The 144,179-nt window shown below is 42.7% G+C and overlaps 2 protein-coding genes across 6 annotated transcripts in view; one reads left to right on the top strand and one right to left on the bottom strand.

Annotated features, from left to right (window-relative positions):
* Positions 1-11,498: 11,498 nt before the first annotated feature.
* elavl2 (ELAV like neuron-specific RNA binding protein 2) lies at positions 11,499-63,453 on the top strand. 4 transcript variants are annotated; one of them, XM_042298482.1, is made up of 8 exons: positions 11,499-11,941; positions 29,859-29,949; positions 41,329-41,572; positions 47,854-47,957; positions 52,483-52,636; positions 53,607-53,832; positions 55,355-55,393; positions 60,776-63,453. In XM_042298482.1, the coding sequence occupies exons 2-8, from the start codon at positions 29,878-29,880 to the stop codon at positions 61,104-61,106; spliced, it is 1,170 nt and encodes a 389-aa protein (XP_042154416.1). In that variant the 5' UTR covers positions 11,499-11,941; positions 29,859-29,877; the 3' UTR covers positions 61,107-63,453. The 4 variants fall into 4 exon arrangements, with proteins under 4 accessions (XP_042154416.1, XP_024229666.2, XP_042154417.1 ...); XM_024373898.2 differs by lacking the exon at positions 11,499-11,941 and adding an exon at positions 13,709-13,877; XM_042298483.1 differs by lacking the exon at positions 11,499-11,941 and adding an exon at positions 13,709-13,877 and having other exon boundaries at positions 53,607-53,793.
* Positions 63,454-117,365: 53,912 nt separating this feature from the next.
* The window catches only part of LOC112214854 (glucosidase 2 subunit beta), a 278,290-nt gene continuing 251,476 nt past the window's right edge, over positions 117,366-144,179 (bottom strand). For both annotated transcript variants that reach the window (XM_042298486.1, XM_042298485.1), the window contains 2 exons: positions 124,569-124,668; positions 117,366-118,015 (listed from right to left, as the gene is read on the bottom strand). In XM_042298486.1, the coding sequence (XP_042154420.1) occupies positions 117,878-118,015; positions 124,569-124,668 (238 nt within the window). In that variant the 3' untranslated portion in view covers positions 117,366-117,877. The remainder of the gene's footprint in view (positions 118,016-124,568; positions 124,669-144,179) is intronic.

The raw sequence follows: 144,179 nt of genomic DNA on the forward strand, positions 1-144,179 counted from the left end.
CCATTCGAAGCTTTAAATAACTCCTACCTTTTGCAGGCTTGCAGCTCATCTTGTAGGTCAATATTTACTGTACGATATTTACTGACAGTGAGCTGTGGAAGTATAACCCTGTGCAGACATGCGTGCAACAGTCTGCATACAGTGGAATTCACTATCTGATGCAAGACTGATACCCTCTATAAGAAATGTGCCTAAGGCAATCTTTTATAGTGTAAATGTTATTTTAATGGTAAAATTATTGAATGGGAAATTCTCTTAACATTTAATTAATAACATGAAATAAATAACTTTAAATATACATTAACTCCTCTTCAATAAAAATAACAATATCATCTATAGAACGATATAACAAACAAAATAATAAAATCAGCAGCAGATTTTTTTTGAACTAAGTATACATACCAATGAGACAATAATCAGCTGTAAAAGCGGAAATGAAGAGGCCTGATGGTGGCGCTAGAGGAAAGGTCAAGAGGTCACCAAATCAACAGGTTTCTTCCACTTGGGGGTCTTGATTGTGCACAACAAATTTTTATGGCAATCCAACCATTATCTTGTTCTCAGTCTTGTTCTCAGCCTGTGGGCATTATGTGTGTAGTGATCCAATATCCATAGCCATGCCATTAAACAGTTATCACTGGCCCTCGCTCAGCCTTACTCACCAAGAGCCCAGCGCCGAGCCTTCTTACTAGCAAAGTCACTGATCAAGTCTTTGAAGTCCAGCTTTCTAGCTAACTGACTTTCAATGGACAGCATGACAAGACTGCAAAGCCTGTCCAGGGACATAGTGGACCTCAAATAGTTGTTTATCAGTTTTATCTTACTGAAAGCTCCCTCGCCACAAGCAACAGTCACGGGCAGTGTGCAAAATATCCGTAAAGCAATGCACACTTCTCCCAAAATGCTTTGCAGCTGCATCTTACAAATTTCATTCAGGAGACCAAGAGGGGACAAGTTAGGAGGGGAAAGTGTCAGCATATACAGTGTCCAGGTGTCTTACTTCCTTTTGAAACCACAGGTGTAAGATCTCTGGAATACTTCATGATCAGTGGTTGGCACACAGAAGGGACTTTATCCTCACTAATCTGCCCAACTTTCGGAACGGCAGGAAATTATTCTACAATTTTATTTTTTTGCAGTGGTGTGGAACCTACCTCAAGTCAGTTATGATGTTGTCCATAGCAGTAAAGAACACTGTGTTCCAAAACACCATTGCTGCACTGTCCTGAGCCGTCTCCTCTTGAGAGGTCTCATCATGGAATCTCTTCCCTTTCCTCTGGCGACTGTGTTCCTTGATAAATTGAGGTGCAACATCCATTTGCGTGGCAATCAGTGTTGCCTCAGACAGGAGAGACTCTCATCCATCTCTAAGAGCCTGCATCTCTTTTCCTTTTAAGGCTCCGATATTGGCTGCCTCTGTGTCAAGTGAGATTTTTTCTGACTGGAGAATCACATTCTTGTCCTCAATGCATTGCAGTACCTGCAATTATGCCAACTGAGGTGTCATTCAACACAATGCTGCTCAGCTCCTTCTTCCATTGGGAGTAGGGCTGGGTCAGGGGGATGGGGAGACAGGGCTGGTTCAGGGGGATGGGGAGACAGGGCTGGTTCAAGGGTATGGGGATGGGGAGACGGGGCTGGTTCATGGGGATGGGGAGACAGGGCTGGTTCAAGGGTATGGGGATGGGGAGACAGGGCTGGTTCAAGGGTATGGGGATGGGGAGACAGGGCTGGTTCAAGGGGATGGGGAGACAGGGCTGGTTCAAGGGTATGGGGATGGGGAGACAGGGCTGGTTCAAGGGTATGGGGATGGGGAGACAGGGCTGGTTCAAGGGGATGGGGAGACAGGGCTGGTTCAAGGGGATGGGGAGACAGGGCTGGTTCAAGGGTATGGGGATGGGGAGACAGGGCTGGTTCAAGGGTATGGGGATGGGGAGACAGGGCTGGTTCAAGGGTATGGGGATGGGGAGACAGGGCTGGTTCAAGGGTATGGGGATGGGGAGACAGGGCTGGTTCAGGGGATGGGGAAGGGGGTTCAGACAGGGCTGGTTCATGGGGATGGGGAGACAAGGCTGCTGAGCCTGAAGCTGTATCTGTTGGGCCTGGCACCAGGCAGGGACAGGGAGAACTGATTTATTATGAATAGCTTGCTAAAAGTTTTCCTGCATTTTCTTAAATGTCGACTAAAATAGGAGCGAAATGTAAACACTCAGAATTTTTTGTGAAGATATTAAGTAACTGAATGTCAGGGGAGCAAAAGTAGCCTATTTCACTACGGACTAAGCTATCAGGTTAATATCCACCACTCACGGACCTTCCTTTGTGAAACATTGGGTTTCCTTTCTCTCTCCTGTCTTTTGTTTTTGGAAGCCAGATTCTTCTTTAGGAAGCTGAGACATGATGACCCACCGGCACTCCTCACTTGCAATTCACTGCTAGCGAGTACCGCTCGCGTCTGGTTTGGGGGGCAGGACCAAACCTTTTCATGTAAATAGAGGGGAGTTGGGCAATGCAAAGACTCTCTGGATGTTAACTGTTTTGCCAAAAACAAGAACATAAAAAAGAAACCGTTAGTTTTATTAGGCACCCCTAACCCCCCCATTAGGTACAAAAAAATGTACCTAATGTTGTAATCATTTGATAGGGTTATCGCCTTTAGGACGATTCTAAGGTTATAGCCCCCCCCCCCCAAATGACTATTGTCATTTGATTTTGATTTACTGTTCATTAAGTTAATGAAATATTCTCAGAGGTCACCCATCAAAATCTATTACAGTGGGAAACCTTCTCACAGCTTACCTTTCAAATCTCAATTTGACAGAAATGTATGATATCTCATTTCAATTTCCCTCTGGTCTGTCTCTCCCTGTGTATAACACCCATCGTGATCATTGCCTATAAGGTAGCCAAGTAACAGGCTCTTTTTAAAAGCAGTCTTTAACAATAATTATGCTCATTATCTCCTTCAGCCTTCTCAGGGAAGGACACAGTGACATATTTCACTCTGGTCCCAGTGGGGTACATTGTAATCACCTGAATGCAACACGGGAGCCATTGGCACTGAAGGGTCTCGAATACAGAGCATGCTAATGTCTCAAAAGAACCGCTATTGATATTGTACCTCCTCTGCGAGAATCTATTGGAGACGGGGGGAACGGAAAGGATGCATGAAGGATGAAAATGCTAATATAGGTACCATTGACTTGCATTGGATTTGTGACACATGCTGAAAGGTTAGCATTTGAAACAGTGTACTGGTAAACAAAACCAAAGCATGGGTTGTTTTCATACTTGGTTCATAAACGGCTTACAGGGTAAGAAAACCAATATGTCATTTTATTTGGGTTAACTGTCCCTTTAAATCAAATCAAATGTATTTATATAGCCCTTCTTACATCAGCTGATATCTCAAAGTGCCGTATAGAAACCCAGCATAAACCCCAAACAGCAAGCAATGCAGGTGTAGAAGCACGGTGGCTAGGAAAAACTCCCTAGAAAGGCCTAAACCTAGGAAGAAACCTAGAGAGGAACCAGGCTATGAGGGGTGGCCGGTCCTCTTCTGGCTGTGCCGGGTGGAGATTATAACAGAACACGGCCAAGATGTTCAAATGTTCATAAATTACCAGCATGGTCAAATAATAATAATGACAGTAGTTGTCGAGGGTGCAGCAAGTCAGCACCTCAGGAGTAAATGTCAGTTGTCTTTTCATGGCCAATCATTTAAGAGTATCTCTACTGCTCCTGCTGTCTCTAGAGAGTTTAAAACAGCAGGTCTGGGAGAGGTAGCACGTCCGGTGAACATAGCCGCAGGCAGAACAGTTGAAACTGGAGCAGCAGCACGGCCAGGTGGACTGGGGACAGCAAGGAGTCATCATGCCAGGTAGTCCTGAGGCATGGTCCCATTTAACAATGGGGGTTGGGGGGGATTCTTTAAAAAACAACACCTAATAGCAGGAACAGCACCATCTAGTGGTCAGAACCTAGTAATATCAGAACGTAGGATGTGACATAAACACTGTGTTACCGAAACACTGTTGTTGCACTGTCCTGAACCGTCTCCTCTTGAGAGGTCGCATCATGGAATCTCTTCCTTTTCCTCTGGCGGCTGGCTAAACCCAAAAAGCTAAATTACGAATTTCTCTGAATAGGGGGGGAAAAAGCATCACCGAATACATAACATAGGATGAAGAAACAATACTCTAAGCCGCAGCTCCATACTACTTGTAAAACATAGAGAACTGATACTGTATACTCGTTGTTGAGGTGGGATTAGAGTGGAGTGTGGGGGGTGCGTGGATGGCTTTTGACTACTTATTTGTATTCCTCATGTCTTACCCATTGTTCGAAAAATGTTTGGTCCAAATCGAATGTTAGGTACTAAAATGATTGAATATTATATGAATCCTATAACTGAAAATGGCCAATTTGGGTGTAATCAATTAGCTTAATTTCTCAGATCTTGTTATTTTTCAACAAAGAATGTTTCCGAAATGCTCATTTTGATTCCAACAACAGAAACGATTTCAGAACAATCTGAGGTGGTGGATGTGGAAATCCTCTTTATTCTGCTTTTTGAGGTGGAACGACCCACCATTTAATGGCACAAAGTGCGCAAGTACGAACTTCGGGAGAAGGGCATAGAATCAGGATGGAGCCAATGACTTGTGGTGAGAGGACTGGATATGTCCATTTAACTCTTTGTTTGTTTTTGTTTTTTCCCCCCTTTTTTAACAGTGGTGTTAAAAATACTGAGATCAGAAACCTTTTGATATCTCATATTGTAGACTTCGATGAACGAGGTCTGAGCATATCGCTAGCAATCCATGCGACATAGACCTTTCCTGCAGTCAATGACCAAAAAAATCCTCTTTTGCCTCATGGGTGGAATGTTATTCATATTTTTTCACAATTTCACAATTAATAATGTTTTTTTTTTAAATAACACATAAATAACACAACAGTTTCGTTATATTTCAGTCTTCTATAAAGTGTAAAATTGGGATGCAAATTGAATACATTTCAACTCTATATATGACACGGTACAGGTGTCTTCTTTTTTTAAGTCCATAACCATGCGTGTGAGGTGTATATACTTTTTGTTTCAAAGTAAATTTGCTTAAGACTACCCAGAAACACTCTGTGTGACCCTGATTTAGCCCCGCAGCAGTTTAATCCAATTTTTAGATGCTAACACCTCCCCCCCCCGAATAAAAATCTAACAGACTCCATGTTGTGTTTTCGCTTTGCATTTCACACAAGCATTTCGCTACACCCACTAAATATGTGTACAGTATGTGACCAATAAAAGTTCATTTTGACCTATTTGTCCGAGCTAATCAGCCTCACAGTATGGGCGCCATGCTGACAGAGACAGGATGTATAACGGAGCATGTAACTGATCTGAAGAGGGGGTGTAGCATCCAATTGGGGAACTGCTCTGTGATGTAAGGGTTGCCAATTTAATAATAACCGTCTACAGTCTATGGATATCTTCCCACGTGGGACACTTGCTGCTTAACAGGTACAGTTAACTCAAACACTACTCCAATGTTATTAAGAGGGAATGTTAGTTATCATAACTGTACCTACTTAGTGCATTCAGAAAGTATTCAGACCTCTTTTTCACATTTTGTTAAATTACAGCCTTATTATAAATGGATTAAAATGTTTTTTTCCCCCCTCATCAATCTACACACAATACCCCATAATGACATCACAATACCCCATAATGACATCACAATACCCCATAATGACATCACAATACCCCATAATGACACAGCAGAAACCAGGTTTTTAGACATTTTTGCAAATAAAATGGACTATTGCATTTACATAAGTATTCAGACCCTTTACTCAGTACTTTTGTTGAAGCACCTTAGGCAGCGATTACAACCTTAAGTCTTGGATATGACGCTACAAACTTGGCACACCTGTATTTGGGGAGAGTCTCCCATTCATATCTGCAAATCCTCAAGCTCTGTCAGGTGTTTTTTATACATTTAAAAATATATATATATTTCACCTTTATTTAACCAGGTAGGACAGTTGACAACAAGTTCTCGTTTACAACTGCGACCTGGCCAAGATTTTTTATTTATTTTACCTTTTATTTATAAAGCAAAGCAGTGCGACAAAAACAACAACACAGAGTTACACATGGGATAAACCAAACGTACAGTCAAATACACAATAGAAAAATCTATGTATAGTGTCAGGTTGGATGGGGAGCGTGGCTGCACAGCTATTTTCAGGTCTCTCAAGAGATGTCAGATTGGGTTCAAGTCCGGGCACTGGCTGGGCCACTCAAGGACATTCAGAGACTTGTCCCGAAGCAACTTCTGCGTTTTCTTGGCTGTGCGCTTAGGGTGGTTGTCCTGTTGTAAGCTGAACCTTCCGCCCTGTCTGAGGTGCTGAGCACTCTGGAGCAGGTTTTCTTCAAGGATCTCTCTGTACTTTGCTCTGTTCCTCGATCTTGAGTAGTCTCCCAGACGTGACACTTGGCATTCAGGCCATAGAGTTCAAACTTGGTTTCATCAGACCAGGGAATCTTGTGGTGGCTTCTGTCTGGCCACTTTACTATAAAGGTCTGATTGGTGGAGTGCTGCAGAGATGGTTGTCATTCTTGAAGATTCTCCCATCTCCACAGAGGAACTCTGTCAGAGTGACCATCAGGTTCTTGGTTATCTCCCTGACCAAGGCCCTTCTCCCCCGATGGCTCAGTTTGGCCGGGCAGCCAGCTCTAGGAAGATTCTTGGTGGTTCCAAACGTCTTCCACTTAAGAATGATGGAGGCCACTGAGTTCTTGGGGACATTTTTTTGGTACCCTTCCCCAGATCTGTGCCTCGACACAATCCTGTCTCAGAGCTCTACGGACAGTTCCTTTTACCTCGTGGCTTGGTTTTTGCTGTGACATGCACTGTCAACTGTGGGACCTTTTATATAGACAGGTATGTGCCTTTCCAAATCATGTTCAATCAATTGAATTTAACACAGGTGGACTCCAAGTTGTAGAAACATCTCAAAGATGATCAATGGAAACAGGATGAACATGAACTAATTTTCGAGTCTCATTTCAAAGTGTCTGAATACTTATGTAAATAAGGTATTGCTATTTATTTATTTTTTAATACATTTGCAAACATTTCTAAACCTGTTTTTCGCTTTGTTTTAATGGGGTATTGTGTGTAGATTGATGAGGATTTTTTTATTTGATTTTTTATCCATTTTAGAATAAGACTAAGGCAACAAAATGTGGAAAAAGTCCAGGGGTCTGAATACTTTCCGAATACACTGCACATTTGAGTCATTTAGCAGACGCTCTTATCCAGCGCGACTTAAAGGAGCTATTAAAGGGTGAAGTGCCTTGCTCAAGGACACATCGACATGTTTTTTTTCTTCTTCACCAAGTCGGCTTGGGGATTCGAACCAGTGACCAATGCTCTTAAATGCTAGGCTACCTAACATCCATATTTATATACTTGTGGGGTTAACCTTTTTGAGTGTAATCAGAGAGGATCATGGGTGAAAACAGTTGGGTGGATACCTTGATTTGACTCCTCCAATGATGAGCAGTTGGGTGGATACCTTGATTTTGACTCCTCCAATGATGAGCAGTTGGGTGGATACCTTGATTTTGACTCCTCCAATGATGAGCAGTTGGGTGGATACCTTGATTTTTGACTCCTCCAATGATGAGCAGTTGGGTGGATACCTTGATTTTTGACTCCTCCAATGATGAGCAGTTGGGTGGATACCTTGATTTTTGACTCCTCCAATGATGAGCAGTTGGGTGGATACCTTGATTTTTGACTCCTCCAATGATGAGCAGTTGGGTGGATACCTTGATTTTTGACTCCTCCAATGATGAGCAGTTGGGTGGATACCTTGATTTTTGACTCCTCCAATGATGAGCAGTTGGGTGGATACCTTGATTTTTGACTCCTCCAATGATGAGCAGTTGGGTGGATACCTTGATTTTGACTCCTCCAATGATGAGCAGTTGGGTGGATACCTTGATTTTTGACTCCTCCAATGATGAGCAGTTGGGTGGATACCTTGATTTTGACTCCTCCAATGATGAGCAGTTGGGTGGATACCTTGATTTTGACTCCTCCAATGATGAGCAGTTGGGTGGATACCTTGATTTTGACTCCTCCAATGATGAGCAGTTGGGTGGATACCTTGATTTTGACTCCTCCAATGATGAGCAGTTGGGTGGATACCTTGATTTTGACTCCTCCAATGATGAGCAGTTGGGTGGATACCTTGATTTTTGACTCCTCCAATGATGAGCAGTTGGGTGGATACCTTGATTTTTGACTCCTCCAATGATGAGCAGTTGGGTGGATACCTTGATTTGACTCCTCCAATGATGAGCAGTTGGGTGGATACCTTGATTTTTGACTCCTCCAATGATGAGCAGTTGGGTGGATACCTTGATTTTTGACTCCTCAATGATGAGCAGTTGGGTGGATACCTTGATTTTTGACTCCTCCAATGATGAGCAGTTGGGTGGATACCTTGATTTTTGACTCCTCCAATGATGAGCAGTTGGGTGGATACCTTGATTTTGACTCCTCCAATGATGAGCAGTTGGGTGGATACCTTGATTTTGACTCCTCCAATGATGAGCAGTTGGGTGGATACCTTGATTTTTGACTCCTCCAATGATGAGCAGTTGATGAGCAGGTGGATACCTTGATTTTGACTCCTCCAATGATGAGCAGTTGGGTGGATACCTTGATTTTTGACTCCTCCAATGATGAGCAGTTGGGTGGATACCTTGATTTTGACTCCTCCAATGATGAGCAGTTGGGTGGATACCTTGATTTTGACTCCTCCAATGATGAGCAGTTGGGTGGATAGCTTGATTTTTGACTCCTCCAATGATGAGCAGTTGGGTGGATAGCTTGATTTGATAGGTTACCACTATCACTTTCTGAAATATAACTAACTTGTGATTATTTCAAGGAAGGAGGGAAGCATTTTGAAAAACAATTGTTTTCATATGATCAGATTTTCTTTCATCTTCCTATCAGCACTTTTTTTTAATGTCCTTTTAAACTACTTGAGAATATAGTCCAATTTCAATACTTTACAAGGGTTTCCCAACCCTAGTCCTCCAGTACCCCCAACAGTACAAATGATAGATGTAGCCCTGGACACAAGGGCTTGATGATTAGTTGACAAGATGAATCGTGTGTGTGTGTGTGTGTGTGTGTGTGTGCTTGTCCAGGGTTCAAATAAAAATATATGTACTGTTTGGGGTGCTGGAGGACCAGGGTTGGGGAAACACTGCTTTAAAACACTATTTTCTCCCTTCCATGAACTAATCCCAAATTGAGCACAAATTGATAGGTGTAAACACAACCAATCCAGTCATGTCACATCAAGAATTTCTTTAAGGAAAGCAGAAAGGAGAAATGTATTCTTAAAGTATTCGAACGAGGCCATTGTGTAACATAATTTACTGTTATGGCTGTGCCAGTGGAACTTTTGATGCAATTTGAAATTGTCATTCAGTACAACAAAGCAACGTGCAGCACTTTGACGAATTACCATCAGGTTGCATTACCTAAATAAAACACTGAGTGCTCAAATTAATTCTGATGTAAATGCAGACGAGGCTTATATTATGTAGGCCTGCTTGACGACCATCTTGAGAACATGAAAAATGCACAGGGTGATGCTGATACTCAGATTTATCACTTTAAAATGTGTCAATTGTGCTGTCGGTGCCATCATTCTGTTACCAAACTTTGCATCTGCACTGTTCTTCAAGTAAATGTGTTTCTGTCAAATGTTCTGGGGAAATTGTTAAAGGTTCAATGCAGCCATTTTTATCTCAATATCAAATCTTTTCTGGGTAACATTTAAGTACCTTACTGTGATTTTGTTTATTTTTGACCATTTTAATTTAAAACAAATAGCTTCTTAGCAAAGATCAATTTCTCAAGCAAGAATTTTGCTAGGACTGTCTGGGAGTGGTCTGAGTGGGGAGGGGAGCACTGAAAACTAGCTGTTATTGGCAGACAGGTTTGGAACTCTCGTTCTTATTGGACTACTAACTAATTTACAGACAGGTGATGTCACCAGGCAGGCCAAAACTCAAACCTTCCAACAGACTTAAAAATTCCAGATGGTCTTTTCAAGCAGCTCTTACACTAAAGGGGCATTATCATAATTTCCACCGTATTATTTCAACCTCATAGTGTGGAAATGTGTATATATAACACAGGTAAATCATGTTTTGGACTGCACTGGGCCTTTACAAGTCGTCTGTGTGGATAAAGTTGTGTGGTATGTTTAACTTTGCAATCACTGGTTTTTGATTGACATACATTTTAAAGTGAAAAATCAGTCATTATCATTCTGTGTTGGAATTGCCCATCATTAAAAGACTTAGTAGTCCCATATATTCGGCCTTTCATAGCTGATCTAGGATCATGTTTCACACCCTTAGCCCTGCCTTTAACCATTGCACAGATATACAACAAAACAGGTCTTGGACCTGTTGTTTGGGGGCAATAACCTATTATAGGTTATGTAGGTTTCCACACACAGTTTAGTTATCCATACCATTTTTGATGATGCACAATGTAGGTCTATCCACTATTCAACATGTAGATATTTTGAAAACGTGACTTCTACTTGTACTGGGGTAATGCTTACGCTTACGTACACCTTGTTATGAATAACATAGCTAAAACGCTGTGGGGAAAGCAGTAGGCGAAATGTCTACACCCGCTAAGGAAGTACAAAGCGCATAGGAAAACCTCGTGTTCTCTGTCAGAACTCTGGTTCGCTGTCCTTGGTGCTGAAAGCTGTGGGGCTGAATGCCGATTTCAGGATTTCTTCGTGCGGTGTGCATGGAAATACGACAGCAATGCCTCTTATTCCACACACTATTTTGCGTTGGTGCAACATATTGGCTTTTATAATGTGCAGTAAAGATCTGTAGGATATAGCATTTTAATATCGTAGACCTATGGCACACGGAGTAGACTAGGCTATATTGACTTTACTTCACAGCTTTTCAAATTGGCAGTTTAGATGCCTCAACGAATAACGAAAAGTTGAGAGGGGCTTTAGATTATAGCCTACTTCATTCAATTGAAAATACGTTCCCACGTGTTGGAAATGTGTCCTTGCATGATCGACTCTTTCAATAGGTAAAGGATCTTACTGTAACCTATAAAACGGCAAGATTCTAAAGCGTATTTTTCTGTTCAATCCACGACAAATTAATTATCAAGCAAGACATTTTGTCATTCCTGCGTGCCAGATATTATGTGGCAAGTCAGTATTGTTAGACATCAAATTCCATATTAAGGAAAAAAAAATTGATCTTTTTGAATGGCATCAAATAGAACCAATGAGAAGCCCGACGAGGACGCGTTATAGCCAATTACATACAGGCACCTCGATGTATCACGGTGGACGGAGCTACTCCGGGTATACTTCCGCGTGCATGCGTGCTCGTGTGTGTAGGTTGAATGGATGAAACAACGAGAGCGGAGAGGTATAGCGTTGCTGTGATACGGCCCTATATATTTGCTGACAGGACTATCTTCCTTTTAAAGACAACCTCCTCCTTACATTGGTTTTCACTTAGTGATGTCGCGTATTTGTGTGGTGAACCTGTAAAGAGCAAGACAGGCAGAAGCCAGCTTTTTTAATTATTTGATTCATTTTATTTCTTCAGTTATTTTGATTTTATTTAATCCATTGGCTGAAAGGGACTCATTTCTGTATTTTGGTTAAATAAATATTTAATTTAATCATTTTATCTTGTTTATGTGTTGATTTCTGTTTCCAAGTTTGAACTAAGAGAAAGGCCGAATTCATCTTTTTATAGCCTATTTGCAAGTGTCTTCTTCATTCTCTATTTTTAAAGAGATTGTTTGGCTAAGGACGTCCGTAACTTTCATTTGTAGAAACGGTAAGACATTTATTCATTATTAGCCTATGTGAAATCGATATTTTGTGACTTCCAAGTTTTATAACAATATGATTGTAGGCTATTGTTTGATATCGTAGACTGCACTCTCATCGCATGAGAACCATAGCCAAATGTTCCAGTTACATTTTTGTTGTGGTCTATTTTTTTTTCAGAGATGAATTGTGTAGAATTGCGATGCATAAATATGAATATCTCGATTAGATCAATCCATCTGCGCCTAGATTATTTGCTACCCATGTCAAGCTACATTATGTGTGTCAGGTGAACGCGAATCTTTGGGTTTCGCACGTCTTATTGGTAACCAAGCCACGAGTGTGAATACTACAATATGCATTTGATAGGCTATAGGCAGCGCGTTGTCTTCAATAGTATTGGTTAAACTGGTTATATATTCTGTAGTCTTCTTTTCTATACAATGGGAGTGACACATTTACTGATAAGTAAGCCGGTCTCTGCACATGGATGGCTATTTATCTTATTACCAGTTTACATGATTAGGGTCGCAATCCCAGACCCTATCCTACGTAACTAGGATAGGTTATGGTCTAAACTGCACGACAAAAAAGTGCCATAGTTTTTTTTTTTTGGGTCAACTATGGATTGGTGGTAGCCTTGCCTGCTTCATCGATTTAAAACTTGGTGCATTAATCTCTAAATACACTAATTGATAAATACAACTAAACACATGTAATTTATGCACTCACTCGTTTGACAATACGATTTGAATTGGCTATTTTAAACAGGCCCTGGAATTAATTGAAGAATCGATGATGTAGGTCTAAGGTGTGAAACATTTTGCTTGCGAATTCACGTGCGATTTGCATTTAAACCCAGACTACCTGAGACTAGCCTATGCACCACGAAGACTCACATTCAGGTGGATGTCTACCAAAGGAGGCTGCTGAGGGGAGGTTCACTCATAATGGTTGGTTACAGAGAGAATGGAATGGCATCAAACACATGGAACCCATGTGTTTTGATGTATTTCAAATCATTCTACTCCAGCCATTACAACGAAGCGGTCCTCCACAATTAAGGTGCCACCATCTTCCTGTGATGTCTTCAAAAAAAGGCTGTAAATCAGAGATGCAGTGGTGGGACTTTTCAAGGGCTCTATCCATTTTAAAAGCATAATTAAAAGTACCCCAATCCTTTCACCTGCACCCTGCTTTAAATGGGCAATCTGAGATTGATACATCAATTTTAACTTTTAAATTAATTATATAGCCATAGATGATTTAATATTGATACATTCCCCTTAGATCAACTGTGGTACCCCATCAGAACCCATAATACATTTGTTTACTATTGTTTGTAAACAAACACTATAACCTCAACATGGTTTAAACTATAATTTGAATTTCATGGAGGGTCAGTGTTTTTATCCATTGAGTCTGTCTAAGAATTCCTCAGCTGTTAACCAAAACAGTGGCGGGAATGGGCTTTGTTGTTTGCTATTGCAGATTGGCCCTTCAATTAGTCAAACAGAAGGAACTTCAAATTGTAAAAAAAAAAAAACACACACAAAAAACATGAGGGCAAAAAATAAACAATGCATTGCACTAGGCTCCAGGGTCTTCATTTTGATTCATGAATATAAAAAAACAAACATGTTTTTCTTTTACTGTCTGGAACCTTGACCTGGATGACCCATGGTCTATGCACCTGATGCAAATTAAAATGTGCCTCCCTTCTATTTGGGCTGATTGACAAGTGGAATATTCCAAATCCTACAAATCCAAGTAAGATAACTCTGCTATTGGCTGCCTATCTTGTCGCTTTATTTAGGATGGTTACGTTCCCGCCACTGTCCAACCATTCTCGACCTTGCAAACTTTGGAGAAGGACCGGTCATTAGTTGCATGGACTTTCGTCAAGTATACAAATTGTTGTAAAACTGTGTTTATTACCCAAGGTAAGAACTGTAAATAATATTTTACTGTATCCAACGAAGAAGCCAATCCGTAAAAACTACTAAAGAAAACTGCATGCTCTTTCAAATGCTAAAGCTTGCTAGCTAGTTTGGTTTGGTAGTCGTGAGCCAACCTTTTGCAGGGACATCTTAGCGTGGCTATCCACAGTCTGTATTGGTTCACTTTCTAACGTCAGCCGGCTACAATTTGCACATGCATGATGTTTTTGCCCTTTTTTGTTGTTGTTAAGTCAATGTTTTGTACTGGTCCAGGTAGCTAGTCCATTGTAGCCGACTAACATTTAGAAAGTGAACCAATGTATGCCAGCTAACTAAATAGGTCACGTTAGCTGCCGTAGACTATATTAACGACGTGGCTACACTAGTTAACTAGTTAACCTGCTTACTGTTAGTCTAGTTAAACAAATTTCAGTCACGGGTTTAGTTACCTGGTTAATTTATTTGATAGGCAACGCAGTGCTATAATGTATGTTAGTGACCGGTCGGCTTAGGGACCTGGGTTGAAATGGTTGACTGTCTACTGCTTCGTTGAAGGCCATTTGAAACAGGCAGCGTGTTTTTAATTAGCCACGGGTCAATTGCTGGCTATGCAGTAACGTTATACCGGCATGCAGATTGTCATGCGGTTCATGTCAAGATGTGTACCCACGAGTTGGCTTGTCACACAGTCAATACATTTAATATTAGTACTTGTATCTAGTTTATATGCACAGACTCGCGATAACAAATCACGGGTGCATATATTCACCCATAGCACACGATGTAGGAGACGATTGATTGGTAATGCAGCGCGAGGTCAGCACATTTGTAACTCGAGCAATTAACGCAGGTGGCAAAGATGAACTAATTGTAATGGCAGCTCTCGTCTCCCTGCATGCAGTGTGGCATTCATCTCCGTGAAGCGCACACCTATTGAGGTATATTTCAGCTATTGAGGTAAATGCTGGTTCTGATTGGTTCGAACTTCCAATATTTTATAGCTAGCTATGGTATTAAAATATAACATTATGCATCCCACCCTCATGTTATTGTAAGGCCTGTGTTCCAGGTTGACGCCTCACATGGATGCTTTAATACAACGAAAAGGCACGAGGGTGTGTGGTATATGGCTAATATACCATGACGCAACGCCTTACCGTTATTATAAACTGGTTACCAATGTAATTTTGAGCGTTACAAATACATTATTTGTCATACCCGTGGTATACGGTTTTGTTATACCACGGCTGTCAGCCAATCAGCATTCAGGGCTTGAACCACCTAGTTTATAATTAATCTTAAACGGCCTCCAATCAGAATATGCTTGAATAGAAATAGCACATGAAAATAACTGGGTTCAATGTCTAAACTTCTTAAAATCTAAGACGCGTTATTACTGTATTTATACATTAGTTCACTCTTGTTATACCATTTGTCCACACCTCTCATGAAAGTGGTGTACGGACACATGGGGAAACAACTTTTCATCTAGTGGTTTATAATTTTCTGTTAGATTCTGTTACTTATTGGTCTTCTTATAGTTCGACCAGTGAAATACTCAGTTGGCATCCCTAGTGCTCACGGTTGTTATCTGCCTTGGGTACTGAACAAGCAGTGTCTGTCGATGCTTCAGCATTGTCTCAGGCGTTTGTTTTCCAGTGAGTAGGCAGTCTGCAGTGAGTAATCAGTCAGAAGGTCATGAATAGATTACGAATCATCAAGGCAGCAACTGGAAACGTGGCCAGTGAATATTTACTAGGAGGCTGCTGACTCATGTGTCCTCTCTGGTCTTGTAGGGAGGGGTGGTGGGAGGGCGTGAGGGTGTGGTTCAGTGCTTCCCTCTTGTAGCTAGCTCAAGTCTCATCTCTTCTCCCTGAACAATATTGTCACACTAAGCCAGGGATTCCCAAACTCGGTCCTCAGACTCCAAGGGTTGCACTTTTTTTGTGTTTTTTTGTTTGTTTTTTTGTCCTAGCACTACACAGCTGATTCCTGTAATCAACTATTCAAGCTTTAATTTAAATCAGCTGTGTAGTTTTAGGGCAAAATACAAAATGTGCACCCCCTTGGGGTCCTGAAGACTGAGTTTGTGGAAATAGTGGCTTAGGACAAAGTAGAAAAAAAATAAAACTAGGTTTAAAATAATTCATTGGCAAGGTGGTAGTTGGTAAATAGAAACTAGAATTTGCTTGCTCTTTTTAAGTTGATGTTCGGGGAACATAAATTGAGCTAGTTTCTTTTTGAATCTTTCCTGCAAGTCTCTAAAAGTTTCTAAGAATTGCTATTGTTATTCATCAGCCTAAGATGCTGTTTGGGCAATTCCCTTCCTCATATATCTCATGTTCCTTACATGATTTCAACAGATGCTGTGAGGGACATAAGAGGGGATTACGAGTGGTTGTCTTGCTTTTTTTTTTTTTTGAGCCCAGACATTTTAGCCTTTTCTAAATAAAAGACTGCTGACAGAACGCTTAAAGCGCATGAGAGTGAGTGAACTTCCAAAGGCCATGTCAGTGTGCAGCCCTGTCAAGAGAAATGGGTTAGTTTACAGTGGTTGGTTCCAGCTGAATGTTTCTCCTGAAAATTCAAAACGAGTTCCTGTTCAAAAATTGCCCATTTTTATGTGAACAATTTCAAAATGTGTGTTTTTTTTTTTAAAGGACGTGTGTTACAATCGCCACTGGTCAAAACAAGAAAAGGTGCAAAAAATAAATAAAGGTCCCAGCTCTATCAAATCAAATCAAATTTATTTATATAGCCCTTCGTACATCAGCTGATATCTCAAAGTGCTGTACAGAAACCCAGCCTAAAACCCCAAACAGCAAGCAATGCAGGTGTAGAAGCACTATCTCCTTCTTTCTCTCTGCAGTGAAGGTTGAGTCCTGTGGTGTAGATGGTATGTGGGGCTCATGCCCTCGTGCTATATGTTGGCCACAAGGTGTCCCTCCCCACAGTGGGTGCAGGTCATTTACCCAAGGCCAGCAGCCGCAGTGTCCTTGGACCTGTATCTGCGTCATGGTAGACCTCCCTCAACTCATGGCATGTGGTTGCCCCCCCCCAAAATGAAGCAGATGCTGTTTAGCCATGAGTAAACTTCTCTGCCTTCTAATGCAGTGGTCAAAGCAGGTAGCAATAGCTTTATTTTTTTCCCATCAATGTTTACATCACACACCCAAGTAGAACTCCTAGGGCTTACTTAAAAAAAAATATATAGAATGTTTTACTTGCTTGTAAAATTATTTAGCTTATTAAGTAGAAGTTCTGCCCCCCCTCCCCAAGTCTGATTCTCTACTTGAATGTAATTGTAAAGGACCTACACCTTCCAGACCCAGCCCTGCCTCTAACCCACAATGCAATTGAATTATCCTAGAAATGTTTTAACTCTCCATTTATCAACGTCAAGTTGTTCTCTTGGCAAATATGAGTTTTATGTTAGGAAAGATGAAAATAAATATATATATATACAGATTGGCCTGCACATAAGTGAGGTTTTCCATTTTTTTGGGCTCCTATATTTGTTTTGACAGCATTGGTATGACTTGAATGGCATCTGGGAAGGTCTTATGAAGCTTAGTGCAATATGCTCTAACAACCAATCATGCTCCAGACTGCTGGCCATTTCATAGCTATTTTCCCTGTACAGTCGGTGCCACTTCAGAAAACATTAATTTTAAAGGAAATATTTTCTACGGGTAAAGTAGGTGTCTTTTTCTATCATACTAAACTAAAATATAAATGCAATTTTCTTTTATTTTTATACTGAGGTGAAGTTTATTATGAAATCGGTCAATTGAAGTAAATTCATTAGGCCCTAATCTACGCATTTCACATGAATGAGCAGGGGTGCAGCCCAGGCCCACTCACTGGGGAGCCAGGCCCAGCTAGTCAGAATGAGTATTTCCCCACAAAAGGGCTTTATTACAGACTGATATACTCAGTTTCATAAGCTGTCCGTGTGGGCCCCTCCCCCCGCCCCCGTAGGTGAAGCCAGATTTGGATGTCCTCTGCTGGCGTGGTTATACTTGGTCTAACGTTGTGAGGCCGTTTGGACATACTGCCAAATTCTCTAAAACATTGGTCGCGGCTTATGGTAGAGAAATTAACATTCTAAACTCTGGCAACAGCTCTGGTGTATGCTCCCTCAACTTAAGACATCTGTGGCGTTGTGACAACTGCACATTTTATTGGCCTTTTATTGTCCCCAACACAAGGTGCACCTGTTTAATCAGCTTCTTGATATGCCAAACCTGTCAGGTGGATGGATTATCTTGGCAAAGGAGAAATGCTCTTGAACAGGGATGGAAACCCATTTGAGCATTTTGAGAGAAATATGCTTTTTTTTTTTGTTCGTATCTAGCATATCTAGAATTTTATTTCAGCTCATGAAACATGGGACCAACACTTTACGTGTGTGTGTCGTATTTTCTTAGTCCTGTCTCTCAAAAGGTGCCATTTCTGTAACTATTGCAGTGCTGTAATAGCAAGAGTCGTGTGTGTGGCTTGGTTGTCTTAGCCAATTTGTGGTGGTAGAGTAGCTACTCCTGTGACGTGAACAAAAGAAATGTCAGGGCTCATTGTAAGTGATGAAGTGCTATGCATTAATGTTCAAGGACACACACACACACACACACACACACACACACACTGAAAAGGGCCCTTTGGAACACCCTGACCTTATCAACACAAAACTATGATTCTCCCGTAGTCTAGTACGGCCTGTGCATCTGCATGCTCCTTCCATGAAGTGCTAACTGCAGTCCTAAGAGATCAATATTGTCATTTTAGCTGAGAAACACTGAGGGGCTGGTTTTGCCGTCACTTTGAGGTGGGTGGCTGACTATCTAGTTAGCAGATGTTTGTTTCGCATCAGCATTGATTCAGAAACCTTCTTTCAGAAATATTGTATACTTAGAACATGGAACGCTGTTGAACTTGCTTAGTCCAGGCAAATTAAGCCCTTTAATCTACTTCCCCCAGAGTCTGATCTCGTGCATAACGGTTTTGTGTCTGCGTCCAGTATGAAGGACATTAGGAGGTGGTTTCGCTAGTTAGCAATTGCGCTAACGCTAGTTAGCAGCTTCCTTCAAACTGCACACAGACAAATGAAAAAAATGTTACCCATGAGTTCATCTGACTGAAGAAGTAAATAAAAGGTCTCGCTGCCAAAATCCTGAACTATCCCTTTAACTCACATACCCAAGTAGACTTACGTTATCAGTGTACACTAATAGTGCAAAACCTACTGCTAATATCTGCAACTCTGTACAATGCATTTGTACACTAACTAGATGCACTCACTGATGTCAGTCAGTGGTCATTGCAAAGCACTCACCAGAGATGTGATTAGGCTACTCTGTTTTTCACAATCTGAAAAACAGAAAATATTAAATCCATTAAAGTTTTTTTTTTTCTGTTCACAGAAAATTGCCTTAATCTGCATTTGCTGTACCTGCTCATATTTCTTTTAAAAAATCTAAAAAATCCTTGATTTGATGTGGCTTGTGTGGAAGGTGAGGTTCCTTTTTCCCACAGCATGCTCCGCTCTTTACTCTGAACTGCCTCGTGTAGTGGAATTATCTGGCTCATACGCTACCAGGTTTTTCTAAGAGAACATTTAAACCTGTCTTCTTGATTTTCCTATTTACAGTTTTTACTGCAAGATATGAATTGTCACTGTTCATGTTATCTATTAAAACCTCTCTGAACCACCCATCCCGGATCCGGGAAAATTGTCATCAGCAACGCTGAATAGCATAGCGCCACAGTCAAATAATATTGCTAGAAAATATTCATAAAATAATTATATCCATAATGTCCACAGAAACATGTCAAGCGTTTTTTATAATCAATCCTCAGGGTGTTTTTCAAATATGTATTCGATAATATATCAACCAGGACAGTTGGCTTTTCACTAGGACCGGGAGTAACAATGGCCGCCTCTCTCTTTTGCGCACAACTCACTCTGAGAGCCCCCACCTATCCACTTACGCAATGTGGTCGTTCACGCTCATTCTTCAAAATAAAAGCCTGAAACTATGTCTAAAGGCTGACACCTTAGGGAAGCCATAGAAAAAGGCATTTGGTTGATATCCCTTTAAATGGGCAATAGGGATGCATAAGAACAGAGGTGTTTCAAAAACAGGGGCACTTCCTGATTGGATTTTCCTCAGGTTTTTAGCCTGCAATATCAGTTCTGTTTAACTCACAGACAAATTTTGACACTTTTGGAAACTTTAGAGTTTTCTATCCTAATCTGTCAATTATATGCATATTCGAGCATCTGGTCCTGAGAAATAGGCCGTTTCACTTTGGGAACGTTATTTTTCCAAACACAAAAATAGTGCCCCCTAGCTTCAAGAGGTTTTAAAACAACAAATTGCGTAAATGGCCCGCCTTTATCTTGAAAAATTAAATTAATGTTTAAATTGAAAGGGTTTTCAGTCTTAAGCAGTGGTCTAAAGTGCCACAAATTTGGTCGCATATGCAACTAGATATTTTGCTTTGTGACCAGGAGTTTTTTTATTTTGGGCTGTGCGAAAGAGTCTCCCAGATGATGATTGTTGTAATGTGGATTCGCTGTAGTGTTGAGTGCCCTAGAGACGAGTCGTTAGCGTCTTGGTCGCTCCATTACTATAGTGAAGATGGTTTCCTTCTAGTTCAACCAGGTCAAAAGGTCTGACCTGTATTACAGAGCGCAACATTTTTTTTTTTTAAACTTCCTATAGCGGCTCACTGGGACTGCTTTTTTACATAGTGGGCTGTTCTAAAACTACTCATGCGTCGATGTCGTTCACCATTTGTTTCCTCTTTGTTCAGTCGTGTTATCTCGTTGGCTAACTAGCTAAACCTGGTAACCTTAACAGTATATCCATACATTTGGGGGCACAGCGAGAACTTGATGTTCTTAAAGAGACAGTGTACAATTTTCTATGTAATGGCATCTCAACAGGAAATGGTGCTTTTACACAATTTAGCAACCTAATAGTCCACAAATGACTTGGTAATCTCGATGACATTTTATATTTTTATAATAAATACATGTATTTACAGGGTTACACATTAGTTTCTAGCCCACCACGTGCTTCAAAAGTATCCTTTATTGGGCCTATATGAATTGTAGTTATCTCAATCAATAAAAATAAATCTTACTTTGGTGTTCCTTACTTTGTTGGGAGTATCAGTGCCACGTTTTTATTTATTTAGAGCCCTGGTCTTATTATATATTTATGGTGTTATGTAGCCTACATTTAATAAATTCATTCGGTACGGCTCTATAAAATCAGTTTTTGCACGATTCTATCTTGGGCTTTTCCCAAATATATAAATATTTTTTTTGTCCACAATGTTCAAACCAGGAGACCATGTTGAAGGTCTGGGGATAAATATGATGAATGTAGATTTATGGGTGTAGTTAACATTCATAATTCACATTTAGCGAGAGGCAGTTGTTGTTGTATAGCGATGTGTTTTGTAGCGCACATTTAATGGTCGAGTTTACAAAGCAAGTACCCACTAGATTGATTTTAAAATAATCATCGTCATTCTGGCAGGTAAGCGTAGGCTACTTTGTCGTTAACATTTTGAGAAGGTTAGCCTGTTTTCACTAGCGTCATCGCTAACGGCTACACAGAGGGAGACGAGAGCGTCGTAGACGGCGACGTTTCTCATTGCCTCTTGAGAAAGTTGCAGGAAGTATGAATCATGGATGCATTCTGTTAATGTTTTATGATACACTTGGGCAAATTTAGTTAATTTTCAGTCCATTTAGTTGGTTCCCTACTAAGAGAAAAACTTTTGAATCCTGTTTCAATGCCTTGATTCCGTGAGGGCCGTAATGGTCATATTTGGAATGAGGCTCTCCACTACCTATTGTTCCTGCAGTGATGATTTGCGATCTTCAAATGTTTTCATATTGTTTTTTTAGCAGGTAATCGCCAACAAGTCTAGGCCTACCAGTAGCATATGCAAATTTAAGGAGCTTAAGACTGTCAGCCAATCAACATTTGAGGCTCGAACCACCCAGTTTATAATATTATATATCCATCCACATTGCAGGATTTTAATGGAAAAAGGGGCGTAGGAGAGAGACTATCCAATCGGACACCTTTTTAAAAAATGAGTCAACACTTGTTGTTCACTTGTCAATCAAAGCTCAGGACAAAAATAGACTGCGCCACAACTCTGTGGCTGTATGCCACGTGCAAAATAAAACGTGTCAACAATTTGGGCTAAGTGGGTTTAGATTCATCGGTACCACTTGCATTACATGGGATGTGCAAATTCACTAGCGTCATGCTTTCCCCCCCTCCTCCGTGTAAAGAAATTGTACTGCAACTGCAACCAACCACAACACCCACAAATTGTCCCGGGAGGCAGGACAGACTGCGTTTCCCTGTCATTGCTTGCTTCGACAGGCTCCTATCCTATCAACAGATCGCGAGAAGATGCATATCGCTCATTCTAGCTTGAGAGCGTTCGACGGACAATCCTAATTTTAAACTTTTTAAATGAAAAGTAGCTAAGTTAATATGAAGTCGGGGAATATAGTCTGACCACATAAAGGCTGGCTCTAATGGAAAACACTGGGTTGCAGCTCTAGTTAAAGTTTTATTAATGAACTTTAACCTGTAAGTATTTGTTGGCACTAATGTTATTTCTGTAAATGCTTTTATTTCATTGAATCACAGGCTGTAATAAATCTTGCCACCTTTACATTTTTTTTTTGATTCTCATGTTAGTAGCAGTTCTTTGTAGTTGGTAATTCTGCAGTGGTAGAATTCTTTGTCATAAAAAAAAAAGCATCACGTGCACAATGAGCCTATTCTTAGGGGGAAATTAAAGCTGCATATCTGTTATTAGTCACCACCTACACGTGTGTGTGTGTGTACTAGACAAAAATATAAGCTCGACATCCCAAGTTTCATGAGCTGAAATTTTCCATACGCACAATTTATAATTTCTCTCAAATGTTGTGCATATTCCTGTTAGTGAGCATTTTTCTCCTTTGCCAAGATAATGCATCCACCTGACAGGTGTGGCATATCAAGAAGCTGATTTTAAACAGTCATTGCATAAGTGCACCTTGGGCTGGGGACAAAAGGCCACTCTCTAAAATGTGCAGTTTTGTCACACAACACAATGCCACAGATGTCATGTTTTGAGGGAGCGTACAAGTGGCATGTTGACTGCAGGAACGTTTCCAGAGAATTGAAGAGACATTTATCTAAAATAAGCCGCCTCCAACATTGTTTTAGAGAATTTTGGCAGACCACTTGAATGGTGTCGTGTGGGAGAGCGGTTTGCTGATGTAAATGTTGTGAATAGATTGCCCAATGCTGGGGTAATGGTACACATTTGCATTTTATCAATGGCAATTTGAATGTACAGAGACCCTGACCATATCCTGAGGCCCATTGTCGTGCCATTCAGCCACCGCCATCACCTCATGTTTCAGCATGATAATGCTCGGCCCCATGTCGCAAGAATCTGCACACAATTCCTGGAAGCTGAAAATGTCCCAGTTCTTCTGTGCCCTGCAGATTCACAGAATATGTCACCCATTTGAGCATGTTTGGGATGCTCCGGATCAATGTGTTCCAATATCATCAACTTGGCGTTGAAGAGGAGTGAGACGACATTCCACAATCAACTGCCTGATCAACTCTATGCGAAGGAGATGTGTTGCGCTGCATGAGGCAAATGGTCACATGAGATACTGACTGGTTTTCTGATCAACACCCCTACTTAATTTTTTAAATAAAAAATAAATAAATAAGGCATCTGTGACCCAACGGATGCATATCTGTGTTAGCCATGTCACATCCATAGAGATTAAGGAATTTATTTAAATTGACTGATTTCCTTCTATGTACTGTAACTCAGTGAAGTCTTTTGAAATGGTCATATTTTCACTAGTTTTATAGTGCATTTTAATAAGGGGTAGAAAAATAAGTTTTTTTTACTGTAATGCTGTTGTGAAAGCAATCCGTTTGGAGCTAATCGAGAGTTCAGAGGGATTGCAGCATCCACAGGACGCCATTGTCCCACTGTCTCCTATTGATTAACTGGCATGATTCATTCAGTAGACTGTCTTTCCCTCTTACAAACACCCCAGCAAAGTGTCTTCTGAACCCTATTAATTAGCCTGGACACTAATCAATGAGACAACCTGCACCCCCCCCCCCTTAAGTAGAGGTAGGTAATCCGACTAACTGAAACGACATTTCAGATTCCAGATTTCAGTAGTGCAACACTAACTTTGTATGAAAATATGACCGAGCCAGTATGTTTAGGTTCTAAAGGCAGCTGGTCATGAAATATTGACTAGTAAGAGTGACAGAGGTAGACATCTTTTCACCTTATTTAAATGGACACATTTACTCCTTTTTAAATTAAGCTTTCTCTACAGTCTTTGCCAGGTGTTGCTTTTCATGATGTGCTTAGTCCCCCCCCCCCCTGTGTGAAAAGGGTTGTGGGATTCAAGAGAACCAGTAACTAAGCATGCTGCATTTTAATGAGTCTTTTATAGGGAGTCTGCTCACTGAGGTAAAATTGAGGTGGATGGGTTTAGCCTAGCACACTGGTTTAAAAAAACTGCTTTTTATTTTTTAAAGAACTGCTCAGCAAGGCCTCCAGGGGGACAAGATGCACCATGCTCAAATGCCAGGATGAGGCTGCTGGTTGGCTGCACATGCACAAAGCCTGTACTGGGACAGATTTTGAGGCAGAGCCTTGCCAAGTTCCATTTTCTAAGTGTTTATCTAAATGAAATATTCGTGCCTTGTAGCATTGTCTCCAGTGGGACAATGGCCAATGTTTATACTTTGTACTTCTAATTAAAGGTGACGCTAAGAATGGGAGGTGACAAAGCAAGTCTTCCCTCAACATTTGGGTGTTTGGTGGCACTGTTGTCTGTTTTGGCCCAATTTGGAGAGACTAGGCTTTGTTTGTTGTTGTTGGATTTGTTGGGAAGTAATGTTAACATTCTATTAGGGGAGAGCGAGTTGATATGTTAATGGACTTCATTCCCTTGTTCTCATCTGCCCTGACCTGTAAAAGGTTGACCGGTATGAAAGCATTATGGGTTTTCACCTTTCACCTGTTACATTATTTTACACATCAGGGCCCTGTATTCAGTGTTTCACAGAAGTGCTGAACTAGGATCAGGTTCTTATGATCTGAAAGGCTAATCTGATCCTAGACTGCTGTGAATACGGTGCGTGTTAAGATGTTGAGGACCGGGGGGGGGGTAGCGGCGCCTAACTTTACAACCTGATTTTCTTGGTATTCTCAGCTTAATATATTTTTTAAATTTATTGATGGGATTTATTTCTTAACAAATCAGCCAGGTTTCAGTGGTGGCTGCTGAGAGGAGGATGGCTCATAATAATGGAATGGTATCAAACACATGGAAACTGTGGTGGATGCATTTGATTCCGCTCCAGCCATTACATTGGGGAGGGAGGGGGAGGTTCTCTTCTGCATTGTTCAACCAATCCAGTAAATGTGGAGGAGGAGTTTGCTGTTGGACTCTGCAGAGGCTACAGCAAGAGTGAAGGCAGTTTTCTGTCAACCTAGGAGATGAGATGGAGCTCTTGTGAAGTTTCAAATGAATGGATTTGGCTATTTCAGCCACAACCGTTGGTGACGGGTGTATAAAATCAAGCACACAGCCATGCCCTCCGAAGAGAAACATTGGCAGTAGAATGGCCTTAGTGAAGAGCTCAGACTTTTTTCAATGTGGCACCGTCATAGGATGCCACCTTTACAACAAGGCAGTTTGCCAAATGCCCCCCCCCCTATGCTAGAGCGTCCTTGGTCGACCATAAGTGCTGTTATTGTGAAGTAGAAATGTGTAGGAGCAACAACGGCTCAGCCGCAAAGTGGTAGGCCACACAAGCTCACGGAATGGGACCGCTGAAGTGTTTGGCGCGTAAAAATTCTGTCCTCGGTTGGAACACTCACTACCCGAGTTCCAAACTGCGTCTGGACACAACGTCAGCACAATAAATGTTTGTTGGGAGCTTCATGCATTGGGTTTCCATGGCTGAGCATGGAAGACTAAGCACAAGACTAAGATCACCATGCACAATGCAAAGCGTCGACTGGAGTGGTGTGACGCTCGCTGCCATTCGACTTTGGGACAGTGGAATCTGGGTTTGGTTGATGCAAGAAGAACACTACCTGCCCCAATGCATCGTGGCAACTGTAAAGTTTGGTGGCAGATGAATAATGGTTTGAGCTGAGCCCATAAGTTCCAGTGACTGGGAAACCTTAACGCAACAGCATGCATACAATGACATTATAGACGATTCTGTGCTTCCAACTTTGTGGCAACAGTTTTTGGTAAGTCCCTTTCCTGTTTCAGCATGACATTGCCCCCCGTGCGCAAAGTGTGGTCCGTACAGAAATGGTTTGTCGATTTGGTGTGGAAGAATTTGACTGGCCTGCACAGAGCCCTGACCGAAACTTCAACGAACACCTTTGGGAAGAATTGGACCGCCGACCTCAGGCTAGGCCTAATCGCCCAACATCAGTGTCCGACCTCGTGAATGGACGCAAGTCCCTGCAGCAATGTTCCAGAATCTAGTGCAAAGCCTTCTCCACTCTTCAGGGGATGTTATAGCAGCAAAGGGGGGACCATCTCCATATTTATACCCGTGATTTTGTAATGAGCCGTTCGATGGGATGTTCCACATACACACACACTACATGGCCAAAGGTGTTTTCAGTAAACCAGCCAGTTCTGACAGTCAACTTTTTAATTTTTATAAATTCTAACGACTCAATGTATTATTAACCTTGAGGTGAAGTGTAGGCCCTACATTGATATTTGGTCTGGAGATGAAAAATGAAATGAATCCATTGTTTTGATCATCTGAAGGGCTGTCATTTAATGATAAAAGCCACACCAGTCAGATGAAGGGCTGTTCAAGCATGACTAAGAGCAGAAAAGCCAGAGTACACACCATGTTGGAAATAATTCTAGTCCCGCCATGTTCAACTTAACTGATCTCATTATGGTGTCCTTGTGACTGCCACTCCTGTTGTAAAGAGCTGTGTAATTCTGTGCGGTCAGCTGTAGAGCCCTAGTTTAGTTACAGCATTGACCTTGGTAGAGGGGACATTACTACCTAAAAGCCTGTTGATGTTGCCTCACTGTAGAGGTTTGGCATACTCTGTTGCTTTTAGGTTGACTGTCCTGGTTGCTGGCTTTGGCTTTTTTTTGACTGCCTGAAACATAAATCTAGGGGAAACATGCATTGTGATAATACTCTAAATATTCATTAGAAATGCTGCCGTCTAACAACTTAACCTTTTAACCTGTTGTTCAACTATAGTTATCTAACAAGAGAGCACGCTAGCTTGGTTTTGTCTCATCAAAATTCAATAATTTGTCATCTTCCTCGAACACTTGTAGCCAATGGGTAAATACAGAAAGGTTTGTTTCAATTGAGATGTGTTAAGGTACATCATGTGGGTTATGATGTACGGCGCTAAGAGTCATGGGTAAAACTGAAGGTGTTTTACTCTTTTCAGCTTTGTCTGGCTAAGTAAACATAAGTGACTATTGGAATTCATGGGGAGACGATAAACCATTTGATTTAAAGTGTATTTGTTTCAAAACAAGTTGTCTTTTCATAGTACAAAGTCGGTCTGTTGCCAGTGGCAACATTGCTTCTGGATTGCACTTTTGTGCATGTATTTGAGTGGGCTGCAGATTCTCTTGTCTATTAAACTACCCTGAGTATCGAACCATTTTGCAGTTGTGACATCAAGAGCTCAAACAGTCCTGTTCCTACCAATAAAATATTGATTTTAAAATGCAACACAGGGGCTTAGTCTTGTGTTCATATTTGCAGAAATGCATACATTAATTGACTTGTCATTATCTCAAACATCATATTGACATGTAATTGTAAATTAGAACGTGCTGGTCATCAGGGCTCAGACATAACTGTAACATATTAGGATTTTGACGGTGTTTCTGCATTGGTTTTATTAGTCACAAAGGTAGTGACTTCACGATAAGAGCCCATGTGTGCTGATTGCATGTTTGCACTAAACTGAGTAGCACTTGATACATGTACATTGAGCAAAAATATAAACGCAACATGTAATGGGTTTGGTTTCATGAGCTGAAATAAAAGATCCCAGAAATGTTCCAGACAAACGAGAAGCTTATTTCTCCCCTAAAAATGTGACATTAGTTTATCGCTGCCAAGATAATTCATCCACCTGACAGCTGTGGCATATCAAGAATCTGCTTAAACGGCATCATCAATACACAGGGGGTGGACCTTGTCCTCGGGACAATAAAAGGGCACTAAAATGTGCAGTTTTTGTTACAATGCAATGCCACAGATGTCTCAAGTTTTGCGGGCGCGTGCAATTGGCATGCTGACTACAAGAATGTCCACCGTTGAATGTTCATTTCTCTACCAATGTCGTTTTAGAGAATTTGTCAGTACCTTCAACCGGCCTCACAATCGCATACCACGTGTATGGCATCGTGTGGGCGAGCAGTTTGCTGATGTCGACATTGTGGAAGAAAATGCCCCATGGTGGGTTTATGGTATGGGGCATGCATAAGCTAGACAATGAACTCTATTGCATTTTATCGATGGCAATTTGAATGCACAAAGATCCCTTGACGTCCTGAATCTGCCACCATCACCTCATGTTTCAGCATGGTGAACCACGGGCCAAGGTCGCACTCTGTACAACATTCCGGGAAGCTGAAAATGTCAGTTCTTCCATGGCTTGCATACTCATACACCCATTGAGCATGTTTTGGATGTTCTGGATCATCGCCCACGACGGCGTTTCTCCAGTTACCTCCAATATCCAGCAAAATTCGCACCGCCATTGAGGAGGGGGACAACATTCCACAAGACACAAACAGCCTGATCAACTCTATGCGACGGAAGTGTGACGCTGCATGAGATATGGTCACACTAGATACTGTTTTCTGATCCAGCTGACCCCTATCTTTTTTAAGGTATCTGACCAACCGATACATATCTGTATTCCCAGTCATGTGACATCCCATAGATTGGGACCTAATTAATACATTTTAATTGACCAATTAAAATGTGTTTTTTTCATTCTATGAACTGTAACAGCCTTTGAAATGGTTGCCTCTTATTTATTTTTTTTGGGGGGGTGGTGTCAGTGATTTAACACTTCCACTGCTTTGAGAGGTTTCTTTTTCCCAAGTCATGCTTAGCTTTGTTTTCTGGTTACATTTATGGCAGTTAAAGATTCGGTTTATTTTCTCTTTTTTTCAACTAGGTGATTGATTACAACTTCCGTTTGATTACAGCTTTTTAAAAAAAATATATATATATATATATTTTTAATACCATCGTCTCCAGAGGGAGATCTGTCATGCTTTGTTGTGGGTGAACTGGACCTTCCTCAGACTTAGACTGTGACGAAACGTATCCACTTTGATTATTAGTGATTTTGATGTAGCAAGGCTTAGATTTACCTGACTTGTTGTGGTTATAACCTGGCTTAGGGTTATAAAGACCTGACTGTAGCCCAATGTGTCTCATGTGATCAAGCAAAATGTAATTTTGAATGACATCAGATTGGGGGGGAGGTGCTTTTAAGTGCTTTGTGAGCTACTTGATCATTGGTTAGTGAATGTCAGCATAATAAAAAGCAGTGGCTCTATATCGGGCGAGCTTCAGATGTAAGCTGTACTGTGCAACTCTATGGGTTTTTACTCTGACGCATCCCATCCATTCAACTAATTATCATTACTCATGCTTGTTGTTCCTGTTTTGCGTGGCCTGATTTCTTCTTTTCTTTCTTGATTCTGACTCCCTACAGATATTTCCTCCCGTTTCATTTCTGCTCCTTCCTAAAGATGACTTACTTATTATGACCTCCCCTCTCCCAACAATGAAGTGATTCCCCCCCCCCTTTGTTCCGTTGAATCTAACATGCAGTGCTTCTTGTGTCCCATATTTGCAGACGGCAACTCCAAACTAACATGGCAGTCAGACTGTGCGACGTGGCTTCTCTGCTTAGAAGTGGTTCGTGGGCGACAGAGCCTTGGACTGGGGTTGGTTGCACTTCATCTTCAATTCATTTGGGCCAATTTTTTTAATATATATTTTTTTAAATGCTCATCGTGTCAGGCCATACCAAGGACTGACTAGCTCTCACCAATTTTGCCAGAAATGTCTTTTGTGTTCAATATTAGGCTAATTTACGGTTGCTTTTCCACTTTGGTTACGAGAAACTTGTGGTAGTCTGTCCATTTGGTATGGTCTAAAACGGTCACTTTGATAATGACTGTGAATGTATAGCATTTGAAATACTTGTAGGGAGATGTAGTTTTTTTTTGTAGAAGTATGACATCCTATCCCCTTGCACTTTTTTGTTTTTGTAGTCCCAGTATTTTCACAGTTGTAGTCTAGCAACTGTATTTGTATTCACAACACTGACTTGAATGATGGAGATGACCTACTGATTTTCACGGTCCGTTAGGGCTGGGAATTGCCAGGGACGCCACGATACTTAGGTGGCGATGGGATATATTTTGCGATTTTCTTTATGTATTGTGATTTGATGTTCCAAACATATCGCTCACTAGGTCTGCTGCAGACACATGTGATTTTGATCAGTCATGGAAATAAATGCTGAGAAAATGATAGCTCACTATTTACAAAGATGGAGAACAAGCTACAGGATGGAAAAAATACCTGAGTTTTGGCGAAGTTACTGCCAACTAGCGCTGGCTAACGCAACCTAGCAAAAAATAAATCAATCCTTTGAGTCAAAGTAGCGATATTTCGGCCAAAATAATATTGTGGTATGCCCCCCCTTTAAAATTATAATTACACCCCCCCAATCATTACTATATATACGGTCGTGGCCAAAAATATTTACACCCTTGCAATTTTGTCAAATAGTGCCCCATTTCTATCAGAAAACAGAAGTTCACATACAATTTAGGTTGGAGTCATTAAAAATGTGTTTTTCAACCACTCCACAAATTTCTGGTTAACAAACTATAGTTTTGGCAAGTTGGTTAGGACATTTTCCCAACAATTGTTTACAGACCGATTTTTAAATTCACAATTCCAGTGGGTCAGAAGTTTACATACATTATGTTGACTGTGCCTTTTTTAAACAGCTTAGAAAATTCCAGAAAATGTCATGGCTTCTGATAGGCTAATTGACATAATTTGAGTCAATTGAAGGTGTACCTGTGGATGTATTTCAAGGCCTACATCTTCACACGGTCCTTGGCTGTTATTCTGGGATTGATTCGCACCTTACGCACCAGGGTGTGTTCATCTCTAGGAGACAGAACGCGTCTCCTTCCTGAGCGGTATGACGGCTGCGTGGTCCCATGGTGTTTATACTTGCATACTATTGTTTGTACAGATGAACGTGGTTCCTTCAGGCGTTTGGAAATTGCTCCCAAGAATGAACCAGCCTTGTGGATGTCTACAATTATTTTTCTGAGGTCTTGACTGATTTAAAAAAAAATCTTTCCCATGATGTCAAGCAAAGAGGCACTGCGTTTAAAGGTAGGTCTTGAAATACATCCAGGTACACCTCCAATTGACTCAAATGATGTCAATTAGCCTATCAGAAGCTTCTAAAGCCATGACATAATTGTCTGGAATTTTCCCAAGCTGTTTAAAAGGCACAGTCAACTTAATGTATGTAAACTTCTGACCCACTGGAATTGTGATACAGTGAAATAATCTGTGTTAACATTTTCTGGGAAAAATTATGTCATGCTCAAAGTAATGTCCTAACCAACTTGCCGAAACGTATAGTTTGTTAACCAGAAATTTGTGGAGTGGTTGAAACACGTTAACTCGTTTATGTAAACCTCCGACTTCAACTGTATGTATACACACAGTGCGTTCTTACGTTACAACCTTAATCTAAAGTGGATGAAATATTTTTTCCCCCTTCAATCCACACACTAACCCATAATGACAAAGCGATAACAGGTTTTTAAAGTTTTATTTTATGAAAAATAAACACCTTTTTATTTACATAAGTATTAAGACCCTTTGCTATGAGACTTGAAATTGACCTCTGATGCATCCTGTTTTCATTGATCAACCTTGATGTTTCTACAACTTTGAGTCCACCTGTGGTAAATTCAATTGTTTTGGACATGATTTGGAAGGTCCCACAGTTGACAGTGCATGTCAGCGCAAAAAACCAAGCCATGAGGTAAAAGGAATTGTCCGTAGAGCTCAGTCAGGATTGTGTCGCAGTACAGATCTGGGGAAGGGTACCAAAAAATGTCTGCAGCATTTGAAGGTTCCCGAGAACACAGTGGCCTCAATTCTTAAATGGAATTTTGGAACCACCGAGACTCTTCCTAGAGCTGGCCGGCCAAACTGCGCAATCGGGGAAGTAGGGCCTTGGTCAGGGAATTGACCAAAAAACTATAGTCTCTCTGACAGTTCTTCTGTGGAGATGGGAGAACCTTCCAGAAGGAAAACCATCTCTGTAACTCTCTCCTAATCAGGCCTTTATGGTAGTGACCAAATGGAAGCCACTCCTCAGTAAACAGCACATGACAGCCCGCTTGAAGTTTGCCAAAAGGCACCTTAAATAAAACACTTTAATATATATATATATACTGGGCAAGTCAGTTAAGAACAAATTCTTATTTACAATGACGGCCTCATCCTGCCTAACCTGCCTCTCTTGTGCGCCACCCTATGGGACTCCCAATCACGGCCGGTTGTGGTACCCTATTTAAAATCCAGGCTGTCTATAGTGATGCCTCTAGCCCTGAGATGCAGTGCCTTAGACCGCTGCGCCACTCGGGAGCCCTAAAGGACTGTCGGACCATGAGAAACAAGATTCTCTGGTCTGATGAAACCAAGTTGGAACTAATTGGCCTGAATGCCAAGTGTCACATCTGGAAGAAACCAGGCACCGCACATCACCTGGCCAAAACCATCCGTACCGTGAAGCGTGGTGGCAGCATCATGCTGTGGGGATGGTTTTCAGCTGCAGGGACTGGGAGACTTGTCAGGATTGAGGGAAAGATGAACGGCGCAAAGTACAGAGTTCTTTTAAAACCTGCTCCAGGGTGCTCTGGACCACCGACGGGGCGAAGGTTCACAACGACCCTAAGCACTCGGCCAAGACAACACGGGAGTGGGTAGTCTCTGAATGTCCCTGAGTGGCCCAGCCAGAGGCCGGATTTGAACCCAACCAAATGTCTCTTGAGAAAAATAGCTGTGCAGCGACGCTCCTCATACAACCTGGCAGAGTTTGAGAGAATCTGCAGAGAAGAATGGGAGAAACTCCCCAAATACAGGTATACCAAGTTTGTAGCGTCATACCTGGTAAGACTCAAGGCTGCAAAAGGTGCTTCAACAAAGTACTGAGTTGTTTTTTTAAAAAAATGTATAGAAATTTGCAAAAAATTCTTAGCCTGTGTTTGGTGTCATTGTTTGTGTAGATTGAGGGGAAAACTAATCTGTTTTTAAAATAAGGCTGTAACCTAACGATGTTGAAAAAGTCAAGGTCTGAATACTTTCCGTATGCAGTGTTTGTATGCATACATACTGAACAAAAAATATAAATGCAACAATTTCAAGTTATAGTTCATATACATAAATTCGTCAATTTTAAATTTCATTAAGCCCTAATCTATGGATTTCACAACTGTGCATGGGTGCAGCCACTGGGACACCAGGCCCAGCCAATCAGACGATCCCACAGGTGTAGCCAGAAACCTGGGCTGGCTTGGTTAAACGTGGTTGTGCGTTTTTAGTTGTACGTACTGCCAAATCCTCAAAAAACAACAACATTGGAGGCAGCTTATGGTTGAGACATGAACATGAAATGATCATCCAACAGCTCTGGGGGCCATTCCTGCAGTCCGCATGCCAATTGTACCAATTGCTCTCAACTTGAGACATCTGTGAAATTGTGTTGTGAGACCACTGCACATTTTAGTGACCTTTTGTCTCCAGCACAGGGTGCACCAGTGCAATGATCATGCTGTTTAATCAGCTTCTTGATAGGTGTGGCATATCAGGTGGATGGTTTATCTTGGCAATAGAGAAATGCTCACTAACAAGGATGCAAACACACATTTATGCACAAAATTTGAGAAATAATATTTTTGTGTGTATGGAACATTTTTATAGTATCTTTCAGCTAATAAAACATAGGACCAACACTTTACATGTTGCTTTTATTCTTGGTGTGCGTGTATCTATATCCATCTCTACATGACCAAAAGTATGTGGACACCTGCTCGTTGAACATCTCATTCCAAAATCATGAGCATTAATATGGAGTTAGTCCCCCCACGTTGCTGCTGTAACAGCCTCCACTCTTCTGAGTAGGCTTTCCACTAGATGTTGGAATACTGCTGCGGGGACTTGCTTCCATTTACCCACAAGAATTAGTGAGGTCGGGCACTGATGTTGGGAGTTTAGGTATGGCTCGCAGTCTGCTTTCCAATTCATCCCTGTGGTGTTCCATGGGGTTGAGGTCAGGGCTCTGCAGGCCAGTCAAGTTCTTCCACACCGATCTCGACAAACCATCTAGTATGTCACTTTTGGGGTGGCAAGTAGCGTAGTGGTTAGTGTTGGGCCAGTAAATGAATCCCCGAGCTGACAAGATTAAAATCTGTCGTTCTGCTCCTAAACAAGGCAGTTAACCCACTGTTCCCCGGTAGGCCGTCATTGTAGATAAGAATTTGTTCTTTTAACTGACTTGCCTAGTTAAAGGTAAAATGATTTTAGTTAATTAAAATTTCTGTATGGACCTGGTTTTGTCATGCTGAAACAGGAAAAGGCCTTCCCTAACTGTTACCACAAAGTTCGAAGCACAGAATCATCTAACATGTCTTTATGCTGTCGTTAGGATTTCCCTTCACAGGAACTAAGGGGCGTAGCCCGAACCATGGAAAAACAAGCCCAGACCATTATTCCTCCTCCACCAAACTTTACATTTGGCACTATGTATTGGGGCAGGTAGAGTTCTTCTGGCATCCGCCAAACCCAGATTTGTCTGTCAGTGTCGGATGGTACAGCGTGATTCATCACTCCGGAGAACGCATTTCCACTGCTCCAGAGTTAAATGGCGGCAAGCTTTACACCATTCCAGCCAATGCTTAGCATGGTGATCTTAGGCTTGTGTGCAGCTGCTTGGCCATGGAAACCCATTTCATTAAGCTCCCGACGAACAGTCCTTGTGCTAATGTTGCTTCCAGAGGAAGTTTGGGACTTCGGTAGTGGGTGTTGCAACCAAGGACAGACTGTTTTTACATGCTTCAGCACTTTGCGGTCCCACTCTGAGAACTTGCGTGGCTTACCACTTCCCGGCCAAACCGTTTTTGCTCCTAGATCAGGGCTCCCCAACCACCTTCCTGGAGATCTACTGTCCTGTGGGTTTTCAGTCCAACCCTAATTTAACACACCTTGATTCTACTAATTTAGCTGCTCAACAAGACCTTAACTAGCCGAATCAGATATGCTAAATTATGGTTGACTGAAAACCCTCAGGACTGTAGATCTCCAGGAAGAGGGTTGGGCAGCCCTGTCCTAGACGTTTCTACTTCACAATAACAACACTTACGGTAGACCGTGGCAGCTCTAGCAGGGCAGAAACCTGACACTGACTTGTTGGGATGGTGGAATCCTATGACTGTGCGACATTAAGTCACTGAGCTCTTCAGTAAGGCCATTCTACTGCCAATGTAGAAATGCAGCCCATCGGCACCTCTCTGATTCAGAGGTTGGGCAAAATGTGGACGACAAATTTCAGTTGAAGTCATTCAGTTGTACAATTGACTAGGTATCCCCCTTTCCCTGTCACTCAATCAGGCAGGCACAGGTGCCAGTTCTCCGGCAGATTACTGTTAGTTTCCAAATTGCTATCTGCAAAATGCTAGTTAGTCTTAGCAAGCTACACACACGCAATTCTGGTTAGGAAACTTTAGCTCTAATACAGTGGTGGTATACCTAGATCTGCATATTTGTGCTACCACATGTTCTGAATCAGACAGGAATGGGAAGAGAATTTCACTAGGGTCACTAGGGTCCCCTGGTAAACACTATTCCAATCATATACTTGTTTCATTGCTATGATTCTAACAGTTCACCCAAGTTTGTTTTGGAAGTCTCAATAGCGATATTTGGTCAACATTTAGTTGCAAACAACCTATTGTGCAAACCTACCACAGTGCAGAATCTCACTTTAGTTGATCAGTGTTTTCTGCCAGCTTGATATCCGCTTGACATTACAAATGAAGAGTTTCTCATATTGGCCTCTAAGAGGAATGGACCGCAGCCTGCAGTAACCATTTTGGTTTCCTTTAACATTAACAACTTTACACTTATTCAAAGGCAGTCGATGCGCCTCTGTCTCATATTTGAGATACCATTTGAAGGATGGGTTAGTTAAAATTTGAAGGATTTATTTATTTCTGACAAGTCTTGACCAGGGCCAACGTAACTGTAATTATGGAACCAGGAAGTTGATAACTTGATTACAGTAACACATTGCACTTTTCATGGTCCTTTAAGGTCCCATCCCTGTTACACGAAGGGAAATTACACATTGCTGCAGCATCCTGACAGTTTATTTAACCTCTGCTATGGTCTTAGAAGTTAAATTTATATAGGCCCTAGGCAGAGGGCACAAATAGTTTTTGCCCTTCTGGAAACTTACTTCTCAGAACTAAGGATCCAAATCACCTTTTGCGTGTGTTATTTTACACATTCAAGTTTTTCACTATGCTTTGTTCTCGCCCTCCTTCTGAACCCTCAACCCATTTGATCGACATGATGTACCCTAAGCCTACCTCAGCTTTCTGAAAAGCTGAAAAACCTGGTGGTGATTTGAATGAACAATCATATACGTACACTGCTCAAAAAAATAAAGAACACTAAAATAACACATCCTAGATCTGAATGAAATATTCTTATTAAATACTTTTTTCTTTACATAGTTGAATGTGCTGACAACAAAATCACACAAATTATCAATGGAAATCAAATTTATCAACCCATGGAGGTCTGGATTTGGAGTCACACAAAATTAAAGTGGAAAACCACACTATAGGCTGATCCAACTTTGACGTAATGTCCTTAAAACAAGTCAAAATGAGGCTCAGTAGTGTGTGTGGCCTCCACGTGCCTGTATAACCTCCCTACAACGCCTGGGCATGCTCCTGATGAGGTGGCGGATGGTCTCCTGAGGGATCTCCTCCCAGACCTGGACTAAAGCCTACGCCAACTCCTGGACAGTCTGTGGTGCAACGTGGCGTTGATGGATGGAGCGAGACATGATGTGCTCAATTGGATTCAGGTCTGGGGAACGGGCGGGCCAGTCCATAGCATCAATGCCTTCCTCTTGCAGGAACTGATGACACACTCCAGCCACATGAGGTCTAGCATTCTTGCATTAGGAGGAACCCAGGGCCAACCGCACCATCATATGGTCTCACAAGGGGTCTGAGGATCTCACCTCTGTACATAATGTCAGACAGTCTACCTCTGGCGAGCACATGGAGGGCTGTGCGGCCCCCCAAAGAAATGCCACCCCACACCATGACTGACCCACTGCCAAACCGGTCATGCTGGAGGATGTTGCAGGCAGCAGAATGTTCTCCACAGCGTCTCCAGACTCTGTGGCAGACTCTCACAGATGAACCTGCTTTCATCTGTGAAGAGCACAGGGCGCCAGTGGCGAATTTGCCATTCTTGGTGGTCTCTGGCAAATGCCAAACATCCTGCACGGTGTTGGGCTGTAAGCACAACCCCCCACCTGTGGACGTCGGGCACTCATACCACCCTCATGGAGTCTGTTTCTGACCGTTTTGAGCAGACACATGCTGGAGGTCATTTTGCAGGGCTCTGGCAGTGCTCCTTCTACTCCTCTTTGCACAAATGCGGAGGTAGCGGTCCTGCTGCTGGGTTGTTGCCCTCCTACGGCCTCCTCCACGTCTCCTGATGTACTGGCCTGTCTCCTGGTAGTGCCTCCATGCTCTGGACACTACGCTGACAGACACAGCAAACCTTCAATGCGAGCTGTGGCAAGATGTGCCATCCTGGATGAGCTGCTCTACCTGAGCCACTTGTGTAGGTTGTAGACTCCGTCTCATGCTACCACTAGAGTGAAAGCACCGCCAGCATTTAAGTGACAAACATCAGCCAGGAAGCATAGGAACTGAGAAGTGGTCTGTGGTCCCCAGAACCACTCCTTTATTGGTGGTGTCTTGCTAATTGCCTATAATTTCCAACTGTTGTCTATTCCATTTGCACAACAGCATGTGAAATGTATTGTCAATCAGTGTTGCTTCCTAAGTGGACAGTTTGATTTCACAGAAGTGTGATTGACTTGGAGTTACATTGTTGTTTAAGTGTTCCCTTTTATTTTTTGAGGAGTGTATATGATTGTTCATTCAAATCACCACCATTTTTTAAAAAGCTGTTCAGAAATAAATACAAAAAATAACTACCGTTCAAAAGTGTGTTACTTAGCAATGTCCTCGTTTTTGGAAGAAACTAGAGATCTCGTACAACGCTGTGTACTACTCCCTCCACAGAACAGCGCAAATTGGCTCTAACCTGAGTAGAAAGAGGAGTGGGAGGCCCCGGTGCACAACTGAGGCCAGCATCGCGGAGCTGCCTCTTCACTGTTGACATTGAGACTGATGTTTTGCGGGTACTATTTAATGAAGCTGCCAGTTGAGGACTTGTGAGGCGTCTGTCTCAAACTAGACACTCGAATGCACTTGTCCTCTTGCTCAGTTGTGCATCGGGTCCTCCCACTCTCTCAGGTTAGAGCCAGTTTGCACTATTTTGTGAAGGGAGTAGTACACAGCGTTTGTATGAGATCTTTAGTTTCTTGGCAATTTCGCACATGGAATAGCTTTCATTTCTCAGAACAAGAATAGACTGATGCGTTTCAGAAGAAAGTTCTTTGTTTCTGGCCATTTTGAGCCTGCAATTGAACCCACAAATGCTGACGCTCCAGATACTCAACTAGTCTGAAGAAGGCCAGTGTTATTGCTTCTTTAATTAGCACAACAGTTTTCAGCTGTGCTAGCATAATTGCAAAAGGGTTTTCTAATTCTCAATTAGCCTTTTTGAAATGATAAACTTGGATTAGCTAACAACATGCAATTGGAACACAGGAGTGATGGTTGCTGATAATGGGCCTCTGTGCACCTATGTAGATATTCCATTTAAAAATCCAGTTTCCAGCTACAATAATCATTTACAACATGAACAACGTCTACACTGTATTTTTGATGTTATTTTAATGGACCATAAGTGCTTTTCTTTGAGAAACGAGGACATTTCTAAGTGACGCCAAACTTTTGTGTGTAATGAGAACAAATATAAATGCAACATGTAAAGTGTTGGTTTCATGAGCAGAAATAAGAGCCCAGAAATTTTCCAGATGCACAAAACTTATTTCTCTCAAATGTTTTGCGCAAAAAGGTACCGTGACGAGATCTTGAGGCCCATCGTCATGACCTTCATCTGCCACCATCACCTCATGTTTCAGCATGATGATGCACGGCCCCCCATGTCGCAAGGATCTGTACACACTTCCTGGAAGCTGACAATGTCCCAGTTCTTCAGTGAGCTAAATGTAACCCATTGAGCATGTTTGGGATGCTCTGGATCGACGTGTACGACAGCGTGTTCCAGTTTCCGCCGATATCCAGCAACTTCACACAGCCATTGAAGAGTTGGACAGCATTCCACAGGCCATGATCAATAGCCATATCAGCTCTGTGAAAATGTGTTGCAAATGGTGATCAAATTTCTGATCCACTCCCCTATTTTTATTTTTTTTTGTATATCCTGCACAGAGATCTTTCTTTAGTTCCAAATACTCTGGAACCGCAGCCACCGAATGATATAATGGGGATACAATAGCCTATGCCTGTAACACACGGATCTGGGATGGATGTGTTTTCAGGTTTTAAGTTATTTAGGCCTAATAGTAATAACCTTGTACTCTGTGATAACTATCATAGTGTTCAATAGCCTTTTTATAAATGGGTGTTTATGTAATTGTATTCTGATTTTTACAGTTCAGGTCCAACTTTACTCTTCCCAAAAGTGAGGCTATAAGAGTGATATGGCTTCAGTTTGAATGCAATCCTCCATGTGAAGAGCATCCTTTAACTATCCAATTTGTCAGCTTGCTGTTGGATTTATTAACATTAGCTGGCTTCAAATACATGTGTATTTGAGTATCTGGTATTTAATATACCTTTTTTTATTTTATTTCTCTGCGCATTTAAATATACAAGTGTTTTTATTTGAGTATTTTAAGGGTTATTTTTGAAAGTTTACCAAAATTGTATTTTACAGTTTTCAAATACTGGGGTTAACCTCTAGGGTATGTGGGACGCTAGCGTCCCATCTGGCCAATATCCACTGAGGTTGCAGAAAATTGCCAAATTCAATTACAGAAATGCTCATTTATAAAAATTCAGAAAACAAAACATATTTTACATAGGTTTAAAGATTAACTTCTTGTTCAACCAACCAGTGTCATATTTATAAAATGCTTTTCGGCAAAAGCAGAACATAGCCCAGGTTGACAAATTATTACAAACAGTAACTAGCCAAGCAGAAGGGTTACAAAACTCAGAAATAGAGAAAATTAATCCCTTGCCTTTGATCTTCATATGGTGTTAATCAGAAGATATTCATTTATTCAATCTTCCTTTTGTTCGATGAAGTCTCTATATATATATATATATATATATATATATATAATATAACCTCAGTTTTTGTTAGCGTGTTTTCTTCAGTAATCCACAGGCTCGAACGCAGGCAAAAACTCCAAATTGTGAAGTTCATAGAAACATGTCAAACGATGTTTATTCAATCCTCAGGTTGTTTTTTTTTTGCCTAAATGATCTATAATATTTCAACCGGACAATAACGTCGTCAATATAAAAGGTAAACAAGAAATGCACATGCGCCTGAGAACTCTGGTCCACTCGTTCAGACTGGTCTTACTCCCTCATTTATAAGAAGTGGTCTAGTGGAAGGCATAGGAACTGCAAATTGAGTCCTATGTCAATGGATACTGTAATGGCATTGAATAGAAAACTACAAAAACAAACTTCCTGAATGGATTTTTCTCAGGTTTTCGCCTGCTAAATCAGTTATGTTATACTCACAGACACTATTATAACAGTTTTGGAAACTTTAGTGTTTTCTATCCAAATCTACCAGTTATATGCATATCATATCTTCTGGGCCCGAGTAGCAGGCTGTTTAATTTGGGCATGCTTTTCATCCAAAATTCTGAATGCTGCCCCCTACCCTAGAGGTAAATGCATTTTAGAATTTAAAATGCTTTCCAAGTTTTATTTACAAATTCATTAATATCAAAAAAGTGTATGTAGAAGTAATTAATGTTTTTGAAGTAGTTTGTATTTTTCTGTCTCTTTTAGCAGGTAATTGCAGCCATGGAAACACAGCTGTCCAATGGGCCCACTTGCAACAACACGAGCAACGGTCCCTCAACAATCTCAAACAACTGCTCATCTCCGGTAGAGTCGGGGAGCATGGAGGACAGTAAAACTAACTTGATAGTAAACTACCTGCCTCAGAACATGACCCAAGAAGAGCTCAAGAGTTTGTTTGGGAGCATCGGGGAAATTGAGTCCTGTAAATTAGTTCGAGACAAAATAACAGGTAAGGTATGCAGATGCCATTGGATTGTTAACAGGTGCTCAATTGTTTTCTTTTAAAGTTGTAAATGTTAATTTTTTTTTTTTTTTTTTGGGGGGGTATATCAGTTGAGACAACAGCCATGTGGTGGTTTATGGGTGGATGATGTCATGGGCATTTGTCTCTCTTGCATACACCCCCCCCCCCTCGCTAACGTGATGCCATTTTATTCTCCAGTGTCGTGAATTATGGAGCGTTGTGCTTTTTATCCCCAATTAAAGCATGGATCTTGCTTTTTAAAGATTATATTTAGTGAGGCGATAAGTCTCTGAGCAAAATGTTATAATTAGATGGCATCTCTAAGTGAAAGCCATTATGAAACTTACCCAGCAGCAAACCTGAGATTGACTTACTCGAGAAAGGACTGATTTAAAAAAAAAAAAAAATTGTTAAATATCACTGGTTTAACTTGTTCTTTTAAGATGGCTTGCTCCTGTCATCCATTATGCCAAAGGGGGGGCACCCCTTTGGGTATCTGGACATGAAACATTAGTTTTCCTTTTTAATGGAAAACGACTACTTCCTAGGCTTAACATTACACAGGATTTTTGTCCAGAAATTTTTACCTGAGGTGACATTTTTCACTACACCTGTATTTGTTTGAATGTCTTATCTAGGTGGAAATCTAAAATATCACAATTTTTAGAGCCGTGGCTGTGTGAAGGAAGGGGAAACGCTGCGGAGCTCAAGCGAAAGGCATAACCACACATTGACATGACGTCTCGGACATGACTAGATCACGTGTCAAACTCATTCCACTGAGGGAAGAGTGTCTGCCTGTTTTTGATCCTCCCTTGTACTTGATTGAATTAAGGTCAATGATTAGTTAGGAACTCCCCTCACCTGGGTGACTAGGTCTTAATTGAAGGTAAAAAAAAAACAGCGAGACACTAGACCTTCCATGGAAAGAGTTTGAGACCCCAGATGAGGCTGACGTTGCTGGACCGTGACTGCTCAGTGTATTAAGGTTACCTAGACATCTCTGCTGGTTATAATTCTCACACAGGGACTTGGTAGTGAGTCTGTAGCTATAGTGAGAATTGTATCTGTTTTCATTTGCGTTTGAACCTGAAACATTTACTGTGCCTCAGTGTAGTGCGTTGCCTTATACCGTTGGTAGACTCTGAAGATCATAAGACCCCCTGCATATACTGTAGCCACGTGTGCACATTTTTTTGTTCATATTCTGTGCTAGTTAGTGAGTTATTTCCCCAGTTATAGATATTTTATAGTCAGCAATTGGGCTTCCTACAAGAGCACAAAATGTGTGCATTTCTATACGTATTTGAAAAGCAAGCTTTTTGTTTCTTTGTCTTAAAGGGGTGTTGTAGTTTAATGGGCTTGAATTAGCCAATAGGAAGAGGGTAGTATAATTCGTCTTCTGTAATAATATTATGGGAATTATGATTCTTTATTTGTTAAAGTCGTTTCTTGCATCAAACATTCAGTCACACGCCTCCCAGGTGTCGCGGTGGTCTAGGGCACTGCATCGCAGCACTAGCTGTGCCACCAGAGACTCTGGGTTCGAGCCCAAGCTCTGTCGCAGCCGGCCGCGACCGGGAGGTCCGTGGGGCGACGCACAATTGGCCTAGCGTCGTCCGGGTTGGGGAGGGTTTGGCCGGTAGGGATATCCTTGTCCCATCGCGCACCAGCGACTCCTGTGGCGGGCCAGGTGCAGTGCACGCTAACCAAGGTTGCCAGGTGCACGGTGTTTCCTCCGACACATTGGTGCGGCTGGCTTCCGGGTTGGATGCGGGCTGTGTTAAGAAGCAGTGCGGCTTGGTTGGGTTGTGTTTCGGAGGACGCATGACTTTCAACCTTCGTCTCTCCCAAGCCCGTATGGGAGTTGTAGCGATGAGACAAGATAGTAATTACTAACAATTGGATACCATGAAATTCAGGAGGAAAAAAGGGTAAAATTTACATTAAAAAAATATATATATATTTCACTGTGTATAAAGGACAAGTGGATAAACAGGTGCATGTTTTTTTCCAAAAGTCTCATGGAATGTACATAGCCAATGTGGTGTTCAATATATTAGCCAATAGTCTGTATGCTGACTGACAGAACAGCTGGTAAAATGTAATGGCATGCTTTCCCCCATTTTGTTTTTGATGGTAGGCCTACATTATTAATATAGCCGTAGTTTTAACAGTGGCCAAACAGGCTCCTAACATAACTGGTACAGCCTCCGTGTTCACAGTAAATGAGCACTGGAAGTTGCAGAGTTTTTTTTTTACAATATTCAAGTTCTCGCTCAGCACAACAAATTTTCTGCGTGCAACATATATTTGAGCAAACATTCATACGTTTGTAAATTTTTGTCCCGTGTGTGTACCTGCCTTGTCGGTTATTTTTTTAATATGGCGGGCGAGTGGTTTTATTTATTTATTTTGGTAAACTCCAAGGTCCTCTGATTTAATACTAGCCCTGTGCAACAGGCCTGTGTTTTACCAGACGTTCCTTTGACCGATGCTGTTGCTGTTTGAGCAAGAAAACAACTGATTTTGATAAAGTGCTGTGCATATAGTTCATATGAATTACCTACATTATTTTATCAAGTTTCACAGCGAGTTTTATGCCAATGAACAGAAAGTAAACATCTCCAAATCCATCAGTTTTAATTAAATGGCAATAAAAATCCCAGTTTTCCCCACTGAGGTAAACTTTTTGGAAATGGCAAGTTCACTTCCTAATAACGCATCTCAAGCTGTTCAGCACCTCACGGGGGGGCGGGGGGGTCTACTGTGGCTCACTAAAGTAATGATCACACTGCCTCAAAATATTATGGGGACACCTATACATTTGGAAGCGCAGCACGAGTTACTACTGTAGCCTTATATTGTCTAGACAGGTTGTTGACGATATTCATACCCTAGAATAAAGTCTCCAGCTCATGAATCAATTGAATGAGAGAAGTAAAAAAATAAAAAATTATATATTGTTTTTTACATGGAGTGGTTTGGAAAACACAACCAACATCTCTAGTAATACTAGTCACATTGAAATAGAGCTGTAGGTGATTGTCAATGACGTTGATCTATTCCCGGTGTAGCCCGTCTTCATTAAATAGGCCTTACCTGTACACGAACAACCCTCTCCCTTCTAAAATATGAATGGTGCTGAATATTTTACCATGCTTCCATATAGCTGAGAAGCTTTCAAAAGAAAGACGGTCTCCTGGTTAGGCTCCTGTGCTTCTCCATAACTCCACCTCATAATGGTGTGTTCCAAGTCTAAAAATATAATGCTCTGTGTTTTTGAGCTAAATGCATCCATGTCCCTGCATGCCCGGTACTACACTGTGCTCTGTCTCTAATGAGGGATACCCATTTCTCTCTGGGGGGGAAAAAAAAGCCACTCTCCATAATTATACACAATACGCAGCGAGGCTAACAACCTGTGAAATTACTGTGCTTCGTGTCATTCTGCTTGTTCCATTTTGAAAAGGTGATGCATTTGCATGTAAACTGGCTATACTATTTAGACTGTCACGCGGGATGATGTCTGGATTAGGCCTTTTCTCCCAATGAGAGATGCGTATGGAAACCGTATGAATGCATAATGGATAGGGGGGTCGGGACGATACTAGCGACGCAATACTCATTCTTGTTGTGGCAAGGGGGGAAAAAAACACTGGTTTTAACTTCTTTCGGAAATCGGCCTTAATGTTGGAAACATTGTCATCCAAGCTATAATCACACTATTTATACATACAGCAGCATTTTTTATTTTTTTTTGCCATGAAACAAATTGCAATACTGGCAATGTCCCGGCTCTAATAATAGAATAGGATTCAATCTTAAGTTACGATATTTACATTGAAGCCTTTTTCTTTTATTCTCTTGGTAGTCTTCTAAACAAACGGATCAATCTTGAGTGGTGTGTTACTTTTGACAGACAAGATCATTAGTGGAACATGTCTGGAATACGTCTGAATTGTTAATCTGACAACTGTCTTTAAACAATGTAACTATGAGGTGGCTAAGGACTGTTATGATGGTTTGGACTAGGTGTGATTGCCTGCGTTGGTAAGCTTTTAGCTGTTGGGTATGGATTTTTTTTTTTTTTTTAAATCTTCAGACGAGTGTGAACAACAGGAAGTGTCTCGTGCTAGCTACCTCAGATGTTGAGTAATCACCAGACATCCTGAGAGATTAACCTGTATGTCCTCTAGTGCAATCTCCCTGTTTTGACTGGATTGCCTGCAATGTCTGGGGAACCAATTAGAGTATGGGCTCCTCAAACATCTGCCTAATCAGAACAAAGGGACTATCCATAAGAAGCTCTGTAGTTTTCTCAACATAGCAGAATCCAGTCAGGATTTGTTTGCCCTCCAGGCTCAAATGGAAGTGTCATCTCACCAGCTCATTTCAAAGGCTCACTGTGTTTCTCCTGGCTATAGCGTTCCCCGATTTTATGCAAGGTGAATTTGAGTTTATCAACTGTTCTTTATAGCAGTTGAGGAACCCGTGCAAGCACTGACTCACGGTGATGGTCCACATTGAGCCAGAATGGGAGTGAATCTATAAAAAAAAATGGTTTTATAGCATGTAGAATGACAGACTGAAGAGAGGCCTGTAGAAAGCCACCCTTTTTGTTGAATCTGCACCCCACATTGAAGCATTACATGTGTACGTTTTGTGCATTTAGTTTAAAGGGTCATTTTTGGGTGCTACCATGGGATTATGAAATTCCCCCCCCAATATTTCAATCTAATCTCATATTAGGTTTCCATATCTTAATTTATTTATCTATATTTATTCATATATTTTGAAGTTGCTTGTGAACTTGACCACTGGTGGAATTGCAGACTAAATGGAGTGGGTGGAGGAAATTGAATTGACAGTGTGCCCATAAGGAGTGGGTGTCAAATCTATTGTAGATTTTGGAAATATATGATAGAGGGGAACACGTTGAACCTCGGCGCTCGTCTGTGTCAGATGACTCACTTCGAAGCAGAGGAATCTTCCGGCAATTGGTGACTTCACGACCTTTTGTCAAGATGGGCCAAGATTCTGAGCCTAGCCCTTAATAGCTGTTTCAAATGTTGCCAGTTGGCATGTGGATTGATTTTATTTTTATTTTTTTAGAATATCCTGTGGTTGAATCCATTGTTATTGAAAGACATGGGATGTCCTCTATTGTAGATATCCAGGGTACAGGGCTGTAAGCTAGAAGGGGGCGGGACGTACAGGGCTGTAAGCTAGAAGGGGGCGGGACGTACAGGGCTGTAAGCTAGAAGGGGGGGACGGGGCTGTAAGTTAGAAGGGGGGAGGGACAGGGCTGTAAGCTAGAAGGGGGCGGGACGTACAGGGCTGTAAGCTAGAAGGGGGAGGGACGTACAGGGCTGTAAGTTAGAAGGGGGAGGGACGTACAGGGCTGGGCTGTAAGCTAGAAGGGGGAGGGACTGTAAGCAGGGGGGAGGGACTGTAAGGGCTAGAAGGGGAGGGACTGTACAGGGCTGGGCTGTAAGGAAGGGGGAGGGACGTACAGGGCTGTAAGCTAGAAGGGGGAGGGACGTACAGGACTGTAAGCTAGAAGGGGGAGGGACGCTGGGCTGTAAGCTAGAAGGGGGAGGGACGTACAGGGCTGTAAGCTAGAAGGGGGAGGGACGTCTCGTGATTTACCCAGCATCTGAGGTAGCTAGCACGAGCAGCATACGGCTTAAGCTAAATACACTGGGCCATGGGAGACTCTAAATCACCAGCCAGTTCAAACAGAACATGAAGAGAAATGAGGCCAAAGATGTGCATTATGTAAAGTCAAGTTATGAGAATGGGAGGCCTCCAGGACTTGTTTTCCTCTGTGTTCAACAGACTCGGTGACATTTTCCACTTCCAAACACCTTCTAAATCTGTGGTATTCAAAGTCGGGAATCTGGAGGTTTTTTTTGTGTGACTTTAAGCTCAGAACCATTTTGAGACTTCAAGTTCATCATAGGCTCTTTTAAAGTAGATAGATGTACAACAGTTCCAGTCTTAATGCATTGTTGTGTGTGGGTGGGGTGGCAGGTAGCCTTGTGGTTAGAGCGTTGGCACAGTAACCGAAAGGTTGCTGGATCTAATCCCCTAGCTGACAAGGTAAAAATCTGTCATTCTGAACAAGGCAGTTACCCACTTTTCCCCGGTAGGCCGTCATGTAAATAACAATTTTGTGACTTGCCTAGTTAAATAAAAGACAGACCTGATCTGCCCACAGTTTAACTTTAGTAATTCTAATTGGTTTTGTTTTCTGATTGCAGGGCAGAGCCTAGGTTATGGATTTGTGAATTACGTGGACCCGAAAGATGCAGAGAAAGCCATTAACACATTAAATGGCCTGAGACTACAGACCAAAACCATTAAGGTAAGCAAACACCCACCGATCCCTCAAGTATCGCATGGGATTCTTCATCCAATTGTCCACTATGATGGAATTTTAACCTGGTAACTTTATTCTTATTGTTCTATTCTGTTATCCTAATGTTCTATTATGTTACTTTAGAATAGAACTATGTTCTATTATGTTATTAACTCTTGGAAGTGCTTGCACAAAGGATAGTAACATCTCATCCTGTGTTCTTGGAATCTCTGTTATATTCTAATGTTCTATTCTGTTATTCTAAGCCATTTCCATACGCTTAGTATCCAGTTGCAAAAAAAGGACCATTGCACGGTAATTGTGTGCTGTCCAAATGTTCTAACTTCCTGTTTGGTATTAAGTAGAGTCATTGTGAACCAAGGAGAGGGAGCCTGTAATATGTAGAGCAGAGCTGTTTCTATGGTTGCATGTGCTGCTGTAGTGTGCCCGAGCGCCTGTGTATGATGCCGGTACAGGGAGGTGGCTCTCTTATTGGTATTCGTGTGGCAGAGCCGGTATTGATGTGCTGGAGAAACTCATTTGCTTCATGCAGTGCGTCAGGACCTGTGAACACTGGGGCTGATTTTTATTGGATGTGATTTTCCACGGTACATACACTGATCCAAGACAGGGAGAAAATGGCTGCTTGTGAAAACGTGTTCTGCGTCTCTAAACCCCCCCCCCCAAACCTCTTAAATAGGAATGGGCACATTTATTCAAATCTACATAGGGATGTTAAGTAAATAGCCTTTATTTAACTAGGCAAGTCCTTTAACAATTTCTTATTTTCAATGACAGCCCTCTGAACAACAGATTTTTTTTTTTACCTTGTCGGCTCGGGGATTCGATCTTGCAACCTTCCGGTTACTCGTCCAACGCTCTAACCACTAGGCTAGTTGCGCGCGTTAGTCAGAGGTTCCATTGTAACTTGATGCTAACTCGATATCCATATTTTTATTGTTTGAATGGTGAAATTATTTTGAATACTTGTCCCTACTCTGAAATTAGCACACTGGCATTAATATGGAGTTGCCCCCCTTTGCTGCAATAACAGCCTCTACTCTGCTGGGAAGGCTTTCCAATAGATGTTGGGATCATTTGCTGCGGGGACTTGCTTCTATTCAGCAACGAGCATTAGTGAGGTTGGGCACTGATGTTGGTGGTGATTAGTCCTGGCTCGCAGTCGGCGTTCCAATTCATCCCAAAGGTGTTTGATGGGGTTGAGGTCAGGGCTCTCTGCAGGCCAGTCAAGTTCTTCCACACCGATCTTGACAAACCATTTCTGTATGGACTTCCTCTTTATGCACTGGGGCATTGTCATGCTGAAACAGGAAAGGGCCTTCCCCAAACTGTTGCCACAAAGCACAGAATTGTCTAGAATGTCATTGTATGCTGTAGCGTTAAGATTTCCCTTCACTGTAAATAAGAGGCCCGAACCATGAAAACAGCCCCAGACCATTATTCCTCCTCCACCTAACTTTACAGTTGGTACTATGCATTGGGGCAGCTAGCGTTCTCCTGGCCTCTGCCAAACCCAGATTCGTCTGTCGGACTGCCAGATGTTGAGGCGTGATTATCATTCCAGAGAATGTGTTTCCACTGATCCAGAGTTCAATGGCGGCGAGTTTGTGGTGATCTTAGGCTTGTGTGCTGCTGCTCGGACATGGAAACCTATTTCATGAAGAAAGAGCTCTGGGCCAGTAACCCAAAGGTTTCACCTGTCCTTCTGCCCCTGAACAAGGCAGTTAACTCACTGTTCCTGGGCCGTCATTGTAATAATAAAAAATAATTTATTCTTAACCGACTCTTTTAAAATTAAAAAAAAAAAAAGTAAAATGAAGCTCCCGACGAACAGTTCTTGTGCTGATGTTGCTTCCAGAGGCAGTTTTTAACTTCACAATCACACCACTTACAGTTTACCGGGGCAGCTCCAGCAGGGCAGAAATTTGACGAACTGACATGTTGGAAAGGTGGCATCCTAATGACGGTGCCATATTGAAAGTCACTGAGCTCTTCAGTAAGGCCCATTCTACTGCCAGTGTTTGTCTATGGAGATTGCGTGGCTGTGCTCGATTCTATACATCGGTCAGTAACGGGGTGTGGCTGAAAACAGCAGAATACACTATTTGGAAGGGTTGTCCACATACACCGAAAGTGAGAGAGAGAGATATAGAGATGTATCACACACAATTCTCCAGCTGCTCTTTCAGAAGTGCAAAAAAGCATAAAACATGAGCCAGTAGAAGGTACTTTGTATTGGCATCAAATGCAGTGTGAAGGGGGGATTTGTAATTGGAGTGAGTGACTTTTATTGATCAAATCCATTGGGCCAGATTGCAAAGCTGGTTTTGGCAGAGGACCGTTTAGCAGGTTTGACACCTAATGAAATAGGGCCGTGGTAAACTGTCCAGATCACACAGACCTGCGGGCAGCCACGAGGCAGCAACCCACACTGCTCAACACTGTCCCCACGCTTAAACTCTCACTCTGTGTGTATGTGCCCTGCGTAGAAGGGGATTGGTATCCTCAGATGATGTGACTTGAGGTGTGTTTTCTATTGATCTTCATGTCTAGTGGACTATCTGGTATCCTTGTGGTTTCTATTGATCTTCATGTCTAGTGGACCATCTGGTATCCTTGTGTTTTCTATTGATCTTCATGTCTAGTGGACCATCTGGTATCCTTGTGTTTTCTATTGATCTTCATGTCTAGTGGACCATCTGGTATCCTTGTGTTTTCTATTGATCTTCATGTCTAGTGGACTATCTGGTATCCTTGTTTCTATTACATGGATGTGTTTTTCAAAAACACAATCTAACACAGACACACTCTTCTGGCTAACCTGGAGCAGTTAGTTTTGGTCCCAGTGTTCAGGCGAAACACACCTACAGGTTGTGTACAGAAGAACTTGGATGGATGAGTGTGAGCCTATAATTGCTATTTTGAAGTTAGTGCATCGCTGCCCCCCACCCCCTGATGGTCAACTTGTTTTTATTAAAGTAAGCATGTCATAGTACAGGTAACCGCCATAAATAAGGAAACCCCCAACATGTTTTTTTAAATTTAAATTGGGCGTTTGGGCCACCAGAACAGCCGCAATGCAAGTTGACATATATTCTACAACTGTCTGGAACTCTATTCTTCAGGCACCCCTTCAGATTCTCCCTGCCCCCTCGGTCCTACGCTCCTTCAGATTCTCCCTGCCCCCCTCGGTCCTACGCCCCTTCAGATTCTCCCTGCCCCCCCCTTAGGTTCTACGCCCCTTCAGATTCTCCCTGCCCCCCTCGGTCCTACGCCCCTTCAGATTCTCCCTGCCCCCCTAGGTCCTACGCCCCTTCAGATTCTCCCTGCCCCCCTAGGTCCTACGCCCCTTCAGATTCTCCCTGCCCCCCTTCCTCCCCCTTCAGATTCTCCCCCCCTAGGTCCTACGCCCCTTCAGATTCTCCCTGCCCCCCTAGGTCCTACGCCCCTTCAGATTCTCCCCCCCCCTAGGTCCTACGCCCCTTCAGATTCTGGACCAGAGGGTCCCTATGTGAGGCTTCACCCCTAACATACACAACCAAGTTGGAAAACGCTGTCTCAGGCGTCGCTCCAGAAACTCCCATACATGTTCAATTGGTTTGAGATCTGGTGACTGAGATGGTCATGTGGTTTACATGGTGTTCATGCTCATGGAAACCATTCAGAGACCACTCGTGCCCTGTGGATGGTGGCTTTGTCATCCTATGGGGGCATACCCATGGTAGTCAAAATAATGGCCCACAGAGCATTTGAATAAGTGACTCTAAGCATTATGGGATGTTAATTGCTTAATCAACTCGGGAACCACCTGCTTTCAATACACTATATTGTGGTGTAATATGTGTGTGACAGACGATGTCACAAGGATAATACAATTTTAATAATTTGTTTTTTTTGTTATATGGGTCTAACAAATAAACTCAATCAAGTAATCAAATACTAACATCCCTTTTGGATATTTGAATAATCCTGCCCATCCCTAATACAACCTCACGCAAAAGCCCACTTAATATTATCCTACAATACTTCTATCAAACAAGCCTACTGTTTACAAAAAGGCCTGGAACCAGACTAAGCCTGGAACCTGAAATTGTTCATCAGTGCAGAAAACACTTGATGTCTCCCACCCTGGTTCTGTTCCCTTGGGTTTGGAACATTCCAGAAACCGTCATGGAGATTGAGACTCGTGAATATGAATTTCCCCATAATTGTGTCAGATGTGATTTATTTTTATTTTTTTCAAATAAAGAACAATTTATTCAGAGCACTGAATGTTTATCATTGAATTCAATGCTTTTGATTGGCCCTGCACTCGTTAGACATAAACACGGGGGGTGTTTCTCCACTTCTGGTAGTGTCTCAAGGCTGTCGTCACTGTTTTCTGTAAGGGCACTAGTGGTATTCTTCACTGTGAAATGTCATTGGTTAGTGTCCTCTTCAATACACCAGTCTGTGGTTGGTGTATTGAAGAGGACACTTAGCCAGTCTCTTGTAATTGCTCCCACTCTAGGTGTCCTACGCTCGTCCAAGCTCGGCCTCCATTAGAGATGCAAATTTGTACGTCAGTGGCTTACCAAAAACCATGACTCAGAAAGAACTAGAGCAGCTCTTCTCTCAGTACGGACGAATCATTACCTCACGCATTCTGGTGGACCAAGTGACTGGTGAGTAGGAAGCCCCCACTCGCTCTGTTTTTTTTGTCCCAGTACCCCCCCTCCCTCCCAGCCAGGCCTCAGGAATGAATCTGAGGAACCGCTGGGTCCTAATATTCCATGGTACTGCTGCAGCCTTTCATAAATGTACATAGCTGGATAAAATACGAAATTGATTGTAGAGTAGAGAGATTGAAGTGTAGTAATTTAATAGTATGTACGTCTTCCCTCTAACTCTACAACTTCCTTCTGCCCTCGCTCTCTGCCCTCGCTCTCTGCCCTCGCTCCGTATTGCCCCTGAAGGTGTAGCTGTAATGCCCGTTTCATGGCTTGAAATCATATAAATGTTATCGACTCCGTTTCCAAACTGCCATGTGGAAATGGAATCTGTACTCTCCTTATGAAATACTAATAAACAGAACCTCTCTGCTGTAGAAATGTATAATATTCAGTCAAGGGTTAGGGACAAGGCTTCCAAATGTAATTTTGTTACCAATACAATTATAATTTTTGGTTTTTGTAAGGATGTGTGCCAACAGTGGGTTTTGGAGAAGGAATCTTATTCATGCTTCGTCTGCGGATGGGTTCAATCAGTTAGCTTATTGACTAAATGATATCGTTGCCTTATGGGATTTGTTGTGCTGATTTTTGAAAAATAACTACATTTTTTAATAGCAGTTGTAGGCTTGATGTTTTGATGACCCAGGTCGACCACAAATGTCTGTTATACAGCTTTTAAAAAAAACATTTTCCCAAGTATATTGACATTGTCTTGCAATAAACTAGCAGTGTTTCTTATTCACGGTCCTGGCAACTAGCGTCTTCACTCGTGTCCTGTCCAGGTGGTGTACTTGTACGTCAAGTTGTCTCTTTTTCCACAGTTCTGGCTCAGACAAGGCTTACTAATATGACGTGTAGCTAACCAAGTAAGAGAGCGCCACAATATTGCCACCTGTCTAAACATGATGTTTGTGTTTCCCAGGTGTCTCCAGAGGGGTGGGTTTTATCCGGTTTGACCGGCGAATCGAAGCAGAAGAAGCCATCAAGGGCCTGAATGGCCAGAAGCCACCGGGCGCCACAGAGCCCATCACCGTGAAGTTCGCCAACAACCCCAGCCAGAAGACGAGCCAGGCTCTGCTCTCCCAGCTGTACCAGTCGCCCAATCGAAGGTACCCCGGACCCCTCGCACAGCAGGCACAGCGCTTCAGGTAAAAGGGGTATACCAAAAACAGACCCACCTACCACCGCAGGCACAGCGCGTCAGGTAAAGGGGTATACCAAAAACAGACCCACCTACCACCGCAGGCACAGCGCGTCAGGTAAAGGGGTATACCAAAAACAGACCCACCTACCACCGCAGGCACAGCGCGTCAGGTAAAGGGGTATACCAAAAACAGACCCAACTACCATAGCAGGCACAGCACTTCAGGTAAAGGGGTATACCAAAAACAAACCCTCCTACTGCGTTTATGATTAGAGCCAAGTAATAGCCTACCTACAATGACATGAAATCCATTTATTCCTCAGGGGGAAAACATTTTAAAAACCTCATTTGAATTGTCTCATTTTACATTGAAATACTCTAGACTGCATGGCGCTATAACATTCTGTTTTACTTACTATCAAAACATCCCAGAGTTATTCAAAAATAATTACGCTATTCACATTTTTACTTTGTACTCCTCCTGTTGCAAATATCTAATCTTGTTGAATGTGGGTCTGAGGGATTTTAGTATTCTGGTCATTAAAACACTTAACTATTTGAACCCCCCCACACCTCAAGGAAAAGAGGCAACAAAAAAAACTAATTAGCTTATGTTTTGTATTGCCACCCTTCCTATTGCTGCTGAATGACTTCTTATTGAGCTGTCCAAATGCACATTTTTGTCAGTCTTGGTATAAGAAATGTGTATTCTAACTATCATGAAAGCTGAATATTTATTTTAAGGGACAATGCAGCCTTATCAAACCACTTCTGGGGAATTATTTAAGTACCTTACTGTAATTTTTGTTTTCAATTAAAGTGATATAAAATAAATAATTTAAAAAGCCTTTTAGCTAGGACTGAGTGGGGATGACAAAAAAGAACATTTGTTGTTATTGGTTGAGGTTTGGAACTCTCTTATTGGTCATTTAGCTCATTTACTGCATGGTGATTGGTCACTATGCAAAGCCAAAACTCCATCCCACCAAAACGGGCAGAGAATCCAGGTGGTCTTTTCAAACACAAAAATGGCATTATGATGATTTCCACATTATTATTCTGTCCTTCATAGTGTGAAATTGTGTATATAAAACACAGGAAAATCACATTTGACTGCACTGGGACTTTTAACAATACTTATCTTCCCTAGTGACAATTTTTTTTTAAATGGCCCTTTTTAAATTATATTTTTTTATATTTCATGTGTTGCACTTTTGTAGTGCAATGGTTTTGTATTTCTTTTCATTATTCTTGTTAAACCATATAATGGCATGCGCTTGTCCTTTTTTACATCAACATTAGTACATCTATACCACACAATGTAAACAAAGCCATTTGGATGTAATTTCCCTGGGGGTTCCCAGAGCGTTAAATTGCTTAGCTCGTGTTAGCCAGTCAATTATGAGAGACGATCTCTGAAAACAACACATGCTCATTGGGTATCTCTTTTATGAATGTGGTGATCTTCATCAATGTTCTGCAGACTGTGTAGTATTTGCTACAACTGAACTCCACTTTCATTTCAGGTTGGACAATCTGCTAAACATGGCATATGGAGTCAAGAGGTAATTAATCTATTACTACAGTTGCAGTTTTGCATTAGGAAATTCTTTGGGACACATTGGGTGTTTTCCATCCAAGGTGAGGCCTAGATCATTTTCCATGACCTTTTTTCAGCTGTTCCCTGAACCCCATACTGACTAGAATTTTGAGGTTGTCGGTCAAATATTCTGGCATTTTGTGTAAACCCAGTGTGAGGGCTTTGGGGGGGGTTTGTGTGTGTTAGTGGAGTGTGGGTCAGCTGTTTGTTCCTCAACCACCCGACTGGATGTGACAATCCGAGGGCTGTACCCGACCCCTAACCCTCTAATATAGAACATGTTCTGTAGGCTACAGTCGGATGGCGGGATGATTTTGACAGGGGGATGCAGGATTTTGTTGGCCTGATTTTTAGATATATTTCTGCGTATAACTTCCAGTATTTTTTTGGAAAGCTATTTAGTCAACTTGACTTTAATTTAGATATACATGCAGCTTCTCTTTTGTCATTATGTTGCCCTGCAAGACTAAATAAACCCTTGCTCACCAGAATGATAGAATGAATGCTTCAATCTAGTTCACATCTGTAAAGTTCTGTGATCTCTGCTTCTTTCGCGGAACAAAGACGTTTAGGGCCCGGGGAGAAAATGCACAAAAACCCACCAAAATAATGTTGGTGCAAAATGTCCAAAATGGCATCAGTTTGACTGGTTGTAAGGTCATAGAAAGCTTTTGAAAATGACCCAACATGTTTCTGATAAGATTTCAGTTTGGCTTGGATTTATATTTTATGTGTTTTAGTATTTTTCAATCAGCTTTTATGATGCCGATAAAGGTTGCACGTCAACACAGATGTTTATGAACTAAACATTCAAAATGTTGAATGAAGTAAACCTTTGTCTCCCACTCCTGTTCCAGAGTCAACATTTGGTGTAAAATGTTAAATTCTGCAGGAGTTAATATTAAGGCTGTGAGAGTTTATAGACCTACAGTCAGTGTCCAGATATCAGTTTCCATTTTAACCCATCTGAACAGTAGGCTACAGTTCCCTTAAGGTGCCGTAGGCCTATTTGAAGTCCCCCATCTTGATTGTTAAATTCGTATAGCGCCTCACAATCATCACACATAAAAATAGGCACCGCCATCATCCTCTTTTACCCCTTAAAATCTTTCCCCAAACATTACTGTTCTGAGCCTCCCTCCTTTTCAACTCTCCATTCCACAGGCTTTCTCTTATTGAAATAAACGTTGATGTTGTCCTTTTTTTTTACCTCTGTGGATGGACATGAACCTTTTTCTTCCTCGTTCCCAAAAGTATTTGGTGTGTAGGTTACTGGGCCCCATGTACAGTTATTCTCTAAAGCTCAGACTCACTCACTAATACCAGATAGACTTCACTAATGAAAACAAAAACTTTAATGTAGCCTATAGATAGAAATTGCACAAGAACGTGATGTTTTTCAAAGTTATTTTTTTTTCGGGATTCGACTCGCCCCACGGATATCACCGTGGGAACTGCGGGTCAACCCGCCGGTCAGGGGCGAACACGCTGCTGGGTTCAGAGGGCGATTCATGCTGGCAGGAGAGATGCCAGTGAAGGGGTCACATGTCAGACAGTGAGTGCCTACCTGATCCTATAATGCCGGGCACTCTTTCTGCCTCTCTCACTCCTCCTTTCTCTCTCGCTCTCACTCCGCCTTTCTCTCTTGCGCGCGCTCTACCTCTCGCGCTCTTACCTTGATCCATTATTGACAATCGTGTCCCGTTTTTAAACAACCGAGACGGCAGTGTCAGCCGCCTCTCAGGAACTTGACTCCAATCTGGCATTTTGTTTCCGCTTCATTTCACCCCCCCCCTTTCTTCCAGAAGTCTGATTGAAGTTCAAGCCTTCTGAAGGCTCTCCTTTTCCTTCACTGGTAGACTTGTGATTTCTTACTGCTCGTGGGCTGGTGTCTTGGTTCCGTGATGCTCTGAGCACACCTGTCATGATGCATGTTCCCAGAGAGGACAACTGAAGCAGCTCATCTCATCTGACAACTGCGGAAATAATTCATGCTCTCCTGTGCACTTTGCTTTTTTTTTCTCTCTCTCTCTCTCTCTCAAACTGCAAAACCACGATTACCTATGAGCTGAGATTTCAGGAGACTTCATTATTGTCTTTGTAACCTGAAATCTAATTTCTTATGGTGGGATTTCCTTCCTGGTTTTGTGCTATTTAGGAAGTATCCCATTTTTTTTTCTTCTCCCCCTTAAGGTGGTCAAGTGGCAATGAGAAAGTAGGGTTATGGTGGTTTAATCGGTTTGTCACCGAAAATACATTTTGCTTTTGGGTTAATATGCATAATTTAGTGAAGTTAAATTGATGTGTGTATTTTTGCTAATCGTCATGCATTTTTATCTATCACGCGCACAGCATACAGAGCCTAATTTGAGAGGATTATTTTACCTGTCAGACCGTGTACAGAGCCTAGTTATAAACTCAGCAAAAAAATAAATATCCTCTCACTGTCAACTGTGTTTATTTTCAGCAAACTTAACGTAAATATTTGTATGAACATAAGATTCAACAACTGAGAGAAACTCAAAAGTTCCACAGACATGTGAGTAACAGAAATGGAATAATGTGTCCCTGAACAAAGTGGGGGTCAAAATCAAAAGTAACAGTCAGTATCTGGTGTGGCCACCAGCTGCATTAAGTACTGCTGTGCATCTCCTCATGAACTGCACCAGATTTGCCAGTTCTTGCTGTGAGATGTTACCCCACTCTTCTACCAAGGCACCTGCAAGTTCGCTGATATTTCTGGGGGGAATGGCCCTAGCCCTCACCCTCCGATCCAACACGTCCCAGACGTGCTCAATGGGATTGAGATCTGGGCTCTTCGCTGGCCACGGCAGAACACTGACATTCCTGTCTTGCAGGAAATCACACACAGAACAAGCAGTATGGCTGGTGATATTGTCATGCTGGTGGGTCATGTCAGGATGAGCCTGCAGGAAGGGTACCACATGAGGGAGGAGGATGTCTTCCCTGTAACGCACAGAGTTGAGATTGCCTGCAATGACAACAAGCTCAGTCCGATGATGCTGTGACACACCATGACGGACCCTCCACCTCCAAATCGATCCTGCTTCAGAGTACCAGGTGTAACGCTCATTCCTTCAACGATGAACGCAAATCTGACCATCACCCCTGGTGAGACAAAACCACGACTCGTCAGAGAAGAGCACCCTTTGCCAATCCTGTCTGGTCCAGCTACGGTGGTTTTGTGCCCATAGACGACGTTGCCGGTGAAGTCTGGTGAGGACCTGCATTACAACAGGCCTATAAGCCCTCAGTCCAGCCTCTCTCAGCCTATTGCGGACAGGCTGAGCACTGATGGAGGGATTGTGTGTTCCTGGTGTAACTTGGACAGTTGTTGCCATCCTGTATCTGTCCCGCAGGTGTGAAGTTCGGATGTACCGATCCTGTGCAGGTATTGTTACACGTGGCCTGCCACTGCGAGGACGATCAGCTGTCTATCTCCCTGTAGTGCTATCTTGGGTGTTTCACAGTACGGACATGGCAATTTATTGCCTTGGCCACATCTGCAGTCCTCATGCCTCCCTGCAGCATGCCTAAGGCATGTTCACGCAGATGAGCAGGGAATTGTTCTGGTTGGTGTTTTTCAGAGTCAGTAGGAAGGCCTCTAGTGTCCTAAGTGTTCATAACTGTGAGCTTAATTGCCTACCCTCTGTAAACTGTTAGTGTCTTAACGACCGTTCCACAGGTGCATGTTCATTAATTGTTTATGGTTAATTGAACAAGCAGGGAAACAGTGTTTTAACTTCACAAATCTTCATTGTAAAGTGTTATTTGAATTTTTACAAATTATCTTTGAAAGACAGGGTCCTGAAAAAGGGAAGTTTCTTTTCTTTGAGTTTAGGAGAGGAATAATCTACCACCTGTCAGACAGCACCAGAGTAGATCTTCAAAAGGTCTGTAGGCTACTTTAGTATGCCCAGTCATTGGTCAGCCCAGTCATTGGTCAGCCCAGTCATTGGTCAGCCCAGTCATTGGTCAGCCCAGTCATTGGTCAGCCCAGTCATTGGTCAGCCCAGTCATTGGTCAGCCCAGTCATTGGTCAGCCCAGTCATTGGTCAGCCCAGTCATTGGTCAGCCCAGTCATTGGTCAGCCCAGTCATTGGTCAGCCCAGTCATTGGTCAGCCCAGTCATTGGTCAGCCCAGTCATTGGTCAGCCCAGTCATTGCACAACAAATAACCATTTCTAGATGCAATCGAGTGTTAACTTTGATGGCCATGATTTTTAAAAAATATATATTTTTAAAGGAGCTATTTATTATTTTTCAGTCTCAACTTGTAATTAAACCACGCCTCCCATTCGACTGAATAGGGTTGCAACCATAGCCTGCCTACCGTTGACTCTCAGCGCATCACCCACTGCTTGACCGCTTTGCACTGGGAGCTTGAGAGGCAGTGTAATTGTTTTGGAACCTCAATGTTTTAATTTAAATAAGTAGCCTAGTGAAAGTCCATCCCCAGAAATGTGGAGGCTGTTATTGTTTTATTATGCCATTTAACATCTCTCTCTCTTCGTTGATCTGAAAACCAATAGTTCTTTCAATTGTCCAGAAGCCAGAGGCACAATCCTGGTCATATTAGCAACCCATCGTAGTTGTTGGTATTAGATTCCTCTAATATTTCTTAACTGGGATTTTCATGTCACGTGGAATTACTCGTGTTGTGTTTGTTTTTTAGAATGTGGTCTTCCTCTACTTTGCGTTTTGACATGCTTAATACTAGGCTATATAGCCTTTTAACTAAGACCGATGGGCTTGCTATTGTTGCTGGTTTCTATTAAGCTGTTTGTGGGAAAAAATGTCCAGTCCATGTGTACACGCATCGTATCAGAGAGGGCGAAGCGAGAGGTTTCATGCTCACCAAAATCTGTCCTGAAATAAGCTCATTTGCGTTTCTATAGGCTTATTTTGGGGCCTAAGCTTGTCACCTACCTTCCTCCTTGGGTCGGGAAACATTAAGCATTGTGTCATTTATATACAGGTCTCTGATTTAGTATTTTTCTGTTGGTCACTTCATTTTTACTGTTGATTGGTTTAATGAGGGTCAGTATTGTCGGCAGCAAAATTGACAAATGGTCATCCCTAAATGAGGTATGTTTTGGCTCAACCTTAAATGTGGTCATAACATGCAGTTGCAAGTGATGGTGTCAAGTGAACATTTAATTTTTGTGCAGTTATATAAACCTAAAAGCTCTTTAATGAGTTCAATGAAAAGTCACTGAAATGCAGTACTGTATTTCATGACAAATAATACTGTCACCACCTTCAATGATGCTTGTCTGCTGTCTGGGTTTTGTACTGACCCGTGCTTGTCTTTGTTTTTTTACAGCCGGTTCTCCCCCATGGCCATCGATGGGGTAACCAGCCTGGCTGGCATCAACATCCCAGGGCACGCGGGCACCGGCTGGTGCATCTTCGTCTATAACCTGGCTCCGGATGCAGACGAAAGCATTCTGTGGCAGATGTTTGGGCCGTTTGGCGCCGTCACAAACGTCAAGGTCATCCGGGACTTCAACACAAACAAGTGCAAAGGGTTCGGATTTGTCACCATGACTAACTACGACGAGGCAGCCATGGCCATAGCCAGCTTGAACGGATACCGTCTCGGGGACAGAGTTCTGCAAGTCTCTTTCAAAACCAACAAAACGCACAAAGCCTAATCTCCATCTCGGATTGTTTATAGAAAACTCTACAGAAAATGGAAAAACCTAAAATGGAAACCTACTGACCGTAAAACTTTCTACATTAGTAAAAACATCTTTGTAAATCAGTGTTACGAAGGGAAACTATACTTAGCGTCCAAGAGTGTTTCTCTTTCTTTTCCTTCATTGCTAGGCTTTGAAACTTCTTAAAATACTTTGCGGTAAAAACCAGAAAAAAAATACTGCAGGTTTTCACGCCTGTCTTTAAAGCTGGACCTTTTAAAATGTTACTAAAGGGTTTTTTTGTTTTTTGTTTTTGTTTTGTTGCACATCTGCTGTAAAAAAACAGGAAGTTTTGTAAGGCTTTGTGTAGTGATATTTTTCTTTTTGTATTTTTTGTCTTGATTTGCCTTGGTGCTTTTTGCGTCTTAAGTGGTTAATTAACGAAGTATTTATTTTATTATTCCGTTAAAAAAAAAAAAATGTTAGTATTATGTTTATTGTAATATGAGTTAGTTAGTTATTGGTTGGCTGCATAATATTGCTTATTGTAAAGTTTAATGGAGAAAAACACACAAATATCTTAAAGCAGTACCTTGCCAAAGAGCTAAGAACCTCTTTGATGTGGGTTTAAAAAGCATCTATTTTTATAAAAAGACAAATTTGGAGAAACTTTTTACTGGACCTGGAAAAAATATTTTGACTTGGGATACTTTGAGAAATATCTTCATATGACACCTTACCAGGAAGTTTGCAGTGGTTGACATTTCTGGAGAGATTTCTGATGTAAAAAGATACCTTTTTGAGATCTTTATATTATCTTTCGATTCTAGAATCAATGGCAGTGATGGTTTCATTTGTATAATCGTCTGTGGGTTGTCCTATCATCCTGGCTATTATGACTAGCAACTCCCATTCACTTATGATTTTGGAAATTTAGACAGAAAAAAATACGAAGGTTTATTTGCAAAAGTGCATGCAAAATTATACTGGAAATATCTTCAAGGTAAAGGGTTGGGGGATTAAAAAAAATCAGTTCTTCCTAAAGAATTCCCTTCAGACAGAGCTCATGGTGGTTTGTGGTGTACTTACTATATAATTTACTCCATTTTGTCTTTATATTAAACAAAGGTTTTACCTACTTTGTATGAAAGGAGGGAGAGGACAAGCTGACGAAGGCAGCTGATTTAAGTAAACTAGTTTGAATGAACGATGGAAGATTACTCCTGGACTTTAGCGCAATGTAAATAAGTCCTTTTTTATGTTGACTATTTAGCTAGCATATTTGTTCTTTTTTGGGGGGGGGACTTTATGGCAAAGTGCTTTTTTTATTTGATTAACTAAAGTGTGATTTATTGATTTTTCAGGGGAGATATTGCCTTACTTTGATTTCAGTTCGACTTTGAAAGTTCTCATTCAGTTAAATTACTTGATTTGTTGTCCTATGGACTAGCATTACAGTGTCAGATTTGTTGGTGATTTGGTCTTTAGATTGTCTTGCTTCTGCTATTAAGAAAACTATAGACATTTAAGTTGGTTTGTTTTATATATATATATATATATATATATATATAAACATTATAGATATATATTTATGTGGTAAAGAATGGATATAAACCCGTTTTTTAGCTTTCTGATTTACTTTCTTTCATTCATATATACGTAATGCATAATAACCTGTCTTTAAAAATCGTAAAAGGTGTGTGTATATATTGCTCTATTCACTTGAAGCGGTTCCGTGACCATATCAGAAAGGGTTGCAACAGATTGCCGAACAACATCTTGCTTCTCTCGAAACAGAGTCTGATCAAGCCCTTAGATGCACTGAGTACTGCACCTGCATCCTGCTTTGTCTTGAGCTCATTACTAGTCATGTCTCCTTATCGAGCAGTGTGCTGTGCATTATTTATATATATATATATATATATACATTTATATATTTACCAACTGCTTTTCTTAGACTTTTATTTGGTTCTTTTTTTTTTTTTTTTTGGTTACTTGTACAAGTTCAATTTTGATTATAGATTAGCTGTGACATTGCTGCTGTGGGGGAGGGGGGCCCCGCCCATTTTGTTCATGCCCGGCCTCTCACGGGTCTTGATTGAGGATAACGGACCCGAGGGGCTGTCTGACGATCTAGGCATGGCAAAATGAGCCCCCCCCACTTTATTTAAATTCTAAATGTGAGAATTACTATTTATTTGAAGTTGTACAGTATTACTTGGTTCCACAGCGTTTTTTTGGGGGGGATAGAATATATCTTGAGTATTTAAGAGGATGTAAATGTTATTTTCCTTGTTTGGAATACTTTGTAATTTTTTTTTTCATGTTCAGTACATCAATAAATACGTTGAAGGGAAATGCAGCCCTGTGGATGGACCCTGTGTGTTCAGCACAACCCCCCCCCCACGTCTCATATTACACTACACGACCAACAGTATGTTGACACCTGCTCGTCCAAAAAAATCTCATTCCAAAACCACGGGCATTAATATGGCGTTGGTCCCTCCCCTTGGCAGCTATAACATCCTCCACTCCTCTGGGAAGGTTTTCCACTAGGTGCTGGAACATTGCTGTTGTGGACAGCAGCAAGGGCGTTAGTGACGTCAGGGATTGATGTTGGGGCGATTTACGACTGGCTCAAAATCAGCATTCCAATTCATCCACAAAGGTGTTCGAAGGGGGTTGAAGTCAGGGCTCTGTGCACGCCAGTCAAGTTATTCCACACCGATCTCGACAAACCATTTCTGTCACTTCGTCATGCTGAAACAGGCTTAGGGCCTTCCCCAACTGTTGCCACAAAGTTGGAAGCACAGAATCATCTAGAATGTCATAGTATGCTGTAGTGTTAAGATTTCCCTTCACATGAGCTAAGGGGTGTAGCCTCTACCAAACTCTACAGTTGGCACTTTTGCAATGTGGCAGGTAGTGTCTCCTAACATCTGCCGAACTCTGATGCATCCGTCAGACTGCCAGATGGTGAAGTGTGATTCATCGCTCCAGAGAAAAGGTGTTTTCACTGCTCCCGAGTCCCAATGGCGGCGAGCTTTGCACCACTCCAGCCGACGCTTGACATTGAGCACGGGGTGGATCTTAGGCTTGTGTACGTGCGGCTGCTTGGCTACGGAAACCCATTTCATTGAAGCTCCCGACAAACTGTTCTGGTTTCGGGTTGTTGCTTCAAGGCAGTTCGGAACTCCTATAGTGAGTTAGACAAAACAAACAATATACACGCTTCAGCACTTCGGGTTGTCCACGTTCTGTGAGCTCGTGTGGCCTAATTCTTCGCGGATGAGCCGTTGCGCCGATGTTGCCAATTTTTCGCAATAACAGTACTTAACTGTTGACCAGGGCAGGAATTTAACAAACGGACTTGTTGGAAAGACGGCGTTCCTGTGACGTTGCCACGTTGGAATGTCACTGAGCTCTTCCGTAAGGCCGTTCTACTACCAATGTTTCCTATGGAGATTGCATGGTTGTGTGCTCAATTTTGTGCCCCTATCAGTAGCAGGTGTAGCTGAAATGGCCGACTACTAATTCTGAAGGGGTGTCCACATACTTTTGTGTGTATTGTGGAAAATACCATCTAGACGCAATGCGTTGCAAAGCATGTCCATGTGGATTTGACTTTATTGTTGGTTGTGATTGATCTCCATCCCTTCATTATTCTGTTTTATAATGCTTTTTACCCCTTAGGGAAAGGCTGGTGCCTGGCCACCAGACAGTAGACACGGCAGAGCAGGTAGGAAGACCACCCTGGTAGATACAAATCAAATCAAATTTATTTATATAGCCCTTCGTACATCAGCTGATATCTCAAAGTGCTGTACAGAAACCCAGCCTAAAACCCCAAACAGCAAGCAATGCAGGTGTAGAAGCACGGTGGCTAGGAAAAACTCCCTAGAAAGGCCAAAACCTCTACGTAGATAGTTTGACTCAATGATCCCTGGCCACAGCAAAATGCACTCAACCTTGTTGGAGGTCATTAGTTTGAGGTATTTTTTTGTTGTTGCTAATAATATAGATGTTTCACTTTTTTTTTTTGTTGGTAGGTACAGTTCTAAAGATGACTGTCTTAGTGTCCTTCCTACTACTTAGTGTCCCTGGTCCTGAGGGTGTGGCCCATATCACAAGGTTGCATGCGTCAGACCACAACCCATATTGAAGTGTGTGTTCAGGCAACCTGAGAAATGACCAGGTTACTGTAGCCCCCTGTATCAGGTTACTGTAGCCCCCTGTATCAGGTTACTGTAGCCCCCCTGTATCAGGTTACTCTAGCCCCCCTGTATCAGGTTACTGTAGCCCCCCTGTATCAGCAGGTTACTGTAGCCCCCCTGTATCAGCAGGTTACTGTAGCCCCCTGTATCAGCAGGTTACTGTAGAGCCCCCTGTATCAGCAGGTTACTGTAGCCCCCCCCGTATCAGCAGGTTACTGTAGCCCCCTGTATCAGCAGGTTACTGTAGCCCCCCGTATCAGCAGGTTACTGTATCCCCCCCCGTATCAGCAGGTTACTGTAGGTCCCCCCCCTGTATCAGCAGGTTACTGTAGCCCCCCTGTATCAGCAGGTTACTGTAGGTCCCCCCCCTGTATCAGCAGGTTACTGTAGCCCCCCTGTATCAGCAGGTTACTGTGGCCCCCCTGTATCAGCAGGTTACTGTGGCCCCCCAGCAGGTTACTGTATCAGCAGGTTACTGTGGCCCCCCTGTATCAGCAGGTTACTGTAGCCCCCCTGTATCAGCAGGTTACTGTGGCCCCCCTGTATCAGCAGGTTACTGTGGGCCCCCCCCCGTATCAGCAGGTTACTGTAGCCCCCCTGTATCAGCAGGTTACTGTATCCCCCCCCCCCGTATCAGCAGGTTACTGTATCCCCCCCGTATCAGCAGGTTACTGTGGCCCCCCCCGTATCAGCAGGTTACTGTAGCCCCCCCCCCGTATCAGCAGGTTACTGTAGCCCCCCTTACTGTATCAGCAGGTTACTGTAGGCCCCCGTATCCGTATCAGCAGGTTACTGTAGCCCCCCGTATCAGCAGGTTACTGTAGTTCCCCCCCAGGTTACTGTAGGTCGTATCAGCAGGTTACTGTAGGTCCCCCCCACGTATCAGCAGGTTACTGTAGGTCCCCCCCCGTATCAGCAGGTTACTGTAGCCCCCCGTATCAGCAGGTTACTGTAGCCCCCCCCGTATCAGCAGGTTACTGTAGCCCCCCCCGTATCAGCAGGTTACTGTAGCCCCCCCGTATCAGCAGGTTACTGTAGGTCCCCCACGTATCAGCAGGTTACTGTAGGTCCCCCCCCCGTATCAGCAGGTTACTGTAGGTCCCCCCCCCGTATCAGCAGGTTACTGTAGGTCCCCCCCCCCGTATCAGCAGGTTACTGTAGGTCCCCCCCCTGTATCAGCAGGTTACTGTAGCCCCCCCCCCTGTATCAGCAGGTTACTGTAGGTCCCCCCCCCTGTATCAGCAGGTTACTGTAGCCCCCCCTGTATCAGCAGGTTACTGTAGGTCCCGCCCCCCCTGTATCAGCAGGTTACTGTAGAGCCCCCTCCCCTGTATCAGCAGGTTACTGTAGAGCCCCCTCCCCTGTATCAGCAGGTTACTGTAGAGCCCCCAGCTGGTCCCCTGTATCAGCAGGTTACTGTAGAGCCCCCCCCTGTATCAGCAGGTTACTGTAGAGCCCCCCCCCCCTCCCCCTGTATCAGCAGGTTACTGTAGAGCCCCCTCCCCTGTATCAGCAGGTTACCCCCCCCCCCCTGTATCAGCAGGTTACTGTAGAGCCCCCCCTGTATCAGCAGGTTACCCCCCCCTGTATCAGCAGGTTACTGTAGAGCCCCCTCCCCTGTATCAGCAGGTTACTGTAGAGCCCCCCTGTATCAGCAGGTTACTGTAGAGCCCCCTGTATCAGCAGGTTACTGTAGAGCCCCCTGTATCAGCAGGTTACTGTAGAGCCCCCTCCCCTGTATCAGCAGGTTACTGTAGAGCCCCCCTGTATCAGCAGGTTACTGTAGAGCCCCCCCCCTGTATCAGCAGGTTACTGTAGAGCCCCCCTGTATCAGCAGGTTACTGTAGAGCCCCCTCCCCTGTATCAGCAGGTTACTGTAGAGCCCCCCTCCCCTGTATCAGCAGGTTACTGTAGAGCCCCCCCCCTCCCTGTATCAGCAGGTTACTGTAGAGCCCCGCCCCCCTATAGCGCCGGGCTACTATAGTTCCTGTGACACCTTTTAAAGTAATGGTGACCACTCCCATGTGCTGTGTTTAGAGCGACAGTCTTGGATTTGGAAAGCTGTCCGTTGGTCATGTATGTCCTTGATATTTTTCCATTGATTCTTGATGAAAAAACGCGATCTCTCGGATGTGATGAGTTGTCAATCCTTGCATCTAGAGCGCTGTCTGAATTCGAGCGGGTTCACATTTCCACTACTCCCTATACCCAGCTGTATACCAAAACAAGTGGGGGACACCGTTGAATTTCCTTGCTTTTCAAACGGCACATTATAGCTTTAAGTTTCTCAGGTCATTCACCTATCGAGGCTCTGCTGTTATGACAGGTCTCTTTCACTGGTGGTCATTGTGGTGAGGTAATCACTAAAAACCACTAAGTTTCACTCTGGCCAGAGGTGCATGATGGACATTTGCAACAATTTTTAGAAATGTAATCTCCCATAGTGGAATGTTTTATCTTGTGAACACTGTTGCTCCCGTTGATTTTGTCTGGCGAAGATTCTATCCAAAGGAGCAGCGTGAATGGTGGACATTAGAGAATGCCAATCATTGCGCTGCTTTGATTAGAGGGCTGCTTTGACTTCAACTTGGATGTCTGTGAACATCCCACATTTATTTATATAGCCCTTCTTACATCAGCTGATATCTCAAAGTGCTGTACAGAAACCCAGCCTAAAACCCCAAACAGCAAGCAATGCAGGTGTAGAAGCACGGTGGCTAGGAAAAACTCCCTAGAAATGCCAAAACCTAGCCTGGTTCCTATCTAGGTTTCTTCCTATGTGGGGTGGCCAGTCCTCTTCTGGCTGTGCCGGGTGGAGATTATAACAGAACATGGCCAAGATGTTCAAATGTTCATAAATGCCCAGCATGGTCAAATAATAATAATCACAGTAGTTGTGGAGGGTGCAACAAGTCAGCACCTCAGGAGTAAATGTCAGTTGGCTTTTCATAGCCGATCATTAAGAGTATCTCTACCACTCCTGCTGTCTCTAGAGAGTTGAAAACAGCAGGTCTGGGACAGGGAGCACGTCCGGTGAACAGGTCAGGGTTCCATAGCCGCAGGCAGAACAGTTGAAACTGGAGTAGCTGCACAGCCAGGTGGACTGGAGACAGCAAGGAGTCATGCCAGGTAGTCCTGAGGCATGGTCCTAGGGCTCAGGTCCTCCGAGAGAGAGAAAGAAAGAGAATTAGAGAGAGCATACTTAAATTCACACAAGACACCGGATAAGACAGGAGAAGTACTCCAGATATAACAGACTGACCCTAGCCCCCCGACACAAACTACTGCAGCATAAATACTGGAGGCTGAGACAGGAGGGGTCAGGAGACACTGTGGCCCCATCTGATGATACCCCCGGACAGGGACAAACAGGAAGGATATAACCCCAACCACTGTGCCAAAGCACAGCCCCCACACCACTAGAGGAATATCTTCAACCACCAACTTACCATCCTGAAACGGCACCCTATGGGTCATGGTCAAAAGTAGTGGACTATACATGGAGTGGGGTTCCATTTGGAACGTAGTCCTAGAAAACTCCAACTGTTTTACGAGCTGCCCCCAACAGTTAATTGAAGTATAGTTCAGGCACCAAATCAAATCAAATTTTTATTTGTCACATATACATGGTTAGCAGATGTTAATGCGAGTGTAGCGAAATGCTTGTGCTTCTAGTTCCGACAATGCAGTAATAACGAACAAGTAATCTAACTAACAATTCCAAAAAAACTACTGTCTTATACAGTGTAAGGGGATAAAGAATATGTACATAAGGATATATGAATGAGTGATGGTACAGAGCAGCATAGGCAAGATACAGTAGATGATATCGAGTACAGTAATATACATATGAGATGAGTATGTAAACCAAGTGGCATAGTTAAAGTGGCTAGTGATACATGTATTACATAAGGATGCAGTCGATGATATAGAGTACAGTATCTACGTATGCATATGAGATGAATAATGTAGGGTAAGTAACATTATATAAGGTAGCATTGTTTAAAGTGGCTAGTGATATATTTACATTTCCCATCAATTTCCATTATTAAAGTGGCTGGAGTAGAGTCAGTGTCATTGACAGTGTGTTGGCAGTAGCCACTCAATGTTAGTGGTGGCTGTTTAACAGTCTGATGGCCTTGAGATAGAAGCTGTTTTTCAGTCTCTCGGTCCCAGCTTTGATGCACCTGTACTGACCTCGCCTTCTGGATGACAGCGGGGTGAACAGGCAGTGGCTCGGGTGGTTGATGTCCTTGATGATCTTTATGGCCTTCCTGTAGCATCGGGTGGTGTAGGTGTCCTGGAGGGCAGGTAGTTTGCCCCGGTGATGCGTTGTGCAGCAGACCTCACTACCCTCTGGAGAGCCTTACGGTTGAGGGCGGTGCAGTTGCCATACCAGGCGGTGATACAGCCCGCCAGGATGCTCTCGATTGTGCATCTGTAGAAGTTTGTGAGTGCTTTTGGTGACAAGCCGAATTTCTTCAGCCTCCTGAGGTTGAAGAGGCGCTGCTGCGCCTTCCTCACGATGCTGTCTGTGTGAGTGGACCAATTCAGTTTGTCTGTGATGTGTATGCCGAGGAACTTAACTTGCTACCCTCTCCACTACTGTTCCATCGATGTGGATGGGGGTGTTCCCTCTGCTGTTTCCTGAAGTCCACAATCATCTCCTTAGTTTTGTTGACGTTGAGTGTGAGGTTATTTTCCTGACACCACACTCCGAGGGCCCTCACCTCCTCCCTGTAGGCCGTCTCGTCGTTGTTGGTAATCAAGCCTACCACTGTTGTGTCGTCCGCAAACTTGATGATTGAGTTGGAGGCGTGCATGGCCACGCAGTCGTGGGCGAACAGGGAGTACAGGAGAGGGCTCAGAACGCACCCTTGTGGGGCCCCAGTGTTGAGGATCAGCGGGGAGGAGATGTTGTTGCCTACCCTCACCACCTGGGGGCGGCCCGTCAGGAAGTCCAGAACCCAGTTGCACAGGGCGGGGTCGAGACCCAGGGTCTCGAGCTTGATGACGAGCTTGGAGGGTACTATGGTGTTGAATGCCGAGCTGTAGTCGATGAACACCAGAATGCACTGCTGCTGTCACCGAGCCAGGCAAAAAAAAAGGGCTGTAGGAAAGCTTGATATAGAGCATTGATTTTCCTTACCTCACGCTCCACTTGAGGGCCAACCGCTTCTGCAAAGAAATGACCTGCTTTGAAGTGCGCTTCCCTGCTGCGGAGACACCTCGCGCTGCCCGTCTGTCATTTAAGTGGCATTGGACGGATGCAGGGATACAACAGCTGTCATAAACAGTTCTTTTTTGGGGGGGGGCTTGTTTAAATATAGCCATTGATTCTTTGAAAAATAGAACTTCCTTCAGCTGTTTAATAAAACAAGTTGGAGTGAATTATTTTGTGTTCTGAAACCCAGATTGCCCCTTAAGCAAAGGGTCTGTCGGTTTAATGAAGACAATATTTACCTTGTGCTCAATCATGAAGTCATCTTAGTGTTTCTGCATGGCTGGTAAAGGATACGGGATCTAATCTGTGTGCTTTTAGGGCCTTTAAAGCATCCTCAAACACACTGGTCCATTTTAAGTCTGCTTGTGGCAACAGAAGTGATCATATCTGACGTCTTTGACTGACTCCGTGTGTACCCTTATTCCCATGCGCGCTTGTGACAGTTGTTCCCAGCTGTAGACTCTCCTTACCATGGCCAGACTGGTGGAAAACAACGTGTTTGAGGTACTACAGGCTAGCTGTGTCTTGATTTACACGGTGACAGGGTTAGTTTTAACTTGATATCCTTTTGACATATGCTAATATATTGTGAGTGATTTCTCTACCTGTACTCTATAAAGAGACTTTTTTTAATATAGTCTTCTTTCAGCGAATAGCCATTCAGATGGTGTTGCTAGCCACAGAAGTGAATGATGAGTGAGTGTAAGGGCTAGAATGGGTTTTAAAAATGTAAGAGCTCGCCAATTTACTTTCTGTGACCCTTCTTTAGCGCACGCAGCAGGGGCCAAAATATGACATTGCATTTGGATTGAAAGCCATGGTTTAAAACTAGTATCAGATATAAAACTAGCATTCAGTATGTTATTTATTTTCTACTACATGTGCCTTCAGAAACATATATTCTCCCACCTTGACTTTTTCCCACATTTTGTTGTGGTACAGCCTGAATTTAAAAAAATAATAATTACACCCCAAAACCCAATGTCAAAGTTGAAATATTTTTTGACATTTTTTGTAAATTAATTTAAAATAAGAAGCTGAAATGTCATTAAGTATTCAACCCCTTTTGTTAGGGCTTTAAATAAGTTCAGGAGTAAAAATGTACTTAAGTCACAAATTGCATGGACTCTGTGTGCAATATTGTTTAACATTTATTGTTGAATGACTACCTCATCTCTCTACCCCACACAAGTATCTAGCTGTAAGGTCCCTCAGTCGAGCAGTGAATATCAGACAAATTCAGGAATGTTTTCCAATGCCTCACAAAACAGGGAACCTATGGGGGAGATGGGTAAAATAAAATAATGAAGGTGATATTGAATATCCCTTTGAGCATGATGTTACTATTTACACTTCGGATGGTGTATCAACACACGCAGTCACTACAAAGATACAGCCGTCCTTCCTAACTCAGTTGCCAGAGAGGAAGGAAACCGCTTGGGGATTTCACAATAATTCCAACGGTGACTTTAAATCAGAGTTTAATGGCTGTGATGGGAGAAAAGTGAGGGTGGATCAATGTTGTAGTTACTCCACAATACTAACCTAATGGACAGCGTGAAAAGGAAACCTTAACAGAATATAAATATTTTTTATCCTGTTCGCAACAAGGCACTGAAGTAAAATCCAATACAACACATTACTGAGTATCGCTCCATTTTTAAGCATATTGGTGGCTGCGTCATGTAACAGGTATGCCTGTAATCGTTAGGGACCGGGAAGTTTTTCAGGATGAAGAAAGAAACTGAATGGCCCTAAGAACAGGCAAAACCCTAGAGGAAAACCTGGTTGTCTGCTTTCCACCAGACAGTGGGATATGAATTCACCTTTCAGCAGGACAATGAGGACAAATCGACACGAGTTGCGTATCAAGAAGGCAGTGAACGTTCCTGAGAGGCCGAGTTACTGTTTTGACTTAAATCTACCTGAAAATCTATGGCAAGACATAATGGTTGTCTAGCAATGATCATCAACCAATTATGACAGCGCTTGAACATTTTTGAAAATAATGGGAAAATGTTGCACAATCTAGGTGTGGAAAGCTCTTAGACTTAACCAGAAAGACTCACAGCTGTAATCGCTGCCAAAAGATGCTTCTCTAGAAAGTATAGAGCCCCACTGTGGGCGTGTCATAATGCCCATAAATACCTAGTTGTTAAACAAGGAAATGGTTCTAACAGTTTTTCCACCATTCATTTTTTTTCCAAAGGGGATTTTAGAAAAGCTAAAAATAAGGGTTGTGTTTCGTATCGGCTTACGCTGGAGTGACGTTTTGATAACCGTGTAAATCTCTCTCGGACAAGGTGACTTATTATATTTGGCTCTATTTCCTCTCAGATTCTAAAATTTGGTAATTAGTGTCAAAGTAGACATCATGCAAAACTACAAATCCCTGCAAGCTCCTACACGTCATCTCTTGCTGACTGACACCTTTGCTAACAGATATTGTGTAAATTTAAAACTTGCGCAACACATACTTCCGGCGCCGACAGAGCTGGCCGCCTCGCTTCGCGTTCCTAGGAAACTATGCAGTTTTTTGTTTTTTTACGTGTTATTTCTTACATTAGTACCCCAGGTCATCTTAGGTTTCATTACATACAGTCGAGAAGAACTACTGAATATAAGATCAGCGTCAACTCACCATCAGTACGACCAAGAATATGTTTTTCGCGACGCGGATCCTGTGTTCTGCCTTACAAACAGGACAACGGAGTGGATCCCATGCAGCGACTTAAAAAAAACGACTCCGAAAAAGGAAACGAGGCGGTCTTCTGGTCAGACTCCGGAGACGGGCACACCGTGCACCACTCCCTAGCATTCTTCTCGCCAATGTCCAGTCTCTTGACAACAAGGTTGATGAAATCCGAGCAAGGGTAGCATTCCAGAGGGACATCAGAGACTGTAACGTTCTTTGCTTCACGGAAACATGGCTCACTGGAGAGACGCTATCCGAGGCGGTGCAGCCAACGGGTTTCTCAACGCATCGCGCCGACAGAAACAAACATCTTTCTGGTAAGAAGAGGGGCGGGGGCGTATGCCTTATGACTAACGTGACATGGTGTGATGAAAGAAACATACAGGAACTCAAATCCTTCTGTTCACCTGATTTAGAATTCCTCACAATCAAATGTAGACCGCATTATCTACCAAGAGAATTCTCTTCGATTATAATCACAGCCGTATATATCCCCCCAAGCAGACACATTGATGGCTCTGAACGAACTTTATTTAACTCTCTGCAAACTGGAAACGATTTATCCGGAGGCTGCATTCATTGTAGCTGGGGATTTTAACAAGGCTAATCTGAAAACAAGACTCCCTAAATTTTATCAGCATATCGATTGCGCAACCAGGGGTGGAAAGACCTTGGATCATTGTTACTCTAACTTCCGCGACGCATATAAGGCCCTGCCCCGCCCCCCTTTCGGAAAAGCTGACAACGACTCCATTTTGTTGATCCCTGCCTACAGACAGAAACTAAAACAAGAGGCTCCCACGCTGGTCTGACCAAGCTGACTCCACACTCCAAGACTGCTTCCATCACGTGGACTGGGAGATGTTTCGTATTGCGTCAGATAACAACATTGACGAATACGCTGATTTGGTGTGCGAGTTCATTAGAACGTGCGTTGAAGATGTCGTTCCCATAGCAACGATTAAAACATTCCCAAACCAGAAACCGTGGATTGATGGCAGCATTCGTGTGAAACTGAAAGCGCGAACCACTGCTTTTAATCAGGGCAAGGTGTCTGGTAACATGACTGAATACAAACAGTGCAGCTATTCCCTCCGCAAGGCTATTAAACAAGCTAAGCGTCAGTACAGAGACAAAGTAGAATCTCAATTCAACGGCTCAGACACAAGAGGCATGTGGCAGGGTCTACAGTCAATCACGGACTACAGGAAGAAATCCAGCCCAGTCACGGACCAGGATGTCTTGCTCCCAGGCAGACTAAATTACTTTTTTGCCCGCTTTGAGGACAATACAGTGCCACTGACACGGCCTGCAATGAAAACATGCGGTCTCTCCTTCACTGCAGCCGAGGTGAGTAAGACATTTAAACGTGTTAACCCTCGTAAGGCTGCAGGCCCAGACGGCATCCCCCCAGCCGCGCCCTCAGAGCATGCGCAGACCAGCTGGCCGGTGTGTTTACGGACATATTCAATCAATCCCTATACCAGTCTGCTGTTCCCACATGCTTCAAGAGGGCCACCATTGTTCCTGTTCCCAAGAAAGCTAAGGTAACTGAGCAAAACGACTACCGCCCCGTAGCACTCACATCCGTCATCATGAAGTGCTTTGAGAGACTAGTCAAGGACCATATCACCTCCACCCTACCTGACACCCTTGACCCACTCCAATTTGCTTACCGCCCAAATAGGTCCACAGACGATGCAATCTCAACCACACTGCACACTGCCCTAACCCATCTGGACAAGAGGAATACCTATGTGAGAATGCTGTTCATCGACTACAGCTCGGCATTCAACACCATAGTACCCTCCAAGCTCGTCATCAAGCTCGAGACCCTGGGTCTCGACCCCGCCCTGTGCAACTGGGTACTGGACTTCCTGACGGGCCGCCCCCAGGTGGTGAGGGTAGGCAACAACATCTCCCCGCTGATCCTCAACACTGGGGCCCCACAAGGGTGTGTTCTGAGCCCTCTCCTGTACTCCCTGTTCACCCACGACTGCGTGGCCACGTACGCCTCCAACTCAATCATCAAGTTTGCGGACGACACAACAGTGGTAGGCTTGATTACCAACAACGACGAGACGGCCTACAGGGAGGAGGTGAGGGCCCTCGGAGTGTGGTGTCAGGAAAATAACCTCACACTGAACGTCAACAAAACTAAGGAGATGATTGTGGACTTCAAGAAACAGCAGAGGGAACACCCCCCTATCCACATCGATGGAACAGTAGTGGAGAGGGTAGCAAGTTTTAAGTTCCTCGGCATACACATCACAGACAAACTGAATTGGTCCACTCACACAGACGGCATCGTGAAGAAGGCGCAGCAGCGCCTCTTCAACCTCAGGAGGCTGAAGAAATTCGGCTTGTCACCAAAAGCACTCACACTTCTACAGATGCACAATCGAGAGCATCCTGGCGGGCTGTATCACCGCTTGGTACGGCAACTGCTCCGCCCTCAACCGTAAGGCTCTCCAGAGGGTAGTGAGGTCTGCACAACGCATCACCGGGGGCAAACTACCTGCCCTCCAGGACACCTACACCACCCGATGTTACAGGAAGGCCATAAAGATCATCAAGGACATCAACCACCCGAGCCACTGCCTGTTCACCCCGCTATCATCCAGAAGGCGAGGTCAGTACAGGTGCATCAAAGCTGGGACCGAGAGACTGAAAAACAGCTTCCATCTCAAGGCCATCAGACTGTTAAACAGCCACCACTAACATTGAGTGGCTGCTGCCAACACACTGACACTGACTCAACTCCAGCCACTTTAATAATGGGAAATGATGTAAATATATCACTAGCCTCTTTAAACAATGCTACCTTATATAATGTTACTTACCCTACATTATTCATCTCATATGCATACGTATATACTGTACTCTATATCATTGACTGTATCCTTATGTAATACATGTAACACTAGCCACTTTAACTATGCCACTTGGTTTACATACTCATCTCGTATGTATATACTGTACTCGATATCATCTACTGTATCTTGCCTATGCTGCTCTGTACCATCACTCATTCATATATCCTTATGTACATATTCTTTATCCCCTTACACTGTGTATAAGACAGTAGTTTTTTTGGAATTGTTAGTTAGATTACTTGTTGGTTATTACTGCATTGTCAGAACTAGAAGCACAAGCATTTCGCTACACTCGCATTAACATCTGCTAACCATGTGTATGTGACAAATAAAATTTGATTTGATTTGGAGACAGTTCACAGACTTGTCCATTTTTTTAAAGCATGTATTCATTACTACATTTAGGTAACGTTAGCTGCTGTAGTTAATCCAGAGATTATTACCTTTGCCTCGATTCGGCAGCCTGGTCCAGATCATCATGATATTTGTAGTTCTTTATGATAGCCACTTTAGCATTTCATTTTTTTTGTGGGGGTGGGCGGGGTAAATACAGGCTAATGTACAGGGGTGTGAATACGCATGTAAATTATATAATTCTGTATTTTTCAATACATTTGCAAACATTTCTAAAAACATGTTTTCACTTTGTCATTATGAGGTACTGTGTGTAGATGGGTGAGGAAATCATCTTTTAATGTTGTATTCAGGCTGTAACACAACAAAATGCTAAATTAGTTAAGGGGGTATCAATACTTTCTGAAGGCACTATCTTCATGGGACAAATGTTTTATTAGAATGTGCATGTACTGTATCTGTGGTTCCAAAGCATTTTGATTAATCATCAGGGTCATGTAGACTGGATTAGAAATACAGTACATAGTTTACCCACGTTGAAGTTTATAAATGCAGTTAGGCTATCTAATGACTTAAATATCCTTGATGGTAATAATACTAACATTAAGCTTGTCTCTAAATCACTGCACCCATATGGGCGAGGCATGTGGTTCCGAAAGGTGACCTCACTAGTGTATGTCTCTCTCTCGTTCTCTCTCTGTGTCTCCGTCTCTCCTCATAGCCATATTTAAGATTCAGTGATAATGGAGGACAATAAGGGTCACAGATGTTTTATCCATTGTCAACCCCTCCCATCCCTTCTACCCCTCCTCCTAGCTCTCCTCCCATCCCTTACTACTATCCCTCCTCCTAGCTCAAATCACAGTCGGGGGGGTGGAATGGGACATGTCAGTAAATTCGGTCTGGCGCCGCTGTCAGCAAGACGCCGTAAACACATTTACATGCGGCTGTCTGTCGACGTGATATATGGTACGCCGGATTTTCTATTACACTCATTTATAGCACCTATCTTCCTGTCAACAACACTGCTCGGCAGACGAACGACAATGAAGCCATTTTCGTCTCCTCTTTTCTCTACGGGTGGGTGTTACTACAGTGCCTTCAGAAAGTAGTCCCATCCCATGGCCCCTTTTTTCACTGGCTTACACACAATACCCCGTAATGTCGAAGTGGAATTTGTTGATGAAATTTCTACTAATTAATTAAAAATGAAAATCTGAAATAAAAAAAATAAAAAGCTGTATTCCACTCCTTTTTATTATGGTAAAGCCTCAATAAGTTTAGGAGTAAAAATCTCACATAAGTTGCATGGACTCGGTGTGTACAATAATAGTGTTTAACATTAGTTTTAATGACTACCTCATCTCTGTACCCCACACATACAGTACAGTTATCTGTAAGGTCCCTCGGTCGAGCAGTACATTTCAAACACAGATTCGACCATAAAGACCAGTGAGGTTCTTCCAATGCCTCGCAAAGGACACCTATTGGTGTTTTTATTGTTTTTATTTTTAAAGCAGACATTGAATATCCCTTTGAGCATGGTGAAGTTATTAATTACACTTTGGATGGTGTATCAATACACCCAGTCACTGCAAAGATACAGGCTTCCTTCCCATCTCAGTTGCCGGTGAGTAAGGAAATCGCTCAGGGATTTCACCATGAGTTCAATGGTGACCTTAAAACAGTTACAAAGTTTAATGGCTGTGACAGGAGAAAAGTGAGGATTGATCAACAACATTATAGTTGCTCCACAATACTAAACTAAATGACAGAGTGAAAAGAAGGATGCCTGTACAGAATAAAGTTCATCAACCGATTTGACAGAGCTTGAAGAATTTTGAAAATAATAATTGGCAAATGTTGAACAATCCAGGTGTAGAGACTTACCCCGAAAGACTTCTGCAAAGTATTGACGCAGGGTGTTTGAACTTGAGTAAATTAGACATTTCTGTATTGCATTTTTTTTTAAAGTCTAAAAACATCTTTTCACTTGGTCATTATGGTGTTTGTGTGTAAATGGGTGGGGGAAAAAACAATCAATTTTGAATTCGGGCTGTAACACATCAAGCTGGAATTAGTCAAGGGTATGAATACAGTCTGAAGGCACAGTATATATTTTACTGTAATATATATATATATATATACCTATTAAAACAAATTAATGGGGTTTGGAAAAGCTATTTTGTGCATAAAGAGCATCCTCCTACAATACAATAGTGGTCTAATGATTAGATGAGAATGTATGCAATAATGAGTAATTCAAATTCCATAAAATGTATGTATCCTATTTGGATATAGGAAAAAGGATCAAATGTAAACATTGTTACACAGCCCAGTATAACAACAAAAAATCTGCATGATACCGGCCACCACCATGTCCAAAACTATATTTGTATGAATTCACCCAGTGGGGAAAGAATGGGCAGACCAGCACCAATTTATTTCCTTGACTCCCTCTGGTTTATTTGCTCTCCCTCCCTCAGGTTCATCCTGAAGTTATCAATGCACTTGAAACATTTTTAAAGGTGTCACTGTTTCAGTGCAAATGTAATCGTACCCCATGGATACAGCTACCACAAAGCTTGACAATCTTATTTTGTCCGGTGAACAAGAGATATTTTGGCATGGAATCCCAAAAGCAAGGGGCCCGTTATTCAATAATTTGAAAAAATAAGTGGTAGTTTCAGGAGCTAAACAAAACGTAATTCCTTTCGTTGAAAGGGTTCATGCTTGAATACATAATCAGTTGCATTGGCAATTTGTATTGATAAAATAACTCTGGATTTTCATTTGTAGCAGGGCGGCAGGTAACCTAGTGGTTAGAGCTTTGGGCCAGTAACCGAAAGGTTGCTGGATCGAATCCCTGTCATTCTGCACCTGAACAAGGCAGTTAACCCACTGTTCCCCGGTAGGCTGTCATTGTAAATAAGAACCAAATTCTTAACAGACTAGTTAAATAAATACATTTAAAAAGCAGAGGATGAAACCCAGAGGGTCTCAACGGCCATGTCCCAAATGCAACCCTATTCACTATATACTGTAGTGCACTACTGTTGACCAGAGCTCTACAAAAAAAAAAAAAGGTCGCTCACGAAACGGCTATTCATTAAAAAATGTGGCCTAATACGAATGTCTTTCATCTGCCGGTTTAACACTTGAACGTATTAAATGAAAAGACCTTAAGTGGATGACGTTGAGTGGTCCTTTCTAATGGCAAAGTATCACAGATACTTCAACGATACAGTCACAAGGGCCCTCTCTGCAGTGATTTTTCAACAAGCACCGTCTGAAACATCCTTTTTGAAGTAATTAACGACAGAGGTTTAGACATTTTCATGCAGGTTTAAAAAGGATAATTGCCTAATACTTTGGGTTCACACTCTATGGTTGTTGTCAATTTTAGGCCAATCAAAATGAGAGGTGACAGTTTACAACGTATCACACAGCTAAAACGTGTACACCATGCAGGCCATAGTAAAATGATGGATAGGATGGTCACAGTTCTGTGGAACAACCTTTTTGCTCTAGTGACTGAAATGATTCATTTGTTCCATACAGAACTACAGAATTCACATTCACAAGGCACATACTGTATTCATGCCAGTCAGTGGCACTGTCTCCAGCCTATAGCCCTCCATAGTCCAAGTGATCAAGGATCCGACTGGCCAACAGTTGGAGTAATATGGTGCGGAGCCATTACCTCCATTTGGGTTTGCACCTACTGTCAGAAGTAGCGCCCGCCTTTCGGATGTAGCGCCCCGGCCTTCGGATGTAGCGCCCCGGCCTTCGGATGTAGCGCCCCGGCCTTCGGATGTAGCGCCCGGCCTTCGGATGTAGCGCCCCGGCCTTCGGATGTAGCGCCCGGCCAGCGCCCGGCCTTCGGATGTAGCGCCCCGGCCTTCGGATGTAGCGCCCCGGCCTGCGGATGTAGCGCCCCGGCCTGCGGATGTAGCGATCACCTTCAGTGAGGAAGAAGCATGTGTTTTTAGAAAGCACTCGAGCTGTGCTCTGTACTGTAACTCTCTCTGAGGTCTTGGCACCTCCATTTCATAATGAGGCTATGAAGAAAAGAGGGGTAGATTAGAATAACATCCTTAACTAATCCATATCAGGCCGATGAGGCGGTGCGCGTGGGGGAAAGCATGTCATTTCCCATTTCGCAGTGTGACTGAAAAATCCCCCCCCCACGCAAAAAAAAAACAAGCCCAGAGAAGAAACATTCTGTGGTGGAAGACTGCTGGCGCAAGGACAGCATCAACAAAACAGCCCTTTCCTCTCCTCTCGCAATATCGGTTGTTAGAAAATAGAGAAGAAATGCATTCCTCTGACTGCTGCCCATCAGTAATCATCCCAGATGAAGCAAGGGGGAGGGCTACTGTGAGGGCTATTCCAATGCTCATTATCAACAAGTCTTCCTCAAGGGTTCAGCTGGAAGAACAGGGGACATGTCGACTGTCATTCACAGTCTTCGTGGTGAAGGGATGGCCGGGATGATTCTGTGGTCTCCTATTCATTACTCTTCTGCTTTTGGGATCGGCAAGCATGTCAAGAAAAGCAACCATTTTTCATTGTACTACTAGACTGCCTATAACTTCCAATGCTTCCATAGATGGCATGGAATAATGACACTTGGTGTAACTGGTGTGTTTAACTTAGGAAGTAGAGTAGCAGCCTTACAGTAATCAAGTCGATGAAATCATCATACCTACATGTCCAGATCTACTGAATGGTGGAGGAGGCCGCTGCTCTTTTCCTTCCGGGATGCAAACACTGACCTGAATGACAATGGAGGCAGCATTACTCTGACCTCTACAGTACGAGGCAGCGTCACTCTGACCTCTACAGTACGAGGCAGCGTCACTCTGACCTCTACAGTACGAGGCAGCGTCACTCTGACCTCTACAGTACGAGACAGACCTCTACAGTACGAGGCAGCCACTGACCTCTACAGTACGAGGCAGCGTCACTCGGACCTCTACAGTACGAGGCAGCGTCACTCGGACCTCTACAGTACGAGGCAGCGTCACTCGGACCTCTACAGTACGAGGCAGCGGACCTCACTCGGACCTCCTCTACAGTACGAGGCAGCGTCACTCGGACCTCTACAGTACGAGGCAGCGTCACTCGGACCTCTACAGTACGAGGCAGCGTCACTCACACCTCTCTACAGTACGAGGCAGCGTCACTCGGACCTCTACAGTACGAGGCAGCGTCACTCGTCACTCGGACCTCTACAGTACGAGGCAGCGTCACTCGGACCTCTACAGTACGAGGCAGCGTCACTCGGACCTCTACAGTACGAGGCAGCGTCACTCGGACCTCTAGCGTCACTCGTACTACAGTACGAGGCAGCGTCACTCGGACCTCTACAGTACGAGGCAGCGTCACTCGGACCTCTACAGTACGAGGCAGCGTCACTCGGACCTCTACAGTACGAGGCAGCGTCACTCGGACCTCTACAGTACGAGGCAGCGTCACTCGGACCTCTACAGTACGAGGCAGCGTCACTCGGACCTCTACAGTACGAGGCAGCATTCATCTGACCTCTACAGTACGAGGCAGCATTCATCTGCCTCGTACTGTGACCGCACACGACAATAGCTGACACACCAGCCATTCTCTCATACAACCTAGTGGAACAATACAAACGCATAATAGAATGTCCGTTTCACAGCTACCGTACAAGTGCTGTAGGCGTATTCGTGGGACATTGTGCAGTGCGGATCCCTGTGTGCCACCGATTTTAAAAAGCCAAAGTCCTTGTTTTTGTCCCACTGTGCATTGGCCCCTGACAGAGAAAGAGTCACACACCGGGAGCCCCGTGAGTACCTGCCGCCGATGCCCATTCCATTTCCTCGGCACACACAGCCACTCGCCGGGCCCCTGTAAAACGTAATTGAGGGCCCGAGGAGACTAGAGAGAGAGAGAGAGAGTGGGGGAGGTGAAGCTGACTGTTTTTTCCTCCCTCCATGGCAGACAGACCTCTTCACTCTTATAGATTGCACTAGCTGGGGCCATAACCCTCCCACTGTGTGTGTTGATACACTATATGTACAAAACTACGTGGATAAATGAGTGGATTTGGCTATTTCAGCCACACCTGTTGCTGACAGGTGTGTAATCTCCATAGACGAACATTGGCAGTAGAAGGACCTTACTGAAGAGCTCCGTGACATTCAACGTGGTACCGTCATAGGATGCCACCTTTCCAACAAGTCAAATTTGTAAAATGTCTGCCCTGCTACAGCTGCCCCGGTCAACTGTAATTGCTGTTATTGCGAAGTGGAAATGTCTAGGAGCAACAAGCTCACAGAACGGGACCACCGAGTGCTGAAGCTCGGTTGGTTGCAGCAATCACTACTGAGTTCCAGACTGTATCTGGATGCAACATCAGCACAAGAACTGCTAGTTGGGAGCTTCACGAAATGGGTCTCCAAGTCCGAGCAGCTGCACACAAGCCCAAGTGTCGGCTGGAGGGGTGTAAAAGCTCACCGCCATTGGACCCTGGAACAGTGGACACGCGTTCTCTGGAGTGATGCATCACGCTTCCCCATCTTTCAGTCCTAGGGATGAATCTGGGTTTGGCGGATGTCTAGGAGAACGCTACCTGCCCCAATGCCAACTATAATGTTTCATGAACGGGCTATAATAGTCAGGGACTGTTTTTCCATGGCCCCTTAGTTCCAAGCAAGGGATATCCTGTTTCAGCATGACAATGCCCCAGTGCACAAAGCAAGAAATGGTTTGTCAAGAATGGTGTGGAAGAACTCTACTGGCCTGCACAGAGCCCTGACCTCAACCCTATCGAACACCTTTGGGATAAATTGGAACATCGACTGAGAGCCAGGTCTTAATCGCCCAACATCAGTGCCCGACCTAACTAATGCTCTTGTGGCTGAATGGAAGAATTTCCCTGCCGCAATGTTCCAACATCTAGTGGAAAGCCTTACCAGAAGGGTGGAGGCTGTTGTAGCAGCAAAACTCTACATTAATGTTCATGATTTTGGAATGAGATGTTCGAGAAGGTGTTCACATACTTTTGGTCATATAGTGTGTGTGTGTGTATACAGTGGGGCAAAAAAGTATTTAGTCAGCCACCAATTGTGCAAGTTCTCCCACTTAAAAAGATGTGAGGTCTGTAATTTTCATCATAGGTACACTTCAACTATGACAGACAAAAAGAGAAAAAAAAATCCAGAAAATCACATTGTATGATTTTTAATGAATTTATTTGCAAAGTATGGTGGAAAATAAGTATTTGGTCAATAACAGTTTATCTCAATACGTTGTTCCATACCTTTTGTTGGCAATGACAGAGGTCAAACGTTTTCTGTAAGTCTTCACAAGGTTTTAACACACTTGCTGGTTTTTGGCCCATTTCTCCATGCAGATCTCCTCTAGAGCAGTGATGTTTTGGGGCTGTTGCTGGGCAACACAGACTTTCAATTCCCTCCAAAGATTTTCTATGGGGTTGAGATCCGGAGACTGGCTAGGCCACTCCAGGACCTAGAAATGCTTCTTACGAAGCCACTCCTTCTTTGCCCGGGCGGTGTGTTTGGGATCATTGACATGCTGAAAGACCCAGCCATGTTTCATCTTCAATGCCCTTGCTGATGGAAGGAGGTTTTCACTCAAAATCTCACGATACATGGCCCCATTCATTCTAGAAGGTTTGGGAAAATTACAGGCCTCATCTTTTTAAGTGGGAGAACTTGCACAATTGGTTGCTGACAAAATACTTTTTTGCCCCACTGTGTGTGTGTGTGTGTGTGTGTGTATGTATATATGTATATATTCAAGGATTTTTCTTTTAATATTTTCTACATTGTAGAATAATAGTGAAGACCTCAACCAAAAAAACATTTATATACAGTGCCTTGCGAAAGTATTCGGCCCCCTTGAACTTTGCGACCTTTTGCCACATTTCAGGCTTCAAACATAAAGATATAAAACTGTATTGTTTTGTGAAGAATCAACAACAAGTGGGACACAATCATGAAGTGGAACGACATTTATTGGATATTTCAAACTTTTTTAACAAATCAAAAACTGAAAAATTGGGCGTGCAAAATTATTCAGCCCCTTTACTTTCAGTGCAGCAAACTCTCTCCAGAAGTTCAGTGAGGATCTCTGAATGATCCAATGTTGACCTAAATAACTAATGATGATAAATACAATCCACCTGTGTGTAATCAAGTCTCCGTATAAATGCACCTGCACTGTGATAGTCTCAGAGGTCCGTTAAAAGCGCAGAGAGCATCATGAAGAACAAGGAACACACCAGGCAGGTCCGAGATACTGTTGTGAAGAAGTTTAAAGCCGGATTGGATACAAAAAGATTTCCCAAGCTTTAAACATCCCAAGGAGCACTGTGCAAGCGATAATATTGAAATGGAAGGAGTATCAGACCACTGCAAATCTACCAAGACCTGGCCGTCCCTCTAAACTTTCAGCTCATACAAGGAGAAGACTGATCAGAGATGCAGCCAAGAGGCCCATGATCACTCTGGATGAACTGCAGAGATCTACAGTTGAGGTGGGAGACTCTGTCCATAGGACAACAATCAGTCGTATATTGCACAAATCTGGCCTTTATGGAAGAGTGGCAAGAAGAAAGCCATTTCTTAAAGATATCCATAAAAAGTGTCATTTAAAGTTTGCCACAAGCCACCTGGGGGAGACACCAAACATGTGGAAGAAGGTGCTCTGGTCAGATGAAACCAAAATTGGACTTTTTGGCAACAATGCAAAACGTTATGTTTGGCGTAAAAGCAACACAACATCCCCACTGTCAAACATGGTGGTGGCAGCATCATGGTTTGGGCCTGCTTTTCTCCAGCAGGGACAGGGAAGATGGTTAAAATTGATGGGAAGATGGATGGAGCCAAATACAGGACCATTCTGGAAGAAAACCTGATGGAGTCTGCAAAAGACCTGAGACTGGGACGGAGATTTGTCTTCCAACAAGACAATGATCCAAAACATAAAGCAAAATCTACAATGGAATGGTTCAAAAATAAACATATCCAGGTGTTAGAATGGCCAAGTCAAAGTCCAGACCTGAATCCAATCGAGAATCTGTGGAAAGAACTGAAAGCTGCTGTTCACAAATGCTCTCCATCCAACCTCACTGAACTCTAGCTGTTTTGCAAGGAGGAATGGGAAAAAAATTCAGTCTCTCGATGTGCAAAACTGATAGAGACATACCCCAAGCGACTTACAGCTGTAATCGCAGCAAAAGGTGGCGCTACAAAGTATTAACTTAAGGGGGCTGAATAATTCAATAAATGTTGTTCCACTTCATGATTGTGTCCCACTTGTTGTTGATTCTTCACAAACAAATACAGTTTTATATCTTTATGTTTGAAGCCTGAAATGTGGCAAAAGGTCGCAAAGTTCAAGGGGGCCGAATACTTTCGCAAGGCACTGTATATATATTTTTTTAGATTCTTCAAAGTAGCCACCCTTTGTCTTGATGACAGCTTTGCACACTCTTGGCATTCTCTCAACCAGCTTCACCTGGAATATTTTCCAATAGTCTTGAAGGATTTCCCACATTGCTTAGCACTTGTTGGCTGCTTTTCCTTCACTCTGTGGTCCAAACCTTCTCAATTAGGTTGAGGTCAGGTGATTGTTGAGGCCAGGTCATCTTATGCAGCACTCCATCACTCTCCTTCTGGTCAAATAGCCCTTACACAGGCTGGAGGTGTGTTGGGTCGTTGTCCCGTATAAAAACAAATGATAGTCCCACTAAGCACAAACTAGATAGGATGGCGTATCGCTGTAGAATGCTGTGGTAGCCATGCTGGTTAAGTGTGCATTGTATTCTAAATAAATCAGACAGTGTCACCAGCAATCCACCCCCACACTATCACACCTCCTCCTTCATGCTTCACAGTGGGAACCACACATGCAGAGATCATCCGTTCACCTACTCTGCGTCTCACAACGACACGGCGGTTGGAACCATAAATCTCAAATTTGGACTCATCAGACCAAAGGACAGATTTCCACCAGACTAATGTCCATTGCTCGTGTTTCTTGGCACAACAAGTTTCTTCTTCTTATTGGTGTCCTTTAGTAGTGGTTTCTTTGCAGCAATTCGACCATGAAGGCCTGATTCATGCAGTCTCCTCTGAACAATTGATGTTAAGATGTGCCTGTTACTTGAACCCTGTGAAGCCTTTATTTGGGCTGCCATTTCTGAGGCTTGTAACTCTAATGAACTTATCCTCTGCAGTAGAGGTAACTCTGGGTCTTCCTGTTCCTGTGGCGGTCCTCATGAGAGCCATATTCATCATAATGCTTCATGGTTTTTGTGACTGCACTCGAAGAAACTCAGTTCTTGACATGTTCCGGATTGACTGACCTTCATGTCTTAAAGTAATGAAGTTCTGTCGTTTTGTCTTTCCTTATTTTACCAAATAGGGCTTTCTTCTGTATACCACCCCTACCTTGTCATGAAAACAACTGATTGGCTCAAACGCAGAAGGAAAGAAATTCCACAAATGAACATCTGTTAATTTAAATGCATTATAGGTGTCTAGCTCATGAAGCTGGTTGAGAGAATGCAGAGTGTGCAAAGCTGTCATCAAGGCAAACGGTGGCTACTTTGAAGAATCTCAAATGTAAAATATATTTTGATTTGTTTAACATTATGTTGGGTTACTACATGATTCCATATGTTATTTCATAGTTCTGATGACTTCACTAATATTCTACAATGTAGAAAATAGTAAAAATAAAGAAAAACCCTTGAATCAGTAGGTGTGTCCAAACCTTTGACTGGTACTGTGTGTCCTTGCTTAAGGCAAAGCATATTTTTTTTTTTTTTTGGGGGGTCAGTGGGGCCCCCTAGCGGCCGCTAATGTCACTTATGCCTGGAGCCGGCCCCGTGTGTCGAGTATTGAGTCTGCTAGTCGCTCCTGCTTTCATCTCCTAATAAGAGCTGAATTAAGGATGCCCAAACATCACCAGGAGGAGGCTTCTCCTCTCCTTTACTCAGCGTTGAACCAAGATATCATCTTCTCCAAATATTTGGTCAGGAAATAATGTTTGATTTGACTCACAGCGAGGTGTGCCTCTAAGGGCTATTTACTCTCACTGCCCCCCTTGTTACCAGTAGGACAGAAACACCAGGAGAGTACATCCCACTCGTGGTTATTTGTGAGGACCAGCTGAAGGATGGATCCATGCAGTGCACCACGAGGCCAATACACTGTAGAGAGAGAGAGAGAGAGAGCTGTAGGCCTATGCAGTAGAATTGTAATTAGGTTAGTGTGAGTTCAGCTCTGAGCTACCTAGTCTATAAGCATCACATGAGCTGAATTTTTACTTCCTATTCTGATAAACTCAGCAGTTCAAGTCAGACATTAGACATTGCATCATTGTATCTGTACAATGATGGCTTCTGTGAGAGCATGGGTATCTCCATTTTCAGCAAGGTTGGCGATTTTTAGTACCACCTGCAGTTATGGAATGTTTGCTCACGAGCATTCATTGACTGATTTCCCCCGACGACCCGGATGGAATCATGTGATCCTTAACCCATAGGAAGGCCCACCCAGTTGACTTACTTCAAAATGGTGGAAGTCCTCAATGGCGCCGCTCATGCTAAAACTGAGCTCTGGGCACTAGAGTCTTAAATCTATTGCTATGAGTCAAGCGGTAGCCAAATATATGGATGCATTCTGAAAAGAAAATACCATAATCTGGAAGTCAGTACCTTTTTTATTTGTTGCCAGAGAAACGCAGGGAATATGGATAATGAACCCCAGCACTATTATCTGCTAATTATTCACTGTAACATCCAGAGATGTTAAACTCTAAATCCCAGGTTGCGGTTTTTTTCTTCTTCTTCTTCTTCTGTCTTTGCCACTGCCGGAAATTAAAAGCGGGGCCTAGTTAGCGTCTGCTGTCAAAGCTTCATTGAACAATCAGAAATGATTACCTCCATTGCGGTAAACTGCTCTCGCAGCTTACAGAGAGAAAAACAGCAGTAATTTGTTCCTGGGTATTAATTAGTTTGGTTTTGCTGACAACACACTTTATTACAATTTCCAATCTGACTGTAATTTATTGCAGCTAATCAAAGTTAAACTGGAGCCCAGAGGCCTCCTGGGAGTTTTCTCTCTCTCAGCAGCCCGGCTCAAATTCTTCTGACACCCTAAAAAGGTGAAACACAGAGGTACTATTTACCTCATAATATTTATGTACCTCTCTCTGACTGCTAGACATTAGCATCAGTGTAGCGTTAGCGTAGCCTGTCAAATTCAAGCTAATATTGAGACAATACTTATCTCTTGACTTTTTAATCAATATGGCAATACCACAAGGTATTGTAACATTGTTTATGACAATAAACACAATCAGAAAGCAATAGGCATTCCTGATACTGGAGTGAACAGCAAATGGATTGTCTTTTGTTTCCCCAAAATGTAATCGCAAATCACAAATGTATTTTTGTACAGTTAAAGTCTTGAGTGTAGGCTACAGTAGCGCAAATGCATTTCCAAAGTAAAACACTGCAGCACTAAACTTGAAAAAAATAAATAAATGGAACGTATACAGAGAAGCCAAGACTTATTTCAATGTGTATGGAACGCTGTGACTGTGGTACCATACATTTTGGAAGTTGTTTTACAACCCTGCCATCTTGACACGCTTCAGGAGGGAAACTTGGACCGGAGCCATTTACCAGCAGCTTGATGAGAGTGCAGTGAGGCAAGTTAATTAATACAACATCCCCAGCCCGGAGGCAAGGCTGCAAACTGAGGGACAGCTAGGCCAGCGGGATCGGGGAAACCTGTGGGTTTAGGAAACACTGTAGGGCAGACAGAAAAAAGGGCAGACAGAAAAAAGAGAGACCACAGTGATGACTCATCCTCGAGATCTATGAGAGTCTTGAATTTGGTCAAAACTGGATTGTATCGATCGATTTAAAACCGAGTTGGCGGTTTGGAGTTGTTAGGTTATTGGTTTGATTTTATATCCACCACTGTTTTGGTTGCTTTAGTTATCAAAATGTGTTTATTATGTGTCCTTGCTTAAGGCAAAGCACCACTCTAGATTTCTTACATAGTCTTATAATTATTATTACATTTATTCCACCCGATCTAGCTTAAAACGATTTAAGATATTAAAATGAAACCAACTTCCAAATGTCCAGACTGCCCCAACTTTTAAACAGCTTGAGAAAATATTTTTGATAGCATTTAGGTCTACAATATGTTGTTATAGTTATCTTCCGATTTAATCTTTTCAGCGATCAACTCAAAACCAATGTTGAGATGTTCAGACTACCCCCTACTTAGATTGATTGTCAAGGGATTTTTGACACTAGGTATATTTTTTCAACTATTACGATTTAAAATGAACATAGGTTCAAATGTGAACCGTGGGAATACTAGCCTCATACGAACCATCCTGAGCTTGTGAGCTTAAACTCTATTTCGCTACACGGATAGATTTGAGAGATCAGGATCCCATACATTTGCATATAATAACTCAATTTATTGATTTATTTATCTGTTATTTTACCAGGTAAGTTGACTGAGAACACGTTCTCATTTGCAGCAACGACCTGGGGAATAGTTACAGGGGGAGAGGAAGGGGGGGATGAATGAGCCAATTGTAAACTGGGGATTATTAGGTGACCGTGATGGTTTGAGGGCCAGATTGGGAATTTAGCCAGGACACCAGGGTTAACACCCCTACTCTTACGTGCCATGGGATCTTTAATGACCTCAGAGAGTCAATAACAGTAATGCTTGAACCGTTCAAGCTAGAGACACCAATCCAACTTTTTCATGTTCAGACTATTGGAACTCCAAATTCTTTAAAATCTTTATCAACGGTAACTATACAGATGTGCAGAAAATAATTATTGAACCGTCCACGCTTGAGACACCAAACCAACTTTCACATCTTCAGTCTATCCTATCAATCCTTCACAAACTATTAAGCACACCACATTTGTGATATTTATTAATGCATTACAATGACTTTGCCAAATCTGTTATAGTAGAAGAAAACTGCAGATGTTTTACCCCTGGGGGCATAGTTGTCGTTTCCCCCTTCACGTTACCTCAGTCTGTTGAGCTCCATCAAACAACAGAAATCTTGCCTGGAGATAGGAGAGTCCATGGGGAGATAGGAGAGTCCACGAGGAGTACCTGCCTCTCCCACAATATGTATCCCTTTATTTTATGCGGCGGAAATATGTATCCCTTTGGAGACTGGGATGTCAAATTTCACTTTTCAACTGAGGTTTGCACATTCTGCTGTGCTGAAGCGAAGAGCAAATAACATTCTGCAAGAGGCACACTGCTTTTCAAGAGAGAACTTTATTATAATGTAAACACATAGTAGTGCTGTAAACCCAGGGAAGGACTCGACAAAAGAGGATACATCAGTTACAAACTGTCCTCTGATATACTAGACAATGACCGCTTCATATTCAGCATTCTTGTTAAAAGCGGACATTTAATATAGAGCTTATCTTTTACAAATCGACCAAATGAGCAGAACAAAATAATTGGCTCATCTGCCTACACACCAAAAATATATAGCTATAAATACACCATAAAGATTCCCAATGTAAAAGAAATATGCATTCTGCTAGCACAGAAGCCGAATCCTTTTAAATGCTGTAGCTGGCTGTCCCTAAGAATACATTTTAGAATTCACTCAATAATTAGGTGTGCTTGCTGAAGGCAAAGCACAACTCTACATTTATTATTTATTTTTTACAGTACATACTGTTATTGTTTATTATTCTATTTATTCCACCCACTAGAGATTAAACAATTGAAGCTATTAACACAAAACTAACTTCGCAAATGTCCAGACTGCCCCAACTTAGATTTGCTTAAGAAAATATTTTAGATTTTTGTAGTTACACTTTTTTAAAAACTATAACAATATTTAAATGAGCTCTCGATGCATTTCAGTGGTTTAAAACAAAAAGGACCATAGACTTGAACTAAGATTGCTTGTCAAAGGGTTTTGGATGCTGTGTATACTTTTTGAACTATACATTTTTTAATGATCATAAATGAACATGGGTTTGAACGAGAACCATAGGAATACTGTGTTAGCTGTTCAAAATGGTCCTGCTTCTTGGCCAATTAACCTACAAGAAGGATTGTAAAAAAAATTCAGGCCATCCCAACTTAATAACTATACCTATATACACATGCATAATTTGCATAAATTACTTGCCAACCGTAACTGTTGTACTGCTCAAGCTAGACACAGCAAACCAACTTCCACATGTTCAGACTATCCTATCCTTTTTATCAATCAATCAATCTGACCACAACTACTGACCACAACCACACAGCTAATGACCACAACCTCACAACTAATGACCACACAACTACTGACCACAACCACACAGCTAATGACCACAACCTCACAACTAATGACCACACAACTACTGACCACAACCACACAGCTAATGACCACAACCACACAGCTAATGACCACAACCTCACAGCTAATGGCCACACAACTACTGACCACAACCACACAGCTAATGACCACACAACTACTGACCACAACCACACAGCTAATGACCACAACCACACAGCTAATGACCATAACCACACAGCTAATGACCACACAACTACTGACCACAACCACACAGCTAATGACCATAACCACACAGCTAATGACCACACAACTACTGACCACAACCACACAGCTAATGACCACAACCTCACAGCTAATGACCACAACCACACAGCTAATGACCACACAACTACTGACCACAATGATTGACCACAACTACACAACCACTGACCACACAACTGACCACAACCACACAGCTAATGACCACAACTACTGACAACAACTATAGTCATCAACCTAAAAACTACTGACCACAACTACTGAACAACACAACTACTGACCACAACTACAGACCACAACCTAAAAACATCTGACCACAAATACTGACCACAACTACAGACCACAACCTAAAAACATCTGACCACAAATACTGACCACAACTACAGACCACAACCTAAAAACATCTGACCACAAATACTGACCACAACTACTGACCACAAGCAAAGATCTACTGATCACAACTACTGACCACAAGCAAAGAACTACTGACCACAACTACTGACCACAACCAAATAACTTTTGATCACAACTACTGACCACAACCAAATAACTTTTGATCACAACTACTGACCACAACCAAAGAACTACTGACCACAACTACTGACCACAACCAAATGACTACTGACCACAACCAACGAACTACTGACCACAACTATTGCTCTGCTTCACACTTGCTCTAATCTTGCTCTGGTCTGCACTATCAATTAAATGTGCAGAAATTAGCATGTAATACCCACCAACAATAATTGTAACATTAATAATGTTCAAGCTAGAGACACCAAACCAACTTCCACATGTTCAGGATATCCTAACTTTAAATTCTTTAAGGTCTTTATCGACTATTACTATTATTTCATGCAAATGTATACTCACCAACAGTAACTCTTGAACCGTTCAAGCTAAAGACGCTAAACCAACTGTCATGTTCCGGCTATCCTAACTTCACATTTCAAAAAAAAAACTTTGATCATCTATAATTATATAAATGTGCAGAAAATAACTCGCCAACAATAGCTCTTGAACATCTCACATGTTCATGCTATCCTATCTCATACAATCAATCAATCTATCATTCATGCAATCAATCTACTTACTTGTTCAACTACTGTATAACCATTACTATAACTTCTTTCATAACCATAAATACTTTAAAACAACTTCTCCTCCACCCGTGCTCTACCAAGGGTTTTCCAGCATACAGCTTTGACCTACTACAGTAGCTAGACTACATGTTCAAATGTATGTGAAGACCTGCATATGTCATTCGAAAATCATGGGAATTAATATGGAGTTTTAAAAATATATATTTATTTAACCAGGAAGGGTTCATTGAGATTTGAAATCTCTTTTTCAAGTGTCCTGGCCAGATAGCAGCACCAAGTCATTACACATTACACAATTACAGACAGACCGACGACGACATGAAAAATGTCAGGTAATCTAGTAAAAACACACAGAATTATGTATAACTAAATCATAAAACAGATAATTAAAAACATTGACAGGTCAGGAAATCAGCCTCAAAATCTTTCATCAATGACTTCATCAAAAATACCAATCGGAACAAGTTCTTCCAGTTTAAAACTATTAATGTAAGGCGTTCCAAGCCGATGGTGTCCAAATTCAGTTTGGACATTTGGAACAGTTATCAGGATAAAGTCGTGTGAACGAAGAGAGTACCCACCACATTTCTGAACAATAAAAAGGTAGTAAACCAAAAAATGTCTTTGTAAATAAATACAACTAAAAGACTGACTAGGGCAGCCAACCCTTGTATATTTTATTTTTTACCTTTATTTAACTAGGCAAGTCAGTTAGGAACAAATTCTTAATTTGTTAACTACTGCTCCTGCCGCCCCGTATATAAAGTGCAGTGGTGCGTAAGGGTTTTGCAGTCCAAAATAAATGTCAATGCTCCATGGTAAAGGGTGTCAATTGATCTCAAACACTGACCTGAATCATTCATATGATTGGGGTGGCAGGGTAGCCTAGTGGTTAGAGCATTGGACTAGTAACTGGCAGGTTGCAAGTTCAAACCCCTGAGCTGAAAAGGTACAAATCTGTCATTCTGCCCCTGAACAGGCAGTTAACCCACTGTTCCTAGGCTGTCATTGAAAATAAGAATTTGTTCTTAACTGACTTGCCTGGTTAAATAAAGGTAAAAGGTAAAATATATAAAATACCACCATAGTCATAGTAAATGTAGCTGATACTAGCCTCCTTCTGGCTTCAAAAGAAAAACATGCCTTATTCCTAATATAATATCCTAACTTAAGCTTCAATTTTTTTTGTAAGTTGTTGAATATGTAATTTCAAAGAGGCCATCATCAATTAAAATTAAATCATATTTATTGCTTTAGAAAACACCATTAGTTTGGTTTTGGCAGTGTTGAGGAAAAGCTTCAATTGACACAAGGTATGTTGAACAGTGTAAAAAAGTCATTTTGCAAGTTCTGGAAAGCTTTTGTGAGAGACGAGGCACAACAATAAAAAACATAAAAGTGAAGTTGTGCATTTTGCACATTTTTGTCTAAATTATTTATATAAATGGGGAGTAAGAGGGGACCAAGTACAGAGCCCTGGGGCACACCATTACAGACAATTTAACAGACATGAGCCCATCATATTGAGTTTGATCAGACAGATAGTTAGCAAACCATGCAACTGCATGCTCCTAAAGGCCTACGTTCGACAATAGTTTCAAGTACTTCGACAGGGGTGACAGCTTTTGAGATTGGCCTAAAATGATTTAATCGTTTTGGATCTCCCCCTTTTAAAAGTGGTAGGACAAATGCTGATTTCCAGATCTTTGGAATTCCAATACATTCCACAGTTAGATTGAACAGATATGTAAGTGGTTCAGCTATGAAATCAGCTGCCAGATTTAAAAAGCAGGGATCAAGAAGATCAGGACCTGCAAGCTTTCTCTGATCTAAGGATTTTAGGGCTTTATGTACCCCCTGCACTGAGAATGGCAAAAAGCTAAATGTTTGACCAGCTCTCACTGGCTCATCCACACAGGGTTGTACAGAGACGGAGGACACTGAATCAAACAGCCTACCAGATGATACAAAGTGCTCATTGAAACAATTCAGTATTTCCGTTTTGTCCCCCCTTTGCTGCTATATCAGCCTCCAATCTTCTGGGAAGGCTTTCCACTATATGTTGGAGCATTGCTGTGGGGACTTGCCTCCATTGAGCCACAACAGCATTAGTGAGGTCCGGGCTCTGTGCAGGCCAGTCAAGTTCTTCCACACTGATCTCGACAAACCATTTCTGTATGGACCTCGCTCTGTGCACGGGGGCATTGTCATGCTGAAGCAGAAAAGGGGCTTCCCCAAACTGTTGCCACATAGTTGAAAGCACAGAATTGTTTAGAATGTCATTGTATGCTGTAGTGTTCCCTTCACTGGAACTAAGGGGCCTAGCCCAAACCATGAAAAACAGTCCCAGACCATTATTCCTCCTAACCCTAATGACAAGAAGGACATTTATTGACAGAGGAGGGAGCGTACTGAATCAATGCATAAGGTAAGGGCTGTAACATTAGCTAGCTACATTGCTAAGCAAGCCAGGTTGACTAGTGTATGGAGTAACATTAGCTAACGTTAACGTTAGATGAGTAATGCCCACTGCATGTATTATAAAAGAGCAGCGTGGCGGTTTCCTAACGTTTGGTGTTGTCCATGAACTTTACTTAGCTAGCTAACTGTGCTTTGTGAAAGAATGTGGGAAATATTGTCAACATAGAGATCTGTCCATACATCTAATGTTACATCCGTGTTGGCTTGTAGCTAGCTAGCTAATGTTTACTGGCTAACGTGTGCTTATTAGTTGATGCTCTTATTACACACAAGTGTCAAGGCCAACAGTTTACATAGATGACTTCAGACGTGAAAAACCTTCCATAGGATAATATAGCTTCCTTTGCTTGTAGCTTGCCTCTCATTCGACTGGTGTTATAAGTTAGCTACTAGCGCTGTTGCTGTGCAACCCAAGTGCTTTGGTCCGGTTTTAGAACTCTTGAGATTTTGTCTGAAAATATGTTAGCATTGTCTGAGAAGCTACAAAAAAGGTAGGACATTATTGGTTCTTAATGAACAGAAATTAGGACATGAGAGCGATTTTAAATTATAAATGTCATCAAAACGGTCAGAACGGTGTCAAGTCTAACGGTCACTTTTATATATGCTGTTCTTATCTGAAGCCTAGATATTGGAGCTAGGCCTAATGCTAATGCTAACAACCACGTTAAACATCCGGCAGGTGGTTCTCGGTAACGGCCGTACGGCTCACGATGAGAGGCGGGGAGTGTGTTGCGTACCGCCAATCAAGTTGATTTGCGAATTTTCATCAACAATGTCAAATTGGCTTAGATATGATGGTAGGGAGATTTGAATGTAACGTTGAGCGTTAACCAATGCCACAGCCCCCCACAATAATTTCTAGAAATAACGCAATATTTAATCCCCCCTCCCTCTCCCTGCCTTTAATACAGTTGTGAGAGGAGGCAATTATTTTGAACCTCTTCCTGTGTTAATCCTTATGGTTTCATGTTAGCAGAGAGACTAGCAGCAGTGTAGCCCTCTGCGGCTCCCTCTGTTACTCCCCATTTAGGATTGATTGGGAAAGCACAATCTATAACACAATGGGTGCATTCATGAAACGAACGTGTTATACTTCAGTACTACTATATGCATAAGTTGTGCTTTTATGCAAACAAAATACAATTTCAATCTGTGTTGCTGTATTGGTTGGTAAGTGTTTAATTCAATGTCTTGTGAATTGTACATCTTTCAATCAGAGTCAGAGCTACAGTGCTACCCCCCAAATTATACTTTATTCGATTCAAGTTTATTTATTTATTATTTATTTAATTAAAAAAGTTATTCAACACCCAATTCCCCTGTGTGAAAAAGTATTTGTCCCCTTACACTCAATAACTGGTTGTGACACCTTTTTCTACAATGACTGCAACCAAACCCTTCCTGTAGCTTCATCAGTCTCTCACATCGCATGGAGGAATTTTGGACCATTCTTGCATGCAGAACTGCTTTCACTCAGCGACATTTGTGGGTTTTCAAGCATGAACTGCTGGTTTCAAGTCCTGCCACAACATCTCAATTGGGATTAGGTCTGGACTTTGACAAGGCCAAAACGTCAAATGTGTTGATTTTTAGCCATTTTGATGTAGACCTGATTGTATGTTTAGGATCAATATCTTGCTGCATGACCCAGCTGTGTTTCAGCATCAGCTTACAGACGGTTGGCCTGACATTCTCCTGTAGAATTCACTGATACAGAGCAGAATTCATGGTTCCTTCTATTAAGGCAAGTCGTCCAGGTCCTGAGGCAGCAAAGCATCCCCAAACCATCACACTACCACCACCATGCTACTGTACCACCACCAGGTTCTTACTGTGGAATGCAGTGTTGTGTTTTCTCCAGACATAATGGGACCCATCTAATCCAAAAGGTTGACTCAAGTTTGCCAAAAATTATCATCAAGAATCTTGGAAGAATGTTCTATGGACAGATGAGGTTGGTGGTTTCAAGCTGATTTAAGTAAAAACTGTTAACTCGGCCACTCAGGAACATTCCACTGTCTTCTTGGTAAGCAACTCTAGTATAGATTTGGCCTTATGTTTTAGGTTATTGTCCTGCTGCAAGGTGAATTCATCTCCCAGTGTCTGGTGGATAGCAGACTGAAACAAGTTTTCCTCTAGGATTTTGCCTGTGCTTAGCTCTATTATGTTTCTTTTTTATCCTGAAAAACCCCAATTTCTTAACGATTACAAGCATACCCATAACATGATGCAGCCACCACTATGCTTGAAAATATGGAGAGTGGTACTCAGTAATGTGTTGGATTTGACCCAAACCTTGTATTCAGGACAAAAAGTGAATTGCTTTGCCACATTTTTTGCAGTATTACTTTAGTGCAATGTCTCTAAGAGCATTGCACACATAGATTATACAATAGTTCCACATTATTCTTCAAGATCTGTCAAGTTGGTTGTTGAACATCGCTAGACAGCCCTTTTCAATTCTTGCCTGCCATAGATTTCCAAGCCAATTTAAGTCAAAACTGTAACTAGGCCACTCAGGAACATTCAATGTCATGTTGGTAAGCAACTACAATGTTTACTTGGCCTTGTGTTTTAGGTTTATTGTCCTGCTGAAATGTGAATTTGTCTCCCAATGTCTGTCTGTCTGTTGGAAAGCAGACAAAATCCTCTATGATTTTGCTTGTGCTTAACTCTATTCTGTTTCCTTTTATCCTAAAAAAACTCCTTAGTCCTTGCCGATGACAAGCATACCCATAACATGATGCAGCCACCACCTTGCTTGACAATATGAAGAGTGGTACTCAGTGATGTGTTGGATTGGCCCCAAAACGTAATACTTTGTATTCAGGACATAAAGTTAATTTCATTTTCAAAATGTTTGCAGTTTTACTTTAGTGCCTCATTGCAAACAGGATGCATGTTTCGGAATATTTGTATTCTGTACAGGCTTCCTTCTTTTCCCTCTGTCATTTAGGTTAGTATTGTGGAGTAAATACAATGTTGTTGATCCATCCTCACTTTTCTCCTATCACAGCAATTAAACTCTGCAGCTGTTTTAAAGACACCATTGGCTTCATGGTGAAATCCCTAAATGGTTTCCTTCCTCTCCGGCAACTGAGTTAGGAAAGACTCCTGTATCTTTGTAGTGTCGGTGTCTTGATACACCATCCAAAATGTAATTAATTAATTAATAACTTCACCATGCTCAAAGGGATATTCAGTGTCTGCTCTTTTTTTAACCATCTACCAATAGGTGCCCTTCTTTGCGAGGCATTGGAAAACCTCCCTGGTCTTTGTGGTTGAATCGGTGGTTGAAATTCACTGCTCGACGGAGGAACCATACAATTATCTGTATGTGTGGGTTACAGAGATGAGGTAGTCATTCAAAAAATCATGTTAAACACAGAGGGAGTCCATGCAACTTACTATATGACTTGTTAAACACATTTTTCCTTCTGAACATACTTAGGCTTGACATAACAAAGGGGATGAACATTAAATGATTCAAGACATTTCAGATTTTCATTTTGAATTCATTTATAAAATGTTACAAAAAAAACATAATTCCACTTTGACATTATGGGGTATTGTGTTTGTGTGTAGGCATCAAACATGTTAATTGAATTCAAATTCAAATTCAGGCTGTAACACAACAAAATGTGGGGAAAAGTCCAGGGGTCTTTCTGAAGACTCCGTATGGCCTCAAAAAAGAGAAAAGCACCGGCTATTCACAGGGATGAATCTTTGTTCATTCGAAGGGCAACATCCATGTTTTGCAAGGACTTTTTGATACCATATCTAAACACACTGGGTAGAGATAGCTGAAGTGGGTTCATACGGGTAGGCCCTTGATGTCCTGGATAGTACAAGGCTTTTGAGATGGTTAGTTATTTGCAGTTGTGAATGTGGGGTTACCTGTGTGTATGTGTATACGGTACGTTCTGTATAGATGTGCTTATGCGTTGGTGTTTATCAATCAAGCTGAATGATAGGCTTTCCCACTGTGGCATTATCAATTGGTATTCTATCAGACTGCTGTAGTCTGGCCGGCTGGCTGTCTCCTCAGATAAAGACCAAATGGTATCATATTCTCTATTTATTAGTGAACTACAGGGAATAGGTGGTCTTTTGGGACAGTCTCACCTGCTAATGAAGGCCCAAGAAGTCCTCTGCACAGCCCAGTCCTGTAAAATGGATGACTTGCCTCCTCAGAGGGAGCTAACACACATGCCCGAGGGTGGTTCTCACACACACACACACACACACACACACACACACACACACACTCTCTGTTTCTCTCTTGCTATCCCCATCTCCTCTCTCGCTCTCCAGCATACAAACACACATTTAGGATACACGTTAGCTCTGCAGGAAGCACTTTGTTTATTTGTCCTTTATTTGTTAGAGATAATAGTCGTGCCAGACCAGAGTAAACATTCAACCAAGGTTGTAGTCCCCATCACCTGCTTATAAACTATAATAAAGGATGTCAGTCTTGTTCACAATGTGTCTCTGATTGAATCCCAGTTGGTGTTTTGTTCGTTACATATCAGGAAATTTTCAGGATTCTAAGCGATACAAATATCTCTGAAGCTATGATGGTATTTTTTAGTTGCGTGAGGTTTTGATATTTCTGCATACCAATATTTTTGTATTTCCCCTTAAATATGATACATTATATAATATTCTAATAATGACAGCCACAGTTGTATGGCACATTTGAAATTTAAAGTGTGCAATTGAGAGCCCCAAACTACTGCTCCGGTAATAATTTGCCATAATTGTATAAGTATGTGGAAACTGCGATGTAAAATGGAGCAATGACTATTATCAGGTTGATAACCAATAATTATTTCCAAACTCGTCGGTCATTAAACAGGCTCCTGTGGAGAGACAGAGACCAAGCTGAATATACAGTAGCCATCTCTCCCTGGGATTCTACTTCACTCTCCCTGGGATTCTACTGCTCTCTCTCCCTGGGATTCTACTGCTCTCTCTCTCTCCCTGGGATTCTACTGCTCTCTCTCTCCCTGGGATTCTACTGCTCTCTCTCTCCCTGGGATTATACTGCTCTCTCTCTCCCTGGGATTCTACTGCTCTCTCTCTCTCCCCTGGGATTCTACTGCTCTCTCTCTCTCCCTGGGATTCTACTGCTCACCCTCTCTCCCTGGGATTCTACTGCTCACCCTCTCTCCCTGGGATTCTACTGCTCACCCTTTCTCCCTGGGATTCTACTGCTCACCCTCTCTCCCTGGGATTCTACTGCTCACCCTCTCTCCCTGGGATTCTACTGCTCACCCTCTCTCCCTGGGATTCTACTGCTCACCCTCTCTCCCTGGGATTCTACTGCTCACCCTCTCTCCCTGGGATTCTACTGCTCTCTCTCTCTCCCTGGGATTCTACTGCTCACCCTCTCTCCCTGGGATTCTACTGCTCACCCCTCTCTCCCTGGGATTCTACTGCTCACCCTCTCTCCCTGGGATTCTACTGCTCACCCTCTCTCCCTGGGATTCTACTGCTCACCCTCTCTCCCTGGGATTCTACTGCTCACCCTCTCTCCCTGGGATTCTACTGCTCCCTCTCTCTCCCTGGGATTCTACTGCTCCCTCTCTCTCCCTGGGATTCTACTGCTCCCTCTCTCTCCCTGGGATTCTACTGCTCCCTCTCTCTCCCTGGGATTCTACTGCTCCCTCTCTCTCCCTGGGATTCTACTGCTCCCTCTCTCCCTGGGATTCTACTGCCCCCTCTCTCTCCCTGGGATTCTACTGCCCCCTCTCTCTCCCTGGGATTCTACTGCCCCCTCTCTCCCCTGGGATTCTACTGCTCCCTCTCTCTCCCTGGGATTCTACTGCTCCCTCTCTCTCCCTGGGATTCTACTGCTCCCTCTCTCTCCCTGGGATTCTACTGCTCCCTCTCTCTCCCTGGGATTCTACTGCTCCCCTCTCTCCCTGGGATTCTACTGCTCCCTCTCTCTCCCTGGGATTCTACTGCTCCCTCTCTCTCCCTGGGATTCTACTGCTCTCTCTCTCTCTCCCTGGGATTCTACTGCTCTCTCTCTCACTCCCTGGGATTCTACTGCTCTCTCTCTCACTCCCTGGGATTCTACTGCTCTCTCTCTCCCTGGGATTCTACTGCTCTCTCTCTCTCCCTGGGATTCTACTGCTCTCTCTCACTCCCTGGGATTCTACTGCTCTCTCTCCCTGGGATTCTACTGCTCTCTCTCTCCCTGGGATTCTGCTGCTGTCTCTCTCTCTCTCCCTGGGATTCCGCTGCTCTCTCTCTCTCTCTCCTGGGATTCCGCTGCTCTCTCTCCATGGGATTCTGCTGCTCTCTCGCTCTCCCTGGGATTCTGCTGCTCTCTCGCTATCCCTGGGATTCTGCTGCTCTCTCTCACTCCCTGGGATTCTACTGCTCTCTCTCTCCCTGGGATTCTACTGCTCTCTCTCTCCCTGGGATTCTGCTGCTGTCTCTCTCTCTCTCCCTGGGATTCCGCTGCTCTCTCTCTCTCTCTCCCTGGGATTCCGCTGCTCTCTCTCCATGGGATTCTGCTGCTCTCTCGCTCTCCCTGGGATTCTGCTGCTCTCTCTCTCTCCCTGGAATTCTGCTGCTCTCTCTCCATGGGATTCTACTGCTCTCTCTCTCTCTCTCTCCCTGGGATTCTACTGCTGTCTCTGTCTCTCTCTTTTCATATCAGTGCCCTAATGCCTATTCTCTCTCCACTCCTCCCTTTCTCTCGCTTCATCTCCACTATGTATTCCTGTGCTTCTCATGCTTCCTCTCCTCCCTCCACTCTCTCCTCATCTCTTTAATCTATCTGAAAGATGAACCATCCTCTCATCTATCATCTTAATGTATTTATACCAGGTGAGACAGCCTGAGAAGTGATGAGGGAAGGGCTTCAACTGAGTTGTCCCGGAGCTCTAGCCAGTGTCCCGAGCATTATTTACATTGAGCCACTGAGATCCCCCCAGGGCTGAAGTTGTCATCTGCAAGGCTAGCCTCCCCTCCTCAGCCAGGGAAGGACAAGCTGGAATTGCTGTGTTCCAGTCAGAATTTGAATCTGTTTGGTCCACGAGCACAGCGGCCTGGTGTTGTGAACTCTGTCGTCCAGGTGCTGTGGTTATTAGTAAGATGCAACCATCACATGGACAAAGTTACACATAACTGTGGATAAACTGTACCTTTAGATTGTGCAAAAACAGATAGTTATGTGGAGGATTGTAAGCATATAGATTTGGAGGGGCAGACAGCCTCATGGATGGATGGGCAGATGTACAGACGATAATATTAGTACTAGACTATAGATCTAGGTCAAGGAAGTCCCTCTAGTTGAGAGTGTTATCCAAGAGAAAGGCCTGCTGGCCCCAGTCTGGAGCAGAGAGCTCTCCCAGGCAGGATGTGTCATCTATGGGAGTCCCTGCCACCCTGGGGCCCGTATGCTATCACAGCTAGGCCCTCCGACCTATCACAGCTAGGCCCTCCGACCTATCACAGCAAGTCCCTCCGACCTATCACAGCAAGGCCCTCGCACTCACCTCACACACTCTTCCACCCAGCAGGGGAAGTGTTGGACCTCATTCCCCCCTGACGTGACAAACAGCCCTATTGTATAATATACAACATTATTACACTCTCTTCTTCCTTAAACTTACCTTCTTTCTCTCTCCCCCATGTCATTCTGTCTGTATTACCTCTCCCCCATGTCATTCTGTCTGTATTACCTCTCCTCCCCCATGTCATTCTGTCTGTTACCTCTCCTCCCCATGTCATTCTGTCTGTATTACCTCTCCTCCCCCATGTCATTCTGTCTGTATTACCTCTCCTCCCCCATGTCATTCTGTCTGTATTACCTCTCCTCCCCCATGTCATTCTGTCTGTATTACCTCTCCTCCCCCATGTCATTCTGTCTGTATTACCTCTCCTCCCCCATGTCATTCTGTCTGTATTACCTCTCCTCCCCCATGTCATTCTGACTGTATTACCTCTCCTCCCCCATGTCATTCTGTCTGTATTACCTCTCCTCCCCCATGTCATTCTGACTGTATTACCTCTCCTCCCCCATGTCATTCTGTCTGTATTACCTCTCCTCCCCCATGTCATTCTGTCTGTATTACCTCTCCTCCCCCATGTCATTCTGTCTGTATTACCTCTCCTCCCCATGTCATTCTGTCTGTATTACCTCTCCTCCCCCATGTCATTCTGACCGTATTACCTCTCCTCCCCCATGTCATTCTGACCGTATTACCTGTCCTCCCCATGTCATTCTGTCTGTATTACCTCTCCTCCTCCATGTCATTCTGACTGTATTACCTGTCCTCCCCATGTCATTCTGTCTGTATTACCTCTCCTCCCCCATGTCATTCTGTCTGTATTACCTCTCCTCCCCATGTCATTCTGACTGTATTACCTCTCCTCCCCCATGTCATTCTGACTGTATTACCTCTCCTCCCCATGTCATTCTGACTGTATTACCTCTCCTCCCCCATGTCATTCTGACTGTATTACCTCTCCTCCCCATGTCATTCTGACTGTATTACCTCTCCTCCCCCATGTCATTCTGTCTGTATTACCTCTCCTCCCCATGTCATTCTGACTGTATTACCTCTCCTCCCCATGTCATTCTGTCTGTATTACCTCTCCTCCCCCATGTCATTCTGTCTGTATTACCTCTCCTCCCCCATGTCATTCTGACTGTATTACCTCTCCTCCCCCATGTCATTCTGACTGTGTTACCTCTCCTCACCCATGTCATTCTGACTGTGTTACCTCTCCTCTCCCATGTCATTCTGTCTGTGTTACCTATCTCTCTCTCTTTCTCCTGCTCTCTCTTTCTATTTCTTTCTCTCTGTGTCTGTTTCTGTGCAGAGGCACTACGCTGTGGAAGCAGCCCTGCTGTTGCTGTATTAACCTGCTGTATTAACCTGCTGTATTAACCTGATGTCGCTGTATTAACCTGTTGTATTCACCTGTTGTATTAACCTGCTGTCGCTGTATTAACCTGTTGTATTAACCTGCTGTCGCTGTATTAACCTATTGTATTAACCTGCTGTCGCTGTATTAACCTACTGTATTAACCTGATGTCGCTGTATTAACCTGCTGTATTAGCCTGCTGTATTAACATGCTGTCGCTGTATTAACCTGCTGTATTAACCTGCTGTCACTGTATTAACCTGCTGTCACTGCATTAACCTGCTGTATTAACCTACTGTATTAACCTGCTGTCACTGTATTAACCTGCTATACTAACCTGCTGTCACTGTATTAACCTGCTGTATTAACCTGCTGTCGCTGTATTAACCTGCTGTTGCTGTATTAACCTGCTGTATTAACCTACTGTATTAACCTGCTGTATTAACCTGCTGTCACTGTATTAACATGCTGTATTAACCTGCTGTATTAACCTACTGTATTAACCTACTGTATTAACCTGCTGTCACTGTATTAACCTGCTGTATTAACCTACTGTATTAACCTGCTGTCACTGTATTAACCTGCTATCACTGTATTAACCTGCTGTATTAACCTACTGTATTAACCTACTGTATTAACCTGCTGTCACTGTATTAACCTGCTGTTGCTGTATTAACCTACTGTTGCTGTATTAACCTGCTGTATTAACCTGCTGTTGCTGTATTAACCTGCTGTATTAACCTACTGTATTAACCTGCTGTCACTGTATTAACATGCTGTATTAACCTACTGTATTAACATGCTGTATTAACCTGCTGTCACTGTATTAACCTGCTGTATTAACCTGCTGTCACTGTATTAACCTGCTGTATTAACCTGCTGTATTAACCTGCTGTCACTGTATTAACCTGCTGTATTAACCTGCTGTATTAACCTGCTGCCACTGTATTAACCTGCTGTATTAACCTACTGTTGCTGTATTAACCTGCTGTATTAACCTGCTGTCACTGTATTAACCTGCTGTATTAACCTGCTGTTGCTGTATTAACCTACTGTATTAACCTGCTGTCACTGTATTAACCTACTGTATTAACCTGCTGTTGCTGTATTAACCTGCTGTATTAACCTGCTGTCACTGTATTAACCTACTGTATTAGCCTGCTGTATTAACCTGCTGTCACTGTATTAACATGCTGTATTAACCTACTGTATTAACCTGCTGTATTAACCTACTGTATTAACATGCTGTATTAACCTGCTGTATTAACCTGCTGTCACTGTATTAACCTGCTGTATTAACCTGCTGTCACTTTATTAACCTGCTGTATTAACCTACTGTATTAACCTGCTGTCATTGTATTAACCTACTGTATTAGCATGCTGTATTAACCTGCTGTCACTGTATTAACATGCTGTATTAACCTGCTGTATTAACCTGCTGTATTAACCTGCTGTCACTGTATTAACCTGCTGTATTAACCTGCTGTTGCTGTATTAACCTACTGCATTAGCATGCTGTATTAACCTGCTGTCACTGTATTAACCTGCTGTATTAACCTACTGTTTTAACATGCTGTCACTGTATTAACCAGCTGTATTAACCTGCTGTATTAACCTGCTGTTGCTGTATTAACCTGCTGTATTAACATGCTGTCACTGTATTAACCTACTGTATTAACATGCTGTCACTGTATTAACCTGCTGTATTAACCTACTGTATTAACATGCTGTATTAACCTGCTGTCACTGTATTAACCTGCTGTATTAACCTACTGTATTAACATGCTGTATTAACCTGCTGTCACTGTATTAACCTACTGTATTAACATGCTGTATTAACCTGCTGTCACTGTATTAACCTACTGTATTAACATGCTGTCACTGTATTAACCTGCTGTATAAACCTGCTGTTGCTGTATTAACCTACTGTATTAACCTGCTGTCACTGTATTAACCTACTGTATTAACCTGCTGTTGCTGTATTAACCTACTGCATTAACATGCTGTATTAACATGCTGTCACTGTATTAACCTGCTGTATTAACCTGCTGTTGCTGTATTAACATGCTGTATTAACCTGCTGTCACTGTATTAACCTACTGTATTAACCTGCTGTCACTGTATTAACCTGCTGTATTAACCTGCTGTATTAACCTGCTGTCACTGTATTAACCTACTGTATTAACCTGCTGTATTAACCTACTGTATTAACCTGCTGTCACTGTATTAACCTACTGTATTAACATGCTGTATTAACCTGCTGTCACTGTATTAACCTACTGTATTAACATGTTGTCACTGTATTAACCTGCTGTATTAACCTGCTGTTGCTGTATTAACCTACTGTATTAACCTGCTGTCACTGTATTAACCTACTGTATTAACCTGCTGTCACTGTATTAACCTACTGTATTAACCTGCTGTTGCTGTATTAACCTACTGCATTAACATGCTGTATTAACCTGCTGTCACTGTATTAACCTGCTGTATTAACCTGCTGTTGCTGTAATAACCTGCTGTATTAACATGCTGTATTAACATGCTGTCACTGTATTAACCTGCTGTATTAACCTACTGTATTAACATGCTGTCACTGTATTAACCTGCTGTATTAACCTGCTGTTGCTGTATTAACCTGCTGTATTAACCTGCTGTCACTGTATTAACCTACTATATTAACCTGCTGTTGCTGTATTAACCTACTGTTGCTGTATTAACCTACTGTATTAACATGCTGTCACTGTATTAACCTGCCGTATTAACCTGCTGTTGCTGTATTAACCTGCTGTATTAACCTACTGTATTAACCTGCTGTTGCTGTATTAACCTACTGTATTAACCTGCTGTCACTGTATTAACCTACTGTATTAACATGCTGTATTAACCTGCTGTCACTGTATTAACATGCTGTTTTAACGTGCTGTATTAACATGCTGTATTAACCTGCTGTTGCTGTATTAACCTGCTGTCTCTGTGCTCCGCTGTACGTTACCTTAAACCATAAACCAATAAAAAATCAGGAGCTCAGGCAGCCAGTCAACCCGCCGGAGTTCTCCTCAGATCATTCCTAAAAATATGGAGTCAATTGCTTAATACAGTGCATGGGCCATCAGACTGTAAACAAATACAATTTCTAATATTTATATAACAGTAATGATCCAACATCATTTGTCCTGTTACTGTATATTATCCTGTTCACGTGTTACTGTATATTACCCTGTTCACGTGTTACTGTATATTCACGTGTTACTGTATAACCCTGTTCACGTGTTACTGTATATTATCCTGTTCACGTGTTACTGTATATTATCCTGTTCACGTGTTACTGTATAACCCTGTTCACGTGTTACTGTATATTATCCTGTTCACGTGTTACTGTATATTATCCTGTTCCCGTGTTACTGTAATGCTATCCTGTTCCCGTGTTACTGTATATTACCCTGTTCACGTGTTACTGTATATTCACGTGTTACTGTATAACCCTGTTCACGTGTTACTGTATATTATCCTGTTCACGTGTTACTGTATATTATCCTGTTCACGTGTTACTGTATATTATCCTGTTCACGTGTTACTGTATACTATCCTGTTCCCGTGTTACTGTAATGCTATCCTGTTCCCGTGTTACTGTATATTACCCTGTTCACGTGTTACTGTATATTCACATGTTACTGTATAACCCTGTTCACGTGTTACTGTATATTATCCTGTTCACGTGTTACTGTATATTATCCTGTTCACGTGTTACTGTATATTATCCTGTTCACGTGTTACTGTATATTATCCTGTTCCCGTGTTACTGTATATTATCCTGTTCCCGTGTTACTGTATATTCACGTGTTACTGTATAACCCTGTTCACGTGTTACTGTATATTATCCTGTTCCCGTGTTACTGTATAACCCTGTTCATGTGTTACTGTATACTATCCTGTTCCCGTGTTACTGTAATGCTATCCTGTTCCCGTGTTACTGTATAACCCTGTTCCCGTGTTACTGTAATGCTATCCTGTTCCCGTGTTACTGTAATGCTATCCTGTTCACGTGTTACTGTATATTATCCTGTTCACGTGTTACTGTATATTACCCTGTTCACGTGTTACTGTATATTATCCTGTTCACGTGTTACTGTATATTATCCTGTTCACTTGTTACTGTATACTATCCTGTTCACGTCATTTTAGTTAAGTGAAGATGAGCTGAGCATTAGGCGATAATGCTTTCTACTGGAACTACAAAATAGACTGCTGTAGCAGTTGTCAATGGTCAGACATGAATTGTACGATTCTATCCCAAAAACCCACGTTTCATTCTTAGTCGAGAAAAGATGATCTTTGCGTGTTTCCACTGGAACTTTAAATAGACCGATGTATTATGGAAGTGTTGTGGATCGCCCGGAGTTGACTTTTCAACATTCTGTGAGAGTATCGTGACTACATCCAGTGGCACTGGAAGACGCATGGGGAGATGGATGTCACTGTCGCACGCCGACTCAAACAAGCCTTTCTTCCCCTCACACCCCGGGGGCGGAACTGGCCTTTAACAACAAACAAACTCCAAAGAGGAGTGTGTTGCCTATTGCAGTGGGAGTTCAGTTCCTGCTGTTTCTCCTTAGCCAGAACAGGTACTGTTGGAACTAGTTTCAACAGAGCTGAGGAGTAGGGCTTTTATTGCAATGGTGAAGTCTTTGTGCAGGTAGCTTAGTGGTTAGAGCGTTGGGCCAGTAACCGAACGGTTGCTAGATCGAATCGAGCTGACAAGGTAAAAATCTGTCCTTCTGCCCGCTGAACAAGGCAGTTAACCCACTGTTCCTAGGCCGTCATTGTAAATAAGAATTTGTTATTAACTGACTTTCCCAGTCAACACACAAACATGCCCATGCTTTGACTGTGGAAAGACTTCCTATCCTTCCCCTTCATGTGCTGACTGGAGGTGTGCTTCAGTCCCACTGAACCCTCTACGGCTTGGTCCCACTGAACCCTCTACGGCTTGGTCCCACTGAACCCTCTATGGCTTGGTCCCACTGAACCCTCTACACTGAACCCTCTACGGCTTGGTGCCACTGAACCCTCCACGGCTTGGTCCCACTAAAGCCTCTACAGCTTGGTCCCACTGAACCCTCTACACTGAACCCTCCACGGCTTGGTCCCACTAAACCCTCTACGGCTTGGTCCCACTGAACCCTCTACACTGAACCCTCTACGGCGTGGTCCCACTAAACCCTCTACGGCTTGGTCCCACTGAACCCTCTACACTGAACCCTCTACGGCGTGGTCCCACTAAACCCTCTACGGCTTGGTCCCACTGAACCCTCTACACTGAACCCTCTACGGCGTGGTCCCACTAAACCCTCTACGGCTTGGTCCCACTGAACCCTCTACACTGAACCCTCTACGGCGTGGTCCCACTAAACCCTCTACAGCTTGGTCCCACTGAACCCTCTACACTGAACCCTCCACGGCTTGGTCCCACTGAACCCTCTACGGCGTGGTCCCACTAAACCCTCTACGGCTTGGTCCCACTGAACCCTCTACGGCGTGGTCCCACTAAACCCTCCACGGCTTGGTCCCACTGAACCCTCCACGGCTTGGTCCCACTGAACCCTCCACGGCTTGGTCCCACTGAACCCTCCACGGCTTGGTCCCACTAAACCCTCTACGGCTTGTTTCCACTGAACCCTCCACGGCTTGGTCCCACTAAACCCTCCACGGCTTGGTCCCACTAAACCCACCACGGCTTGGTCCCACTGAACCCTCCACGGCTTGGTCCCACTGAACCCTCCACGGCTTGGTCCCACTGAACCCTCTACACTGAACCCTCCACGGCTTGGTCCCACTGAACCCTCTACACTGAACCCTCCACGGCTTGGTCCCACTGAACCCTCCACGGCTTGGTCCCACTGAACCCTCTACACTGAACCCTCCACGGCTTGGTCCCACTAAACCCTCCACGTTTTGCCCAGCGCAGCTCCTTTCTGGAAATTGAAAAACTGGGAATTAAATGGATGGTACTGACACACCCATTGTATGTATGAGTAAATGAAGCCTGTCATTTGGACCTTAATGATAATTACCTGTTGAGATGAATTGTCACTATGCAGTAGGTTCTCTCTCCGTACCTTTTCTAGTGTGGCATTTATCCTCGTTGCTTCTAGAGAACCTTCCAAAAGCTTTTGTATGGAAATGCTGTGCTATAAACTTTTCCCCAGCTGCCAATGTATTAGTGGCATCTGCAATATCCGAAGTAGTGTTGCTCTTGACATTTTCTATGTGATTGGCAGTTGCCTGTGTCAAGTTTTATGCTGACATTAAATTGGGCATCTGTTGCACAATTTGTATCCCCAGTTGTACACGAGAAATGTATATGTATGTACAATGATAACGTCTCCCTCCCAAGAGGTAGGCATGTCAAACATTGACGTTCCTTCTGGTTCGTTAAAATAGATTCCATTGTTGACATGGGGACAAACTCAAGTTTTGTTTTCATGTCAATTCAATGGATGGATTAGGTTGAGCAGGATTTGTCGGTGGATCAAGAATCCAAATGATAAGGGGTCGATATCGCCAAAGTTTAAGCGCTGTAGCGCGATAACATTTACTGGCAATTTTCCTGTGTTCGCAGAGACTGCATTCATGGTAAACTATGCATATGTCGGCTCAATCAGAAAATTACTTTTACATTTCAAGCGCGTTATAGCGCTGAACTTGGACAATACGGATTAAATGGAGGCCTAAAACATGCATTGTTTATTCAAGCTTGGTCAGTGTTGTGTTACCTACCTCACGTTGTTTATTAAAGCTTGGTCAGTGCTATGGTACCTTGACGTGTCCTTCAGGGACACCACCATATTTTCTGCCACCTGCAGAATAGTAGCTTCCAATTTGGCAATAGATTTGATAAATTAAGTCTAGTACACAAATGACCGTGACAGTGAACCACAACACCTCTCAGATCATGGCAGTTCCCCTGATCCTCGCTTCTAAATGTCAGAGTTTTCCGTTCGAGCGCAAACACCTTCCTCCCACTCACTCTATCCCTAAGCACAAAACTGACAATTATCCTGCAAACCGGAGGCGAAATGCGAGACAGGGATTTCCCATCAAACCAGAGGCCTGCATGGGAGCTGAATCTAGATAAATAAGAGTAGCAGTCTCTATGGATACAGGGCCTAGGGCCATTGCCTTGCTACCAGGCAAAAGTCCCACCAGGACATTGATGCTGGACAACCTGACAGTTGACTAATCCAACACTTAATAGGGAGAAGAGGTCTCCATCAGGGCCTTAATAGGGAGAAGAGGCCTCCAGCAGGGCCTTAATAGGGAGAAGAGGTCTCCAGCAGGGCCTTAATAGGGAGAAGAGGTCTCCAGCAGGACCTTAATAGGGAGAAGAGGCCTCCAGCAGGGCCTTAATAGGGAGAAGAGGCCTCCAGCAGGGCCTTAATAGGGAGAAGAGGTCTCCAGCAGGGCCTTAATAGGGAGAAGAGGTCTCCAGCAGGACCTTAATAGGGAGAAGAGGCCTCCAGCAGGGCCTTAATAGGGAGAAGGGGCCTCCGGCAGGGCCTTAATAAGGAGAAAAGAGGCCTCCAGCAGGGCCTTAATAGGGAGAAGAGGCCTCCAGCAGGGCCTTAATAGGGAGAAGAGGCCTCCAGCAGGGCCTTAATAGGGAGAAGAGGCTTCCAGCAGGGCCTTAATAGGGAGAAGGGGCCTCCGGCAGGGCCTTAATAAGGAGAAAAGAGGCCTTAATAGGGAGAAGAGGCCTCCAGCAGGGCCTTAATAGGGAGAAGAGGTCTCCAGCAGGGCCTTAATAGGGAGAAGAGGCCTCCAGCAGGGCCTTAATAGGGAGAAGAGGCCTCCAGCAGGGCCTTAATAGGGAGAAGAGGCCTCCAGCAGGGCCTTAATAGGGAGAAGGGGCCTCCGGCAGGGCCTTAATAAGGAGAAAAGAGGCCTCCAGCAGGGCCTTAATAGGGAGAAGAGGCCTCCAGCAGGGCCTTAATAGGGAGAAGAGGCCTCCAGCAGGGCTTTAATAGGGAGAAGAGGCCTCCAGCAGGGCCTTAATAGGGAGAAGAGGCCTCCAGCAGGGCCTTAATAGGGAGAAGAGGCCTCCAGCAGGGCCTTAATAGGGAGAAGAGGCCTCCAGCAGGGCCTTAATAGGGAGAAGGGGCCTCCGGCAGGGCCTTAATAAGGAGAAAAGAGGCTTCCAGCAGGGCCTTAATAGGGAGAAGAGGCCTCCAGCAGGGCCTTAATAGGGAGAAGAGGCCTCCAGCAGGGCTTTAATAGGGAAAAGAGGCCTCCAGCAGGGCCTTAATAGGGAGAAGAGGCCTCCAGCAGGGCCTTAATAGGGAGAAGAGGCCTCCAGCAGGGCTTTAATAGGGAGAAGAGGCCTCCAGCAGGGCCTTAATAGGGAGAAGGGCCTCCGGCAGGGCCTTAATAAGGAGAAAAGAGGCCTTAATAGGGAGAAGAGGCCTCCAGCAGGGCCTTAATAGGGAGAAGAGGTCTCCAGCAGGGCCTTAATAGGGAGAAGAGGCCTCCAGCAGGGCCTTAATAGGGAGAAGAGGCCTCCAGCAGGGCCTTAATAGGGAGAAGGGGCCTCCGGCAGGGCCTTAATAAGGAGAAAAGAGGCCTCCAGCAGGGCCTTAATAGGGAGAAGAGGCCTCCAGCAGGGCCTTAATAGGGAGAAGAGGCCTCCAGCAGGGCTTTAATAGGGAGAAGAGGCCTCCAGCAGGGCCTTAATAGGGTGAAGAGGCCTCCAGCAGGGCCTTAATAGGGAGAAGAGGCCTCCAGCAGGGCCTTAATAGGGAGAAGAGGCCTCCAGCAGGGCCTTAATAGGGAGAAGGGGCCTCCGGCAGGGCCTTAATAAGGAGAAAAGAGGCTTCCAGCAGGGCCTTAATAGGGAGAAGAGGCCTCCAGCAGGGCCTTAATAGGGAGAAGAGGCCTCCAGCAGGGCTTTAATAGGGAAAAGAGGCCTCCAGCAGGGCCTTAATAGGGAGAAGAGGCCTCCAGCAGGGCCTTAATAGGGAGAAGAGGCCTCCAGCAGGGCCTACTACTGTATGTACTACTGGAGTAGTTATATGTTGTGGTATTAATGTGGCAGAATATAAACAGTGTAGTTATTCATTCTGCAAGGCAATCAAACAAGATAAAACGTCAATATAGAGATAAAGTGGAGTCGCAATTCAATGGCTCAGACGTATGTTTAAAAAAAAATCAACTAGGCAAGTCTGTTAATAACAAATTCTTATTTTCAATGACGGCCTAGGAACAGTGGGTTAACTGCCTGTTCAGGTGCAAAACGACAGATTTTTTACTTTGTCAGCTCAGGGATTCAATGTTGCAACCTTTTTGTTACTAGTCCAACACTCTAACCACTAGGCTACCTGCCGTCCCAGGGACCACAGACAATCAGGGACCACAGACAATCAGGGACCACAGACAATCAGGGACCACAGTGCCACCAACGCAGCCCGCTACCAAGGACTGTGGGCTCTCCTCCGTGGCCGACGTGAGTAAAACATTTAAATGTGTTAACCCTCGCAAAACTTATGGCCTATATGGCATCCTTAGCCGCGTCCTCAGAGCATGTGCAGACCAGCTGGCTGGTGTGTTTACGGGCATATTCAATCTCTCCCTATCCCAGTCTGCTGTGCCCACATGCTTCAAGATGGCCACCATTGTTTCTGTACCCAAGAAGGCAAAGGTAACTGAACTAAATGACTATCGCCCCATAGCACTCACCTCTGTCATAATGAAGTGCTTTGAAAGACTAGTCAAGGATCATATCACCTCCACCTTACCTGCCACCCTAGCCACTTCAATTTGCATACCGCCCCAACAGGTCCACAGACGATGCAATCGCCATCACTCTGCATACTGCCCTATCCCATCTGGACAAGAGGAATACCTATGTAAGAATGCTGTTCTTTGACTATAGCTTTGCGTTCAACACCATAGTACCCTCCAAGCTCATCATCAAGCTTGGGTCCTGGGTCTGAACCCCGCCCTGTGCAACTGGGTCCTGGACTTCCTGACGGGCCGCCCCGAGGTGGTGAAGGTAGGAAACATCACCTCCACTCCGCCGATCCTCAACACTGGGGCCCCACAAGGGTGTATGCTCAGCCCCCTCCTGTACTCTCTGTTCACCCATGACTGCGTGGCCAAGCATGCCTCCAACTCAATCATCAAGTTTGCAGATGACACAACAGCAGTAGGCTTGATTACCAACGATGCCGAAACAGCCTACAGAGAGGAGGGGAGGGCTCTGGGAGTGCGGTGCCTGGAAAACAACCTCTCACTCAACGTCAACAAAAAAAAGGAGATGATCGTGGACTTCAGGAAACAGCAGAGGGTGCACCCCCCCATCCACATCGACGGGACCGCAGTGGAGAAGGTGAAAAGCTTCAAGTTCCTTGGCGTACACATCACTGCCAATCTGAAATGGACCTCCCACACAGACTGGGTGGTGAAGACTGCGCAATGGAGCCTCAACAACCTCAGGAGGCTATAGAAATGTGGCTTGTCACCTAATACTCTCATAAACCTTTACACATGCACAATTGAGAGCATCCTGTTGGGCTGTATCACCGCCTGATAGTGCACCGCCCGCAACCGCAAGGCTCTCTAAAGGGCGGTACGGTCTGCCCAACACATTACTGGGGGCAAACTACCCGCCCTCCAGGACACCTGCAGCACCCGATGTCACAGGAAGGCCAAAAAGATCATCAAGGACATCAACCACCCGAGCCACTGCCTGTTCACCCCGCAGTCATTCAGAAGGCGAGGTCAGTAGAGGTGCATCAAAGCCAGGAGCAAGAGACTGAACAACAGCTTCTATTTCAAGGCCATCAGACTGTTAAACAGCCATCACTAGCACATTAGAGGCTGCTGCCTATAGGCATAGACTAGGACTCCCTGACCACTTTAAGGAATGGAACACTAGTCACTTAATGTTTACATATCTGCCATTACTCATCTCATATTTATATACTGTACATACGTATATACTGTATTCTATACTATTCTACGGTATCTTAGTCACTTAATAATGTTTAAATATCTGCCATTACTCATCTCATATTTATATACTGTACATACGTATATACTGTATTCTATACTATTCTACGGTATCTTAGTCACTTAATAATGTTTAAATATCTGCCATTACTCATCTCATATGTATATACTGTTTTCTATACTATTCTACAGTATCTTAGTTCGTTCCGTCTGACATGGCTCAGCCATAGTCTTAATTCAGTCATACTAGATCTGTATGTATTAGGTAGTTGTTGTGGAATTGTTAGATTACTTGTTAGATATTACTGCACTTTCAGAGCTAGAAGCACAAGCATTTTGCTACACTCACAATAACATTGCTAACTATCTGTATGTGACCAATACAATTTGATTTGTTGTGGTGTTATACAGTACCAGTCAAAGTTTGGACACACCTACTCATTCCAGGGTTTTTCTTTATTTTGACTGTTTTCTACATTGTAGAATAATAGTGAATACATCAAAACTATGAAATAACACATATGGAATCATGTAGCAAGCCCCCCCCAAAAAAAAACAACCCTTACAGAGCCTGGGTGTGTGTTTTGGATCATTGTCCTATTGAAAAACAAATGATAGTCCCACTAAGCGCAAACCAGATAGGATGGCGTATCGCTGCAGAATGCTGTGGTAGCCATGCTTGTTAATTGTGCCTAGAATTCTAAATAAATCAGACAGTGTCACCAGCAAAGCACCCCCACACCATTACACCTCCTCCTCCATGCTTCATGATAGGAACCACACATGCGGTGATCATCCGTTCACCTGGTCTGAGTCTCACAAAGACACAGCGTTTAGAACCAAAACTCTCTGTATATGCTTGTTTATTCCATGTGTAACTCTGTGTTGTTGTGTCGCACTGCTTTGCTTTATCTTGGACAGGTCGCAGTTGTAAATGAGAACTTGTTCTCAACTAGCCTAAAGGTGAAATAAAATAAAAAGATTTCCACTGGTCTAATGTCCATTGCTCGTGTTTCTTGGCCCAAGCAAGTCTCTTGTTCTTATTGCTGTCCTTTAGTAGTGGTTTCTTTGCAGCAATTCAACCATGAAGGCCTTATTCATGCAGTCTCCTCTGAACAGTTCAGATGTGTCTGTTACTTGAACTCTGTGAAGCATTTAATTGGGCTGCAATCTGAGGTGCAGTTAACTCTAATGAACGTATCCTCTGCAGCAGAGGTAACTCTGAGTCTTCCTTTCCTGTGGCGGTCCTCATGAGAGCCAGTTCCATCATAGTGCTTGACTGTTTTTGCGACTACACTTGAAGAAATGTATTGAAATATTCCATATTGACTGACCTTCATGTCTTAAAGTAATGATGGACTGTCGTTTCTCTTTGCTTATTTGAGCTGATCTTGCCATAATATGGACTTAGTCTTTTACCAAATAGGGCTATCTTCTGTATACCACCCCTACCTTGTCACAACACAACTGATTGGCTCAAACGCATTAACAAGGAAAGAAATTCCACAAATGAACTTTTAACAAGGCACACCTGTTAATTGAAATCCAATCCAGGTGACTACCTCATGTAACTGGTTGAGAGAATGCCAAGATGTCATCAAGGCAAAGGGTGGCAACTTTGAAGAAGCTAAAATATATGTCGATTTGTTTAACAATTTTTTGGTTACTACATGTGTTATTTCGTAGTTTTAATGTCTGATGAGGAGGTGTGTCCAAACATTTGACTGGTACTGTATATTTTGTTATACAGTATGTTGTGTTGTTTTTGTGCAAATACTCCTGCAAAAATAGTGTTGGTAACCGATGATACTATTTGAAAAGGCATTGCTGCTATCCAAAATAGTCCCTTTTATTTTCATTCAAATCAGAGTCATTTCTTTGTTACAAAGATCATAGATTGACTTAATGCTGTCATTAGACAGTGTTTGGAAACTACTGTGATTATAATTGTTTTTAACAGGAATGACAGAGAAGCTGTACTGCAAAGCGTAAAACCTAACACACACAGCAAGTGTAATTAAAATGTCTACATTTCTAGAACAATATTTTACATGAAAAGACTCCTTCAATTCCACAAAGCTCAACGAAACACAATGGAAATTAACAGCGTGACAGTCAGGAGGAACAAAAACACCATGGTAACAAGACAACGGAAGACAAAAACATATTATAAAGCTACAGCAATTATTGCGATATGTGTTCTGACACAAAGGCAGAGGACACTGGGGCCCGAGTGGCCCCGAAACAAAGTCTGTCACCAGTGGCATGGGGGCTGCATGGCTCCCTCCCTTGGTCCCTGGGGGTCAAAGTTCACTGTGTATGCCCCGCTGCCTCAGCGCCGGCTGACAGGACACGGGAGTCTGAAGCTCCATGACGTACTGGCATTTGCTGGGCTCCTTTACCGATCTCAAGGCTGTCTCTGTCCCACATATCAACATGACCTAGAAAAACAAACGAGGCAATGGAGGGAGATAGTCACGGAGAAGAAGTGAATAGAAGAGAGAGACATTGTTAAGTCAAGAGGCTTGTCGTTTGCCTCTCGTAAAAGGACTGTGTGGAGAAGCACCAGATATGTGGCATAACTGTTGTGTATTTTAAGAAGCTTTACATTTGTGTCTCTACACATTCGTTGTATGAATGTTGTTGTTGATTTAGAATTACTGTTGTGAAACCGTGGTAGAATAAGAGGAACTAATGATCAAATTAGGCCCAACACTTAAATTGTAGTTCGTTCAGAATTCTTTTTTTCGACAACACATTCAGACACACACAAATTACGCTACCACTTTACTCGACACCCAGCGTCATAACCATGCCATGATATGTCATAACGGCTGTTATAACAGCTGTCATGACCCATAAATTGTGTTATTTTACGGCTGGTTATGACACCTACATAAGAGTGTCAAAACCCACAAAACCGACCACACGAGGCAGAACCTTCCAGAACCTTCCATTACACCATAGGCTAGGTGTCAACAGTGTGTTCATGTTGTATTTTCTGAAATGGGACCACAGGAAGTGACAGCACTAATGTTTTGGTTGCGATAGATTTCATCATTGACCCACCGTCACGACACAGTGATTTAGGACATCTATAACCTCTTTTATACATTGTGTGTTTGAGCTACAGACTTCCCGAGTCGTACCTTTGGATTCGTCTATTTTCCTCCGCATTAGTCTGAGTAACGGGGGGCTGCGCTAGAGTGGTGTTGGTGAGACAAAGGAGGATCCTGGGAATGTTAACGAAAACACCCGTAGAGTCTGAATGGTTTCAGCCACACACTAATTAAAACCATCTAAGAAAAGCAGAGACTCTCACGAGCACGTTTTGCTCTATGACCTCACAAGCTACAGAAGAGTTATTAACATAAGAGGTTCTTCTACATAGACTATAGGAAATCCCAGGTCATAGTGTCTATAATACTGTAAGGGGTTCTTCTACATAGACTATAGGAAATCCCAGAACATAGTGTCTATAAAACTGTAAGGGGTTCTTCTACATAGTAGGCCATAGTAAATCCCAGGTCATAGTGTCTATAATACTGTAAGGGATTCTTCTACATAGATCATAGGAAATCCCAGAACATAGTGTCTATAATACTGTAAGGGGTTCTTCTACATAGATCATAGGACATCCCAGGTCATAGTGTCTATAATACTGTAAGGGGTTCTTCTACGTAGATCATAGGAAATCCCAGAACATAGTGTCTATAATACTGTAAGGGGTTCTTCTACATAGATCATAGGACATCCCAGGTCATAGTGTCTATAATACTGTAAGGGGTTCTTCTACGTAGATCATAGGAAATCCCAGGTCATAGTGTCTATAATACTAGAATAAGCTCACATAGTTTCTGTCACTGACTAGTTGGATATTAGTTTCCCAGTAATCAAACCATTTCTGTACATACAGAATTCATATACATATGTGTGTATATATATATATATATATATATATATATATATATATATATTCATATACATTCATTTTTTAAATCCGGTTTATGCTTTGGCAGACCTTGTTTTTCTATTGACGTGTCAATAAACCTCCAGCTGTTTACATGAAATAGTTTTTCATACTTGTAGCCCAGGTTATCCTGAAAAGAACATGGTCAAACACATCACTGTGAGGCTAAATGTAAAGGGCTGGACATGCAGATCAATTAAAGTCGGAGAAGTGAAAAGCAGAGTCCCGGGGACTGATGGGGTTTAACGTTGTCCTTTCTCACACGGTTCCAACAACTCCGGTGGATGTGTGACCAGGCCAGTGTAGCCCGGCTCGGCTCAGATGTGGGGAAAGGATATTGAGCTTCATCTGTAGTATACTGCCATTGTCAGAGAAGTAAAAAGGAGCAGGGGAACCATGTATCTGAGTGTTGTCTAGGGGGTGTACTAATTAGCTCAGTGCTTCCAGATACCTTTTCACACATCCAATTTCACAAATGTTCAGAATTGGGGCTATTTATATATATTTATACAGTGCCTTGCGAAAGTATTCGGCCCCCTTGAACTTTGCGACCTTTTGCCACATTTCAGGCTTCAAACATAAAGATATAAAACTGTATTTTTTTGTGAAGAATCAACAACAAGTGGGACACAATCATGAAGTGGAACAACATTTATTGGATATTTCTAACTTTTTTAACAAATCAAAAACTGAAAAATTGGGCGTGCAAAATTATTCAGCCCCCTTAAGTTAATACTTTGTAGCGACACCTTTTGCTGCGATTACAGCTGTAAGTCGCTTGGGGTATGTCTCTATCAGTTTTGCACATCGAGAGACTGAAATTTTTTCCCATTCCTCCTTGCAAAACAGCTCGAGCTCAGTGAGGTTGGATGGAGAGCATTTGTGAACAGCAGTTTTCAGTTCTTTCCACAGATTCTCGATTGGATTCAGGTCTGGACTTTGACTTGGCCATTCTAACATCTGGATATGTTTATTTTTAAACCATTCCATTGTAGATTTTGCTTTATGTTTTGGATCATTGTCTTGTTGGAAGACAAATCTCCGTCCCAGTCTCAGGTCTTTTGCAGACTCCATCAGGTTTTCTTCCAGAATGGTCCTGTATTTGGCTCCATCCATCTTCCCATCAATTTTAACCAACTTCACTGTCCCTGCTGAAGAAAAGCAGGCCCAAACCATGATGCTGCCACCACCATGTTTGACAGTGGGGATGGTGTGTTCAGGGTGATGAGCTGTGTTGCTTTTACGCCAAACATAACGTTTTGCATTGTTGCCAAAAAGTTCAATTTTGGTTTCATCTGACCAGAGCACCTTCTTCCACATGTTTGGTGTGTCTCCCAGGTGGCTTGTGGCAAACTTTAAACGACACTTTTTATGGATATCTTTAAGAAATGTCTTTCTTCTTGCCACTCTTCCATAAAGGCCAGATTTCTGCAATATATGACTGATTGTTGTCCTATGGACAGAGTCTCCCACCTCAGCTGTAGATCTCTGCAGTTCATCCAGAGTGATCATGGGCCTCTTGGCTGCATCTCTGATCAGTCTTCTCCTTGTATGAGCTGAAAGTTTAGAGGGACTGCCAGGTCTTGGTAGATTTGCAGTGGTCTGATACTCCTTCCATTTCAATATTATCGCTTGCACAGTGCTCCTTGGGATGTTTAAAGCTTGGGAAATCTTTTTGTATCCAAATCCGGCTTTAAACTTCTTCACAACAGTATCTCGGACCTGCCTGGTGTGTTCCTTGTTCTTCATGATGCTCTCTGCGCTTTTAACGGACCTCTGAGACTATCACAGTGCAGGTGCATTTATACGGAACGCCACGTTGCACCACAGACTGTCCAGGACTTGGCGGATGCTTTAGTCCAGGTCTGGGAGAAGATCCCTCAGGAGACCATCCGCCACCTCATCAGGAGCATACCCAGGCATTGTAGGGAGGTCATACAGGCACGTGGAGGCCACACACACTACTGAGCCTCATTTTGACTTGTTTTAAGGACATTACATCAAAGTTGGATCAGCCTGTAGTGTGGTTTTCCACTTTAATTTTGAGTGTGACTCCAAATCCAGACCTCCATGGGTTGATAAATTTGATTTCCATTGATCATTTTTGTGTGATTTTGTTGTCAGCACATTCAACTTTGTAAAGAAAAAAGTATTTAATAAGAATATTTCATTCATTCAGATCTAGGATGTGTTATTTTAGTGTTCCCTTTATTTTTTTGAGCAGTGTATGTATATATATATATATATTTTTATACATGGTATATCTACAATATATTCCAGTTAGAGACCAAATCCACGGTCCATAACACACACATTAGCCCGAGCCTTTTGAATCTAATTAATAAACACTAAGTCCGACCCTTCCAGTCTTTTAACAGGCACACCGCACGGGTCCCTTTGGCTTTGAATTAGTTTCATACCCGGCATTGAAACAATGCCGTCCACTCTGCCCGCATTACCATTCTCCCGCTAAAGGGGTAGAGAAGCCTCTTTTCACCGAGGTAAAAGAGCAAAGCCGGCTTCAGCATTTCAAATATAATGAGGGAAGACTTCTTCTTCTCCCGGAGACTTCATTTATGCCGTATGCACACGTTTTGGAAAAGGGAGTGTTATCAAAGGAATTCAATTGAGGCTTTTCAAAGGGCCTCTGGATGGTAGGAACATATATTTACAGATGATTGGAAACCATTTAAACTGTTGAAGGGGTTGGGGGAAGAAGGGGTTGGGGGAGAAGGGGTTGGGGGACGCTGTAAAAAATGAGATGATTAAACATGCTACATTTTTAATTTAACAAATTCCTGCTGTTAGAGACGAGACATGGTGAACTCTGTGTGAGAGAGTGAAGTGACTGGAGACATTGTGAACTCTGACAGAGTGAAGTGACTGGAGACATTGTGAACTCTGTGAGAGAGAAGTGACTGGAGACATTGTGAACTCTGTGAGAGAGAGAAGTGACTGGAGACATTGTGAACTCTGTGAGAGAGAGAAGTGACTGGAGACATTGTGAACTCTGTGAGAGAGAGAAGTGACTGGAGACATTGTGAACTCTGTGAGAGAGAAGTGACTGGAGACATTGTGAACTCTGTGAGAGAGAAGTGACTGGAGACATTGTGAACTCTGTGAGAGAGAGAAGTGACTGGAGACATTGTGAACTCTGTGAGAGAGAAGTGACTGGAGACATTGTGAACTCTGTGAGAGAGAGAAGTGACTGGAGACATTGTGAACTCTGTGAGAGAGAGAGAAGTGACTGGAGACATTGTGAACTCTGTGAGAGAGAAGTGACTGGAGACATTGTGAACTCTGTGAGAGAGAGAAGTGACTGGAGACATTGTGAACTCTGTGAGAGAGAGAGAAGTGACTGGAGACATTGTGAACTCTGTGAGAGAGAGATAGAGTGAAGTGACAGGACGGACAGAGAAATGTAGGTGAAGAGTACGTCTGCTACTGTCTTCAGCCCTGTTTTTGTTTCACTTTTTATGGGACTTCAGTAATCGGTAGATTCACAAAGTGTCTTTCTACTATTGAATAGTGTACAATGATAACATGAGGATGAAAATGGCATCTATCGCTGTCTGTCTGTCTGCCTGTCTGTCTGTCTATCCATGTCTTCCTGCCTGCCTGTCTGTCTGTCTGCCTGTCTGTGTCTTCCTACCTCTTTGTATGTCTGTCTTCCTGTCTATCTGCCTGTCTGTGTCTTCCTACGTCGCCTGCCTGCCTGCCTGCCTGTCTGTCTGCCTACTTCTGTGTCTGTCTGTCTGTCTGTCTTCCTGTCTTTCTGCCTGTCTGTGTCTGTCTGTCTGTCTGCCTATCTGTGTCTTCCTACCTCTTTGTCTCTGTCTTTCTGCCTGTCTGTGTCTTCCTACCTCTGTCTGTCTTCCTACGTCGTCTGGCTGTCTGTCTGTCTGTCTGTGTGTGTGTGTCTGTCTGTCTGTCTGCCTGTCTGTGTCTTCCTACGTTGTCCGTCTGTCTGTCTGTCTGTCTGTCTGTCTGTCTGTCTGTCTGTCTGTCTGTCTGTCTGTCTCTCTGTCTGTCTGTCTGTGTCTTCCTACCTCTTTGTCTGCCTGTTTGTCTGTCTTCCTGTCTACCTGCCTGTCTGTGTCTTCCTACCTCATCTGTCTATCTATCTGTCTGTCTGTCTGTGTCTTCCTACCTCGTCTGTCTGTCTGTCTATCTGCTTGTCTGTGTCTTCCTACCTCGTCTGTCTGTCTGCCTATCCATGTCTTCCTACCTCTTTGCCTGCCTGCCTGCCTGTCTGTCTGCCTGCCTGCCTGTCTGTCTGTCTGTCTGTCTGTCTGTGTCTTCCTACCTCTTTGTCTCTGTCTTTCTGCCTGTCTGTGTCTTCCTACGCCTGCCTGCCTGCCTGCCTGCCTGTCTTCCTACCTCTTTGTCTGTCTGTCTTCCTACCTCTTTGTCTGTCTGTCTGTCTTCCTACCTCTTTGTCTGTCTGTCTTCCTACCTCTTTGTCTGTCTGCCTGTCTGTCTGTGTCTTCCTACCTCTTTGTCTGTCTGCCTGTCTGTCTGTGTCTTCCTACCTCTGTCTGTCTGTCTTCCTACCTCTTTGTCTGTCTGCCTGTCTGTCTGTGTCTTCCTACCTCTTTGTCTGTCTGTCTGTCTGTGTCTTCCTACCTCTTTGTCTGTCTGCCTGTCTGTCTGTGTCTTCCTACCTCTTTGTCTGTCTGCCTGTCTGTCTGTGTCTTCCTACCTCTTTGTCTGTCTGCCTGCCTGCCTGCCTGCCTGCCTGCCTGTCTGTCTGTCTGTCTGCCTGTCTGCCTGTCTGTCTGCCTGCCTGTGTCTTCCTACCTCGTCTGTCTGTCTGCCTGCCTGCCTGTGTCTTCCTACCTCATCTGTCTGTCTGCCTGTCTGTGTCTTCCTACCTCGTCTGTCTGTCTGTCTGTCTGTCTGTCTGTCTGTCTGTCTGTCTGTCTGTCTGTCTGTCTGTCTGTCTGTCTGCCTGCCTGCCTGTCTCTAAGGCTCTCTGTTTCTGTGCCCTTTACAGTACAGTAACATCCCACTAATGTACTTACCATGGTGTTCCTGGTAGGGCCTTGCCAGCAGGGCTCTCCACTCTCATACCTCATCTGGCAATATGGGTTCTCTGGTGGCCCCGCCCATGACCCCCACTTCCTGAAACAGACGGCCAAAAAAAAGAGAGAGAGACAGAGAGCAAATATAAACTCCATTCATTACTATAATCCCAAATTCCTGATAAATATTGAGACAAAATGTTGACATCACTTAGCACCAGGTTTACTAACTGGGCAAGCGGAGGTGGCTGCAGTGCCCTCTGCTAGTCCCTGGTGCCTGGCGCTGTCGGTCTCTCCTCCGACAAAACATATGAATGACCATTTGTGTGAGTTAATTCTCTGTACTGTTCAATAATACTGAACCAGATACCAGATAAGGCGTTTCCTTCCCGTGCGATGGCGAAATACATTTTACCTCAGCTTTATGGTTCTGGTTAATATGCTTCTGACTCTCCAATTTTTTGACATTTTTAATTTATTTCACCTTTTATTTAACCAGGTAGGCTAGTTGAGAACAAGTTCTCATTTACAACTGTGACCTGGCCAAGATAAAGCAAAGCAGTGCGACACAACAGTAAATAGTGAACCTCAATGATTGTTGGTTAGAGTGACAGGGTTGTGATTCTGATTCCAGTCTGTTTCTGAATAGGCCTACTGAGTTAAAAGGGGCAATCAGCAGTTGAAACAATAACGAGTTCTCGGGTAAAAAAAAAAGCTGAGGGACGGGGCTGGAGAAAATGTAACCACTCTCAAAATCATAGACAGAACTCCAAGGACTGATCATCCACGGAATATCAAATGTATAGTGTTAAACTATGTTTTGAGGATACACAGCGTTTGTTTACATTTGCATTGTTTACAAACATTGGCCTAGAACAAGCTTATATGTCGGGTTCTGAATGTGGGGCGACAGTTGAACTAAGCTCATGAGGCATTTATACTTTATATTAATCATAAATCAATGGGTACATATAATTCATTTATTAATCCAAAATGGATGTAGCTAAATGGATTGCCCCTTTAAGAGTAAGTCGCATTGGACAAAAGAGACCATATATATAAACGTGATTGTATATCATCTCAGATTATTATTTTTTTAGACATCAAACAGAAATCACTATTAATATTAAATGTCAGACCTTGCTGAAAATAATGACACAGAAAAGGAGATTATTGGATGATCACTGAGGGATAAATATAGAGAGAAACACAAAACCCTTTTCAGTAGAAATGTACACGCACTGGGTCCCCTTCCAGGACTCATATCTGTCTAATAGCACTCATCTGTCCTCATAGGCAACACGCCCATTCTATGACATTTCAACATTCTTTAGCCTTGTCCAGATTGAGAGACACGGACAGCGGGTCCTATCTTAAGGTCCCTGAGTTCACTAGCTCCTTTTCCCAGCGTCCATGCCTCCATATCACCATGTGTCTATGTCTCCATGCCTCCATATCACCATGTGTCTATGTCTCCATGCCTCCATATCACCATGTGCCTATGTCTCCATGCCTCCATATCACCATGTGTCTATGTCTCCATGCCTCCATATCACCATGTGTCTATGTCTCCATGCCTCCATATCACCATGTGTCTATGTCTCCATGCCTCCATGTCAGGGAACCTCAAATGGATTGCTGTCAGGGTCGGGGTACAGAGGGGTCTAAGAGAGTGTCAGTGCTGGCCTCTTTCCACCAGTGTGATCCCTACTGTGCTCTCCCTTATGTCCCACCTCTCTCACCCTGGTTCTGTCCCTTGCCTCGTCAGATCTCCATTCTCGCCTCTCCCAGTACTACCCACGCCCCAGGAGGCAGGAGAGGCCCTGTCAATTAGGCCCCAGTTATCACGGACACTTGCGCTATAGACTCCAATCATTTAGGGCTCACAGGAGTATCCGGATGGAGCCGTATTGACAAACCACTCCTTGTAATAATACCCGCCAGTCTATTGACTGGCCCGTTCTGTGGAGCTATCATACAGCCGTGTGACATTCATCCAATGTGACGACCATGTCTCCTCTAACTCAATGTGTTATTTTCTTCTATATTATTCAATCTATCATTCAGGGAGAAAATGCTCTTAGCCACGCGCAATCTGTTCCTTTTTTCCACCACTTGCAATGACATTTACAAACTCTGGAGTAAATATTGTTACCCACCAGTTCCTCGGTTACCTACCAGTTACTCTGTTAACTAGCTGTTACTCTGTTACATACCAGTTACTCTGTTAACTAGCTGTTACTCTGTTACATACCAGTTACTCTGTTAACTAGCTGTTACTCTGTTACATACCTGTTACTCTGTTACATACCTGTTACTCTGTTACATACCTGTTACTCTGTTACATACCTGTTACTCTGTTAACTAGCTGTTACTCTGTTAACTAGCTGTTACTCTGTTAACTAGCTGTTACTCTGTTAACTAGCTGTTACTCTGTTAACTAGCTGTTACTCTGTTACATACCTGTTACTCTGTTACATACCTGTTACTCTGTTACATACCTGTTACTCTGTTACATACCTGTTACTCTGTTACATACCTGTTACTCTGTTACATACCTGTTACTCTGTTAACTAGCTGTTACTCTGTTAACTAGCTGTTACTCTGTTACATACCTGTTACTCTGTTACATACCTGTTACTCTGTTACTCTGTTACATACCTGTTACTCTGTTAACTAGCTGTTACTCTGTTAACTAGCTGTTACTCTGTTACATACCTGTTACTCTGTTAACTAGCTGTTACTCTGTTAACTAGCTGTTACTCTGTTAACTAGCTGTTACTCTGTTACATACCTGTTACTCTGTTACATACCTGTTACTCTATTAACTAGCTGTTACTCTGTTACATACATGTTACTCTGTTACATACCTGTTACTCTGTTAACTAGCTGTTACTCTGTTAACTAGCTGTTACTCTGTTAACTAGCTGTTACTCTGTTACATACCTGTTACTCTGTTACATACCTGTTACTCTGTTAACTAGCTGTTACTCTGTTACATACCTGTTACTCTGTTACATACCTGTTACTCTGTTAACTAGCTGTTACTCTGTTAACTAGCTGTTACTCTGTTAACTAGCTGTTACTCTGTTACATACCTGTTACTCTGTTACATACCTGTTACTCTGTTAACTACCTGTTACTCTGTTAACTAGCTGTTACTCTGTTAACTAGCTGTTACTCTGTTAACTAGCTGTTACTCTGTTAACTAGCTGTTACTCTGTTACATACCTGTTACTCTGTTAACTAGCTGTTACTCTGTTAACTAGCTGTTACTCTGTTACATACCTGTTACTCTGTTAACTAGCTGTTACTCTGTTAGCTACCTGTTACCTACCAGTTCCTCGGTTACCTACCAGTTCCTCTGTGAACTACCCGTTACCTACCTGTTACTCTGTTACCTACCTGTTACTCTGTTAACTACCTGTTACTCTGTTACCTACCTGTTACTCTGTTACCTACCTGTTACTCTGTTAACTAGCTGTTACTCTGTTAACTACCTGTTACTCTGTTAACTACCTGTTACGATGTTAACTACCTGGTACTCTGTTACATACCTGTTACTCACCGACCCCTTGACATACAGTACCAGTCAAAAGTTTGGACACACTTACTCATTGCAGGATTTTTCTAATATTTTTACTATTTTCTACATTGTAGAATAATAGTGAACAGATCAAACAGTATCTAATGACTGAAGTCAAACTATGATCTTAGTAACAAAGAAATTACTCTGATTTGAATGAATATTAATTCATATTAAAGGGGCTATTTTGGATAGCAGCAATGCCTTTTCAATTATTCAAAAAGTATCATTGGTTACCAACAGTTTTTTGCAAGAGTATTTGCACAAAAGCACAACATATAGAATGCTATTCATTGACTACAGCTCAGCGTTCAACACCGTAGCGCCCTCAAAGCTCATCACTAAGCTAAGGACCCTGGGACTAAACACCTCCCTCTGCAACTGTATACTGAACTTCCTGACAGGCCGCCCCCAGGTGGTAAGGGTAGGTAACAACACATCTGCCACTCTGATCCGCCACACTGGAGCCCCCCCAGGGGTGCGTGCTCAGTCCCCTCCTGTACTCCCTGTTCACTCATGACTGCACGGCCAACTCCAAAACCAGCAATTCGTTTGCTAATGACACAACAGTGGTAGGCCCGATCACCGAGAACAACGAGACAGCCTAAAAAACTGAAAAGTGGTACGTACATATGTATTCACCCCTTTTGCTACGAAGCCCCTAAATAAGATCTGTTGCAACCAATTACCTTCAGTTAAATAAAGTCCACCTGTGTGCAATGATCTGTCACATGATCTCAGTATATATACACCTGTTCTGAAAGGCCCCAGAGTCTGCAACACCACTAAGCAAGGCGCACCACCAAGCAAGTGGCACCATGAAGACCAAGGAGTTCTCCAAACAGGTCAGGGACAAAGTTGTGGAGAAGTACAGATCAGGGTTGGGTTATAAAAAATATCAGAAACTTTGAACATCCCACAGAGCACCATTAAATCCATGATTAAAAAATTGAAAGAATATAGCACCACAACAAACCTGTCAAGAGAGGGCCGCCCACCAAAACTCACGGACCAGGCAAGGAGGGCATTAATCAGAGAAGCAACAAAGAGACCAAAGATAACCCTGAAGGCGTTGCAAAGCTCCACAGCGGATATTGGAGTATCTGTCCATAGGACCACTTTCAACTGTACACTCCACAGAGCTGGGCCCCTGAAAAAGGCAGTTAACCCACTGTTCCCCGGTAGGCCGTCATTGTAAATAAGAATTTGTTCTTAACTGACTTGCCTAGAAAATAAAGGTTAAATTAAAATTTAAAACAATTAGAGAAGAATGGCCAGAAAAAAAGAAATTGCTTAAAGAATAAAATAAGCAAACACATTTGGTGTTCGCCAAAAGGCATGTGGGAGACTCCCCAAACAGATGGAAGAAGATACTCTGGTCAGATGAGACTAAAATGTAGCTTTTTGGCCATCAAGGAAAACGCTATGTCTGGTGCAAGCCCAATACCTCTCATCACCCCGAGAACAACATCCCCACAGTGAAGTATGGTAGTGGTGTGAGGAAGTTTTTCATCAGCAAAAGACTGGGAAACTGGTCAGAATTGAAGGAATGATGGATGGCGCCAAATACAGGGAAATTCTTCCGGGAAACCTGTTTCAGTCTTCCAGAGATTTGAGACTGGGAAGGACGGTTCACCTTCCAGCAGGACAATGACCCTAAGCATACTGCTAAAGCAACACTCGAGCAGTTTGAGAGGAAACATTTAAATGTCTTGGAATGGCCTCGTCAAAGCTCAGACCTCAATCCAATTGAGAATCTGTGGTATGACTTAAAGATTGCTGTACACCAGCAGAACCGATCCAACTTGAAGGAGCTGTACTAGTTTTGCTTTGAAGAATGGGCAAAAATCCCAGTGGCTAGATCTGCCAAGCTTATAGAGACATACCCCAAGATACTTGCAGCTGTAATTGTAGCAAAAGGTGGCTCTACAAAGTACTGACCTTAGCAACCAAAAAAGTGAAACAAATCTAAATACATTTTATATTTTAAATTCTTCAAAGTCGCCACCCTTCACCTTGATGACAGTTTTGCACACTCTTGGCATTCTCTCAACCAAGTTCATGAGGTAGTCACCTGGAATTAATTTAAATTAAAAGTTAATTTGTGGAATTTCTTTCCATCTTAATGAGTTTGAGCCAATCAGTTGTGTTGTGACAAGGTAGGGGTGGTATACAGGAGATATCCCTTTTTGGTAAAAGACCAAGTCCATATTATGGCTCAAATAAGCAAAGACAAATTACAGTCCATCATTACTTTAAGACATGAAGGTCAGTCAAGAACTTGTAATGTTTCTTCAAGTGCAGTCACAAAAACCATCGAGCGCTTTGATGAAACTGGCTCTCATGAGGACTGACACAGGAAAGGAAGACCCAAAGTTACCACTGCGGAACAGGATAAGTTCATTAGAGTTACCAGCCTCAGAAATTGCAGCCCAAATAAATGCTTCACAGAGTTTAAGTAACAGACATATCTCAACATCAACTGTTCAGAAGAGAATGCATGAATCAGGCCTTCATGGTTGAATTGCTACAAAAGAAACCACTACTAAAGGACACCAATAAAAAGATGAGACATGCTTGGGCCAAGAAACACAAGCATTAGACTGGTGGAAATCGGTCCTTTGGTCTGATGAGTCCAAATTTGAGATTGTTGGTTCCAACCGCCGTGTCTTTGTGAGGCGCAGAGTAGGTGAACAGATGATCTCCACATGTGTGGTTCCCAAGTTGAAGCATGGGAGGAGGAGGTGTGATAGTGTGGGGGTGCTTCGCTGGTGACACTGTCAGTGATTTATTTAGAATTCAAGGCATAGTTAACCAGCATGGCTATCATTTGTTTTTCAACAGGACAATGACGCAAAACACACCTCCAAGCTGTATCAGGGCTATTTGACCAAGAAGGAGAGTGATGGAGTGCTGTATCAGATGACCTGGCCTCCACAATCACCCGACCTCAACCCAAATGAGATGGTTTGGGATGAGTTGGAACACAGAGTGAAGGAAAATCTGCCAACAAATGCTCAGCATATGTGGGAACTCCTTCAAGACTGTTGGGAAAAGCATTTCATGTGAAGTTGGTTGAGAGAATGCGAAGAGTGTTCAAAGCTTTCATCAATATATTTTGATGTGTTTAACACTTTTTTGGTTACTACATGATTCCATATGTGTTATTCCATAGTGTTGATGTCCTCACTGTTATTCTACAATGTAGAAAAAAGTAAAAATAAAGAAAAAACATAGAATGAGTAGGTGTGTCCAAACTTTTGACTCGTACTGTATAACTAATAATGTCTCCACAGTGTGAAATAGAGACGGCCAAAGTTGGCTTAAAGGACCATAGGACCTTTAGCTGGCTCAATCAATTCAGTAATGTGAAAGGGTTATCATCTGTTTACGCCATTTTAGTTGGAACCAGCTATATTTGAATGACAAAATAGTTTGTCACACATGAAAATAATGGCTTTATTTGGATAGTTCCTATAGATGATCTACAGATGGTGTAACTCTGTTGACATGGCAAAAGCTTGCTAGAGTTATAGCTAGAGTTATAGTTATAGCTAGAGTTATAGCTAGAGTTATAGTTATAGCTAGAGTTATAGCTAGAGTTATAGCTAGAGTTATAGCTAGAGCTAGTTAGAGTTAGAGTTATAGCTAGAGTTATAGCTAGAGCTAGAGTTATAGCTAGAGCTAGAGTTAGAGTTAGAGTTATAGCTAGAGCTAGGGTTATAGCAAGAGCTAGAGTTATAGCTAGAGTTATAGCTAGAGCTAGAGTTAGAGCTAGAGTTAGAGCTATAGCTAGAGTTATAGCTAGAGCTAGGGTTAGAGCTAGAGTTATAACTAGGGTTATAGCTAGAGCTAGAGTTATAACTAGGGTTATAGCTAGAGCTAGAGTTATAGCTAGAGTTAGAGTTATAGCTAGAGCTAGAGTTATAGCTAGAGTTATAGCTAGAGTTATAGCTAGAGCTATAGCTAGAGCTAGGGTTAGAGCTAGAGTTATAGCTAGAGCTAGGGTTATAGCTAGAGCTAGAGTTATAGCTAGAGTTATAGCTAGAGCTAGAGTTATAGCTAGGGTTATAGCTAGAGCTAGGTTTATAGCTAGAGCTAGGGTTATAGCTAGAGCTAGAGTTATAGCTAGAGCTAGAGTTATAGTTAGAGCTAGAGTTATAGCTAGAGCTAGAGTTATAGCTAGAGTTATAGCTAGAGTTATAGCTATAGCTAGAGTTATAGCTAGAGTTATAGCTAGGGTTATAGCTAGAGCTAGGGTTATAGCTAGAGTTATAGCTAGAGCTAGAGTTATAGCTAGAGTTATAGCTAGAGTTATAGCTATAGCTAGAGTTATAGCTAGAGTTATAGCTAGGGTTATAGCTAGAGCTAGGGTTATAGCTAGAGCTAGAGTTATAGCTAGAGCTAGAGTTATAGCTAGGGTTATAGCTAGAGCTAGAGCTAGAGTTATAGCTAGAGCTAGAGTTAGAGTTAGAGTTATAGCTAGAGCTAGGGTTATAGCAAGAGCTAGAGTTATAGCTAGAGTTATAGCTAGAGCTAGAGTTAGAGCTAGAGTTAGAGCTATAGCTAGAGTTATAGCTAGAGCTAGGGTTAGAGCTAGAGTTATAACTAGGGTTATAGCTAGAGCTAGAGTTATAACTAGGGTTATAGCTAGAGCTAGAGTTATAACTAGGGTTATAGCTAGAGTTATAGTTATAGCTAGAGTTATAGCTAGAGTTATAGTTATAGCTAGAGTTATAGCTAGAGTTATAGCTAGAGTTATAGCTAGAGCTAGTTAGAGTTAGAGTTATAGCTAGAGTTATAGCTATAGCTAGAGTTATAGCTAGGGTTATAGCTAGAGCTAGGGTTATAGCTAGAGCTAGAGTTATAGCTAGAGCTAGAGTTATAGCTAGGGTTATAGCTAGAGCTAGAGTTATAGCTAGAGCTAGAGTTAGAGTTAGAGTTATAGCTAGAGTTATAGCTATAGCTAGAGTTATAGCTAGAGTTATAGCTAGGGTTATAGCTAGAGCTAGGGTTATAGCTAGAGCTAGAGCTAGAGTTAGAGTTAGAGTTATAGCTAGAGCTAGGGTTATAGCTAGAGCTAGAGTTATAGCTAGAGCTAGAGTTATAGCTAGGGTTATAGCTAGAGCTAGGGTTAGAGCTAGAGCTAGAGTTATAGCTAGAGCTAGAGTTATAGCTAGGGTTATAGCTAGAGCTAGAGTTATAGCTAGAGCTAGAGTTAGAGTTAGAGTTATAGCTAGAGCTAGGGTTATAGCAAGAGCTAGAGTTATAGCTAGAGTTATAGCTAGAGCTAGAGTTAGAGCTAGAGTTAGAGCTATAGCTAGAGTTATAGCTAGAGCTAGGGTTAGAGCTAGAGTTATAACTAGGGTTATAGCTAGAGCTAGAGTTATAACTAGGGTTATAGCTAGAGCTAGAGTTATAGCTAGAGTTATAGCTAGAGTTATAGCTAGAGCTATAGCTAGAGCTAGGGTTAGAGCTAGAGTTATAGCTAGAGCTAGGGTTAGAGCTAGAGTTATAACTAGGGTTATAGCTAGAGCTAGAGTTATAACTAGGGTTATAGCTAGAGCTAGAGTTATAGCTAGAGCTAGAGTTATAGCTAGAGTTATAGCTAGAGTTAGAGTTATAGCTAGAGCTAGAGTTATAGCTAGAGCTAGGGTTAGAGCTAGAGTTATAGCTAGAGCTAGAGTTATAGCTAGAGCTAGGGTTAGAGCTACAGCTAGAGTTATAGCTAGAGTTATAGCTAGAGCTAGAGTTAGAGCTAGAGTTATAACTAGGGTTATAGCTAGAGCTAGAGTTCTAACTAGGGTTATAGCTAGAGCTAGAGTTATAACTAGGGTTATAGCTAGAGCTAGAGTTATAGCTAGAGTTATAGCTAGAGCTAGAGTTATAGCTAGAGCTAGGGTTAGAGCTAGAGTTATAGCTAGAGCTAGAGTTATAGCTAGAGTTAGAGTTATAGCTAGAGCTAGGGTTAGAGCTACAGCTAGAGTTATAGCTAGAGCTAGAGTTATAGCTAGAGCTAGGGTTAGAGCTAGAGTTATAGCTAGAGTTATAGCTAGAGTTATAGCTAGAGCTAGAGTTAGAGTTATAGCTAGAGTTATAGCTAGAGCTAGAGTTAAGGTTAGAGCTAGAGTTAAGGTTAGAGCTAGAGCTCGAGTTTAGGTTAGAGTTAGAGCTAGAATTAGAGTTAAAGCTAGAGCTAATGTTAGAGTTAGGGTTACCGCTATGGTTAGAGTTAAGGTTAGGATAGTTAGTTAAACATCTACCAACAATCTGTTTTGGACCAAATAATGAATAGCATGCTATTAGATGTGGACAAACATGTTGCAACTAATAGTCATTTGGCAGGATTCCCCTTTTAAGAGTATGAAGAGCTAGAGTGAGTTAATAAAATGAGTAACAGAGTTTTCATTTAGAGCATCAGAGTTTTAATTTAGAGTAACAGAGTTAATAGAGAATATGACAGAACCAATAGAATACATGCATCTTAATTGAGAAGTAATGCTAATACATCAGAACTCAGTCAGTCGACCAAAACTGCCAATCAACTCAAGCTGCTGGAACATATGCAAAGAGCGAAATGTTTTAATGGATATTGGCACAAAGTGGGCCTGGAATACCCACATTGTTTAATTGATGTTTAAATCTAATCCTGATTAAGAATAATTAGCTTTCTAAAAAGCTGATTAGCTTTCTCTTATTATAATAATGGCTTGAGCTGATGATATAAGCTCCTCTACTTTTTAAAATATTTGCTATCCAGTGATTCAGTTTAACTTCACGCCACTAATCTGCATGCCTCTAGTGATAAATCCAGCAAAATCCACACTAATCTCAGATAGAACTGAGAGCGGAGTTAGCCTCCACCGCCACACATCAACCTGTCAGAAGCAATGATCATTTAGACAAGTCGTCTAAACCCTGCAGATACGGGGTTGAGACAAAACACAGGCGGAGGGGAAACGAGGACCAGGACTTCAGCGGGGGAACTTGAATGAACAAACCACGGGGCGAAATAAATGTTTGGTTTGTTTCCTCAAGTGGAATGAATATAGATAATCTCATTTGCGTTGGGTGCTGTCTTTGAAACGTATCTAGTGTGTGTGTGTTTGTGTGTGTTCCCTGAGATAATATTAGAGCACTATAGATGATCTGCCTCATGCATATAGTTATGGTGAAAGGATAATTTTGGGGATTTGTAGCATGCATTATTATGGGTGTGTAGAACATTCTTTAAAAAAGGGTTCCAAAATAACCTTTTTCATCTTAAGAACCTTTTTTGGAAAACGGGTACTCTTTCTAAGGCAAAGTGTTCTTCAGTACCTAGACCCCTTTTTCATTCTAAGAACCATTCTTGGAAGAAAATATTCTTTGATGATTCTTTGTAAGGCAAAGTGTTCTTCAGTACCTAGACCCCTTTTTCATTCTAAGAACCATTCTTGGAAGAAAAGATTCTTTGATGATTCTTTGTAAGGCAAAGTGTTCTTCAGTACCTAGACCCCTTTTTCATTCTAAGAACCATTCTTGGAAGAAAAGATTCTTTGATGATTCTTTGTAAGGCAAAGTGTTCTTCAGTACCTAGACCCCTTTTTCATTCTAAGAACCATTCTTGGAAGAAAAGATTCTTTGATGATTCTTTCTAAGGCAAAGTGTTCTTCAGTACCTAGACCCCTTTTTCATTCTAAGAACCATTCTTGGAAGAAAAGATTCTTTGATGATTCTTTGTAAGGCAAAGTGTTCTTCAGTACCTAGACCCCTTTTTCATTCTAAGAACCATTCTTGGAAGAAAAGATTCTTTGATGATTCATTGGAAGTCAATCAATTTTGTTCTTTCTTTGAAATAGTGTCTGAGCATTAGTGTTTACCTCAGCGTTTAAAGCTCAACAACAGGAGTTTCAGTAATCTGATACATTTAACATGATAGGTGTGAGCATGTTTTAAACTGTACCTACAGTCAGGTCCAAAATTAATGGCACCCTTGATAAAGAAGAGCAAAAAAAGACTAGCAAATAAATAATACAAATACTGAATGTAAAAATAAATTTAAAAATTATATTATTTTATACTAATACAATGCCTTGCAAAAGTATTCATTCCCCTTGGCGTTTTTCCAATTTTGTTGCATTACAACCTGTAATTTAACCTCACTAGGGTAGGGGGCACTATTTTCACCTACGGATGAAAAGCGTGCCCAAAGTAAACTGCCTGTTACTCAGGCCCATAACCTAGGATATGCATATAATTGGTAGATTTGGATAGAAAACACTCTAAAGTTTCCAAAACTGTTAAAAATAATGTATGTGAGTATAACAGAACTGATATGTCAGGCAAAAACCTGAGAACAATCCATCCAGGAAGTGGCATTTTTTTAATGTTTGTAGTTTTCCATTGACTGCCTTTACAATATCCAATGACTTAGGACTCAGATTGCACTTCCTATGGCTTCCACTAGATGTCAACAGTGTCCCAGAGCTGTTTACTGCAAATGACCAGGAGCGCGCCTTTCTTGTTTTTCTTTTATATTGATGAAGATATTGTCCGGTTGAAATATTATTGATTATTATGACTAAAAACAACCTGATGATTGATTATAAACATTGGTTGACATTTTTCTACGAACTTTACTGATACTTTTGGGATTTTTCGTCTGCCTGTTGTGACCACCTTGGAGCCATTGGATTACTGAACAAAACAGAGGTTTTTGGATATAAAGAGGGACTTTATCGAACAAAATGAACATTTATTGGGTAACTGGGAGTCTTGTGAGTGCAACCATATGAAGATCATCAAAGGTAAGTGATTAATTTTATCGCTATTTCTGACTTTTATTACTCCTGTACTTGGCTGGTAACTGTTTGTAATGTTTTGCGTGCTGGGCGCTGTCCTCAGATGATCGCATGGTATGCTTTCACCGTAAAGCCTTTTTATTAATTTTTATTATGAGTCCCACACCCCCTAGAGAGGTTAAATTGATTTTTATTTGGATTTAGTGTAATGAACATGAAGAAATTCCTTGTTTCAAAAAATCCCCAAAAATAATAAAGGGAAAAGTGGTGTTTGCACATGTATTCACCCCCTTTGCTATGAAGCCCATAAATAAGATCTGGTGCAACCAATTACCTTCAGAAGTCACATAATTAGTTAATAAAGTCCACCTGTGTGTAATCTAAGTGTGACATGATCTGTCACATGATCTAAGTATATATACACCTGTTCTGAAAGGCCCCAGAGTCTTCAACACCACTAAGCAAGGGGCACCACCAAGCAAGTGGCACCATGATGACCAAGGAGCTCTCCAAACAGGTCAGGGACAAAGTTGTGGAGAAGTACAGATCAGGGTTGGGTTATAAAAAATATCTGAAACTTTGAACATCCCACGGAGCACCATTAAATCCATTATTGAAAAAATGGAAAGAATATGGCACCACAACAAACCGGCCAAGAGAGGGACACCCACCAAAACTCATAGACTAGGCAAGGAGGGCATTAATCAGAGAGGCAACAAAGAGACCAAAGATAACCCTGAAGGAGCTGCAACGCTCCACAGTGGAGATGGGAGTATCTGTCCATACTCCAGGCATATGGGAGACTCCCCAAACATATGGAAGAAGGTACTCTGGTCAGATGAGACTAAAATTGAGCTTTTTGGCCATCAAGGAAAACGCTACGTCTGACGCAAACCCAACACCTCTCATCACCCCGAGAACACCATTGTTTTTTCATCGGCAGGGACTTGGAAACTGGTCAGAATTGAAGGAATGATGGATGGCGCCAAATACAGGGAAATTCTTGATGGAAACCTGTTTCAGACTTCCAGAGATTTGAGACTGGGATGGAGGTTCACCTTCCAGCAGGACAATGACCCTAAGGATACTGCTAAAGCAACACTGGAGTGGTTTAAGGGGAACCATTTAAATGTCTTGGAATGGCCTAGTCAAAGCCAGTGGTGGATTTTGCATTGAAAGAAACATGCATATGCAGAAAATAAACCTAGTAACAACCGTACCTCATAGACATTTTAAAGTGGCCAATACCCACCTAATTGTTCACAAACAGAAATCATTAGTACCTCGCTTTTGGCGGAAACAAAGATTAAAGGGATATCTAGTGTGGTTGCACCAGGTGCTCCTACATCAGTATACCAGTACTAGCACCAACCATAGAGGTACCGGTGCACTACTTAATTGTACTGTACCTTTTTAAGTACAGTAGCATAGAGACTTATCTGCCTTTCGTGACTGTCCGCACCATCCAGAGGGTAAATGTTGAACCAGACTGTGACTAGCATTAATAATATTCATCATTTAATCTGGTCATTTTCCGGCTGAGACATGGTAACCCCGGTGCACAAGCATTCTCGACTCATCTAACGACACAATATTATTTGCGAAGAACCAATGACGGTACACAGCACATTACCACTAATGACATACTTGTGTTAAGATATTGTCATCTCCAATCTTATTTTTTTTACCCTCCCCATTGGATAACCAGGTGTAGAATCAACGTATTACGGTGTTGGAACTCCACACAACCGTACTTTTTAATTTTTTTTAAATGTAATTTTAATTTAACCTTTTTTTTTTTTTTACTAGGCAAGGCGGTTAAGAACAAATTCTTATTTACAATGTCGGTCCTTCCCCGGCCAAACCCAGACGACGCTAGGCCAGTTGTGCGCCGCCCTATGGGACTCCAAATCACGGACGGATGTGATACAGCTTGGATTCGAACCAGGGACTGTACTGACTGACTCCTTTAACAGGGCTAGCATGTTAACATACACACTATACTGTACCACAATCATCTCTGTCCCAGGCACAATCAGTAGGTGAGAGATGTTGGCTAACATGCTTGATGTAATATAACAGAAATAGAATGATGGGATGATTCTTCATCATCTTTTCACTCCTATTCTCATTGCAGTGACACTTCCTGATGTCATGCTAAAGATTTGAGTATGGAACCTTATCTTTAGGTAGACTACCATGGCAACCAGCAGAACAGGACCAGAAGACATTATCCAGTGGTAAGTGCTCTGCTTGCTCCAAATCACTTTAAAGCGTATTCAGCATTATAGACTACATGACGAGATTGAAGTTGTAGTCCTGGTTGTAGTTCTTTGTTGCAGGTGGGATGTATGAAATATGGCAGAGTTTGTTGTTGTTGGTTTTGTGCCTTCGTTTAGTTTAGCTTTAAGTTGACACAGTACGCTCAGTACGTTGGACCTGTGAACGTCAATTAAAGGGGCGACTTTCAAAACACAATTCTGTTTCTGTACACATTTACACAGACACACACGCACGCTTACAGACGTGAGGAAAACAAACCAACACCTCCCAGCAGATATTAATCCACAGATGTCAAATCTAAATCAGTATTCCGTTAACAGCTCACTCGTGCCTCATTAACGGAGGGTCTCCACGTTACCATGGCTACCCATGGTACCATTAGTCTCTCTGTCAACTCAGACAAACAAGGACCATTACCCGAGGCCTTGACTGGCACATGAGGGGGAAGATGGAGGGAGCTGGGGGACTGACTAGAGTATCACCAGGGTGGGATGAACAACCCTTAAATACAAAACATATAGCAGGACTGAATACAACTACAACATTACTATATAACTATCTGGTTGTCTGTCAGTGGGTTGAATACAACCACTACGCTGCTATATAAGTACCTGGTTGTCTGTCAGTGGGTTGAATACAACCACTACGTTACTATATAACTACCTGGTTGTCTGTCAGTGGGTTGAATACAACCACTACGTTACTATATAACTACCTGGTTGTCTGTCAGTGGGTTGAATACAACCACTACGTTACTATATAACTACCTGGTTGTCTGTCAGTGGGTTGAATACAACCACTACGCTGCTATATAACTACCTGGTTGTCTGTCAGTGGGTTGAATACAACCACTACGTTACTACATAAGTACCTGGTTGTCTGTCAGTGGGTTGAATACAACCACTACGCTGCTATATAAGTACCTGGTTGTCTGTCAGTGGGTTGAATACAACCACTACGTTACTATATAACTACCTGGTTGTCTGTCAGTGGGCTGAATACAACCACTACGTTACTACATAAGTACCTGGTTGTCTGTCAGTGGGTTGAATTACAACCACTACGTTACTACATAAGTACCTGGTTGTCTGTCAGTGGGTTGAATACAACCACTACGTTACTATATAAGTACCTGGTTGTCTGTCAGTGGGCTGAATACAACCACTACGTTACTATATAACTACCTGGTTGTATGTCAGTGGGCTGAATACAACCACTACGTTACTATATAACTACCTGGTTGTCTGTCAGTGGGTTGAATACAACCACTACGTTACTATATAACTACCTGGTTGTCTGTCAGTGGGCTGAATACAACCACTACGTTACTACATAAGTACCTGGTTGTCTGTCAGTGGGCTGAATACAACCACTACGTTACTATATAACTACCTGGTTGTCTGTCAGTGGGCTGAATACAACCACTACGTTACTATATAACTATCTGGTTGTCTGTCAGTGGGCTGAATACAACCACTACGTTACTATATAACTACCTGGTTGTCTGTCAGTGGGTTGAATACAACCACTACGTTACTATATAACTACCTGGTTGTCTGTCAGTGGGCTGTATACAACCACTACGTTACTATATAACTACCTGGTTGTCTGTCAGTGGGCTGAATACAACCACTACGTTACTATATAACTACCTGGTTGTCTGTCAGTGGGCTGAATACAACCACTACGTTACTATATAACTACCTGGTTGTCTGTCAGTGGGTTGAATACAACCACTACGTTACTATATAAGTACCTGGTTGTCTGTCAGTGGGCTGAATACAACCACTACGTTACTACATAAGTACCTGGTTGTCTGTCAGTGGGTTGAATACAACCACTACGTTACTATATAACTACCTGGTTGTCTGTCAGTGGGCTGAATACAACCACTACGTTACTACATAAGTACCTGGTTGTCTGTCAGTGGGTTGAATACAACCACTACGTTACTATATAACTACCTGGTTGTCTGTCAGTGGGCTGAATACAACCACTACGTTACTATATAACTACCTGGTTGTCTGTCAGTGGGTTGAATACAACCACTACGTTACTATATAACTACCTGGTTGTCTGTCAGTGGGCTGAATACAACCACTACGTTACTATATAACTACCTGGTTGTCTGTCAGTGGGCTGAATACAACCACTACGTTACTACATAAGTACCTGGTTGTCTGTCAGTGGGTTGAATACAACCACTACGTTACTATATAACTACCTGGTTGTCTGTCAGTGGGCTGAATACAACCACTACGTTACTACATAAGTACCTGGTTGTCTGTCAGTGGGCTGAATACAACCACTACGTTACTATATAACTACCTGGTTGTCTGTCAGTGGGTTGAATACAACCACTACGTTACTATATAACTACCTGGTTGTCTGTCAGTGGGTTGAATACAACCACTACGTTACTATATAACTACCTGGTTGTCTGTCAGTGGGCTGAATACAACCACTACGTTACTATATAACTACCTGGTTGTCTGTCAGTGGGTTGAATACAACCACTACGTTACTATATAACTACCTGGTTGTCTGTCAGTGGGTTGAGTACAACCACTACGTTACTATATAACTACCTGGTTGTCTGTCAGTGGGCTGAATACAACCACTACGTTACTACATAAGTACCTGGTTGTCTGTCAGTGGGTTGAATACAACCACTACGTTACTATATAACTACCTGGTTGTCTGTCAGTGGGCTGAATACAACCACTACGTTACTATATAACTACCTGGTTGTCTGTCAGTGGGCTGAATACAACCACTACGTTACTATATAACTACCTGGTTGTCTGTCAGTGGGTTGAATACAACCACTACGTTACTATATAACTACCTGGTTGTCTGTCAGTGGGTTGAATACAACCACTACGTTACTATATAACTACCTGGTTGTCTGTCAGTGGGCTGAATACAACCACTACGTTACTATATAACTACCTGGTTGTCTGTCAGTGGGCTGAATACAACCACTACGTTACTATATAACTACCTGGTTGTCTGTCAGTGGGCTGAATACAACCACTACGTTACTATATAACTACCTGGTTGTCTGTCAGTGGGTTGAATACAACCACTACGTTACTATATAACTACCTGGTTGTCTGTCAGTGGGCTGTATACAACCACTACGTTACTATATAACTACCTGGTTGTCTGTCAGTGGGCTGAATACAACCACTACGTTACTATATAACTACCTGGTTGTCTGTCAGTGGGCTGAATACAACCACTACGTTACTATATAACTACCTGGTTGTCTGTCAGTGGGTTGAATACAACCACTACGTTACTATATAAGTACCTGGTTGTCTGTCAGTGGGCTGAATACAACCACTACGTTACTACATAAGTACCTGGTTGTCTGTCAGTGGGTTGAATACAACCACTACGTTACTATATAACTACCTGGTTGTCTGTCAGTGGGCTGAATACAACCACTACGTTACTATATAACTACCTGGTTGTCTGTCAGTGGGTTGAATACAACCACTACGTTACTATATAACTACCTGGTTGTCTGTCAGTGGGCTGAATACAACCACTACGTTACTATATAACTACCTGGTTGTCTGTCAGTGGGTTGAATACAACCACTACGTTACTATATAACTACCTGGTTGTCTGTCAGTGGGTTGAATACAACCACTACGTTACTATATAACTACCTGGTTGTCTGTCAGTGGGCTGAATACAACCACTACGTTACTATATAACTACCTGGTTGTCTGTCAGTGGGCTGAATACAACCACTACGTTACTATATAACTACCTGGTTGTCTGTCAGTGGGCTGAATACAACCACTACGTTACTATATAACTACCTGGTTGTCTGTCAGTGGGTTGAATACAACCACTACGTTACTATATAACTACCTGGTTGTCTGTCAGTGGGCTGTATACAACCACTACGTTACTATATAACTACCTGGTTGTCTGTCAGTGGGCTGAATACAACCACTACGTTACTATATAACTACCTGGTTGTCTGTCAGTGGGCTGAATACAACCACTACGTTACTATATAACTACCTGGTTGTCTGTCAGTGGGTTGAATACAACCACTACGTTACTATATAAGTACCTGGTTGTCTGTCAGTGGGCTGAATACAACCACTACGTTACTACATAAGTACCTGGTTGTCTGTCAGTGGGTTGAATACAACCACTACGTTACTATATAACTACCTGGTTGTCTGTCAGTGGGCTGAATACAACCACTACGTTACTATATAACTACCTGGTTGTCTGTCAGTGGGTTGAATACAACCACTACGTTACTATATAACTACCTGGTTGTCTGTCAGTGGGCTGAATACAACCACTACGTTACTATATAACTACCTGGTTGTCTGTCAGTGGGCTGAATACAACCACTACGTTACTATATAACTACCTGGTTGTCTGTCAGTGGGCTGAATACAACCACTACGTTACTACATAAGTACCTGGTTGTCTGTCAGTGGGCTGAATACAACCACTACGTTACTATATAACTACCTGGTTGTCTGTCAGTGGGTTGAATACAACCACTACGTTACTACATAAGTACCTGGTTGTCTGTCAGTGGGCTGAATACAACCACTACGTTACTATATAACTACCTGGTTGTCTGTCAGTGGGTTGAATACAACCACTACGTTACTATATAACTACCTGGTTGTCTGTCAGTGGGTTGAATACAACCACTACGTTACTATATAACTACCTGGTTGTCTGTCAGTGGGCTGAATACAACCACTACGTTACTATATAACTACCTGGTTGTCTGTCAGTGGGTTGAATACAACCACTACGTTACTATATAACTACCTGGTTGTCTGTCAGTGGGTTGAGTACAACCACTACGTTACTATATAACTACCTGGTTGTCTGTCAGTGGGCTGAATACAACCACTACGTTACTACATAAGTACCTGGTTGTCTGTCAGTGGGTTGAATACAACC

The sequence above is a fragment of the Oncorhynchus tshawytscha genome, linkage group LG15 (assembly GCF_018296145.1).
Source record: "Oncorhynchus tshawytscha isolate Ot180627B linkage group LG15, Otsh_v2.0, whole genome shotgun sequence".
Taxonomy (NCBI): Eukaryota; Metazoa; Chordata; class Actinopteri; order Salmoniformes; family Salmonidae; genus Oncorhynchus; species Oncorhynchus tshawytscha.

Coding starts and splice junctions, on each gene's coding strand:
- elavl2 (XM_042298482.1), top strand. CDS start 29,878: ATGGCAGTCAGACTGTGCGACGTGGCTTCTCTGCTTAGAAGTGGTTCG. Junction 53,833..55,354: donor CAGCAGGCACAGCGCTTCAG/GTAAAAGGGGTA, acceptor CTTTCATTTCAG/GTTGGACAATCTGCTAAACA. Junction 55,394..60,775: donor ATGGCATATGGAGTCAAGAG/GTAATTAATCTA, acceptor GTTTTTTTACAG/CCGGTTCTCCCCCATGGCCA.